Source organism: Tachysurus vachellii, chromosome 2, assembly GCF_030014155.1.
Source record: "Tachysurus vachellii isolate PV-2020 chromosome 2, HZAU_Pvac_v1, whole genome shotgun sequence".
Classification (NCBI taxonomy): domain Eukaryota; kingdom Metazoa; phylum Chordata; class Actinopteri; order Siluriformes; family Bagridae; genus Tachysurus; species Tachysurus vachellii.
In genome coordinates, this window is record NC_083461.1 from 24,104,870 (window position 1) to 24,246,379 (window position 141,510).

General features: G+C 39.8%; 11 protein-coding genes across 20 annotated transcripts in view; 9 read left to right on the plus strand and 2 right to left on the minus strand.

The window, feature by feature from the left end:
* The window catches only part of plekhm1 (pleckstrin homology domain containing, family M (with RUN domain) member 1), a 13,834-nt gene extending 13,580 nt beyond the window's left edge, over window positions 1–254 (plus strand). Inside the window, exon 13 of the mRNA XM_060863935.1 lies at window positions 1–254. This exon is cut by the window's left edge and continues 1,658 nt beyond it. The gene's annotated coding sequence lies outside the window, so the exon portion shown is untranslated.
* A 969-nt stretch (window positions 255–1,223) lies between these two features.
* On the plus strand, window positions 1,224–23,188 carry arhgap27 (Rho GTPase activating protein 27). Its single transcript, XM_060863936.1, has 18 exons — window positions 1,224–1,364; window positions 2,706–3,572; window positions 11,824–12,291; window positions 12,504–12,728; window positions 12,827–12,907; window positions 14,038–14,145; window positions 14,880–14,951; window positions 17,011–17,078; window positions 17,182–17,269; window positions 17,368–17,469; window positions 17,567–17,665; window positions 17,781–17,886; window positions 20,992–21,117; window positions 21,207–21,305; window positions 21,399–21,476; window positions 21,567–21,695; window positions 21,789–21,894; window positions 22,085–23,188. The coding sequence occupies exons 2-18, from the start codon at window positions 2,763–2,765 to the stop codon at window positions 22,257–22,259; spliced, it is 2,940 nt and encodes a 979-aa protein (XP_060719919.1). The 5' UTR covers window positions 1,224–1,364; window positions 2,706–2,762; the 3' UTR covers window positions 22,260–23,188.
* A 14,074-nt stretch (window positions 23,189–37,262) lies between these two features.
* kif22 (kinesin family member 22) lies at window positions 37,263–45,308 on the plus strand. Of its 2 annotated transcripts, none has more exons than XM_060863938.1 (13): window positions 37,263–37,413; window positions 37,953–38,145; window positions 39,364–39,491; window positions 40,258–40,412; window positions 40,720–40,929; window positions 41,192–41,585; window positions 41,675–41,792; window positions 42,640–42,760; window positions 42,858–43,059; window positions 43,301–43,383; window positions 44,603–44,824; window positions 44,924–44,983; window positions 45,071–45,308. In XM_060863938.1, exons 2-13 carry the CDS (start codon window positions 37,955–37,957, stop codon window positions 45,098–45,100), a joined length of 1,914 nt encoding a protein of 637 aa, XP_060719921.1. In that variant the 5' UTR covers window positions 37,263–37,413; window positions 37,953–37,954; the 3' UTR covers window positions 45,101–45,308. The 2 variants fall into 2 exon arrangements, with proteins under 2 accessions (XP_060719921.1, XP_060719920.1); XM_060863937.1 differs by having other exon boundaries at window positions 41,672–41,792; window positions 45,071–45,302.
* Window positions 45,309–46,590: 1,282 nt separating this feature from the next.
* Window positions 46,591–51,057, plus strand: prrt2 (proline-rich transmembrane protein 2). Of its 2 annotated transcripts, none has more exons than XM_060891443.1 (5): window positions 46,591–46,745; window positions 47,202–47,485; window positions 48,226–48,539; window positions 49,683–49,812; window positions 49,910–51,057. In XM_060891443.1, the coding sequence occupies exons 2-5, from the start codon at window positions 47,254–47,256 to the stop codon at window positions 49,924–49,926; spliced, it is 693 nt and encodes a 230-aa protein (XP_060747426.1). In that variant the 5' UTR covers window positions 46,591–46,745; window positions 47,202–47,253; the 3' UTR covers window positions 49,927–51,057. The 2 variants fall into 2 exon arrangements, with proteins under 2 accessions (XP_060747426.1, XP_060747436.1); XM_060891453.1 differs by having other exon boundaries at window positions 48,229–48,539.
* Window positions 51,058–52,161: 1,104 nt separating this feature from the next.
* cep55l (centrosomal protein 55 like) lies at window positions 52,162–57,890 on the plus strand. Of its 3 annotated transcripts, none has more exons than XM_060863939.1 (9): window positions 52,162–52,409; window positions 53,947–54,155; window positions 54,231–54,503; window positions 55,163–55,207; window positions 55,345–55,495; window positions 56,333–56,631; window positions 56,742–56,810; window positions 56,895–57,023; window positions 57,198–57,890. In XM_060863939.1, the coding sequence occupies exons 2-9, from the start codon at window positions 53,961–53,963 to the stop codon at window positions 57,411–57,413; spliced, it is 1,377 nt and encodes a 458-aa protein (XP_060719922.1). In that variant the 5' UTR covers window positions 52,162–52,409; window positions 53,947–53,960; the 3' UTR covers window positions 57,414–57,890. The 3 variants fall into 3 exon arrangements, with proteins under 3 accessions (XP_060719922.1, XP_060719923.1, XP_060719925.1); XM_060863940.1 differs by having other exon boundaries at window positions 56,898–57,023; XM_060863942.1 differs by having other exon boundaries at window positions 52,165–52,409; window positions 57,201–57,890.
* Window positions 57,886–59,360, minus strand: rbp4 (retinol binding protein 4, plasma). The gene is made up of 6 exons (XM_060863943.1): window positions 59,246–59,360; window positions 58,975–59,093; window positions 58,748–58,884; window positions 58,549–58,655; window positions 58,187–58,399; window positions 57,886–58,109 (listed from the first exon to the last, which is right to left on the minus strand). Exons 2-6 carry the CDS (start codon window positions 59,074–59,076, stop codon window positions 58,093–58,095), a joined length of 576 nt encoding a protein of 191 aa, XP_060719926.1. The 5' UTR covers window positions 59,077–59,093; window positions 59,246–59,360; the 3' UTR covers window positions 57,886–58,092.
* A 2,849-nt stretch (window positions 59,361–62,209) lies between these two features.
* Window positions 62,210–70,907, plus strand: pde6c (phosphodiesterase 6C, cGMP-specific, cone, alpha prime). Of its 2 annotated transcripts, none has more exons than XM_060891463.1 (22): window positions 62,210–62,836; window positions 63,075–63,227; window positions 63,851–63,940; window positions 64,031–64,171; window positions 64,262–64,336; window positions 64,429–64,493; window positions 64,608–64,674; window positions 64,814–64,861; window positions 66,148–66,297; window positions 66,426–66,569; window positions 66,654–66,719; window positions 66,852–66,998; window positions 67,453–67,560; window positions 68,437–68,546; window positions 68,630–68,717; window positions 69,094–69,194; window positions 69,290–69,397; window positions 69,487–69,550; window positions 69,639–69,713; window positions 69,847–69,930; window positions 70,037–70,181; window positions 70,573–70,907. In XM_060891463.1, the coding sequence occupies exons 1-22, from the start codon at window positions 62,369–62,371 to the stop codon at window positions 70,623–70,625; spliced, it is 2,550 nt and encodes an 849-aa protein (XP_060747446.1). In that variant the 5' UTR covers window positions 62,210–62,368; the 3' UTR covers window positions 70,626–70,907. The 2 variants fall into 2 exon arrangements, with proteins under 2 accessions (XP_060747446.1, XP_060747449.1); XM_060891466.1 differs by having other exon boundaries at window positions 70,576–70,907.
* Window positions 70,908–72,342: 1,435 nt separating this feature from the next.
* fra10ac1 (FRA10A associated CGG repeat 1) lies at window positions 72,343–81,027 on the minus strand. The gene is made up of 14 exons (XM_060863945.1): window positions 80,922–81,027; window positions 79,779–79,858; window positions 79,503–79,595; window positions 79,383–79,428; window positions 79,149–79,225; window positions 78,715–78,798; window positions 78,545–78,629; window positions 78,399–78,444; window positions 74,240–74,353; window positions 73,956–73,998; window positions 73,654–73,784; window positions 73,221–73,265; window positions 73,052–73,136; window positions 72,343–72,612 (listed from the first exon to the last, which is right to left on the minus strand). Exons 1-14 carry the CDS (start codon window positions 80,949–80,951, stop codon window positions 72,570–72,572), a joined length of 1,002 nt encoding a protein of 333 aa, XP_060719928.1. The 5' UTR covers window positions 80,952–81,027; the 3' UTR covers window positions 72,343–72,569.
* A 3,789-nt stretch (window positions 81,028–84,816) lies between these two features.
* lgi1b (leucine-rich, glioma inactivated 1b) lies at window positions 84,817–90,164 on the plus strand. Its single transcript, XM_060863944.1, has 8 exons — window positions 84,817–85,538; window positions 85,627–85,698; window positions 87,734–87,805; window positions 87,884–87,955; window positions 88,039–88,110; window positions 88,204–88,373; window positions 88,458–88,622; window positions 88,784–90,164. The coding sequence occupies exons 1-8, from the start codon at window positions 85,345–85,347 to the stop codon at window positions 89,599–89,601; spliced, it is 1,635 nt and encodes a 544-aa protein (XP_060719927.1). The 5' UTR covers window positions 84,817–85,344; the 3' UTR covers window positions 89,602–90,164.
* A 501-nt stretch (window positions 90,165–90,665) lies between these two features.
* Window positions 90,666–96,700, plus strand: slc35g1 (solute carrier family 35 member G1). Its single transcript, XM_060863946.1, has 3 exons — window positions 90,666–90,907; window positions 94,225–94,396; window positions 95,048–96,700. The coding sequence occupies exons 1-3, from the start codon at window positions 90,739–90,741 to the stop codon at window positions 95,793–95,795; spliced, it is 1,089 nt and encodes a 362-aa protein (XP_060719929.1). The 5' UTR covers window positions 90,666–90,738; the 3' UTR covers window positions 95,796–96,700.
* A 5,368-nt stretch (window positions 96,701–102,068) lies between these two features.
* Window positions 102,069–141,510, plus strand: part of plce1 (phospholipase C, epsilon 1) — a 63,659-nt gene continuing 24,217 nt past the window's right edge. The window contains exons 1-4 of one of the 5 annotated variants that reach the window (XM_060863947.1): window positions 102,069–102,310; window positions 105,298–106,584; window positions 129,339–129,549; window positions 139,893–140,209. In XM_060863947.1, coding sequence (XP_060719930.1) covers window positions 105,502–106,584; window positions 129,339–129,549; window positions 139,893–140,209 — 1,611 coding nt within the window. In that variant the 5' untranslated portion in view covers window positions 102,069–102,310; window positions 105,298–105,501. Of the gene's footprint in view, window positions 102,311–104,191; window positions 104,580–105,297; window positions 106,585–118,600; window positions 118,688–118,758; window positions 118,787–129,338; window positions 129,550–139,892; window positions 140,210–141,510 lie in introns of those variants that run through there. The other 4 variants (XM_060863949.1, XM_060863948.1, XM_060863951.1 and 1 more) reach the window with 4 other exon arrangements.

Here is a 141,510-nt window from a genome sequence, read left to right on the forward strand (position 1 = left end):
TAATCCAAATAACTTTAATTTCGCATTAAAGAGTAGCTGCTGTTGAATTCAACACACTGCATCGTGACCAAATGCTCAAAGTTTTAATAAAAATGGATCTCTGAAGCCTGTTGAAAGCATCAGTGTACACCGAGCAGTTTAGCATACGCTATGTAACATTATTACTCCTGATGTCAATACCCATGTGTTTACTGTTACATTGAAAATTAAGATGTGCAATTTCTGTAAATAAAAGTTTTTTTTGCTATTTTTAATTTGTCTGAAATTGTCAGATTGAAATCATTTGAAGCTTTATGACGAATAAGACATGATTGTGTGGCTTCAGAAAATGGATAAGTAAGGACAATAACTGAAATGTGGGCTAAATCTCTAAATGCTCTCTCTTTCTTTCTCTGTCTCTCTCTTTGTCCCTCTGTCTGTCACTCTCTCTCTCTCTTTCTCTCTCTGTCTCTCTCTCTCTGTCTTTCTCTGCCACTCTCTCTTTCTGTTTCTCTCTCTCTCTCTCTCTCTCACTCTCTCTCTCTCTCTCTCTGGACATAATAAATATAATAACCATCTATAAAAGGCATGTCTACACTATGTAAGTCACTATGTTCCCTGACACTGGGATTAGTTCCTGTTAACTCTTAACCAGTCTCTTCTTTTGTTCTCACTAAAAATGCGGCTTTTCATTTTACAGAGAAATCAGAAAGTGACGTCTCATCTCCTCTGTCACGTAAACTTGATTCCCACGGATGTTTCATAATGTTAAATGTCACTCCGAATAGTTAAAATGTGTGATGTAATCATTATTTTGTAAATATATAAGTAGTGTGTTCTATATTAAGTGTGTGACGTCATGTGTGTGACGTGTGTGTGAGAACACACTAGAGACTCAAAATAAATAAAATAAAATAATAAATCAGATATCAGAATATATATATACATATATATATATATATATATATATATATATATATATATATATATATATATATATATATATATACTTTAAAATATACGGTTTTATTTAAATATTTTAATATTTAATGGTGTTTATTTTGTATGTTTCAGAGTCGACTGGTTATTTAATTATATTTGTTAATTAGTTATTTCTCTACGGATCAATGTTTATGTTCACTCTTTCACTCCTACAGCATTTCTGATGTCGTGGCTGTCGCTAAAATCATGAAGTCTTAAAGATTACAAGCATTTTTACAGCCACATTCTTCCATACGCCCAAACACACACACACACATGCACGCGCGCTCCCTGCTCGTACACAGTCCTCTTCGTGCACTGACTTTAACTCTATTTTATTCCTCCAAAGAAATTCTTTCGTGAAATGAAGGATGTCACCGTGTTCTGCTGTCTGCTCACTACAGGTAAGCATTTTAGCATCTAATGTTTAATTTCCACCCTATGAACGTGTGTGTGTGTGTGTGTGTGTGTGTGTGTGTGTGTGTGTGTGTGTGTGTGTGTGTGTGTGTGTGTGTGTGTGTGTGTGTGTGTGTGTGATGAATACACATACAGTGTTCTCTTTGGAGAGCTGTTAATGTTTACCTTACTATAAAACCAATACTACTCTCAAAGCTGTAAACTAGCATATCCTCAATAATACAGGGATCACAGATCACATTCAATCTAATGCACAATTATGAAATTGTGGAATGAAATTAAATCTGAAATGATCATAAAATGATAAATCTTTTACTTCGCTGTAAAAAGTCTTACCCTGTTTTTACATGTTTGGCATATGTGACATGTCACTTTTGGAAACACCTTTCAGTGACATCACCATCTAGACAGACACTGTTGGGTAAATTACTACAAATTAGTTGACTGTAATTGCTCATTACTTCACTACTTAACTCCTTTATTTTATTTCGTCTATTACTGAGTGACGTACTGTTTTACTGGCTGAATTGATTTTATAATCGAAGAATCTTTTTTTTAAAGATTCAGCTTTAAAGCAGATGTTTTTTGAAGATATCTACATTACCGTGCTATTGTCATCCAGGTAACTAAATTCACAATGCAGGCATTTTTGTTTTGTTAACACAACAATATATATATATATATTTGTATATATAGAACAGTGCTTGTATGGTAACCTGAGGTTGCTGTACATGTTACATGCATATGGGTGAACGCTTTCCTGTTTTGTGGGTTGTGACATCATTTCCCTTCTGTAAAGAGTCTGCTTGCTTCCTGCGAGCGATACTGTGTCACACAGTGTTTCATTAGTGTTTTATACTAATATATAAAGTGTAAGTGGCAAGACCTTTCAACCAACAGCCTATATATATAAGTAGTAGCTACACGAGTCATAAGCTAAATGAAAATATAAAAAACATAAGGAGAACAAGGGAAAGATTGACAATTTATATTTCCCTACTTAGACTCTAGAGTTTGTGTTTTGCAGGTGATTCAGTTCTATTGTTAAGCCTTTGTGCATCACATAGCAAGCCTCGCCCTTTTGCTCACTGCACTCGAAATAGAACCAGCAGAAGTAGGGTTTTTGTTCCTCTTGTCTGTCCACATTCCTCTTTTCTAAAAGGACGTGCGGGTTTGGAAAGGAAAGAATTTTTGATGAGCAAAGGAGTTTAAACTCTTGTCTTTCTGTCAAACATACTCATGGCGGATTTAGCAGAAGTTGGACAAATTCAGTTCAATCATCAGAGTGCTGATGCTTAAACATGTTCCTTTGTCTTCTTGACTTCCAGCTGCAATGATGATCCAGTGTGAACCCTGACCCTGTGAACACTGAGAGCTTGGAAACGATGTCACTCCATCAGTTGGTGCTGGTGAAATTTCACTACGAATACACGACACGCGAAGGCAGGCAAGTGTCCATCAAACCCAACGAACGCTACGTACTGGTGGCCAAAACCAATGACCACTGGTGGTATGTACGCAAGGATGAGGTGACCAAGCCTTTCTTTATCCCAGCCCAATATGTCACAGAGTTGCCTTCTGAAAGTGAGACTACTCAACTTTCAGGTCAGCAGGATGGACAGGATATTCTAAATTCTCCAGCAAAGGATATTACATATTCTGACACAGTGCCGCCTGTGTCTCTGGAGGTGATTGCTAAAGACCAAAAAGCCATCAAGACTCCTAATGAAAAGGACCAATACGGGATCTCTATGTTTGTCATTCCAAGTGATGAGTTCAAAGACAAATCCTTGGAGAATGAGCCTTGGGAGGTTAAAACTGAACCGATGGATCTTAGCCGAGACGGTTTGACAAATTCTTTACCTCTAGTTGATGGGGAAAGTACATATGCCGTCTCCCAAAAACACATCCCGGATACTACCTTGCAAAAAACAGTAACAGAGCCAAGTGAGATTAAAACCGACCTCAACGAAGATATTCAAATGCTCATACGGGCTGGCTGGGACCCAAAAATATGGGATCTCAAGGAAGACCATATATATGACTCTGTAGATCCTGTAAAGGATTCGGTGGCTCAGGATACTAAAGATCTACCACTGATCTCTCCAGTTTCTCCTTCGTGTATGTCCCTACCATTTTCTCCACAGCAGAGTCCCGGTTCTCCTATTGACATACCAAGTCCATTCGCTGATAAGGTATTTATTTTTTCATCACTATGAGGATTGACTCGTTTAAATATTTAACTCTAATTAAAATGTGTTATGCTTCAGATATTAATTTGACCTCATATTGTGATGTAGAGGAGCTATTTGCATTGCCACACGTTCACAGTACACTCACAGCGTTCGTCTTGTGCATGGCCACTGTGAGGTGCTGTATGCAACCAAATACTGAGTGCAGAGCTTCACATCCTCAGGTAAAAACCTGCTGAAAGAGAAAACTGGGCTCTGGATTTAAACTCTATATGCAATTGTGAGATGATTTTCATCTGACGACAGCAGTTTAGCAATTAATAAAGTGGCCCACAAGTGTGTCATCAAAAGAAATGGATAATGTATGGTGTACATTATTATATATTGTTTTTATTATTGTTGTTTTATTATTTAAAATGAGAAAAACAGCTCCAAATGAGATCATTCACATTGAATAGAAGTTTTGATAAATCAGCATTCACATCATTCACAGGGCTGAAACCAGCCATCTCAGCCATTCCACTAGGGGGCAAAATAGATTAATAAACTTCCTAAATCTCCTATTTTAATCAACTTTTTTTTTCTCCTTTGACTATTTATCGTCATTGTTAATTTGTGTTAAATTTATAACCGTTAATGAATCTCTTCTCACAATCTTTATGATGCAGTCAAATGAGCCTTTAAGGTTAAATCTTTTTATTTTCTTCCTGGATGGAGTGAAACAGGACACACAGTTCAGCTGCGTTTTTTGCTCCAAGGCGCTGAAAGGGTTAAGTTTAAACCCTCTCCAGTGCGCAAACACTCCCTAAGTACCAGCTTCCAGTTTTTTTTCCCCACATCATCTTTACTCGTCGTTTCGAGAGGATGTAATAAGGATGAACATCGTATTAACACCTTCTTCGCAGGGGGGTAAACACCTGTTGCACGGTAGGCTGGGGCACTTTCTCTGCACTTTATGGTGCTCTAGATGATGGAACAAAAATCCAGGTGAAGCAGGAAACGCCTTTCGTTTTTATACGGTTCCCTTTTTTGCAGCTCTTGAAATCCTGGAGGTTTTTATGTCAGCAAAATAAGTTCTCCTTTGCGTTTCAATGACTTGAGTTGAGTCGGAGGTTTTACGCACTAAAAAAGTGCGTAAAAAAGTAGTCGGTAGCCATGGCAACCGTCAGCGGTGTGGCTATACGTAGATAGATAGATAGATAGATAGATAGATAGATAGATAGATAGATAGATAGATAGATAGATTGATTTTTTAGTACAGAAGTATGCAGTGTGTGGAGATGGATATTTTGTGATAAATCTACATTTAATAATTTTTTATTTAATCAATTTTAGATTTATTTATTTATTTATTTATTTATTTATTTATTTAGTAATTACATTTCATTCAGCACAATTGTATTCTTAAAATTCCATGTAGATGTAAAGAGAAGTGAAGAAAAAAAGTGAAATCTCACTCCACAGTGAACTGGAGCTCTTTGGAAGAACCGAAGGCCCCTTAAATTTGGACGCCTGCCACTGAAGTTCTGGTCTCCATGGTGATTGGAGGTCCAAGTATGGCACAGCCGAGGTGCACCAGGCTTTATTCCAACTTATTCTAATTTGGTCTCTAGCTGATTATTGAACCTCCGGAACCTGTGTTTGACTTATGCTTGTGGTTGCCTTTTGTGTGTTGTGTGTTGTGTGTTGAAGGGCATCTGACATGGTCCGGACTCATCTGAATGTTACTGACGTATGACATAATGTACACAGATTTGTGCATGAATGTGTGATTCACCAGGAAGGATTACACAAACAGTCCAGGAAAAAACATTTATTCTGTTGATTCCTCTAAGAATATGTAGTAAATCTGATGGTCGTACTTCAGCGTCCACTGTACGTTGTTGTTTCTAAAGCAGCTTGTTTGTACAGTCATACAAGACAGGCGTATTGTATGACCAATGTGACTCCGGAAGCCTTTTACATTTTCCAGTTTAGATAACTAAGTTAATTATGACTTGGACCTGGGTTCAGATTGGAGAAATGTCATCATTTAAACATCTAAACGTATGCAAAGATGATACAGATTTTGGAAAATGGAAGATGAAGGCATAATTAAATACAGCTTGAGCTGATAAACATGTCGATTCAGACTCCGGGCATCCGTGTTGTGGATTCAGGTTTCATTATAGTGCATCTACTTTAAGAATATTAAAGGATTTATGAAACATGATTCACTAGTATTCGTGTTTGAAAGCTTGGATTTGCTTCACAAAGCTTTCTCAGTGCAAGCACATCTGTAGCTTCTGTATTGTGGCGCGTTAGAAATGCAGCATAACTGCTCAGACCAGTAGCGTGCGTGTTTGTGTGTGTGTGTGTGGTGTGTGTGTGTGCGCATGTGCAAAAAATGGAGGTTTAGCTTCTGCTTACACATTAGGTAATTTATGTAAATAATAGCTATTTAAAATTCTGTGCAAAGGACTTTCAATGTCAATTCCATTGTAGTGACAGTAGTTCAAGTAGAGTTTGTAGTTTTTCTAGACACTACATTAACATCTTAATAATTATCCCATTTTAAAGTTTCCCTAGAATATCTTACAGCAACATATCTGTATTGTGGCCTTGTATATTGCACCACCCTGCATTTAAACTCCTCAGCCTTCTGCCAAAGCAAGCATCAAAGCAACACGCGACAATTTGGTTTGCATGTAAATGTCACACAGAGACTTGAATACAGAGAACAAACCCAGAAGAACAAACCCAAAGAATATGTTGGCTTCATTTCACATGTGTGTTATTATGGTAACACGAGTAACAATGATTTTAGATAAATGTTGTCAAAGCTGTAAGAGTTTTAAGGGTTATGATTTTACTGTGTGACCATTATTTAAATTAGTGGTGGTTTAGGCTGAAGTGTCTGATAGTTGTCCGTGTTGAAATGAGCCCTTGCTGTTTGCTTGTTGTCTGACTTTAGTTTAGATCAGACAGACTGATTCAGCTCAAAGCCCATTGTTTTATTTATTTCCCATGAAGACAATGTTCCGTATTATGGCACATGAAATACATTCATTCATTCATCTTCTACCGCTTATCCGAACTACCTCGGGTCACGGGGAGCCTGTGCCTATCTCAGGCGTCATCGGGCATCAAGGCAGGATACACCCTGGACAGAGTGCCAACCCATCGCAGGGCAATGAAATACAGCGAGTGTTTATAATAATTTGTCACATCTACATTAAAGCACAGTGAAATACTTTCTTCACATATCCCAAATTTTAAAGGTTGGGGTCAGAGCACAGGGTCAGACATGATACAGCACCACTGGAGCAGAGATGCTTAAGGGCCTTGCTCAAGGGCCCAACAGTGGCAGCTTAGCAGTGCTGGGGCCTGAACCCCAATCAACACCCCAGAGCCTTAACCACTTAACCACCTAACATTTCTCCAGCATTAACGATGTAACGAACTGTCAGATAGCGGTCATGATAAACAATGATCATATACACTTACAGTGCTGCATGTTATTACTGTACATCTTAGTCATCTTCTTTCATAGTAGCTTTGAACACAACAATTCTATATTTATCTGCAGTGTCGCTGTCAGCTGACTGATTGCATCACCTAAGTTGACTGTCAGCATTTTTTTTCGAATCTTCCTTTCTATATTAAGGGGTTTCTCTAAGCCAGCAACAGTGAAGAGGTGGCGGTGATTAAACGTGCGATTCGGTGTACTTAAAATATGTTCAGTCAGGTATAAGTTTCGATTAAAACCAAAATTAGGTTGTGTAGCAGAAGTCTGCCAGATGTGCTTTTAAGTAACATCCGTTTTTCGGCTCCTGTTTGCTCACTTCCTTGTTTCAGATGGTACGTATGAAGGTTTGCTACGAACCACCCTGCGTCGTTATGCCATTCAAAACAGTCCATGATGTTGGCCGGGGTACAAATATTTCACATATTCTTTTTCACGTGGACTCTACTGCAAGGCTTTCAGGAAATATTAGTCTAGGATGGATATATGGAGATGGAGATATTTTGCCTTATCTTTCGGATGGACGTGAGGTATTTCCATCTCCTGCCTGAGGAGAGTGGTTGATAATCTGTCTCACTTGACACATAATGTTCCCAGCCATCACTGTATAACTGACTCTACCATCCTGCATAGCTGCGCACTAGAACGGACCTTCAGTGAGTTAATCCAGATTCCAGGCCATGCCTGATGATATAACGTTGGGGGGGGAGAGGGAAGTTTGGCCTCAATAGTGCTTCTGTGTGAGAAAGACAGACCGTGCATGTGTGTGTGGTGTGATTGTGTCCTTGTCTGCCTTGTCAGGCTCCGTTCCATTGAAAGAAGTAATTTGATTAAGTAAGGAAGTTGTGCGCTTTCTCAATTTCTGCTCCACAATATCTCATCTTCACTTACAACGGCGATCTCGTATATCGTCTTTCTGTTAGACCGACGGACTGACAAGAAAATCCTCATTCACGCTCTGTATTTCTATTCCTGTCCAATTTTTTTGGACATCCAGACATTTGCTTTCTACGTGAATAATCAGACTTTCACACTGACTAGACAATTTATTAGGAATACCAGCAGAATACATCAAAGTTCAGCGTATTTTAGAAACTGCTGATTTGCTAGAACTTTGACATGTAGTATGTCTCCCAAAATAGAAAAAAACATCCTACGGGCTCCAGTTTTGTAGATAGAACCAATTTACAGGTGTGTGTGTTTTATCTGTTGTATACGTTTTCTCGGTTAATAGCGTCCATGTTCTCCAAGTTCTGCTCTTCGTTTATAGTACTTCGTGCCATTTTAAGATGAGATTCCTCTTGAGGCCTCTGACTTCATTAAGCACATCTCCTGAGGTTAGAAAGACTGTTTTAAAAATGTACTCAAAGCCATCGGTAATCTACGTACCGAACATTGTTTTTTTTTTAAAAAATGGCGAATAGTCCAAATCCTTGTGCTGCTTTAGGAAGCGTATTTGCTTAAATGAATATGCAAGGGAAAGTGTTCAGTTGACTGGGATCAGAAGCACTGCACTCTATGGAAGTGAGGTCATGTAGGTTTTAGGCTGTCAAGTAGAAGATTTGAATAACAAACTACATGTACAGCAGGAAGCCTGATTTTCTTTCTTTCTTTTTAAACCACTGACTGGTTATCAACCACAGAGTCAGGAACATACATGATTTAATAAAAAAACGAGGCTCCATCAAAAGTACCTGAGTCGAGAATTAAATGATTTCAGGACAACGCTATGGCTCACTACTACAATTTAGATTTGTCTTTCTGGTTGTTGGAAATCTTTCAGAGGAAATGTGTGTGTGTGTGTCTATGTGTGTGTCTGCGTGTGTGTAGTTTGTGTGTGTGTTTGGGTGTGTCTTTGTGTGTCTGTGTGTGTGTCTGTATGTAGTGTGTGTGTCTGTGTGTGTGTGTGTGTGTGTGTACCTCTTAACTTTATTTTTAAATTACTCCCACCCCCAAACCGACCAAACAACACACACACACACACACACACACTCTGTCCCTCGAAAAAAAAAAATCTATAGCACCACCCTCACACACATTTTCACCCTGACAAGGAAGGAAACTGTTTAGCAACCTCCGCTCTTTATCCTGTGTTTTGTATTGTTCTATCTCACATACAAATAATCCTACATACACCTAAACCTTTTCTATAAAACTTTTCATTACACACACACACACACACACACACACACACACACACACACACACAATCAGCTACGTCTTCAGCTACGTTTCTCTACAATAGATGATATAACTATATTTAACTCATTATAACTATTTTTTGTGTTAATCCTTATTTTATATACTGTACATGAATATTTTTAAGATTTTTTTTGCAATCTAAAAAAAAGACGAATAAAAAATAAAATACTTTTTATTTGTCAGTTACTGTTAAAAAAACGAACCCAGTGACTTATTCGCAGTCTTGTTTCTGTGAGTACGTGAGAGAATGCAACAGTAAACTGAATTTGCATCTCAGTAGGCAAGCTCTCGTCTCTTCTTCTCTTCTTCTTCTCTTCTCTTCTCTAGCTCTGAGAGGAAGAGAGTGTAGCAGTGACATTAATCGTTGTGATTGTTTCAACTCAATTCGCCAAAGTACACCCAGCTCTCTATTATTGTCTCAATTCATTCTCTCTCTCTCTCTCTCTCTCTCTCTCTCTCTCTCTCTCTCTCTCTCTCTCTGTCTTTCACTCTCTCTCATTTTTTGTCTCACCCTCTCAGTATTTCCCCCTCCCCCACTATCACAGAGCAAGAGCTAGAACTTCTCTTTCCTCTGTCCACATAACACTGAACACGCGGCTTCCTGAAGATGCTGCTGTTTTAACTCGAGTGTCGATTGTACGGTTGCTCCGGTTCTCCACGCCGTAGTGGTACGTTAACTGGCATCATGAGCTTTCACTCTTGACACCCTGGAGCTTTCTGACTGATCACAACCATGGTGGATTATTACTCCAAGGTTCGGCTGAACTGCCGTCCTACGACGGCCGTCTCTCTGCATCCCCAGGTAGGCTTCGGTCCTGGATGACAACCTGTTAGGAAAACATATGAGTATGAACTTTCTAATCTCGAGATCTCTCGGATCTCCTGATGCTGTGATAAGGCTCTTCTGCTGGGGTGTTTGAAAGCAGGAAGTTAAGAGAAAAACTGCCTGTTTACACCCACATCAAGTCGGGTGACTTCAATTATAGTGATTTTTGCATCAAACATTATAATATGGAACTAGGAAGTGTTTCACAGTAATGTTTTATTTCAGACATGTTAATGGTGTTGACGCTGTTTAGAGGCTCTTCCTGTTAGAAACCTCTTGCAGAAAACATCTAGGTGTAACACGTGAAATGTTTTCGCTCTGTGGTATGAAGAAATAAGACGTTCGAGTCAATATCTGACGCTATCAATACACATTCCAGCCAATAGAGCATGAACAGCAGACTTCCATTCCATTCCATTCATCTCTCTATTTCTCTTTCTCAAATCTCTCTCACTTACTCATTCTCTAACTCGGGTTCTCTTAGCCTACTTATAAAGTGACATATGCAGGGTATATCCATGTCTCTGTTGGCTCAACACATTCAGCACATCTAATTTTATCCTCAAAAAAGGTGGCATGCATTCTGGGAATTGCACATCTCCCTTAAGAACTTGTTTTCTCTCTATCTCTTTCTTCTTCTTCTTCTTCTTCTTCTTCTTCTTCTTGCTCTGTCTCACACCTACAGTATGTCTTACACATATTTTGCTGTCAGATACCAGGTTTAATGTTTGGTTCTAACACCATGAGGAACAGGTTTAACTCAAGTTGCGAGATAACGTTTGGGATTTGTTTAGACCTAACAACGTGTTTAGCATTAAATAGCCGTTGTGAATGAGATGCACTATAAACACTGAAGATTTGGTATTTTACAGAAATAAGCGAGGGGGACAAAGCTTAACAGCAGTCAAGGCTAAGCGTCATGGCTAAGTGCGGTTTATCTCTCTGTGATGGACTGAGAGTTAAACTTCATTGTAAATATGAGTTAAACTTAATGCCGTTAATCAATTTTTTTACACAAATATCTGATATCATGTGCAGTTCTTAGCAGAGGTGGGAGTAAGTCACACATGTGCAAGTCACAAGTAAGTCTCAAGTCATGAATATCAAGTCGAGTCTTTTTTAATATTTGTCAAGCAAGTCTCAAGTCTCAAATTTGCGACTTAAGTCTGACAAAGATGTTCATATTCCAGCCAATCAGACTGCTTCAGATTGACAATTTTAGAGCTTTGACTCTGAGACTGATACTGATTTGATACTGCGCTACAAGAAATTTGACAGAAATAGTTGTGAGACTTTCTGTCATGACAAATAACGAGTAAATTTTGAGCATCAAAATGTCTTGCTATCTTATCGCTATACAAACTTTTTGATAACTATCAGAACCTGCAGGAGTCTAGTATTTATCTATTTATTTGCTCTGTCTGTGGGTTATGCGGGTGTCTTTGAATAGGACGAGCGAGTAGGTTGTTGTGGTTGTAAGTGTTTTATTTCCTCTGTGTACAGGAAGAGATTTATTTTTTTAGCGCGCAGCTTCTGACTAAACAAACATCGTTGCCTCAAACCTTGAAGGCGGGAGGAAAATAGTATGGGCGTGATGTAGTAGTTTATTATTATGGTCTTTGTATTTAAATTGAGACGATATTATTTGTCCTAAACTGAGACGTATACAGTATGCAAAAGGAATTGCATAGTTATTAACTGTTGATTAATCTCTCAACCAGGTTGAGAATGAGGATCTCTCGGCAGTGTACGTAAACCTGCCCAGGATACGTCAGAGCATCGGCAGCTTGTCCTCCGCTTCTGCTTGGGGTGTTTCAGAGCCTTCTGAACTCAACGACACTCTTCTTCTAGGCTCCAGGGGATGGGAGATCCACACTGACGAGGAGAGCGGAAAAGAGTACTACTATCATCCCAGCACAGGCCGTAGCACTTGGGATTATCCTCTTAGCTCCGTAATGGAGACTGAGGTGGGGACTAAGGAGATTCCTGTCTCCCCAACACCATCCCTGTCCCCAGCCTGTTCACCCACAGGTGGAACAAAATGGACATCAGATTGGGAAAAGGTGCTGGACGAGAAGAGTGGCAGACACTTCTTTTTTAACCCCGTCTCTGGAGAGAGTTCCTGGGACCCACCGGATGGTCTGCTGACTCCTCCTCTATCAGGCAACAGCCTACAGGATGGGCTACCGGTATAAAAAGCACACACACTGCACTTGCATCCTGTACTTTTCAATTAATACATAAGATCCTTGAAGGTAAAATACGGGTTTGAAGATACACAGAAGGAGGTCTTCATATAACCAAAAATATACAACTTATATGATAATTTTTATAAAACTCAGTCTCTTATTTTGAAGCCCAGACTTATCTCACCTGTCAACTTTCATTCCTTGAACTCTAGCCTCCCCTCCCTGAGGAAGACTACCCTCATGAAGAAGATGGTCCGGCAACTCTGGGCACAGAGGAAGTTTTATCCTTTGCCGGTTCATCGGAATACTCATTGGCCCATGTGAAAAAAGCTCTCATTCCAAGAGCGTGTCTAGACCGCAGTATTCCTGCAGGCTGGACGCTGAACATTGACCCTGATGGAGTCTGGATCTTCACCAACGATCATACCCAAGAGCAGGTAAATGGATGAGATAAACATTAAGCGATAGTTTTTTTTTCTATGTTTTTATATTTGGAACGTTAACATTTAAACAATATAAATGTTTGTGTGGACAGTGGGTGAAGTCACTGGATGATCGGGGACAGACATATTACTACCTGAAAGATGGATCCAAGTCTGAGTGGAACTTACCTGAAGTCAGTGAAACCTTTTATTTTAAATGAATTTTCCGCTAGATAAACCAAAAAAAGGTAAAAAAGCTTGGCATGTGTAGAAGTTCGTTCACCTGTATGACACAGTGGTTTCTGAGATCACACCTGGGCACATAAACAGAAGATGTTAACATTGTGAAATGTCGTGGTGGTGGTGTGTTATTCGTCCGCTCACTGTTCAGGGTCGCCACAACGAACACAACGCCACACACAGCAGTGAACACACACACCGTGAATACACACCCAGAGCAGTTGGCAGCCATTTATGCTGCGGCGCCCGGGGAGCAGTTGGGGGGGGTTCGGTGCTGTTCTCAAGGGCACCTCAGTCGTGGTATTGCCGAGACTCGAACCCACAACCTTAGGGTTAGGAGTCAAACTCTTCCTGACACAACACGGATCATAGGATCCAAAATCGATGATGTAGAATAATGCAGTAATAATTCAGGATTGTAGAATCCTGTGTGTGAGGGTGGAGGAAGGACAACAACAGGAAATCATCGGTTGCACAAATCGTCCGATCTGTGTATTCGTGACATGATGTGACGTGACATACAGCTAAGTATGGTGACCCATACTCAGAATTCGTTCTCTGCATTTAACCCATCCAAAGTGCACACACACAGCAGTGAACACACACCGTGAATACACACCCAGAGCAGTTGGCAGCCATTTATGCTGCGGCACCCGGGGAGCAGTTGGGGGGTTCGGTGCTGTGCTCAAGGGCACCTCAGTCGTGGTATTGCAGAGACTCGAACCCACAACCTTAGGGTTAGGAGTCAAACTCTTCCTGACACAACACGGATCATAGGATCCTCACGTTATGGAATAATACATTGAAACTATTTTGTATTTTAAATTTGACCAGAATTCCTAATGACTCTTTGATTCTTCTTAAGCAGCTTCATGAAGAATCTTCACCTAGGAGTGTTTTACTAAAGCTCCCAATAAAAGTTTGAGCTCCTCACTGCTTGCACAAACTTTTGTGATTTATGAGGACTCATAATATCCAGTACTAAAATATTATTATGTTTCTTTTCTGGTGTTTGTCTTTAAATGATAGAGAAGTTAATGAAAGACTGTCTTGTCTCTTCTCTTCTCTTTTCTTCCCTCTTCAGCTTTCCGCTGGTTTGCGACAGTGCAAAGTGGGAAATGGTGGAACCGTGGGGCAGGATGGACTTGGCTCAATGAGAACCTGGAGGAACAGCACCGGATCTCAAGATGAGGTGATTTTTAAGCCATAGGTCAAATTACAACAGAACCCCTGCAGAACTCCTGCAAGGTGTCCCCATCAGGGGGCGATGTTGGAGCCGAGCTCAATCGGTGAATGAGACCGGTTCCGTAGTTCGTTCATTCATCTTCAGTAGTCTCTTTATCCTGGTCAGGATCATGTGGAACACATGCGCAAGCAACCCAGTCCACCTCTCAGCATGGTTTTAAGGGTCTGAGGTGTAGCTGGACGTCTGGAAAGAATGCAGAAGTCTAAACAGATCAGAACTAGAAATAAAACCTGTCAGATTGTATTATTTTTTGTTCCAAAATCGATGATGTAGAATAATGCAGTAATAATTCAGGATTGTAGAATCCTGTGTGTGAGGGTGGAGGAAGGACAACAACAGGAAATCATCGATTGCACAAATCAGTATACTCGCAGTAATCAGACGTAGGCATCAATCATCATCATCAACGTCTTTTGTTTCTGTTTTTGTTTTGTTCAATTGTTTCTGTTGAAGTTGTTCACTTCTGGATCATAATCTTGGACCCTAAAAGTTTAAAGTACTATGCAAGATGTCCAACTTTTTTTTACGTGAGTAGCTAGAAAAAAAAACAAAATCATATTTAACAGCTAAGATTTTATCATCCAAGATATAATGAAATGATATTAAATATTTTCAGAATTTGAGTAATTGTTGTTACCCAATTTGTTGGAGATTTAAATAAATATTTTTCCCCCTGACAGAAATTTCCCATAAGTCATCGCAGGAACGCTTCAGACAGTGATATGTTCGGCTCTCCAGAAACGCTGCATAACGTAAGTCTGTGACCTGATCCTCCACTCGACATTCATGCATCACGTGGTATGTCCAAGAGATGAAGTAAAGGGAACACAGAGCACTTCACAGCGCCACCTACAGGCCTGTACAGACCTGGATCTTTAAATGTGAAAGCCAACTTCGGTCTATATACAAGAATGTTAGAAGTTTAAACTGTTGATGGATTAAAGACACTTAAATAATCATAAAATACATGAAACTACAAAAAAATTAGTGCATTAGTTTTTAATGAATGTACAATATGTTTAATGCATGTACAATTAGTTTTTAATGCATGTGCAATACAGTGTACTTGCTGCTGAGTGACTGCTTGGCCCTGCTTGTTTCGACTCGGTATTCTTCTCGGTATTAAACACTAAAACCACGGAGAGGTGAAGTGAATAACCAGTGATGATCTTGTCTACGGTGGCCGGGAAGTGCAAAACAAATTAACAAATCCGAAAACACATTAACAAATCCGAAAACACATTAACAAATCCGAAAACACATTAACAAATCCGAAAACACATTAACAAATCCGAAAACAAATTAACAAATCCCAAAACACATTAACAAGTCAGACAACCCGGAAGTGGTTGGTATAGTTTGTGAATGGAAACTTACCATCATCGGATGAGACACCTTTCATTCACCTGTATATCTTTAATGACAGTTGTCTTGTCCAATGATCCGTAATTTTCCATTCACAAACTATACCTACCGCTTCCGGGTTGTCTGAATCGGTGCACGAAACACATTAACAAATCAGAAAACTTTTCGGCCACTGTACTTGTCACTTCTTGATGTTGATGTGTTGTAAGCGTTTGAGGGACCTTGTGATGAATTGTGATGGATCTCCAAAACAACTGGAGGCATCTTGTGGGTTTTTCCTGAATTCAGTGGTTAGGATCCACCATGTGAGGATAATGGCTAGGCCAACGGAGAGCTTCACATATCCCAACTTTGGAGGTTGAGGTCAGTTTGCAGGGTCAGCCATGATATAGTGCCCCTGGAGTAGTGATGGTTAAGGGCCCAACAGTGTGGCAGTCCTGGGGCTTCAACCCCAATCCTCTAATCAACAGCCCAAAGCCTTAACAGCTTGAACCACAACTGCCTGAATTCACAACAGTGTTCAGGGTGTTAACTTGGGCTCCCAAAATGAGCATCTCTGGGACATTCTGGACAAACGAGTCCGATCTACTGTGGCCTCACCTCAACCTCACAACTTACAGGACCTGCTGCTGACACCTTGGTGCCAGATACCACAGCACACCTTCAGAGGTCTTGTGGAGTCCATACCTTAAAGGTGGGGTGCACGATGTTTGAAAGCCAATGTTAACATTTGAAATCACCAAAACAAACACGCCCCTAACCCAAATGGGTGTTACCCCTGTTTTGATAGCTCCGCCCACACATACATACGTAACCCAGGCAACTATTATGGCGAAACCTGTTGGGGCAGCTGGCCGAGGGGATATTTTTATCAGTAAATGAACACAGTGAGTAATACTATGGTAATACAAATGTGTTTTTGTAGTACTGTGTGTTGTACCGTGAAAGGTTTAGCTCCAGTTCTCTCCAGCGCTGGAAAGCTGATCCTATATTAACATGGGTCCTGCTTCTTGCCTTGTCGTAAGCCTTTTTTCGCTTTTCGTTTTTATCCGCCATATCAATGTTTCAATCGCTTTCTGATAATGTCACACATGCGCACTGAACACTCTGTCCGCCGCATATTGACAAGACACGCCCCTTTCTGCTCATTGGCCACACTCTGTTCATTGGCTACTGACTCATTTTTCTGAAGCATTTGTCAAACATCGTGCACCCCACCTTTAACCGATCAGAGTATTAATGTTATGGCTGATTGCTGTATATTGGGCAATAATGATTACTGGGTAAGCCACACTGTCTACTAACAAACTGGACAGTAAAGGTTTGCTGTTTATGCAAAGATAAGAATAGGATAGCTACAATACAAAGGCAAGTGACCAAACACAAGCAGTTTGCGGGTTCCTGTTCTGCTTCTGAAACCATCCTATTATTTATTCCCATTTTTAGGTTTCAAATTTAGAGAAAGCTGGAATCCTTAACAAGACCAAGATTTCCGAGAACGGGAAAAAAGTACGGTAAGGACAAATGATTGTTTGGCATCAATGAAGGGTTATGAATGAAGCTACAACGTGGTAGATTTTGTTAAACAAACCTTCTTTGTCAATATTGTTTTGACAGAAAGAACTGGGCTCAGTCATGGACTGTTCTTCATGGAGGGGTTCTGATATTCCACAAGGATCCAAAGTCCAACCCAACAGGAACATCAGTACGTGCTGCAGCACTCTTCTTAAACAGCTGTCATGACTCAATGGCACTAATTACAATTTTTACAAAGAGCCTAGCAATGAATGTCTTTATCCACAGAGCAAGATCAATCAGATCGTTCCAGAATTCACTGTGGAGTTGAAAGGAGCGACGATCGGATGGGCCGCAAAGGAGAAGTCCAGCAAAAAGAATGTTTTGGAGGTATAAAAATGAGGCCACCAGATACACTCCTGCTATATATTGTCATGAATGATTGCTTCAAATGTGGAAAGAAATGTTTCATTTCGTTTTAATTTAGCTAAAAAGTCGGACTGGGGCAGAATACTTGATTCAGTATGATACTGACAGCATCATCACCGACTGGCATAAAGTAATAACAGACACCATACGGCAAATTGTAAGTCGGACTAACGTCCAAACATCCTGGTTCTGTTTATGGAGAATTATCGTGTCTTTAATATTTTACTATTAAGCATGTAAGAAATGATCTAAAGTGTGTTTATTTCTCTCAGGACATGGAGCAGCACCATTCAGATGATGACGAGGAAGCCAGTGAAAAGTCTTCTAGCACGGAAAAGGAGGACAAATCAAGCGGAGACAAGCGACGATTGAGTAATGGTAAGAATATAAGGGTAGAAATATTGCGCCGTAACTGACTAGCCCAACTGCCCCAAGTTTGTGAGTCGGTACCCATGATAGACTCTTGACTTGAGAACCCAGTGAGTCCTGCTGATGTAGCTCATCCATCTCAATGTTTTTGAAGTTCTGAACATTCCTGGGGGGGCACGGTGGCTTAGTGGTTAGCACGTTCGCCTCACACCTCCAGGGTCGGGGTTCGAGTCCCGCCTCCACCTTGTGTGTGTGTGGAGTTTGCATGTTCTCCCCGTGCCTCGGGGGTTTCCTCCGGGTACTCCGGTTTCCTCCCCCGGTCCAAAGACATGCATGGTAGGTTGATTGGCATCTCTGGAAAATTGTCCCTAGTGTGTGATTGCTTGAGTGAATGAGTGTGTGTGTGTGTGCCCTGCAATGGGTTGGCACTCCGTCCAGGGTGTATCCTGCCTTGATGCCCGATGACGCCTGAGATAGGCACAGGCTCCCCGTGACCCGAGGTAGTTCGGATAAGCGGTAGAAGATGAATGAATGAATGAATGAATGAACATTCCTGAACCTGAATGTTATTAACAATGAGTTTTCTACTCACGGTTCTCCATTCAAAGCTTTTTGCTCCTGTGTAAAATATAGATGGCCCATTTGCCACGTTTAACGTCACAGATATTCTACTTTTTCTATGTTCTGATGTGTGACGTGAACACGAGATCTTGACTTGTATCTGCATTGTTGTACACATTGTGCTGCTGCTACATGATTCACAGAAATGAAAAATGTTAAAGTTCTGATATCTAAAGGGAACAAATAACACACACCAAGAAAAAAAAACCTAGCATGCTACATAATGTTATGATTACATTTTAGCTCAACTGGGATGAACCACATTGTTGACTACTAGGAAAACCACTGGAAGTAACACTTGATTCCTTCCTGATGAAGCCATCAAATGTTCAAATTGACCGCAGTTCAAAGCCAAACCTAAAATTAATTTACCATTTATCTCTAACATCTATCGCTAATGATCAATCCTGAGGTACGGAAGCGTATTGCATTCACTTGAGGAAAAAAATCTACTCTGTTTTTCTGAATTAACGAGTTAATTATCTCAGAATTATGAGATAATTTTTCATGAATAAAAAAAATCTACTCTGTTTTTCTGAATTAACGAGTTAATTATCTCAGAATTATGAGAATTTTTCATGAATAAAAAGTTTTTTGCTCTGTTTTTCTGAATTAACGACTTAATTATCTCAAAATTATGAGAAATTTTTTTTGAAAAACATTTTTTTCACTCTGTTTTTATGAATTAATTAGTTAATTATCTCAGAATTATGAGATCATTTTTCATAAAAAAAAAAAATTAATTGTTCTGTTTTTCTGAATTAATGAGATCCCTCAAAATCCTGCCAGGAGCTCTATTTTAGGTGGATTGCATGGAAGTAAACATGTCCCGCCTTTCAAGTTTAATCCGGTTTTATTTTACTGTGGGTTTGAGACATTGGGAGATACTGCTGTCTTTAAGTAATATAAATGGTATTGTTATTAGTGCATCAACTTTGCGCAGACACCTCATGACTTTGCACCTGTTCAGACGAAAAGAACATTCTGATCTGCTTGACGTTGCTGTGTTTCTATATCAGTTGAACCGATATGGTCTGCTTCACGGTAGCCATATCACCATTCGTGAAAACCCGTCGATTGCACCATTGATGCAGATCCCATATGGTTTGAGTTTGTCATATGAATCAAAATGCCATAAAAAGTTCGGGCCTGGATTATGATACAAACGTCGCCGAAGACGATTCCGGCGCCTCAGTTGCACTCCATGGGGATCCAGTATTTTCAGCAATTGCCTGATTGTCTCTTGTGTCACCACATAGCCAGCCTGAATGCATTTCAGATGCATCATCTTATATCCGTGAAGCATACCATATCGGTTCAACTTATCCTGGAGCAACGTCAAGCAGATCAGAATGTTCTTTTTGTCTGAACAGGCGCAAAGTCATGAGGTGTCTGCGCAAAGTTGATGCACTAATAACAATACCATTTATATTACTTAAAGACAGCAGTATCTCCCAATGTCTCAAACCCACAGTAAAATAAAACCGGATTAAACTTGAAAGGCGGGACATGTTTACTTCCATGCAATCCACCTAAAATAGAGCTCCTGGCAGGATTTTGAGGGATCTCATTAATTCAGAAAAACAGAACAATTAATTTTTTTTTTTTTATGAAAAATGATCTCATAATTCTGAGATAATTAACTCATTAATTCATAAAAACAGAGTGAAAAAAATGTTTTTAAAAAAAAATTTCTCATAATTTTGAGATAATTAAGTCGTTAATTCAGAAAAACAGTAGATTTTTTTTTATTCCTGAAAAATTATCTCATAATTCTGAGATAATTAACTCGTTAATTCAGAAAAACAGAGTAGATTTTTTTCCTCAAGTGAATGCAATACGCTTCCGTACTGAGGTGACGGTGTTGAGGAAAAACTCCCTGAGATGATATGAGGAAGAAACTTTGAGAGGAACCAGACTCAGAAGTGAACCTCATCCTCATTTGGGTGACACTGGACAGTAAATAATAATAAGTAAATCTAAATAATGTCATTTCTACAACAGTTTATAGTCCAGTGGAATTGTGCAACCAGGAGATCCCGAGAAACTAACAGGTCAGAGTCATTTCTGAGATCATTACAGACTTAACATTAATTCTTTCCTGGAGAAGTCTTCAGATGTTCACTGATGAAGACCCGAGCATAAAGATGATCAAAGACAGTGTGATGGTCTCCAATGATAAAGATCTATCTATCCAAGCAGAGTAATCACCATTCGACAAGAATGACCTTGTAGGTCAAGAAGAAGCAATCAGACTCGGAACTCAGGAGCGGCACGTATAGCTCGACAGACAGAGAGTATATATCTCATATCACAGATATATAATGTGTCAGAACGTTTAAAATTAATTAAAATTGATTCTGATTTCTTAAATACTCTTAAACTAAGAAATAATTCATAAAATAAATAAACATGTAAGAGTGTGATTGTGATATCAAACAGGACATAAAACATTGCCAAAATATACTTTATCTACTTTGTTGGGTCCGTTAGCAGGTCGGCAGCTTTCCACTACTTCCACGTCTGAGTCAGACCAGAAGAAGGTCCGCAACAAGCTCCGCAAGTTTCTCCTCAAGAGGCCTACTTTGCAGTCAGTCAAGGAAAAAGGCTATATTAGAGGTGAGCTTTCTGCTTTTGCTTAAGATGTCTGTGGTTTCCATCGACGACAGGTTTATAACTGAGGCGTTTTATTTTATTGTCTGACACAGAAAACGTCTTTGGCTGTCATCTGCAAAATCTCTGCGCTCAGGAAAGGACCACGGTGCCCAGTTTTGTGATGAAGTGCATCAGGACAGTAGAGAAAAGAGGTACAGTGTGTTCATCCGTGTGCAATCAACATCCCACGCAGTTGTTTTACAGTTAAATAGCGAACGTGATCCAGTCTGTTTTTGTCCTCCCAGGTTTGGGGGTCGATGGAATCTACAGAGTTAGCGGGAACTTAGCCATTATTCAGAAGCTACGTTTCAAGGCTGATCACGGTAATATCGCTTTATTTATTTATTCATTCATATTTTTGTGGTTTATACACAAAACTCATATTCATATCTTATCTTTATGAACACCAACAGAGGATCTAGATCTGGAGGAGGGTCCCTGGGACATCCACGTCATTACAGGAGCCTTAAAGCTCTTCTTCAGGGAATTACAAGAGCCCCTGTTCCCTTACAGTCACTTCAACAGCTTTGTCCAGGGCATCAGTAGGTCCCTTTACACAACTAAGGCAGAATTTACACCGTGTCTAGATGTTTGTAGCTTAATATGTTTCTCGTTCTTTTTTTTATTTATTGTAGAAATTCCAGACTACAACAGCAAAATTTCCTATATACGTGATTTGGTGAAATCTTTACCGCAATACAATCATGACACAATGGAGGCGCTGTTTAGCCATTTAAGGAAGTATGTTTATTTCTTTATTATTAATATTATTATTCATATGTAGTTCATTTACAGTTCAAACATTTAGGGTTTTTGTTTTGTTATGGAAAGAATAAAAATAGTAGATGATCATTCATACTTTGTGGCCAGTTTCCAGAAGGAAACCTTCCTCAGTCACTTCCTATGTCTCTCATATATTTTTTTTTTCCAGAGTTATCGAGCATGGAGATGTGAACAGGATGTCTCTGCAGAACGTGGCCATCGTCTTCGGCCCGACGTTGCTCAGACCCGAAATGGAGTCAGCGAACATTACTGCGTACATGGTCTTCCAGAACCAGATCATTGAGTTCATCCTCAGTGAATTTGAAGCAATCTTTCACATGTGAGAGCCTGAAAAGTCTGCACCGGCAATTCATGTTAAATTATTTAACAGAATACGAAATATTCGAACGAAGAAAAAAAAAGTCAATAAGGGTCAGCTGTCATTCTACGATATTTTGCTATGAGCCATGTTAGTATTTTGGGCTTAGTATTTCTTTAACCTGTTTAATACTCTTGATCATATTAGATGGAAATGCCCATATAGACATAATAACTTGAATGAGATGTTGGTGGTGTATGGAAATATCGCTCTCAGAACATAATGTGAAATACTAGAAAATATAAATGACTAGAATTCAAATTCATTTTTTTACACTCGATGGGTTTTTTCTCAGACATAATCAATCAATCAAGCGAGTGCTGCATAGATAGAATCCTGGTAATGACCACATACCTCAGCATATGGAAATATTTAATTCAAAATATTCATAACACTGCTTTTAGCCTTAATATGGAAAAATACATCGAACTGGTTAACTCTCAACCATGTGGTTTAAAGATATTATATAGCTATTAGAAGCAGTTTCTAGAGACATGAGCCTTTTTTTAGAACGTTAGCAGAGGTTTGTTTCTGTTATACCATGTTGTCTTTTTGTCATAATACTGCCATCTATACTCATCTTACCGTATATTACTATAAATGGGGGACAGTAGATTGTACAGACTTTTAGTTATTATAATAGTTCTGTATTTATTAGCACGAAAGTAAACCTTCACTCTGTAAAATTGATTTGCACATAGACGAACTTGGATCCTGATTGAAATAAAGAGCCTAGTTGTAAAGATTTATAAAGCATTAATATTTTATATAAAACAAAAAGATAAATAAGGCATATTGTGTTTGTGTTTCCATTGTGTACATACGAAAGGCATATTTATGCTATGCGTTGCTTATGAAGAATTTTTAATAAAGTAACTTTTACATTTAAAGTCATGTCACGTTGTTGATATTTATGGATATTTACCGATACCAAGGAGTGTGAGGTGTTGATTAGTAATAGATTCTTTAAGATAAGATTTATGACTGAGATTGATCATGTTTGTCTGAGAAACACAAGAGTATTGATTATTTGGTCAGTAGGTAGCACTGTTTTTAGTATCCAGTCAAGGTGATGGCAATAAACTAAAGTCAGTTACTGTAAATTATGAATAGGTATAAATAAGTATGTACATATTTATATAGATAGAATTATATAGGTATAAATAAGTTATTGAGCTATAGTTAAACAAGGATTTGTATATAATGAGAGGGTGTAAAGAAGTGTAATGCAATGTAAACATGTCAATAATATATGACAAAGTGCGACAGAATGTCAGTATCAAATTATCAAAGTTAATCAAATTATTATGATTATTATTATTGTGGAATTATTATTGAAAATAATAAAAATTAAAGCTGCAAGCAGCATTTCCCGGGTTCAAGCGTTTAAGGCCTTTAGGGAGTTTAAGGCCTTAAAGGATTTTCACATACACAAAGTGACCCGCAAGTTACAGAGGGTGGCACCCGCTCCTAACCTAGTGTCTCTAATACAGAAAAGCTTACCAACGTGTTGCACAAGATATGTCATGTGAAGTACTCACCTGTCCAGTTTTCCCTAAAATAAACAAAGTCATATCGGTACATACTTGGCAATAAAGACCCTTCTGATTCTGATTCTGATTCTGAGACTTTGCCTAACGAGTCAGCACAAAATTGGGTTTTTGGACTGCTGGTGGCCTTTTTTTTAAAAAGGGCTGTTTTTAGTGATTTTTCCGTTATAGCGCCACCAAGTGGTTTTTGAACTGTGACCTCAGTTTGACCTCTTTCACATACAGTATGTCCCAAGTTTGGTGTTGATAGCTCATTTAGTTCTTGAGTTATTGACATTTTAGTAAAACTGGCTCCTCACAGTCCAAACGTTTTGGGGCCCCTTAAGGACCCTGAATCAAAATTTCGACTTTTTTTTCGATAATTATTGACATTGAGACTCCAGAGAATATTACGGCACTGGATTGGTCTCGATCAGGCGAAAAACCTAGGACTAGGTCGCAAAAAAGTAGGTTTCAGACAAAATGCACTATAGCAAAGAAATTTAATGGCGGAAATGAAATCGGAGATATACATTTTTTAAGTAATGAGCCAAGGATTCCAATGATATAAAGCACTTGAGATTTGGACATACGGTTTAGGAGTTATGGGCACAAACGCGTTGAGGGGCGCTGAAGCGCCCCAAATTGGCCGATTCTGCTGAGTCCTTGGCCCTGAGTAACTGTGACCAGTACTACCATCTGACCAAGTTTGAGCTCTCTAGGCCTTACAGTTTGGGCTGCACGACCGTTTCTAGGGCGGAATAATAATAATAATAATAATAATAATAATAATAATAATAATAATAATAATAATAATAATAAAAATCCTAACAAAAACAATAGGTTTCCAGCGCTTCGCGCTTGAACCCTAACAATAATAATAATAATTAAAGCTGCAAGCAGCATTTCCCGGGTGCAAGCGTTTAAGGCCTTTAGTGAGTTTAAGGCCTTAAAGGATTTTCACATACACAAAGTGACCCGCAAGTTACAGAGGGTGCCACAATATATGTCATGTCATGCTACATATGTCATGCTACAGAGGGTGCCACAATATATGTCATGTGAAGTACTCACCCGTCCAGTTTTCCCTAAAATAAACAAAGTCATATCCATAAAGCGAAGAAACACAAGCACCCAGATGCAGAACGAGTGACCCGCAAGTCATTTCCTGAAGAAAATGTGAATGTGCTTGCACGTGCCAAATTCCCCTCATCGTGCTGAGTGTTTTGATGATTATGTCACATGTCCATGTTGTACTAACTTTTAGATTTCGCTAATTTTGGGGGCTGGGCTACACGTGACGTCATCAGAATACCCTCGAGAATCAGAATCTTTCTCAGAATCAGAATCTTTGCACAAAATTGGGTTTTTGGACTGTTGGTGGCGCTAGAGGGCTTTTTTTTAAAAATGGCTGTTTTTAGTGATTTTTCCGTTATAGCACCACCAAGTGGCCAATCGCTGCGGTTTTTGAAGCGCCCCAAATTGTCCGATTCCGCTGAGATTTTGGCCCTGAGTAACTGTGACCAGTACTACCATCTGACCAAGTTTGAGCTCTCTAGGCCTTACGGTTTGGGCTGCACGACCGTTTCTAGGGCGGAATAATAATAATAATAATAAAAATCCTAACAAAAACAATAGGTTTCCAGCGCTTCACGCTTGAACCCTAATAATTATTAATTTCTGTTATACCATGTTGTCTTTTTGTCATAATACTGCCATCTATACTCATCTTACCGTATATTACTATAAATGGGGGACAGTAGATTGTACAGACTTTTAGTTATTATAATAGTTCTGTATTTATTAGCACGAAAGTAAACCTTCACTCTGTAAAATTGATTTGCACATAGACGAACTTGGATCCTGATTGAAATAAAGAGCCTAGTTGTAAAGATTTATAAAGCATTAATATTTTATATAAAACAAAAAGATAAATAAGGCATATTGTGTTTGTGTTTCCATTGTGTACATACGAAAGGCATATTTATGCTATGCGTTGCTTATGAAGAATTTTTAATAAAGTAACTTTTACATTTAAAGTCATGTCACGTTGTTGATATTTATGGATATTTACCGATACCAAGGAGTGTGAGGTGTTGATTAGTAATAGATTCTTTAAGATAAGATTTATGACTGAGATTGATCATGTTTGTCTGAGAAACACAAGAGTATTGATTATTTGGTCAGTAGGTAGCACTGTTTTTAGTATCCAGTCAAGGTGATGGCAATAAACTAAAGTCAGTTACTGTAAATTATGAATAGGTATAAATAAGTATGTACATATTTATATAGATAGAATTATATAGGTATAAATAAGTTATTGAGCTATAGTTAAACAAGGATTTGTATATAATGAGAGGGTGTAAAGAAGTGTAATGCAATGTAAACATGTCAATAATATATGACAAAGTGCGACAGAATGTCAGTATCAAATTATCAAAGTTAATCAAATTATTATGATTATTATTATTGTGGAATTATTATTGAAAATAATAAAAATTAAAGCTGCAAGCAGCATTTCCCGGGTTCAAGCGTTTAAGGCCTTTAGGGAGTTTAAGGCCTTAAAGGATTTTCACATACACAAAGTGACCCGCAAGTTACAGAGGGTGGCACCCGCTCCTAACCTAGTGTCTCTAATACAGAAAAGCTTACCAACGTGTTGCACAAGATATGTCATGTGAAGTACTCACCTGTCCAGTTTTCCCTAAAATAAACAAAGTCATATCGGTACATACTTGGCAATAAAGACCCTTCTGATTCTGATTCTGATTCTGAGACTTTGCCTAACGAGTCAGCACAAAATTGGGTTTTTGGACTGCTGGTGGCCTTTTTTTTAAAAAGGGCTGTTTTTAGTGATTTTTCCGTTATAGCGCCACCAAGTGGTTTTTGAACTGTGACCTCAGTTTGACCTCTTTCACATACAGTATGTCCCAAGTTTGGTGTTGATAGCTCATTTAGTTCTTGAGTTATTGACATTTTAGTAAAACTGGCTCCTCACAGTCCAAACGTTTTGGGGCCCCTTAAGGACCCTGAATCAAAATTTCGACTTTTTTTTCGATAATTATTGACATTGAGACTCCAGAGAATATTACGGCACTGGATTGGTCTCGATCAGGCGAAAAACCTAGGACTAGGTCGCAAAAAAGTAGGTTTCAGACAAAATGCACTATAGCAAAGAAATTTAATGGCGGAAATGAAATCGGAGATATACATTTTTTAAGTAATGAGCCAAGGATTCCAATGATATAAAGCACTTGAGATTTGGACATACGGTTTAGGAGTTATGGGCACAAACGCGTTGAGGGGCGCTGAAGCGCCCCAAATTGGCCGATTCTGCTGAGTCCTTGGCCCTGAGTAACTGTGACCAGTACTACCATCTGACCAAGTTTGAGCTCTCTAGGCCTTACAGTTTGGGCTGCACGACCGTTTCTAGGGCGGAATAATAATAATAATAATAATAATAATAATAATAATAATAATAATAATAATAATAATAATAAAAATCCTAACAAAAACAATAGGTTTCCAGCGCTTCGCGCTTGAACCCTAACAATAATAATAATAATTAAAGCTGCAAGCAGCATTTCCCGGGTGCAAGCGTTTAAGGCCTTTAGTGAGTTTAAGGCCTTAAAGGATTTTCACATACACAAAGTGACCCGCAAGTTACAGAGGGTGCCACAATATATGTCATGTCATGCTACATATGTCATGCTACAGAGGGTGCCACAATATATGTCATGTGAAGTACTCACCCGTCCAGTTTTCCCTAAAATAAACAAAGTCATATCCATAAAGCGAAGAAACACAAGCACCCAGATGCAGAACGAGTGACCCGCAAGTCATTTCCTGAAGAAAATGTGAATGTGCTTGCACGTGCCAAATTCCCCTCATCGTGCTGAGTGTTTTGATGATTATGTCACATGTCCATGTTGTACTAACTTTTAGATTTCGCTAATTTTGGGGGCTGGGCTACACGTGACGTCATCAGAATACCCTCGAGAATCAGAATCTTTCTCAGAATCAGAATCTTTGCACAAAATTGGGTTTTTGGACTGTTGGTGGCGCTAGAGGGCTTTTTTTTAAAAATGGCTGTTTTTAGTGATTTTTCCGTTATAGCACCACCAAGTGGCCAATCGCTGCGGTTTTTGAAGCACCCCAAATTGTCCGATTCCGCTGAGATTTTGGCCCTGAGTAACTGTGACCAGTACTACCATCTGACCAAGTTTGAGCTCTCTAGGCCTTACGGTTTGGGCTGCACGACCGTTTCTAGGGCGGAATAATAATAATAATAATAAAAATCCTAACAAAAACAATAGGTTTCCAGCGCTTCACGCTTGAACCCTAATAATTATTAATTTCTGTTATACCATGTTGTCTTTTTGTCATAATACTGCCATCTATACTCATCTTACCGTATATTACTATAAATGGGGGACAGTAGATTGTACAGACTTTTAGTTATTATAATAGTTCTGTATTTATTAGCACGAAAGTAAACCTTCACTCTGTAAAATTGATTTGCACATAGACGAACTTGGATCCTGATTGAAATAAAGAGCCTAGTTGTAAAGATTTATAAAGCATTAATATTTTATATAAAACAAAAAGATAAATAAGGCATATTGTGTTTGTGTTTCCATTGTGTACATACGAAAGGCATATTTATGCTATGCGTTGCTTATGAAGAATTTTTAATAAAGTAACTTTTACATTTAAAGTCATGTCACGTTGTTGATATTTATGGATATTTACCGATACCAAGGAGTGTGAGGTGTTGATTAGTAATAGATTCTTTAAGATAAGATTTATGACTGAGATTGATCATGTTTGTCTGAGAAACACAAGAGTATTGATTATTTGGTCAGTAGGTAGCACTGTTTTTAGTATCCAGTCAAGGTGATGGCAATAAACTAAAGTCAGTTACTGTAAATTATGAATAGGTATAAATAAGTATGTACATATTTATATAGATAGAATTATATAGGTATAAATAAGTTATTGAGCTATAGTTAAACAAGGATTTGTATATAATGAGAGGGTGTAAAGAAGTGTAATGCAATGTAAACATGTCAATAATATATGACAAAGTGCGACAGAATGTCAGTATCAAATTATCAAAGTTAATCAAATTATTATGATTATTATTATTGTGGAATTATTATTGAAAATAATAAAAATTAAAGCTGCAAGCAGCATTTCCCGGGTTCAAGCGTTTAAGGCCTTTAGGGAGTTTAAGGCCTTAAAGGATTTTCACATACACAAAGTGACCCGCAAGTTACAGAGGGTGGCACCCGCTCCTAACCTAGTGTCTCTAATACAGAAAAGCTTACCAACGTGTTGCACAAGATATGTCATGTGAAGTACTCACCTGTCCAGTTTTCCCTAAAATAAACAAAGTCATATCGGTACATACTTGGCAATAAAGACCCTTCTGATTCTGATTCTGATTCTGAGACTTTGCCTAACGAGTCAGCACAAAATTGGGTTTTTGGACTGCTGGTGGCCTTTTTTTTAAAAAGGGCTGTTTTTAGTGATTTTTCCGTTATAGCGCCACCAAGTGGTTTTTGAACTGTGACCTCAGTTTGACCTCTTTCACATACAGTATGTCCCAAGTTTGGTGTTGATAGCTCATTTAGTTCTTGAGTTATTGACATTTTAGTAAAACTGGCTCCTCACAGTCCAAACGTTTTGGGGCCCCTTAAGGACCCTGAATCAAAATTTCGACTTTTTTTTCGATAATTATTGACATTGAGACTCCAGAGAATATTACGGCACTGGATTGGTCTCGATCAGGCGAAAAACCTAGGACTAGGTCGCAAAAAAGTAGGTTTCAGACAAAATGCACTATAGCAAAGAAATTTAATGGCGGAAATGAAATCGGAGATATACATTTTTTAAGTAATGAGCCAAGGATTCCAATGATATAAAGCACTTGAGATTTGGACATACGGTTTAGGAGTTATGGGCACAAACGCGTTGAGGGGCGCTGAAGCGCCCCAAATTGGCCGATTCTGCTGAGTCCTTGGCCCTGAGTAACTGTGACCAGTACTACCATCTGACCAAGTTTGAGCTCTCTAGGCCTTACAGTTTGGGCTGCACGACCGTTTCTAGGGCGGAATAATAATAATAATAATAATAATAATAATAATAATAATAATAATAATAATAATAATAATAAAAATCCTAACAAAAACAATAGGTTTCCAGCGCTTCGCGCTTGAACCCTAACAATAATAATAATAATTAAAGCTGCAAGCAGCATTTCCCGGGTGCAAGCGTTTAAGGCCTTTAGTGAGTTTAAGGCCTTAAAGGATTTTCACATACACAAAGTGACCCGCAAGTTACAGAGGGTGCCACAATATATGTCATGTCATGCTACATATGTCATGCTACAGAGGGTGCCACAATATATGTCATGTGAAGTACTCACCCGTCCAGTTTTCCCTAAAATAAACAAAGTCATATCCATAAAGCGAAGAAACACAAGCACCCAGATGCAGAACGAGTGACCCGCAAGTCATTTCCTGAAGAAAATGTGAATGTGCTTGCACGTGCCAAATTCCCCTCATCGTGCTGAGTGTTTTGATGATTATGTCACATGTCCATGTTGTACTAACTTTTAGATTTCGCTAATTTTGGGGGCGGGGCTACACGTGACGTCAGTTCCCCTCATCGTGCTGAGTGTTTTGATATATGACATGTCCATGTTGTGCTAACTTTTTGATTTCGCTAATTTTGGGGGCTGGGCTACACGTGACGTCATCAGAATACCCTCGAGAATCAGAATCTTTCTCAGAATCAGAATCTTTGCACAAAATTGGGTTTTTGGACTGTTGGTGGCGCTAGAGGGCTTTTTTTTAAAAATGGCTGTTTTTAGTGATTTTTCCGTTATAGCACCACCAAGTGGCCAATCGCTGCGGTTTTTGAAGCACCCCAAATTGTCCGATTCCGCTGAGATTTTGGCCCTGAGTAACTGTGACCAGTACTACCATCTGACCAAGTTTGAGCTCTCTAGGCCTTACGGTTTGGGCTGCACGACCGTTTCTAGGGCGGAATAATAATAATAATAATAAAAATCCTAACAAAAACAATAGGTTTCCAGCGCTTCACGCTTGAACCCTAATAATTATTAATTTCTGTTATACCATGTTGTCTTTTTGTCATAATACTGCCATCTATACTCATCTTACCGTATATTACTATAAATGGGGGACAGTAGATTGTACAGACTTTTAGTTATTATAATAGTTCTGTATTTATTAGCACGAAAGTAAACCTTCACTCTGTAAAATTGATTTGCACATAGACGAACTTGGATCCTGATTGAAATAAAGAGCCTAGTTGTAAAGATTTATAAAGCATTAATATTTTATATAAAACAAAAAGATAAATAAGGCATATTGTGTTTGTGTTTCCATTGTGTACATACGAAAGGCATATTTATGCTATGCGTTGCTTATGAAGAATTTTTAATAAAGTAACTTTTACATTTAAAGTCATGTCACGTTGTTGATATTTATGGATATTTACCGATACCAAGGAGTGTGAGGTGTTGATTAGTAATAGATTCTTTAAGATAAGATTTATGACTGAGATTGATCATGTTTGTCTGAGAAACACAAGAGTATTGATTATTTGGTCAGTAGGTAGCACTGTTTTTAGTATCCAGTCAAGGTGATGGCAATAAACTAAAGTCAGTTACTGTAAATTATGAATAGGTATAAATAAGTATGTACATATTTATATAGATAGAATTATATAGGTATAAATAAGTTATTGAGCTATAGTTAAACAAGGATTTGTATATAATGAGAGGGTGTAAAGAAGTGTAATGCAATGTAAACATGTCAATAATATATGACAAAGTGCGACAGAATGTCAGTATCAAATTATCAAAGTTAATCAAATTATTATGATTATTATTATTGTGGAATTATTATTGAAAATAATAAAAATTAAAGCTGCAAGCAGCATTTCCCGGGTTCAAGCGTTTAAGGCCTTTAGGGAGTTTAAGGCCTTAAAGGATTTTCACATACACAAAGTGACCCGCAAGTTACAGAGGGTGGCACCCGCTCCTAACCTAGTGTCTCTAATACAGAAAAGCTTACCAACGTGTTGCACAAGATATGTCATGTGAAGTACTCACCTGTCCAGTTTTCCCTAAAATAAACAAAGTCATATCGGTACATACTTGGCAATAAAGACCCTTCTGATTCTGATTCTGATTCTGAGACTTTGCCTAACGAGTCAGCACAAAATTGGGTTTTTGGACTGCTGGTGGCCTTTTTTTTAAAAAGGGCTGTTTTTAGTGATTTTTCCGTTATAGCGCCACCAAGTGGTTTTTGAACTGTGACCTCAGTTTGACCTCTTTCACATACAGTATGTCCCAAGTTTGGTGTTGATAGCTCATTTAGTTCTTGAGTTATTGACATTTTAGTAAAACTGGCTCCTCACAGTCCAAACGTTTTGGGGCCCCTTAAGGACCCTGAATCAAAATTTCGACTTTTTTTTCGATAATTATTGACATTGAGACTCCAGAGAATATTACGGCACTGGATTGGTCTCGATCAGGCGAAAAACCTAGGACTAGGTCGCAAAAAAGTAGGTTTCAGACAAAATGCACTATAGCAAAGAAATTTAATGGCGGAAATGAAATCGGAGATATACATTTTTTAAGTAATGAGCCAAGGATTCCAATGATATAAAGCACTTGAGATTTGGACATACGGTTTAGGAGTTATGGGCACAAACGCGTTGAGGGGCGCTGAAGCGCCCCAAATTGGCCGATTCTGCTGAGTCCTTGGCCCTGAGTAACTGTGACCAGTACTACCATCTGACCAAGTTTGAGCTCTCTAGGCCTTACAGTTTGGGCTGCACGACCGTTTCTAGGGCGGAATAATAATAATAATAATAATAATAATAATAATAATAATAATAATAATAAAAATCCTAACAAAAACAATAGGTTTCCAGCGCTTCGCGCTTGAACCCTAACAATAATAATAATAATTAAAGCTGCAAGCAGCATTTCCCGGGTGCAAGCGTTTAAGGCCTTTAGTGAGTTTAAGGCCTTAAAGGATTTTCACATACACAAAGTGACCCGCAAGTTACAGAGGGTGCCACAATATATGTCATGTCATGCTACATATGTCATGCTACAGAGGGTGCCACAATATATGTCATGTGAAGTACTCACCCGTCCAGTTTTCCCTAAAATAAACAAAGTCATATCCATAAAGCGAAGAAACACAAGCACCCAGATGCAGAACGAGTGACCCGCAAGTCATTTCCTGAAGAAAATGTGAATGTGCTTGCACGTGCCAAATTCCCCTCATCGTGCTGAGTGTTTTGATGATTATGTCACATGTCCATGTTGTACTAACTTTTAGATTTCGCTAATTTTGGGGGCGGGGCTACACGTGACGTCAGTTCCCCTCATCGTGCTGAGTGTTTTGATATATGACATGTCCATGTTGTGCTAACTTTTTGATTTCGCTAATTTTGGGGGCTGGGCTACACGTGACGTCATCAGAATACCCTCGAGAATCAGAATCTTTCTCAGAATCAGAATCTTTGCACAAAATTGGGTTTTTGGACTGTTGGTGGCGCTAGAGGGCTTTTTTTTAAAAATGGCTGTTTTTAGTGATTTTTCCGTTATAGCACCACCAAGTGGCCAATCGCTGCGGTTTTTGAAGCACCCCAAATTGTCCGATTCCGCTGAGATTTTGGCCCTGAGTAACTGTGACCAGTACTACCATCTGACCAAGTTTGAGCTCTCTAGGCCTTACGGTTTGGGCTGCACGACCGTTTCTAGGGCGGAATAATAATAATAATAATAAAAATCCTAACAAAAACAATAGGTTTCCAGCGCTTCACGCTTGAACCCTAATAATTAAAGCTGCAAGCAGCATTTCCCGGGTTCAAGCGTTTAAAGCCTTTAGGGAGTTTAAGGCCTAAAAGGATAATGAAGATTGACAGGAGATGTCCAATGGTAGGGATCTGAAAAGATAGATAGTGGAGCAAAGAGAGAGAGAGAGAGAACAAGAACAAACAATCGCCACGGTTTTTGAACTGTGACCTCAGTTTGACCTCTTTCACATGTGTACCAGGTTTGGTGTTGATAGCTCATTTAATTCTTGAGTTATTGACATTTTAGTAAAACTGGCTCCTCACAGTCCAAACTTTTTGGGGCCCCTTAAGGACCCTGAATCAAAATTTCGACTTTTTTTTGAAAATTATTGTCTTTGAGACTCCAGAGAATATTACTGCACTGGATTGGTCTTGATCAGGCGAAAAACCTAGGACTAGTTAGCAAAAGTAAGTTTCGGATAAAATGCGCGATAGCGAAAAAATTTAAGGCCTTTAAAGTTTAAGGCCTTTGGATAGATACAATAAAGAAGTGTAATGCAATGTAAACATGTCAATAATATATGACATAAAGTGTGACAGAATGTCAGTATCAAATTATCAAAGTTAATCAAATTATTATGATTATTATTATTGTGGAATTATTATTGAAAATAATAAAAATTAAAGCTGCAAGCAGCATTTCCCGGGTTCAAGCGTTTAAGGCCTTTAGGGAGTTTAAGGCCTTAAAGGATTTTCACATACACAAAGTGACCCGCAAGTTACAGAGGGTGGCACCCGCTCCTAACCTAGTGTCTCTAATACAGAAAAGCTTACCAACGTGTTGCACAATATATGTCATGTGAAGTACTCACCTGTCCAGTTTTCCCTAAAATAAACAAAGTCATATCGGTACATACTTGGCAATAAAGACCCTTCTGATTCTGATTCTGATTCTGAGACTTTGCCTTACGAGTCAGCACAAAATTGGGTTTTTGGACTGCTGGTGGCCTTTTTTTTAAAAAGGGCTGTTTTTAGTGATTTTTCCGTTATAGCGCCACCAAGTGGTTTTTGAACTGTGACCTCAGTTTGACCTCTTTCACATACAGTATGTCCCAAGTTTGGTGTTGATAGCTCATTTAGTTCTTGAGTTATTGACATTTTAGTAAAACTGGCTCCTCACAGTCCGAACGTTTTGGGGCCCCTTAAGGACCCTGAATCAAAATTTCGACTTTTTTTTCGATAATTATTGACATTGAGACTCCAGAGAATATTACTGCACTGGATTGGTCTCGATCAGGCGAAAAACCTAGGACTAGGTCGCAAAAGTAGGTTTCAGACAAAATGCACTATAGCAAAGAAATTTAATGGCGGAAATGAAATCGGAGATATACATTTTTTAAGTAATGAGCCAAGGATTCCAATGATATAAAGCACTTGAGATTTGGACATACGGTTTAGGAGTTATGGGCACAAACGCGTTGAGGGGCGCTGAAGCGCCCCAAATTGGCCGATTCTGCTGAGTCCTTGGCCCTGAGTAACTGTGACCAGTACTACCATCTGACCAAGTTTGAGCTCTCTAGGCCTTACAGTTTGGGCTGCACGACCGTTTCTAGGGCGGAATAATAATAATAATAATAATAATAATAATAATAATAATAATAATAAAAATCCTAACAAAAACAATAGGTTTCCAGCGCTTCGCGCTTGAACCCTAATAATTAAAGCTGCAAGCAGCATTTCCCGGGTTCAAGCGTTTAAGGCCTTTAGGGAGTTTAAGGCCTAAAAGGATAATGAAGATTGACAGGAGATGTCCAATGGTAGGGATCTGAAAAGATAGATAGTGGAGCAAAGAGAGAGAGAGAGAGAACAAGAACAAACAATCGCCACGGTTTTTGAACTGTGACCTCAGTTTGACCTCTTTCACATGTGTACCAGGTTTGGTGTTGATAGCTCATTTAGTTCTTGAGTTATTGACATTTTAGTAAAACTGGCTCCTCACAGTCCAAACGTTTTGGGGCCCCTTAAGGACCCTGAATCAAAATTTCGAAGTTTTTTGAAAATTTTTTGAAATTTTTTTTCGAAGATTGTTGACATTGAGACTCCAGAGAATATTACTGCACTGGATTGGTCTCGATCAGGCGAAAAACCTAGGACTAGTTAGCAAAAGTAGGTTTCGGATAAAATGCGCGATAGCGAAAAAATTTAATGGCGGAAATGAAGAACTTAATGGCGGAAGTGAGAACTGTGACCTCAGTTTGACCTCTTTCACATGTGTCCCAAGTTTGGTGTTGATAGCTCATTTAATTCTTGAGTCATTGACATTTTAGTAAAACTGGCTCCTCACAGTCCAAACTTTTTGGGGCCTCTTAAGGACCCTGAATCAAAATTTCGACTTTTTTTTCAAAAATTATTGTCTTTGAGACTCCAGAGAATATTACTGCACTGGATTGGTCTTGATCAGGTGAAAAACCTAGGACTAGTTAGCAAAAGTAGGTTTCGGATAAAATGCGCGATAGCGAAAAAATTTAATGGCAGAACTGAAATTGGAGATATACGTTTTTTAAGTCATGAGCCAAGGATTCCAATGATATAAAGCACTTGAGATTTGGACATAGGGGTTTTAGGGGTTAGTGCCCCAAATTGTCCGATTCTGCTGAGATTTTGGCCCTGAGTAACTGTGACCAGTACTACCATCTGACCAAGTTTGAGCTCTCTAGGCCTTACGGTTTGGGCTGCACGACCGTTTCTAGGGCGGAATAATAATAATAATAATAATAATAATAATAATAATAATAATCCTAACAAAAACAATAGGTTTCCAGCGCTTCGCGCTTGAACCCTAATAATAATAATAAAAATCCTAACAAAAACAATAGGTTTCCAGCGCTTCGCGCTTGAACCCTAATAATAATAATAATAATAATAATAATAATAATAATAATAATAATAATTAAAGCTGCAAGCAGCATTTCCCGGGTTCAAGCGTTTAAGGCCTTTAGGGAGTTTAAGGCCTTAAAGGATTTTCACATACACAAAGTGACAAATAAACAAAGTCATATCGGTGAGTCTACAATCCTCGTGCGAAGCAAAACGAAGTATGAAAACATACTTGCCAATAAAGACCATTCTGATTCTGATTCTGAGACTTTGCCTTACGAGTCAGCACAAAATTGGGTTTTTGGACCTATGGGCACAAACAGATTGTCCGATTCCGCTGGGATTTTGGCCCTGAGTAACTGTGACCAGTACTACCATCTGACCAAGTTTGAGCTCTCTAGGCCTTACGGTTTGGGCTGCACGATCATTTGTAGGGCGGAATAATAATAATAATAATAATAATAATAATAATCCTAACAAAAACAATAGGTTTCCAGCGCTTCACGCTTGAACCCTAATAATAAAAATCCTAACAAAAACAATAGGTTTCCAGCGCTTCGCGCTTGAACCCTAATGAGGGACAAAATGCTTTGTAAATGCCCATTAACCCCATAGTACCGTCGAAGGTAATGCGCGTGCGTGTAAGTCGGCAGCGGATTGGTCCGTTACCCAGTAAGTGGGCGGGCACATTACATTTGAAAATAGCTGTTGTCTCTGGTGGTACGCGCGTACAATAGAAATCCCTTCTCCCTAAAAAAAAAACAAAAAACCTCTCATGTTATAAACCAATAACATTAATTATTTTAACCGGTTTCGCGCAGGAGCGTTTACAAGCGTCGGGAAACGTAGTGTTCGAGACAATTGGTAAGTTTGTGTGTACGTACAAACGTCCAGCAGGAAGCTTAGCCAGTTAGCTTAGCATAAACGATTAGCATTAAAGCTAACACGATGAACCGAGGTCTAAAACTCCTGTGGTATCGGACATGGAGTCATTAGATTAGAAACGTGCTATCTTACATTACTCTGTTAATAATGAGTTAATCTGCTAAAACTGAAGATTGCAACTGTTGTTAACTGTAACTAGTTGTTAACTAGCTGTTTTAGGTCGCTAACTAACTGGTGTAATAATGCGCTACTTCACTTTATTGCCTTATTCAGAACTGCACTACCTCACTTTTTATTGCCTCTGTTACGAACTGTACCTCATCTTTATTTTGTTTTGTTGCTTTTATTTTTTTTGCTCTTATTTTTTATTCTATTTTATTTTTTACTTTACTGTATGACATTTAGTGTGGACGACAAAGTAAGAATTTCATTGTGCAGGGAAACATGCTTTCTGTCTGTGCATATGACAATAAACACTTTGAACTTAAATCGCTGCCATGTTTGTGTATCTCCGTTAGAAATGGCACAGCGTGTTGCCCTGAATGACGCCGTTGGGTCCAAACGGACCGCCCGGGTTCGAGTAGCGGTTCGGCTGCGGCCCTACATGGACAAACAAGATGAGAAAGGTGAAGGACCCTGTGTCCGAGGGCTTGGACCTCAAACTCTGGATCTTGTCAACTGGAGAAACGCCACTGAGACTCTGCAGTATCAGTTAGTTTGGACGTTTTACTTACTATCCAACGTTGTCATTACCTGATAAACCTAGTCTCACTGCAGATCGTCACATAGTCACGAAATGTAATCTATTGATTCGTGTTCGTGGACACGAATTTCCCTTTTTTTTACGTGTCACTCAGCACGACTTTCGATCTAATGTATTTCAATAGGAAGCATCTTTTGTGTCTGCACCAGGTTTTTCTTTCTGCCACTCAAGCATTGTTTTTGATCATTTGTTATTCATTTTAAAACTTTAAGCACTACATTACTCAGCATTTAACCAGAAGATTTTATCCTTGTTTTTAATGCTTTATATTCTGTAGGGTACTAACCATTGTGCTATGGTTTCTTTTCTGAGAAAAGCCATTGGTTAGTCGTGGCCTAATGGTTAGAGAGTTTGACTCCTAACCCTAAGGTTGTGGGTTCGAGTCTTGGGCCGGCAATACCACGACTGAGGTGCCGTTGAGCAAGGTACCGAATCCCCTTTCAGCTGCTCCCTGGGCGCCGCAGCGTAAATGGCTGCCCACTGTCCGAGTGTGTTCACTGCTGTGTGTGTGCACTTTGGATGGGTTAAATGCAGAGAACGAATTCTGAGTATGGGTCACCGTACTTAGCTGTATGTCATGTCACTTCACTTCACTTTCCCATCTATTTGGTGTGTCAAATCAGACAGTAAACTAAATACTACTACTAGTTTATCTACCTTTTCTGTGTTGAATACGTAAACTACATGACGACCCATCGCCGTTTCTCTTTTAATGATCTCCTCATCTTTTTTTCAACACATAAACACGAAAGTGTGCTTGATCATTCAACAATACGATGTCATGACCATCCGATTTATTTGATTCTCAAATCTGACCATTACATTCAAGTAACATTACCTGGGAAGTGGTTTGAGCGCAATGAAGGAGAATTCGCGATTAAATTTTCAATAGATTAAATTTTCGTGACTAACGAACTGCCATGAGACTGGGTTGTACCTAAAGCATCTTAACAGGTCTGGGTCTGTGTGTGTAGGCCCTGATTTGGTAGCTGGTGCTGAGATCAGGTTTCTCTCTCTCTTAACTCATCCACTGGCTCTTAATGTACCTGCTGGAGACGGTCGAGGAGAAAACATTTGTAATCCGTCTTTCCTGTTTGTCTGGTGTTTTAATGTTGACGATCTGGATTTATTTGGTGTTCGCTTTAAGATCTTGTACTTTTGTGTAGGTTTGATGTGTTCCATGGAGAGCAGACAACTCAACAGGAAGTCTTCTTGTCTTCAGTGAAGTCCATTATTCCTCACATTCTTAATGGTCAGAATGCTAGCGTCTTTGCTTACGGACCCACCGGAGCTGGTAAGATTATATGGATTTGTTACTGAAAAGTTGCTTTTTTTTATAACTGTTTTTCTTCCCCTTATTTTCCTTCCCTTTTCCCGTTACTCAAAACCTAGGAAAATTTTCATTTCAAAACATAGTACACCCAATATTTGAAATCTGCTTTAAACAGAAAAGATAGATAGATAGATAGATAGATAGATAGAACGGGGCATAGAAGCCTTTATTATTGCCCCATATACATTACAGCACAGTGGAATTCTTTTCTTCACATACCCCAACTGAGGAGGTTGGGGTCAGAGTGCAGGGGCAGCTATGATACAGCACCCCTGGAGCAAGGAGGGTTGAGCAGTGGCATAGTCTACTTTTCCTTTCGAATATAAGCCATGGATGTGTGACTTGGATTTCCAAAAAAAAAAAACAAATGAATAAACATCATGAAAATGAAGACATCGTGGGCTAAAAACAAGGAGGCATTTTTGGATAGATGCGCTCCTTAGCATAGATTTACATGTATACGGAAGTGTGACTGGATGTTTGCATGGGTAGAAAGTGTAACCAGAGTTATCACAAGCTCATGCTTACCTGCTCCATACTTCCAATTATAATCCTACTGTAATTTCGGTAGCCGAAGTCGTTATACAAGCACCGTCTAAAGAAATTCTTTCTTTCTTTCTTTCTTTTATGCAGTTTTTTGTTCATATTATTTTGAGTCTCTGTAAATTTTCTAGCTCTTTACTGTACCAGATAATTAAGGGCAATATATTGCTCATTTTTCCTGTAGGAAAGACCCACACGATGCTGGGCAGTCAGGAGCAGCCAGGTGTGATCCCCAGAGCTGTTCGTGAGGTTTTCCAACTGGTGCGCACTCAAGTGAAGGACCAGGATGAATGGGAGTTCTCTGTGGGCATGTCGTATCTAGAAATCTACAATGAAAAGGTAATACTCTGATATTATGGCTTTCTTCATCTTTCTCACCACACATGTCACAAAATCTTACTCATGCCCACATAGTTTGGTACCCATGTAGTTTGTTTTCTGGTGATCTGTAGTCAGTCTAGTTTCCCACAATCTAAAAAGAAAACTGAAAACTCAAATGAAGTAGTGTTTCTTTGCACTGATGGCATTTTGTTTTCACTTTAATTTGCAAACTTGAAAGTGTGAGCCGGTTTAAATTGTATATAACGTTGTTCGCTATCAGTTTAATTATTTGTGATTTGATCTGCCGTTTGTTCTGTGCTCGCAGGTTTTGGACCTTTTGTCCCCCAGCTCTCAGGATCTTCCGATCCGTGAAGACAAGGATAAAAACATCATCATTCCAGGCTTGACACACACGTCCCTCTCGTCTTTTTCTGATTTTCACACCCACTTTGTGCCAGCCAGTCTGAATCGCACCACAGCCTCTACCAAACTCAACCAGCGCTCCAGCCGCAGTCACGCCATCCTCCTCATCAAGGTACCGTCATTGGTGCTGCCCCCCCCCGTAGCTGCATGCTCCTTTTTACTCAAAGCATCTTAACAGGTTGTGGTCTCTGTGTGGTAGACCATGATTTGGTAGCTGGTGCTAAAAGCAATGTTCTCCCTAAAAAAAAAAAACTCCCCTGGCTTTTTTGTGCCTGCTGTGGAAACCTTAGGGTGAAAACATGATGTCTAATCTGGTAACCAGGTCCTTCTCTATATGATAATGCCCATCTTGCTCTTCTTCACTTGTGTCTCAGGTGGTAAAATGTCAGCGTGTTCCTCCTCACCGCCAGCAGACAGGGAAGCTATATCTCGTGGATCTCGCTGGCTCTGAGGACAACCGGCGCACAGGAAACCAGGGCATCCGCTTGAAAGAGAGCGGTGCCATAAACTTGTCTCTCTTCACGCTCAGCAAGGTTGTGGACTGTCTAAACACAGGGACTGGGGGGCGTGTGCCCTACAGGGATAGCAAGCTCACTCGTCTTTTACAGGACTCACTGGGTGGTTCAGCTCATTCAGTCATGATCACAAACATTGCCCCGGAATACAAGTACTATTTCGATACCTTCACCGCCCTCAACTTTGCCGCCAAATCCAAGCAAATCGTCAACAAGCCGTTTGTCAGAGAGACGGTCATGGCCCCGACGAATGGTGAGCGTTATTCAAAGCTCTAGGTTCGGTTTGTTTATCTGGTCAAATGCATTTATTCAGTAGGGATGTGGATTAATTTGTTTCAGCAGCAGGAAAGAGGTCCAGAGAGGAGCAAGAAGCTGGGGGATCAGGAGAACCCCAGAATAAGAAGCTGAAGGATGGCAAGAAAGAGGAACAGACGTCGCCGCCACTCACACACCCTCACAGGTATGTTGTCTAGATCAGTTTGGGTTTAAGGGCCATCACCAGTACTGAGCATGCAGTGAAATGTGCAGATATTGTAACAACTAATAGGGGCAGTGGTGACTCGGTAGTTAAGGCTCCGGGTTGTTGATTGGAGGATCAGGGTTCAAGCTGTTGGGTCCTTGAGAAAGGCCCTTAACTCTCTCTGCTGCAATGGTGCTGTATCATGGCTGACTCTGTGCTCTGACCCCAACCTGCAAAGTTGGGATATTCAAAGAGAGAATTTCACTGTTATGTAATGTATATGTGATGAAAAATAAAGGCTTCTAGTGTGTTCTAACTACCATTAAAACAGAGTGACTAAGAAATGTTTTAGGATCCCAGGAATCAGTTTTATTAGAGAGTCAACAGAACATTTTAATGGGAGGATAAAAACCTTCTTTCTTGTTCCCAGACATGTAAAACCTTTTTAACGACCTGAAAGAGAGCGTTCCATAATTCATGTTCCAAAATTGTTTAGTTTTGGACGCTTATCTGAAGCACATCAGATAAACCATCATTGTCTTCAATGTGTAAAAACACTTCTGTACTGTTAGAGAAATGTGGCTGTACACAGAAAGCACTTTTAACAGGTCCTGGCCTTGTGCAGTAGGCCATGATTTGGTAGCTGGTGCTTAAAACAATGTATCCTCTTAGTGAAAAATCAGAGTTTCTTTGTACCTCTTGGTTCATTGTTGGGGAAGACATGTTTCTGTGTCCATCAATTTGTAATGATTTTTGCATTAAAAGGTTTGGATGAAACTGTTAGAAATAAGTCATAGCAGCTTAGCATAGTGATGATGGCATTTCTTCTGACTTTCTCGTCTTTCAGCCCAGGGGATTCCTCAGTATTGGACAGACTTATGGCTCTGGAGAAAATGATGTTGGGCACCCCAGAGAGAGAGAGACTCAAGCTGCTCAAAACTGTTGCCCAGTCCCGCAAAGAGATACAGGTTCCTGAATACTAAATATTCCTTTATGAATTATAGTCAGTCTGATGTAGCTCTGGTTCTGTATTACACAAAAGTGCTTTCCTCTGTTTCCATAAAGAGATTGAAGGAGAAACAAAAGGAGCTGGAGGAGAAGGCCGAGATGTTGGACAAACTAACGGGAGGCCAGAACGGTCTGAAAGACGAAAGGGACACGGCAAGTAGCTTATCTCTCTTCAAAACAGATCTGCTGCCCCTCCAGCGCAAACAGTCCGTTTCAGCGAGACCCAAGAAACAACAGGCAATTGTCACCCCATTACAGGGTAAGATCTACAGGTAGGGGTGAGAGGGAATGTATATATTCAGAATACATAATATTCTGTAATGTAGAACAGTATTTTTAGTACTGGGGTGGGTTGTGGGATACGCAGAAGGTGCTGACAATGTTGCACATGCATGATGGCACGATAGGCGATCAACACGCAATCTATATAAATCAGTTCTTTGGCAGTAGGTTGCTATTTGTGCGTATCCTTTATATGCCTTTTTTTGTTGTATGCCCAGTGTCCGTTCAGCCCTTGCAGGATTGTGCTGTGGTCTGCAAGACTTCTCGAACTGTCAGCAAGAAGAATAAACACAAGACTGAGGCAAGTTAAGTTCCATCAATTAAAGTGATTCTGATTAAAAGCACTTAAAAGGCAGCCGTTAAATCAAGCCATAGCATTCTGCTGAGAACCTCGGGTTATAAAGTGCTGCCAAAGAAACAGACATAACGTTGAAATGTACCAATTAGGAGAGCGGTATAATAGAATATCGAAGGCACTGAATGAACTATGGAACACTTTCAAAACCACCAAGTGGAGGACAACCTTCCAATGTTGATGAGAGTATAAGGAGAAAATTTATCGGGGAGGCTCCAAAGAGGCCAACAGAAACACTGAACGACTTACAGGATTTTTTGAAATGCAGCCATTCTGAACTGTGTGGTAAGGGGGCAAGACCAATGCCGTTAGGGTTAGTAAAATAACTAAATATGCAAGCCTGTCTGAATTATGAGAAGAGATGCCATTCAGTCGTCCCAAACCATGTGGGAAATGTGTTCGATCTGACGAGACAAAGGTTGAAATTTTTGGCTTTAATTCTTAAAGGTACATTCTGCGCAAAAGCAAAACAGAGCATCATTCAAGGAACACCATACAGACAGTGAAGCATGGTGGTGGTAGCATTATGCTTTGGGGTCTCTTCCCTTCACCTCAGATTGTTCAGCGGCACTTGTCAAGATGGATGGGAAAACGAATAGCTCCAAATACCAAGACATTTTGGCACAAAACCTTCTGTCCTCTAGAATTTCACAAGTAAGTGTAGATGTGTTCAACAATAGAACAGAACTTAGCAAGAGAACACTTAATTTGTAGGCAAGAAAAACGCTCACAACCGTTGCTGTGTCACGTACACGAACGTGTCACGAACATAGAATACAGAAATGCTGAATTGGCAAGACACTGAAAAGGATTATCAAATAAAACAAGAGGAGGCAGACTTTTTCTCACCTAAAAATTGTCAGATCTTATACAGAAGGTTAACACCTCTAGAAGTAAATGCCTGAGAATAAAGCCTGAAATCCTAAAGTTTTCAGTGTAGTGTTTACTTTACTTTGCTTTACTGCTGAATCACTTAAAAACCCACCATCAACCCGGATGGACTTGCTACAATAGACCATAACCATTTAAGAGCCTGACTTTGAATAACGATATTGCGACATTTCTAAAGACACATGCTCTCCTAGGCTTGTGTGATTATTAACCGTTAGAATTAATAATCAGTGATTTTGCATAATCACGATTTCTTCAACATTTCTTTCTCCAGATCTCGGAGGGTAAGGAGAACAGCGGTCTGGAACCAGCCTGTGACGAAGAGGCAAACTGGGAGTCAAGGTTGGACTCGTCATTATTAAACCAGTCCAAGAAAAAGATTCTCCAGACGCTCAACTCAGGCTCGCTCAAAGAGCTGAAGAGTCTGCAACTCATTGGGGACAAGAAGGCCAAACTCATCCTGGGCTGGAGGGAAATCAATGGAGACTTCACACAGGTTAGAGATTAAAAAAAAGCTATGGGTTAACATCAGTAGTTTGAAACATGAGCTTTTTCAGTGTTGATATTCACTCGGTTTTAAATGTCCTCTTATCAGGTGGAAGATTTAAAGAAAATCGAAGGCATTACAGAGAAACGTTTTTCGTCTTTTATTAAGGTAAGACTACACAAAACAGTAAATAAATCAGTGCACTGGTGTATTTCATGTTTGTTAAATTTTAATATTTTATTTATTTCTCCACAGGCCAACATTCTAAGTGCGATGGGGAAGTGAACGAGGGCGGGCGAGCGAACGGGGTGAATGCCGACAAAGTGCTGCGGATTGAGACACCACTTGTGAAGATTTTTTTGTTGTTTTTTTATCATGAATATCTGTACATATATTTTTTTAACTTTTTTTTTTTTTTTTTTACATTTTTTGTGATGTTTCATTTAAGGCTTGTATTTAAGTGTCACTATATATTTACGGCGTGATTTAATGGAGTACTAAACATGCTTCTTAATAAAAGCTGCTGCAGAGCCTCGCTGCACTTGTCAGTTTTATTTGTTCTTCGTGGTCTCACTTATTACGATTCTGTTTGTCTGGACTTGTTTAATCTATGAAAGGCAAAACATTGCCATTTCCTGCCTGTCTGAATCTCTCGGCCTGATGGTAACATACTGTAATGATCTGTCTAATATAATTAGCCACAGTGTTGCTAAGTAAATATGCATAAAGAAAATATTTTGTACTGTTATAATGACTTTTCCCTGGGTATTGCCTGTTTTCTGCCTACTTATCCCAACAGAGAGATGAGTCACTGCGAGTGTTTTTTTTTTTTTCCATGAAGAACCCACCCTGACCTAGGGCAGATGGGCATGCTGAGTGGTTGGATAAGGAAGAAACGAATGTAAACCATGTCTTCTGGCTTTCACCAGAACCACATCTCAACCCTGTGGGAGATTTTAGATCAACGTTTTAAGACTTCCATCATTTTTCTTGTATATTGATGTACAAATGGACAAATGTAAGCACTTCTGTCTGCACAATGCATTACTAACACACTTTGATCCTTTTTAATCCTTCAAATTTGTCGTCTCCATAAAGGCTGCCGTGTTATTTTGCACGTTTACTGTAATATTTCACTTGTGTCCATAGGGGGCGCTAAAGCACAAGTCTTGCTTTCATTTGCATTGTTTTTAGCTCTGAGATTGTATTTAAAAAGATGCTGAGGATACAGTAGGATTTGTGTCCAGGTTTTTTTTTTTTTGTTTGTTTTTTTTGTTAAATATTTATATATATTTATAAATATAATAACATGTATTACATGACAAGACAATTCCACTATCATTTCCTCCAGCCCTTGTCCCAATCAGCACCCTAAACCCTTACTCATTAATATGTCTGGACAAGTACACAATGTCCAAATTATAACACAAGCTAAATGATCCCTCCTGTAGTTTCATTATAAATCCATCTTTAACAGGTAAATCTTCAGGTACCACGTGACCTGGAGATCAATCTCTCTGCTATATCTATACACCTCTAGTCTAAACAGTAAATAAACACTGGGTCTGGTTTGGTCCTTAACCAAACACTCATGTAGTTACTAGTGCTCATGCTGTGTGTGTTAGGGCACTGCTTTAACAGGCTGTTCAGTGAGCTGCTGTGTGAATTGGGACACAGCCTCTTTAGTGTCCTCCCATATCCATCCCCTCCCCTTCCCCTCCCACCTCATGTTTCCCCCATTCTGTTAGGTACCTCTCTGGGATGGATGCTGCCTTTGTGCATCTCTTCATTTTAGATTTAATAAAAAGCATGCATGTCAGAGAAATAGGACTACAGGGTGATTTTTTATTTACTGATGCAAATTTAGGGAAGAATAATTAGGGATAAACGTAAAAACACAAGAAATCTGCAAGTGGAGAATGTGAATGAGGTAGGTTTTTGGACTGAATAGATGATACATTTTAAAGAGAGAGAGAGTGTGTGTGTGTGTGTGTGTTTGGAATGGGGGAGGGGGCTCTTTGTCTTGTTTTGCACCCTGCTAAGGTGCCGCCTACCTGTGGTTGTTAACTCGATCATATTTTATATCATTTTATCTCAACCTTGCAGTAATTTTGCTTCTGCCTATTCTTCCCTTGGCTTTATTCTTTTGCCCTAATGATCTCAGATTTTCACAGATTTTCATTTTCATCTCTCTTGATGCTTAAAAAAACATCTCATTTCTTTATGGTAAATGTTTTATTACATATGTTTTGATGTGTATGATCTTCATGGGTTTTATTTATTTTCAGGTTTTATTGTTTGTTGAAGAGAGTGATGATGTATTAATGACAGGTCTCTGAAAAGATCTGCTCTGATGATGATGGTCGATGATATCTCGTATGTTTAGATCTCGTAGACGATCATCAGTTTGGACGTTCTGACTTCTTTCTCCTTAAAAAATGGACAACCACCAGACACTGACGGACTCGTTGCTCGGACCCCAGGATCGGGAGCAATCGTGCAGCCAGACCCCAGGACCTGTCACAATTCAGCCAACTGAGGCATCCTTCACTACACGCAAATCTGACTCCTTCCCCTGCCTGCAACCGCTTTCTTTGCAGCAGCAAACCCAGGGAGATGCCCACGACTCTGGAGAGGTCGTAGTAGTCATCAAACAGAAGGCTACAAATGGTAGTAATGTGATCTTACTTGTTGACGTCTGTTTTGAATTACAAACCTGCAATTATTCTTAAATCCCTGCCATCGCAACCACAACAAGCTTTACATCTCATAATAGTCTTGAGATAAAGATAATTGAGATAAAGGTAGACTTCTTTTCATTGCAGATGCTTGTAGATAATGGGTAATAATGGGCGATAAATTATTACACTGGACTGACCACGCAAGCAGTTTGTATACCTGAAAGCAACGGTGATTTATTTAGAGAGCACTTTATTCCAAGGCTGATGGAAACTGTGGTTAACTGTTAAGTCAATGTAGCATCCTATAAATAGTTGGCTATTCATTACAGTTGACAATCTATTGTAAGTAACCAATGTATATATATTTGCATGCTTTGCGGCGAGCTGACAGGCTGCCGAGTCGGACCTTTTTGTTATTTAAAAGGTCGGTGAGACGTTGTTTATAAAGTCATTTTAAGTAAAAAGCAAGATGTGCACACTTAATGTAATAAAGTCTGTGCGGTCTAATTAAAAACCGTCCTGTCAGGAGCAGTGATGGGTCAGGACAAGACCCTGATGTTATAAAGAGTGGCACTTTCGTTATTTTATTTTGGTGGTTAGAGTTTCTATCACTCTCAGATTGTAGGGCAGATCAGAACGTTTCCAGTTACCACAAGACGTTTATGGCATGTGGACACGATACTGTATCTTTTATTCTGTATTGATTATCAAATCCCTTATTTCTGTCAGCAGGTCAAGGAGGCTTTTCCTCTCCTCCAGAAGTGAAATCATCAGTTCCCAGACTCTCTTCTGCACCTCGGCGTCATCATTCCTTGCCCCATACACACCAGCCTCACTTTGGACGAACGCGAAAGGGAAGCAGGTCAAGCTCCGTTGCGTACACAGCGTTCTCCCCACGACCCTCAATCTCCCGCCACTCCAGCTTGGCAACCAACCAACCATTGGATCGCTCCAAACCCAAAGATTACCTCATCCTGGCAATTATTGCCTGCTTCTGCCCTGTTTGGCCAATTAACATCGTGGGATTTGTCTACTCAGTCATGGTGAGCAAATATTTAGTATTATGTTTGTTTTGTTTTGGTGTTTTGGGAAGTTTACGGTATACATAATCAGATCAGTATGGATCGATCATACCTGACCATCACACCCTTATGTTTGGAAGCATACTATAATTGTACAAAACTTCTTTGCATTCACTGGAGCTAAGAGTTCCATAGCTGTTGCAGCTTGATATTGCTTGTGTGGAGTGAGCTGAGGTTCATGAAATCATAGTTCACAATTAAGGTTGGAAGAACCTTTGGGATGAATTGGACAGACGACTGAACACCAGATCTTCTCACCAACCAAACATCATGACCTTACTAATGCTCTTGTGGCTGAATGGTCAAATCTCTATAGTCATGCTTTAATATCTAGTGAAAAAGCCTTTGTAGAAAGTGGAGTACCACCATTATATTACTTCAGGAGTTTTGAGGTCATCTTCTGATTGGCTGGATTCTACTGGATTTCCAGAAGACGTTTACGTGTCACTTTTTTCCACCTGGAAACAAGCCGTCGTGATGCTTTACTTCCCTCATGGAAGAGGGAACGTGTTTACGTTGTCAACTAAACGATGGATTTTCCGGACGGTGTAAAGTTCATGCCGTACGACTGTTTTATTAAATGATCAGATGCAGACGTTTCATTTTCACTTTCCTAAACATGATGCTGAACAAAATGAGCTGTAATTGGTTGCTTCACATCATGGGTGGTCCTTAACTGACAGAAGCTGCTATGGAGTCCAGACCTAAAAATCTGGCTACGTGAGATTGGTTGATTATCGAGTGAAATAAAATAGTAGTTTACTGCTTAAACTTAAGCTCCATAGATCTGGCAAACTGTTGTAGAAAGGACAAGCGGATGAGGTTCACTTCTTGGTCTGGTTCCTCTCAAGGTTTCTTCCTTATATCATCTCAGACAAGGGAGTTCTTCCTTGTCACCGTAACCTCAGTCTTGCTCATTAGGGATAAATATTAGCGATATACAGTATATTAACTTAAAGTGCTGTAGAAATGAATTGAATAGAATTGCCAGAGAGCTCCAGCCAGCTCAAGTGTGTGTCGCTTTACTTGTATTTAAATTGTGTAGAATTGTCTGCCCCGAACATGTCATTGACATAATCGTCACTGTTGTTAATTTGCATCTAGTCTCGCAACAGCTTGGAACAGGGGAACATCGATGGAGCCATACGGCTGGGCCGGGTAGCTAAGCTCCTTTCCGTCGTGTCGGTTGTGGGCGGAGTTATCATCATAGTGGCATGTGCTGTCAATTTATCAAGTAAGTCACTGCATGATGTTGTGTTTTTTTCCTTCAAAACAATTATACAATTCTGTTCATTAACCCATTAACTACTCTTGAATGTTACGTTTTGCAGTTAACGTGAAATCTTGATGCGAGCTCGAACTTCAGCTTCACATCTGTCAGTCTACTGACCAGAAGACCAAACATCTGTTCCTGTGATCACAGTTTTATCTAAATGGCTCTAACACTTTATTCCTCTTTAACACTCTAATTAATAACAGTACTTACATTTACAGCATTTAGCAGACACTCCTGTCCAGAGTTTATACACCTGAGCAATTGAGGGTTAAGGGCCTTGCTCAGGGGCCCTGCAGTGGCAACTTGGTGGACCTGGGATTTGAACCAATGACCTTCCGATTCAGTAGCCGAACATCTTAACCACTGATCCCCTAATACTAATTCAAACCTTATGTTTATCCTGAATCTCAACCACATGAGGAGACATGGAGGAGAAATTAACAAATGTTTTGAATTGATGTTTGGAAACGCACTTTTAGAGTGCAAAATGATACGGCCACGTTGGCAAAGCTTAACATTTTTGATGTGAAAAATAAACGAGGATCCGCTGGAGCAGAGACAAAAAAGATGGCAGCTTATTTATTCATATGAAATTGAAAAATATTTTTAATATTTTTGTTTTAAACATGTTAAAATTAAAATGTTGTTTTTTTTTTCTTTAACAGCATGTCTCTGTATGATGTTTTACATTTTGCATTATTATTATTATTATTATTATTATTATTATTATTATTTATTATTATTATTATTTTTTTTTTTTGCTTGGACCCAATTATCATGAATTTTCCTCTTTGCAATCATTTAAAACGACAGTGTCATAAATTTGGACCTTAAAAAAATGCAATAATGCAGTCACACAGTTTTTCGCTTCTCTTCATTTCTTATTAAAATATATATGTAGCCTGTTTTTACAGAAAGTATGCAAGAAAAAATTGGGATGGTTTCATAGGACAAGATGTCACTCCCTATTGTATATATAGACTTTCTATGCTGTGATTTTTTTGTACTAAAAAAAAAAAAAGAAGTATTGTAGGATTTACATATGAGCACTGTGTAAACTTTAAAAATCAAACTTTCATCACTCGTGGATTAACAACAAAACCTCATTTTTCATATTCTATTGATATATGACATTAGCTAGTACTTATTAACCCTTTTTTCCCACTATTCCATGTGTTTAACATACAGTAATTGTTCACACTACAGTAAGTGACCTAAGAAGACAATGTGGTAGATTTTTTTTTGTTTGTTTATTTATATATTTATTAATTTTTCATTGTATAAAACAAGCATATTACAAGCATGGCACTTATACTCATATTTGCATGGTCTTTTTTTGTAAGTCCTATAACCTTTACAGTGTGTATCTGAAAGGAAAAGAGAAATAAACTGCTGTAAATATCTGTTATTAAGTCTGAGAAGCCATTTCTTTCCTTCTTTCTCTTTTTTCTTCTTCTGTATGTTCTAAAGGTCAACACTGACATATTGAACTTGACAAGAGGATAAAAATACATTCAGTTCATAATCAGCCAGATTTAATGTGGAGATGCTGTATGTTCTTATCCTGGGCTTAAAATAAGCTAAATAAATAAATAAAAGTGGGAAAATATTTTAGCTTTGTATTCTAATAAATTGTGTATATAATAAATTGTAAGTAAATTAAGATCGGATGGCATGACTGAAAAAGAAAAGAAACCACTAATTAATATTAATTATTTAACTGATTAATTGTTTTAATCAGTTAATCAATCACATAACATATGTCTTCTCATCTAATGAGATCCTGATAGATTTAAATCCAGTAGTATGTATTATTTAATATATATAATTATAACATATTTGCAATTCAGAAATGATACAGCATCATAACATCCTGTACGCAGGATACATATTGATGTGTCGACCGCGAACGAGTCGGTTCTAATTCGGTTCTGTCGGGAGGAGCTGAATCTTCAGCCGCTCCTGCTCAGCACTGCTGTAAATACATGCAGGATGGGCGGGACTTTATTTTGATGGGCAGACCATGAGGCCAATCACATGGGAGGACAGACTAGCTTCATACTATTATGGATAATCAATTGTAACTTTGCATTTTTGTACTAAAAAAAGGCATAAAAATAAGTTTCTTACGAAAACACAATAAAAATGGCTCAACAACACAGACTATTAATAATTGGGATAAAACAGAAGGCTCCGAGTGATACTAAATGAAGAGTCGAGAGCCGTAAGAGTCGGCACCTCTAAGGGAGCCGAGCCAAAAGAGCCGATTCTTTTGAAAAGATCCATCACTAACGCACCACAAGTAAACAAGCTAAAATACACGTCTACATCAAAACCGGTCGAGTCGGAAGTTTGTCGGAATATGACGGAAAAAACACAACTGCACTTGAACACACCCGGAATTTAAATATACAGGAAGTGACGCAAGATGCGGCGCCGCATTTAAACTTGTTTTCAAGCAGGAAGTGTGAAAACAACAGACCGTTTGTGTTATTGGGCGATGTTGTGCTTTAATTTACTACAATTCTGAATCAAACACCACACTCGGAAGCCAGGTTTGTTTGTTTTTATTGGTTGTTAATTAAAATATGGTTAGAGTGAATGATCAGCTTTAGACAGCTTTGTTATGTAGCTGTATGCTAAACCCACTTGAGCTGTGACTACAGTGATCTGTAGAGAATTTTTTGGCACACCGTCCAGGGTGTATCCTGCCTTGATGCCCAATGACGCCTGAGATGAGGGGGCACAGGCTCCCCGTGACCCGAGGTAGTTCGGATAAGCGGTAGAAGATGAATGAATGAATGAATGAATGTTTACACCAGGCTGCACAGTTGCACTTTATGTATCTAGGACTAACTTACTAAGTCCTTATAGCTCTGTCTTTGTTTTATGTAGCACCACAATCCTGGAGAAACGTTGTCTCATTTCACTGTGTACTGTAACATCTATATATGGTTGTAATGATAATAAAAGCTTCTTGACTTGTCTGTCTGTCTGTATATCTGTCTGTCTGTATATCTGACTGTCTGTCTGTATATCTGACTGTCTGTCTGTATATCTGACTGTCTGTATGTCTGTCTGTATATCTGTCTGTCTGTCTGTCTGTATATATATCTGACTGTCTGTCTGTCTGAATATCTGTCTGTCTGTCTGTATATATGTCTGTCTGTTTGTATATCTGACTGTCTGTCTGTCTGTATATTTGACTGTCTGTCTGTCTGTATATATGTCTGTCTGTATATATATCTGACTGTCTGTCTGTATATCTATCTGTCTGTCTGTATATCTGTCTGTCTGTCTGTCTGTCTGTATATCTGACTGTCTGTCTGTCTGTATATCTGACTGTCTGTCTGTCTTTATGTATGTCTGTCTGTCTGTATATCTGTCTCTCTCTATATCTGTATGTCTGTCTGTCTGTATACCTGTCTGTCTGTATACCTGTCTGTCTGTATATCTATCTGTCTGTCTGTATATCTATCTGTCTGTCTGTATATCTATCTGTCTGTCTGTATATCTGTCTGTCTGTCTGTATATATATCTGTCTGTCTGACTGTCTGTATATCTGTCTGTATATCTGTCTGTCTGTATATCTGTCTGTCTGTCTGTATAGCTGTCTGTCTGTATGTCTGTCTGTCTGTATATCTGTCTGTATATATGTCTGTCTGTATGTCTATATCTGTCTCTCTGTATATCTGTCTGTCTGTCTATACCTGTATGTATGTCTGTCTGTATATCTGCCTGTCTGTATATCTGCCTGTCTGTATATCTGTCTGACTGTATATCTATCTGTCTGTATATCTGTCTGTCTGTCGGTATATCTTTCGGTATATCTGACTATCTGTCGGTATATCTGACTGTCTGTCTGTTTGTCTTGTCTGTCTGTCCCGTCTCTGTCCTGTCTGTCTGTCTGTCTGTCTGTCTGTCTGTCTGTATATATATCTGTCTGTCTGACTGTCTGTCTGTCTGTCTGTCTGTATATATATCTGTCTGTCTGACTGTCTGTATATCTGTCTGACTGTCTGTATATCTGTCTGTCCTGTCTCTCTGTCTGTCTAACATTCAACATTTGTTATATACTTATTTGTTTTGTAGGGAACAAGAAAACAATGGCAAATAAAACAGCCAAGGAATCTTTTGCAAATAAACTAGGATTTAAAAGCAGTGGTTCAAAGGCTGTAGAAGCTGAGCTTGAGAAACTGAGGAAGGAAAACGGACAGTTGAAGAAGTCTTTGGATGAAATGAAACGAAATGGCAGGAATCCTCCTACACGTCATGATTCGGATAAATCAAAGTTGTTGGAGGTGAGTTTCTTTTTGTCTGTAGACATAAAACTATATACTATAATTTGTGCCCCTTTAACGCAACTGAATTCACAGAGAATTTTGTCCCTGGAGACGCTGAGGGAGAGGAACACACAGCAGCTGCTGGCTAAGGAGAAGGAGATCTCTGTGCTGAGGCAGCAGCTCCAGGCTGAATGTGGAGAGGTGGTGGCTTCGCTGCAGAACCAACTGGATCAGAAAAGGCAGGAGGTAGAACAGAGAGAGAAACTCTATCAAAACCTTTCATTGGAGACCGAGGACCTGAAAAACAAGTTGCTGGTCGTCACCGAGAGGTTTCAATCGCTCGAAAAACGCAGTACTGACACGCAGGTCAGTAACTTCCTGTTTAACCCTGGATGCTTCTGGTTAAAAATGATGGGATGGGATTTTTTTGGAGATTCATGTATGATACAATTAGGAAACACGGTAAGGTTTCCTATGTAGCTGTACAAAACGAGTCACCAGATTTGGTGTGGTGGAAAGTGTATGATGGGGTTAAAAACATTCAAAATACCCTTATATTGGCAAAGTGCTGTTTCATGGTGGAGAATTTTACACCATTAAAGTCACTGCATCATTTACAGTACAGTGTCAGTGCATGGATTACAGTTTCTGTAGGATCATTTCCCCTGAAAAAGCTTTTGGTATGACGTGTAGCTCTCGCCACTCCACCAGATGGCAGTGTTTTCTTAAAAACCCTCCCACTCATCTCTACAACCTCAAGCAGATGTTTTGAACAGCAGTAATAATCGTTTGAATACAATCAGCACTTCAGCTTCTGTGCTGTGACTAAACGACGACCAATTTGTATCTTATAGTGAAGAAACCAAATCTTTCTGCTCACACGGTTTAACTCTCACTGGACTGACTGGTCATTATGTCCAGATAGACCAGACCAGAGTGACCAGCGTGCTGTGCTATGAAATGTTTTATTATGCGACTTTTATCCTGCTTCTGTTGAAGAATCATCTAATCTCTGTATTCCACAGGTTCCTTCAGGTGAGCTCGCCGTGGTCCAGGAGCAACTGCGAGATGTGAGTCGAAAAAAACCCCACAACAAGCGACGAGCATCAGATTTTCTTCTCTGTCGCTTTTCAGCAACTCTTAAAGGCGACGATGACCCGATGACATGTTAATTTTGTTTTGTTCGTTTGCTTTCTCCTTGTGCAAGGCTCTGGAAAAAAATCAGCACTGGCTTGTTTATGACCAGCAAAGAGAGGCCTATGTTCAGGGGATTTTGGCCCGAACCGCAGAGCTCGAGCAGCAGTTAAACCAAGCCAAGCAAACACCCCAACACCAGCACACAGAGGCCTGTTCAGAAGGTAGGGCCTGACCGTCTAGACTATTTCAACAGGAAGTGATTGAAACAGGAGCTGGAGTGAATCCAAATCCATCTGTTTTTTAAGGTTTACTGCTCTGTTTCTTCGGCGACTAACCACATCCTCGAGCCGACGTCTCTGTGTACCTCGTGTACCTCGTGTACGTTAGCTTGCTTCTGCTGTTGTCCCACCTACACGGTCCACAAAGAATCTCCAACTTCAGATCAATTCAGATTAATAGTGCACAGTACAACAAAAAACAAGCAGGAAATGTATCTAGAAAAGTAGGTTGCACAAGCAGCAGAAATCATGAAGAATTGAATCGAATTTCTTTCCGGAAGAGAAAATGTCTTGCGATACAAATTATTTCATTGGAAGTAATGCAAATGCAGATTATTCATTCATGCCACTTATAAATGTTACCAGCAATACCAATTTTCATCACTATAATCATATTTTTTTGCATATAATTACAGTCAATCTCATCACTTTCCTTAAAGTTTGTGCTTCCTTGGGACCCATGGTGCTAAGTTTTGTACAAAATGCAAAAAACACAAACACTAATGAAGTCGGGCTGCTAAACTTTGGCAAAAAACAGAACAGACTACATGTCACCAATCTGGCAACGGAAAAAAAAAAGTCATGTAGGTTTAGGATGCATGCTGAAGGCAACATTGGGTTGATTCTTTCAAAGCAGATTATGCTGACTGGGAAAAAAATTACGTAAACTCACTTTGCTTGGCTTTGCACTGACGCAAACAAGGTTCGAACCATATGTTTAAATACAGTACTCATGATACACTGCATCAGACGTCTCTGTTTCTGACTACTGGCTTCCAGGTCAGTCATCTGCCTCCAATCAGCTGCAGGAGATCCAGAAACAGATGGAGGAGGAACGTAACAGGACGAGCCTCCTACGGTCTGAGCTAGAGGAACTGAAGATAAGGTACGAAGAGAAGAGCCGCGAGGCGTCGCGAGGCCAGGACGAGCTGCAAGAGGAGCGCCGGAGCTGCCGACAGACTCTAGCAGAGGAAAGGAAGCTGAATGTGGAGCGTGTAGCCAGACTGCAAGGCGAGTTAGAGGCGGCTGACGCGAGGCTCGCCGAGGAAAGGAAGAGAGCGGCCGAGCTGTTACTGCAGGTAGGCTGGACAGATGGGTGTACAGAAGGGTTAGATTTGTAAACTTCTATTAAAATGACATTACACTGTCCCTGTCTCACTGACACACGTGATGTTTTCTCCTTTAAAAGGTGAACATTCTTCAGAAATCAATACTGACTCAGCATGAAGATCAGAAAAAGGCACTTTTAGAGCAGCAGGTAGAACCTTTTGTCTCAGCGAACCTTGTAATTATAGCTCCGAGATCCCGGAACGATTCTTAAAGCATTCCTAACTTCATTCAGCAGATCCAGATGTCTTCCAGAGACTTCGAGAAGGAGAAACTGGACCGTCAAAGTCTACAGCACCAGCTTCACAAAGTGTTAAAGGAGCTACGCAAAGCCAGAGACCAAATCACACACTTGGAGACGAAGGTAAATCTGATAGGTGTTACCATGGAGATCCGGCGTTTATAAACAGAGCTGATACTATTCACTGGTTATATTATGTTCAGATTTATACAGTGATCAGTTGCCCATTTGAGGAAAAGTTGATTTATAAGTGATTCACTTTATTTCATATTTATTTATTTTTTATTTTTTTCGAAGCAGCAGCGAGAGACTCGGTTCTCTGAGCCGAGCTCGTACGCCAGGCTGGATGTGGACAAGATGACCATTCGGGACTGCATCCTCAACCCTACATCTCCATTAAAAAGCTCCAACCCATTGGACGAGAGCTTTCTGGAGTGTCCCAACTGCAGGGCTTCATATCCTACAAGCCAGCACAGAGAGCTACTTGCACATATCGACTACTGCTTTCGTTAAAAAAAACAAAACCCAATAATAAAAAAATGATAGGAATGTCCTGATTTAAGTAATATCATGCTTTTATTTTTTAAGTGAATTTTCCCTATATTATAAACTTTTATTAGAATTTTTTATTTTTGTATCCCTATGAAATGTTTTTTTGGGATAGTTGACGTTGTGCGTGTGTCACGGGTATTCGCTTTCCCTTGTTTTGGCTCATATTTAAGGTAAATCTTAATTTAAGTAACTACTTATGGGGTTATTCAATAATGTACCTTTTTATAAATACGTTAAACCGACATTGTCTTTTTAAGTTTTAAGTAAATTATTTGTAAAGCTTTTCTTGTGACGACATAATTTCATGTCATTTCTCATTGTACGCTGTACTTCCTAGTAACCCCTGAACATTGTGTTCAGACTTCCACTCCAGGCCCAAGTGCTCAGGTCCTAACGCTGTATGTTTATTACATTAGCAATAAAACTCAATGAATCAAATCCAATACCAACATTTTATTTGGAAAAAAAAAATTTCAGGTTACAGAATACATCAACCATCATAGTCGAGTCATAACGTACGTGTTTTAATGCTACGTGCATTCTGCTGTGGAGAATGAATTCTATTCATATTAATATTTGATTTTTATGTACACTTATTTTATGTATTGACATGAAAAAAAAATCCTTTAGCTGGATGAAATCAGGCATCACAGAAACCTGCAAAGAAAACAGATTAGCATCATATGAGTTCATTTTATTTATGAAGCCGTGTTCACGACATTCACGACACTTACCGGTGTGAGCAACACGCCTGTATTTGCCCAGCAGACAGATCTCTTTCTTCTTCTGCGTCACAATTGGTTGGTCCTCGGACCTCAATCCGTCTGGGTGACGGGAGAAGATGAAGGAGTAACCGTCCAGACAGGTGCCGTCTGTGTCCAGCTCTCTGCACGAGTAGTGCACGGCGTAGTTGTCGTAATCCGTATCAACGACCCAGTGGTCATCGTCTGCTCGGACAGATAAATAAAATAAGACCAGAGTTCAACTTTGACACAAGACTTACGGGTTAAAGTACAAAGTTTCTTGTTGCAGCAGTGTTAGTTTTCACTCTATTTAGACTCATCCTGGTCTATTTAATTTAATGGGTCTCACTTACATCCACTCTGGAGATATGCAGCTGCACCCCAGTATTTCAGCTTGAACTTTGCAGGATCCGGGGTTTCATCGAAAGATGCAAACATATTAGCGCAAGTCTCCCAGTTACTAAAATACGACATAAGAAAGACAGAATTTCATTTCCAAGCGTGTGTGATGCATGAAATTTGAAAACTTTAGGAAAAATCTTGCGAACTAACTTCAGGATGATGACTCTGCCGAAAGCACTGGCTGTCATCCTGCCCTCTTCATTCACTTTGTAATTAGCGACAACGTTATCCAGAAGGAAAAGTCCTGTTGGGTCTTTCTTGGCTACAGCGTACCACGTTCCCTGGAACTGCAACGCGAATGAGTCAATTGTGACCTCAGAACAGCAAATGAATAGATTTGATTTAGAACAGATTAAAAAACAAAACACTTTTCTTACCCTGTACTTGTCAAAGTTCTCTTTTACTGGTATGTTGCTAACTTGACAATCTTGTGCCCAGCCTACGGCCAGGAAGCAAAGAGCGATTGTGAGCTTCAGCATGTTGCTGCCTGTTGGATCTGAAAAACAGCACGAACGTTGCGAACAAAATGGATTTCTAGAATTAATTTAATAGTCTATTACAAGGTCCACAGATTATTAAATATAAATATATCTAAAAAATATTTTCCAGATGTTTTCCTAAGAATCATTAGACCAGACCAAAGCTTACCAGATATCCTGGACGAGTATAAGCTCAGCACTGTTACAGACAGAGTTTATATAGGGCAGACTTACTGCAGACCATTTCACAATCCCACCCAGAGACTGAGAACCTTCTCTCCAAGCATTTTGTTCATTGGACGGGGTTTTTCTTTTTTTTTTTTTTTTTGCATAAGTCTCAAATATCCAACATAACTTCATCTGGCCATTTGTTCCCTCCCCAGGGAACTTGCATAACCTTGTTACAAAACATTAAAGGTACTAAAACATCTGGAAAACAACTTTGTTCCTGTACGTACGCTCAAGATTCGTCTCTGATATGATTTACAAAGTGAAGACAAACTGAAAAAACATTTATTTTGTTAACCATACGTCCACTAAATGACTCTTGCAAACACCCATCAACACTCTTAAACCTTTCAAACATACACATATATATATATATATATATATATATATATATATATACACACACACACACACACACACACACACACACACACACGTATACTGTATATATAAAGGAGAAAACCCTGTCTGCATGTTCAGACTTGTACTTTCTGTTCAAATGTTCCTTTTTACCACATTTTTTAAACATGTCTTTCTCTCCTATGCTGTGATTAAGGACTAGATCTTAATAAATGATGTACATGATACATTATATAGTCTTTTAGCAGAGATCCTTGCATGTCTTCTAAACTGTGAAGAGAACTCAGACGTTTTATTATAGTGTGATCAGATTTCAGCGTCTGATCGCTATGATCGGGCACTTATCCTGGGAACGCCGGGCACAAGTCAGGAATGCACAGGGGTCCTTCATGCCAGTTCATTGCACAGCATTACAAAAATAGGGGCACTTTTGGTGACTTTGGGACGCCTGCGTGAACCAGAAAACCCAGAAGAAACCCAACTGGAAATTGTGAGAGCATGTGACACTATGTGACACCAGCTGAGGCAACAATGCAACCGCCATGATAATCTGTACTTACTAAAATATTTGTTGTTGCTCTCTGTTTGGGTCGCTACAACAGATAATCCAATCCACATATTTTAAATTGGCATGTGTTTTCCTGAAAGAACACTCTAATTTTGTCCTGGCTTGGAATCGGCACCAAGTGTTAACCCCTCAAAAGCTGGGTCGGTTCCCAAACATTCAATTGTCCCATTCTCAGCCTCGTTAAGCCTGAGTAGTTCTACTCTCCCTATGTTCATGTACCCTTGCATGACTTCATCAATGATGATGTAAAGATGTAGAAGTACCTGGAGCTGGAGCGTTGTACATGTTTTTTCAGCTGTTCTGTAGAAATCAAAACTCAAAGTAATGGTGGATGGATGGAAGAGGAGATATTCCAGAGGAGATATTCAGATACAGTGCATCAGGGGCGCCCCCAAGGTGTGGCCAGTGGTGGCCACGGCCACCCCTGAATAAACTCTGGCCACCCCTGTGGCCACCCCTAGTATGAATTTGAAATTGAATGCATAATGAAGATTCGCAATAGTTCATGAAGTGATAGATAGAAATGGCCATAGATAGATAGATAGATAGATAGATAGATAGATAGATAGATAGATAGATAGATAGATAGATAGATACTGTAGTTAGATAGATAGATAGATAGATAGATAGATAGATAGATAGATAGATAGATAGATAGATAGATAGATAGATAGAAATGGTCATAGATAGAAAGATAGTCATGGGAAAGAAAGAAAGAAAGAAAGAAAGAAAGAAAGAAAGAAAGAAAGAAAGAAAGAAAGAAAGAAAGAATTGATTTTGGATAAATTTTAACCAAAAAAGTTATGGACTACAGCTTTAATGTCATATTGTTACATTAACCAGAAACAAAACTAAACAAGTATAACACACACTACACTGATTTTTTTTTATGGTGCCACCCCAAGATTTGCTGTGGCCTCCTCTGGCCACCCCTATTAAAAGTTTCTGGGGGCACCACTGCAGTGCATGTGACTGAAGTTTGGTCATTTTACCAACTGGTCTTTTTTTTTTTTTTATCTTGGCTAAAACATTTGGTGCTAAATTAGCTATGGCCTACATTCAGCTGACTAAACCCTTAACATCATGGTACTGAGATTCTAACTGTTAGGCAACTTGCATTTTTTAAAAAAGACATCAATCAAAGTTTTTTTAACGCTGGATTATTTGCTAGATCATATTTGGAGGTTCCAACCTGTAAAATTCAGTGTGTTACCAATCAGCTGTGCAAAGTGAGGACATCCTAGTAATCACCTCCTACTTAATCCCGGATTTTCTGTGCCAGTTACCAAAGTTACAAAGCCTTCTGCTGTCTGACTCTGGTACTGTATATCCTCTGCCTTCCCCTCAGGATAGAAGAAAAGTTTGTACCCTCTTTTACATTCAGCAGCATAATGAATCAGTCTTAATCCCATTGTTGGAAATAGATCCTTGAGCAAAATGGCTAAATATAACCCAGGGTTTTGGATGTCACTTCTCATTGCTGTACCTGAAAACAGTGATGCAAATTAGACTTCATTGGTGATGCTGATAAAACTATGTACGTTTCTTCTATAGTTCCATAGATTCATAGTAGGTACATATTTACTAGGTACTAATGTGAAGTAGCTAATTTAAGATTGCTAGACGTAGCTGGGATTATCTGGATGGCTAAAGAAAGCATTCAGTGTTTTTGATGGCTCAGTTCAGATATGTCATCAATATACCTGATAGCTCCAATGACCAGAACAAAAAAACTGGTCTAAGCAGGTTCATTACCCTGGTCTTTTTCAGAGAAATGTATGTTACATCCTGACAATTTACAACACAAAACAAGACTTGCCACTGATTGGATTGCAGAAGGTAAAATGATCTGTGCAGGGATTTGCAGGTTAAGAAAGCTTAGGAGGTTTAATGTCATGACGTCACTTTAATCAGCAGTCGCTTTGATCCCTTCAGCCTGTAAGCCACCGTAGTCTTCCAGCTTGACCGAGGAGACCAGGAGCCTTTTGTGCTTTATGCAGCTCTTTAGCGTAGGATGCAATCGGGTGACGGAGACGTCCAATAAATCAAGCAATCCAGTTCTTTTTCTCCTTCTAGCTTTCTGCAGGTGATGCATTTCCTTTAAGGACACTCTTACAATCATACACCTGATACAAGATGGCAGACAAGGACAGTGTGGAAAAATACTTGGAGAATAACCCACAGTTTGCAAAAGAGTATTTTGATAAGAAGTTCCGGACTGAAGCCCTCACAGCTGCTTTCACGGAGGAGCTCGAGATCAAAGATCCATCTTCCTACAAAGATGTCTCCCTGATACAGGAGGCTGCCATCATATTTGATCTGGTTAAGGAATTACATGGTGAAAACGTCATGGAGAAGAGCATGCACAAGGTCCTCCAGAGAATATGTCTGCTAGTGAATGCAGATCGATGCAGCTACTTTATATTTCGAGCTAGGAATGGAATCCCAGAGCTCGCCACGTGTCTTTTTGACGTTACCACTACTTCCACATACGAGAGCAATTTGGTCAACCCGTTTTCTGAAATCGTGTTCCCTACTGACATTGGCATAGTTGGGCAAATATCCACAAACAAAAAGGGAGTTAACATACCTGATGTGAAGCAGGTGAGCACGTGATTAAAACGGTCTATTGGCCTGGTGTTTCGAAATCCAAAATTGTTATTAGCAGTACGTAATGATAAAAGTCAAAGATTCGTTTTCTCTTGTTATTTGTTCCTGCATTCATTTAGCTTACGTTATGATCAAGAAACCTTCAGTTCATTTCAGTAAATGTTCTTCTGAATCTTTCTTTCTTTCTTTCTTTCTTTCTTTCTTTCTTTCTTTCTTTCTTTCTTCTAACAAGAACCCCCGCTTCAGTGACTTTGTAGACAACCAGACAGGCTACACCACCAAAAACATGATTGCTGCTCCCATTATGAGTGGAAAGGATCTGCTGGGAGTCATCATGGCATTAAACAAAGTCGGAGGAACAGAATTCTCCAAAGCAGATGAATTAGTAAGTGGAAATTTTTCCGTTTCGACGCCAAATAGTGAAATTAGAACCGAATTGTACGGTTAGATTACGCTCGTGTGTAGTGTATTCATTTTTGGTAATTTCTACCAAATGACCAAGTGCAAAGAGAAAATCAGAGGAACAACTGATAGACATACGACTGAACACTGCTACAGTCAGACTACTGTCACAAATCTGCAAAGTAAAGTGCTAGAGTCAAATACAGCTTCCTTGTTCTAGAGTCATATATGAGACGGGGAAGCGATGGGAAGTAAGTGACCTCATCACTAAACACTAGGTTTAACTTTTATAAAAATGCCATGAACTGGAAAAAGCAAACATTCCCAAATCCCAGGCAAGCTGCCATCGAAAAGTATTTGCATTTACCAGAGATGGGGGACTCGAGTCATATGACTTGACTCGAGTCAGACTTAAGTCGCAAATTTGAGACTTGAGACTTGCTTGACAAATATTAAAAAAAGACTCGACTTGACTTTCACTTGACATTCATGACTTGAGACTTACTTGTGACTTGCACATGTGTGACTTACTCCCACCTCTGGCATTTACTCCCTACCACAATGGGCAACTTACTAACCCTCTAATATATTTCATTCTCTTCAAAGCTCTTCAACAAGTACTTAGACTTTGCCTCAGTCATAGCTGTTCAGCATTACACCAATTACATGTGGAACGTGGAATCCAGAAGAAGTCAGGTAACCTGTCGACGGACCAGAACTTTCTGTACTTTCTTCAAAGCCAATGGCAAGGTCCACATGGGTGTTGCTCTTTCCCTGATACTGCAGGTTCTTCTCTGGTCTGCCAGCAAAGTGTTTGAGGAGTTGACGGACATCGAGAGACAGTTTCACAAAGTTCTGTACACTGTGAGGACCTACCTGCAGTGTGAGAGGTATTCTGTAGGGCTACTGGATATGACCAAAGAGAAGGTACATCATTCATAGCAGACACGCATCACTCGTTCGTCGCCAAGGACCTTTTCAGCACCTTCTTATCATTATGTTGTTGTGTCTGATTAGGAATTCTATGACGAATGGCCGATTAAACTGGGAGACGTGGAACCGTACAAAGGGCCCAAGACACCCGATGGCAGGGTTTGCGTCTTTTCCCGATTATATTATTCTATTTAAAACAGACTCTCGGTACATGACTGATATCCCTGTGTTTGTTGTTTCTTGTTTCCCAGGAAATCAACTTCTACAAAATCATTGATTATCTTTTAGAAGCTAAGGAAGAAATCAAAGTCATACCGTAAGTACTGTACTGCCTGGATTTGACCAGAACCTCTGTGTTCACTGTACTGTACACCACTGCAAATTTAATGCTAATGCTAAGTATTGTGCTTTCATTTTAATTTCCTGATAGGGGACCACCTGCAGATCACTGGGCCCTTGTTAGTGGACTCCCCACCTATGTAGCTGAAAATGGATTCGTAAGCTCTTTTCCTAATAAAATAATATCCTCCTGCTTACTAAGCATCTTAAAAAAGGCTAAGTAACCATATGGTCTAGAAATGAAAGTCTCTTAATTTCAGATTTACTGTTAAAGTGAAGCTGTGTTGCTGTTTGCAGATTTGTAACATGATGAACGTTGCTGCGGATGAATACTTCACGTTTCAGGTACGGTGCACAGAACAGTTCAGAATTTCCTTCCACTCCTTTATTTTAATTACATTGTTAACTGCAACTATAACAGTTAATCATCTGTTATAAGTTTCAGGCATTTATTTAGTTATTGTTGCTGGTTTGGTTTAGCTTCATTTGTCCCCCAAGAGACAAGGCTCAATTTACCTTCAATTTAAAGTTATTCTCATGGATCTCCTTTATCCTACAATGAGATATTTCTATCCTGGACTCCGCCCACCTTTGTACACTCCGCCCACTTTTTGACACAAGGTCATTGAATGATTTGATGAAACTGATTCGTAATTCACTCATTCTTCTTCATTAAGCACTTTCTATTGGTGGATTTGAAGACACAATGGTGGTGAGGTGGAAAGCAATTTGGTGTAGCCAATCCACCGTCCACGTTCTTTCTAAACACATATGGGAGAAAACTTACACTGACGCTCATATTTATAAGTTGCTTAAAGCTCCTGGTTACACAACTCCACTTGACTGGATGCAGTTGTTGAAAGGAAATTATTTATAATCACTCTCTCTGGTGTCATCCAGATGAGGATGAGCTTCTCTTCTGAGCCTGGTTCCTCTCAAGGTTCCTCCTCATGTCGTCTCAGGGAGTTTTTCGCTGCCACCGACGCCTCATGCTTGCTCATTAGGGCTAAATTTATCTCCTGAATTTATATATATTAGTAAAGCTGCTTTGAGACAATGTCCATTGTTAAAAGCACTATACATAAATCAAAGTGAATTGAATTGAAAATACACACAGTAACCTGAAAAAAAAAAATGTCCCTCCATTTTAAGAAATACTCGTTGACTGTCCATGTCAAATCAAAGAATTTAAATAGAATTTTAAATATAGAATAAAAACAGACCTAAGAAAAACAGAAATAGAATCTGTAGAAGCAAAGAGGAAAAAAATATGCAATTATAGTGCAGCATAATTACTATATATGCTAAGATAACCGTATTCATATCATTCAATTTGAAAAGCAAATTTAACAATGGAAAATTGTGTCAAATTTAAACAGAAATTAAAAAATTCTGAATAAAAATGACAAAATTAAAATTTACATTTACATTTAAAACTACTGACGGAATATTTTTTGAAAGAATGGTGTCCATCTTTCCAGTATATTAACAGGCACTCGCAGGCACTCGTTGTGGCCCAAAACATTACAAACACCCTTTTTTTTAAATTTAATTTAGACAAACGCATTTTATTGCTCACATGAGATTCATCTTTATATTTCATAATATTTCTTTATATGTTCTGACCTCAGAAAACGGCAGTGGACGAGACCGGCTTTGTCATCAAGAACGTCTTGTCTCTTCCTATAGTCAACAAAAAAGAGGAAATTGTAGGTGTCGCTACTTTCTTCAACCGAAAAGATGGCAAGCCTTTTGAAGAGCAAGACGAGCAGATCACTGAGGTGAGACATCGACTACATTACCGTTCGATTCGTTTAACTCTTCAGATGTTTGATGGAGAAATGGCACTTGTTTCTTGTGAGTTCGTGACAATTTACTTTTTAATTTTTACAATTTACTTTCCACACAGGCCCTCACACAATTTCTGGGTTGGTCTGTGCTCAACTGTGACACTTATGATAAGCTCAACAGAATGGAGTGGAGAAAAGATATTGCACAGGAAATGGTTCTTTATCAAACAAAAGCAACCAACATTGAGGTCCAGGAGATCTTGGTGAGCCTTGATGAGTTTATTTTTCCAGTACTCGTCAGACTCAATATTTTATCCATCTTATATTCTTTTGTTCGTGTCTTGCAGAACACACGGGAGAAGTACAGCAAAGAACCAGAGGAATGTGATCAAAAAGAATTGTACAAACTCTTGGTAAGACTTTTTTTTTCACTCAGAGTTCCAGCATCCATTTGCTGGACATTTAGTTCACATAACAAGTCAAAGTGGAAATAAAGAAGTTGGTATTATGCCTGAAGATGTGCTCTCGTGCATACTCATAAACAGAGGGCAAACATACCCGAAGCCAAAGATGTTGAGCTGCTGGAGTTCCACTTCAGTGACTTTCCTCTGTCTGAAGTCGACCTTATCAAGTGTGGTATCCGCTGCTTCTTTGAACTTGGTGTGGTGGAGAAGTTCAAAGTTCCTCCAGAGGTCAGACACATTTTCATGACATATGGATTATACACTCACCTTCCACCGTCTGAAGTCTCATCAATATGTTTCAACCTGCTCAGGATTTTCTTTTTTACCACCATTCTGATTAAAATCTAGAGACTCTAGAAAATCCATTTAGCACTTTCTGAAATCCTCAAGCCATCTGCTACCAACAGTCATGCCCCAGTTAAAGTCACTTTTTCCAAGTAAAGTCAAATTTTCCCCATTCTGATGTTTGACGTAAACATGATAAGCATAAAATTGCAAGTGTTCCTATTCAAGTGGACGGATAAGCATATATTCTATAATGATCAGTTAATAAATTCAAAGCTCCTAAGAGGATTATATTTGTTGGTAATTCCATGAGATTATTATTATTTGTACAACATTTAATCCTTAAAATGAAGTGCTAGTTTGAATCTTGTAGTGACTTTCACAAAACATACCTTAGGTACTAACCAGATGGATGTACACAGTCAGGAAGGGTTACAGAGACATTACGTACCACAACTGGAGGCATGGCTTCAACGTGGGTCAGACCATGTTCTGTTTACTCCAGGTGAGTCATTTTTATTCAGTTTCTATTCCGGGACTCTAATTTAACTGTACTGCAATCCTATAAATGTTTGGTACAGCCTGAAATCTCCACATTAGCTACTCAGTTCTTTATGGCATGGATTCCTCAAGGTGTTGGAACCATTCCTCTTAGATATTGGTCCATGTTGATATGATTTTTCAGAGTCTTTTGTTCATCCACATCCAAATGGTACTTGGTACTTGGATTCAGATCTGGGGAGATCTTGAGGTAGGCCACAGAAGTGCACTGAATTTATTGTCAGGGTCACTGAACCAGTTTTAGAAGACTTTGTGATATGGTGCATCATCTTGCTGGAAGTCTTGTCACTTCATAAATTTTGGTTCAATGCTCTGGCCATCAACAGTCCACTTTCCCACTGTAGCCTCAGATTCCTGTTCTTGGCTGACGGGAGTGGAACCTGATGTGGTCATCTACTGTTGTAGCCCATCTGCATAAAGATAGGCTACAACCGTAGTTGTAAAGAGTTTATTTGAGGTACTGTATCTCGAACCAGTCATTCTAATAGTACCTCGCTCTTTAACCAGCCATTTTCTCACTATTCTGTGAGACTGTTGTTTTGTGTGATGCTTGATGTGAACGTTAACTACAGGTTTTTTGTATGTTGCTGCTGCCACATGATTGACTGCTCATTACAAGAATGACCCTTGGTGGACCTCGATCTCTTTAAACATGTAACATCCGGTGATGTTCACAAGAGCATTCATAATCACCCGAGTGAGACGAGCAAAAGTGTACACAAACATCACCAGACGTTGTCACTCTCATGTATCTAACAAATAACCAAGCTTTATTTATTTGTTCCCTTTCCCTTTTCCACCACTGACTCTGTCCAAGCAGACTGGAAAGCTAAGAAAATACTACTCTGACCTCGATGCCTTTGCGATGGTGGCAGCTGCTTTTTGCCATGATATTGACCACAGGGGTACCAACAATCTTTATCAGACAAAGTATGAACTGACTGTTCTTTTAAATCCAAATTTCACCTGTTTTTGTTGCAGATTTACTTATAATCATCCCATTTCCTTTGCAGGAGTGCTTCACCTTTGGCCAAACTTCATGGTTCCTCTATTCTGGAGAGGCATCATCTTGAATATAGCAAAACTCTTATGGCAGAAGAGGTATGTAAAGCGTATGTCTACTATATGGCCAAATGTCTGTGAACACCTGACCGCCACATCCATGTAATGTGCTTGTTGGGCATTCAAGTCCAAGATTTAGTTGCCTCTTTGGTGTTACAATAACCTCTTTTGGATGGTGGTCCACTAGCGAGGTCAGTGCAGGACACTTATGTTCTTCAACTCCATCCTTCCATCTTTATATACCATACTTTCTAAACAGTACCATTTTCATGCTGGACCATGTCTGAGCCCCATAGACACCTATGAACCAATCTATTGATGGGTGAGGTGGTTGGGTGTCCACATTTATTTTTGACCATACAGTACATGAAGACATGATACTACATCTCACTGTTGTGTTCTCTTTCGTGTGCAGAACATAAACATTTTTCAGAGTCTACAGAAACGACAGTTTGAAACAGTACAGCATTTACACGACGTCTGCATTATCGCCACCGATCTGGCTTTGTACTTCAAGTAGGACTCACTTCTCATCCTCTTTTTCACTTTCGTCGATCCGTCTTAACAAATGACAAACGACCAGTCGGTCTAACTTCTCAAATGTTTCACAGAAAAAGAACAATGTTCCAGAAGATTGTTGATGCCACAGAACCGATGACTGATGAGAAGGAAGCCATTAGTTATATAGCCAACAATCCCATAAGGAAAGAAATCATCATGTAAATAATATTATTTATGCTAAAATTGTAAAATATCGGGGATTATTTTGGACACGCTGTGATCATTTTTCTTTCCGGCTGAATGTAAGGGCCATGATGATGACCGGCTGTGACCTGTCTGCCATCACAAAACCATGGGAGGTCCAGAGCAAGGTATTTACTGAGAATTTACACACTGCTCGCTCGCTGATCTATTTAACCTCTCGAGCAACTTTCTAAACAGTGTTTACTTTTTTTGAAGGTGGCTCTGATGGTGGCTGCTGAATTCTGGGAGCAGGGAGACCTAGAGAGGAACGTACTTGAGCAAGAACCTATTGTGAGCGATTGAAATGCTCTCTCCTCTAATTGTTAGCGTGTTTATAAAGTATATTAAATCTGGAGAGCTCAGATAAGATTTAGTTTATTTAGGTTGTGTCTATTTTGATAACTGTTGTGAAATCTTTCCTCAGCCCATGATGGACAGGAGGAAGGCAGATGAGCTTCCCAAGATGCAATGCGGTTTCATCGATTTCGTGTGCTCCTTCGTCTACAAGGTGAGTTCAACACGTTTTTTGTTTGTGACATGTTCAACAGAATCTTTTAGTACTTACTCAAGCTTTTAAAGCGAGATTACTAACTGAACTCTTTTGCTCGACGTAGGAATTTTCAAGGTTCCATAAGGAGATCACTCCGATGTTTGATGGTCTGAACAACAACAGAGCCCACTGGAAAGAGCTGGCTGATGCTTATCAAGCTAAACTAGATGCCATTGAGAATGAAAAGAAGAAACTGGAGAACAAGAAAGGTGTCTGTAAAGCCACTGATAAACATGTTTCACTTAGACGCAATGAACTGATGTGGGGGATGTGGTAGCCTGGTGGTTAAGGTGTTGGGCTACCAATCGGAAGGTTGTGAGTTCGATTCCTATATCCACCAAGCTACCACTGCTGGGCCCCTGAGCAAGGCCCTTAACCCTCAATTGCTCAGTTGTATAAAAATGAGATAAAATGTAAGTTGCTCTAGATAAGGACATCTGCTAAATGCTGTAAATGTAATGTAACTAAACATTAACCCACCATTTTAACATCATACCTATGGATTTATATGTTCATCAGAGAACATCCATGTGATGGTATGAACATGGAATTCGTTAGCTCTATCCCTTAACCTTTTTCCTTATTTCTTCCTTTCTCCAGAAGGACCAGAAGTTACTGAAGGAGGGAAGTCTAAAACATGCACCATATTTTAAAAAGGACCATAGGACAAAGATCCTGACCAAGCAGCTACACGTGACAGCAGACGGAAGGTCTTTTTGGACCTCAGGATTGACCGTTTTGGTTGTTTTTTCCCCACTAAATCTATTCTAGATGAAAGGGCTGATATGGAAAACAACTTCTGTTGTGGACGTGTTGTCTACGCTGCGAAAACACTGGCAGAAACGGAATATAATGTACAGTCTGGTGATCGCTTTGTGGTTGCTTACATGTATCACTAGTTTTTAACTAAGATGGACTTCCAGTAACTATAGCAAAGGCTGCAGTGTTAAGGCTAAATTCTACCACATGGAATTAATTCAGAGTTTGAATAAAAAAAATAAAAAAATGCTGTCAATAATACTTGATTAGTAAGTCATTCATATTTATATATTAAATATATATTTATAAAAAAATACATGTATTTATTTAAACTGGGAGTAACAATGTTGGAGAAAGAAACAACCAAGCACCAACTTGTATTATTATTATTATTATTATTATTATTATTATTATTATTATTATTATTATTATTATTTTTGCCTAATATGTAATAAAATTAATTAAAAAAAAAAAAGCAGAATCACTTGATTTAAGGGTTACATTTACAGCATTTGGCAGATGCTGAGCAATTGAGGGTTAAGGGCCTTGCTCAGGGGCCCAACAGTGGCAGCTTGGTGGACCTGGGATTGAACTCACAACCTTCCGATTGGTAGCCCAACACCTTAACCACTAGGTCACCACAGGCCTGAACACTTACAGGGTTCAATTCCTGACAGAACCGAAATGCTGTAAGAAGACTTGAGCTTGAGAGGAAGCTTGAGTTCGTTCAAGTTTAAGCTTGACGTTTCTGCTTATGCTTCTTATATAAAACAGATCACAGTAGCAGGACCTGTGTTATATAAGTGTGAGCCAGATTTAATATATGAGCCAGATCCATGGTTTGTTCGATCTGAAAACAGACATTTAATCTCGTTGTTGCTCATGATATCAGGATATTACATGTAATACACACAACACCAAATAGCTTGTAAATTGACCAGTATAGACCTTTACTCCGTTAACTGACCAACTCTGCTTCTTTTCATTATAAAGGCTTTGATTGGAAATGTTTCCTAAAATGCTTCGCTGACTGAACAAATGACCAACTGATGTAATACTATAAAACACGGCATCGATAAACATGTCAAATCTCCGGTGTCCTAAAGAGCCACTCTCTACTGCCCTTTTTATCTATACACTTAACTATTTCTGTCAGGTTCTTTAGAGGACTGGGAGGACTTGGAAGTCACTGAGATGTCTCTATCATCTCAGGGATTATCTAGTAAAGCTGGATGATCTCACAGTAAAGAGGCTCAGGTGGCTGGTGTCCGAGAGTAGTAGCAGGTTGCTTCAGTCAAACCCTGGAACGTTCTTATTCTAAAGGTCAGACTTGATGTATCACGAATCACAAATCATTACAGAGAAAAGAGCTTTAAATGTAGTTTGTTTGGTGTCTACAGCCCAGCCAAGGTGTACTCTGGGATAAGCTCCAAGTTTCAAGCGACCCAGTAGGATAATCACCGTTGTGGATGGATGGATGGACGGACGGATGGATGTTTTTGTGACTGGATTCTGATTATAAAGTAAGCAGAATAATCACCTCCATGTCTGTATGAGCACGTACGAGTTTTAGATACGGACACGGTATGTTCTTTTCCGATAACTGACATACACCTTTGCAATCCTGTTTAATAGACAGCCTCAAATTCAGTCAGAGTTTCAAACAGTCTGCAGTTAATACAAAAAAATAAAAAAAGTTTAGAACTATCATCCAGAACATGTAAACTGTTTAATCTGAGTGAGAGATGCGGCCGTCGACCGAAGCAGCGAGCGTTTTATTCGCTCTGTACAGAAGAATCGTTGGAAAGATCGTCCGGAAGGTCGTCCTGCGGTCCTGCTCAAAGAAACATGCCCTCGAAGTATTCATCAAACTCCTCTTCCCTGGAAAAGAGAAACAAATCAGTTATGTGATGATCTACACTATAGATAGCATCAAAATAAAGTGTTCATTCAAGCGAACACAATATTATGTCCATCGAAACACGTTTTTAAGGAACATCTTCTGTTTAATAACAACGGAGACACTGGTACAGGATCTCTGTTCAGAACATTTTTCACTCTTACAGAATTTGGTGCCATCTCTTGTGTAACTTTCTTTTTCTTTCAGTTAATCTTCTTGTTGCTCTTTCGGCTGCTCTACCATTCGGGGTTGCCACCTGATCACCTGATTGTTGGTCAACCCCACCTTTTACTTTAGCTCAGAAATTCCAGTCGGAGGTTTTCTTCTTAATTTGTGTGAATAGGTTTTTAGAAGAAACCCCTGGAGCTTTTATTGTTATGAAAGTGGATTTTTGTGAACACCGTTTCTGGAAAAGCTCACCGTGATTTCTCCTCCAGAAGAGGAGCTGGACCTTTCCAGTAGTCTGAATCTGATGGGCCTTGAGTCTCCTCTTCACTTTCCAAGTCTGACAATAAAAGAAGAGTTTAGAAGTTAGATGTTGAGTCCAGGATGCGTTTACTATACAGAAGAGAAGAAACCAAACACAAACCTTTTTCAGACTCATGGGAATCCTCAGAACTTGAGGAAGAGTGCTCTGTAGATGGAGAAAGATGGAGGAGTCTGTTACACCATGTACTACTGATCATTAAATATCACTCGAAGATTTTACACCGTGCTGCTAAAATGTATGTTTAAATGTTCAGCAAGACGCATCAACGAGTTTATTTTTCTAAGCTGAGATGTCAAACTTCAAGCACGGACAGGTATAGGAATGTTTTCCTGCTACTGTTTTTCACAGAAGTCCTGTAGGAATCTACCTATCTGGTTTCTTTCCCCAAAGGCATTACATAACGTAACAAGGCCCCGTTTAACTCCAAAGAGTGACATAGAACATGAACATTTCGATGACTCAAAGGTCGACGGCACGTGTAAACCTCTGATAACATAAAAAACCCACCAGTGTAAGTAAAAACAACTGTTACCTTTTTGTCTCTTTTTGTGTTTGTGTTTCTCTTTGCGTTTATGCTTGGACTTGCATTTGGACTTTTTATCCTGTAGCTCATCCCCGTTCTCTTTTGATCTGCGTTTCTTTTTCACCTTCACCTCTTTCCTCCTGAAAGAAAGAGAAAATAGATTCGAAACCAGACACACGGCTCCGATCGTGATGACTGACCGAATCGTTCTGTGTTATCTTTGTAGGCATTTTGGATTGCGCCTTAAAAAAAATCTCATGTGGCTATTTTATCAGAACTAGTGAATAAAAAATGAATTGAAATCTCCTTACTTGTGATGGTAGTTCAGTTTGAAGGAACACTCTGGACAGAGACCTACAGAAGACGTATGAGAGAAACAGAAATCTCCGTCAATAATATGATAGATAAATAAACAGAGCTTTATAGAAGGTATAGAAGAAGAACAAGTGTCCAGTCTTATTCATAATGAGCTCCATCTCACTGGTTGGAGTGAAAACCTTTATTTTAAGTCTAATGTAATGAGCTTAGATCCATTCAGGGCCTTTCTGTGGAGACACAGAGGAAGATTCAGAGCAGTGGGTTGTTGCTGCCTTACGTAGTTTCACCAGAGCGTTCCTCTTCTCGCCCTGTTCCACATAAGCAAAATTAACCTCCCAGCTCTTCAGACCTTCCTTCTTCTCACAGCGTTTATTCCCACACAGGAACTGGCCTGCAAAAGCATCAGTATACGTACTGCTGTGATGAACAATACAACAACAACAGCAACAACAATAATAATAATAATAATAATAATAATAATTTTACTCATATGGAGTTTTACAATATGGAAAGCAAGATAGCTTTCTAATTTTTAAATTTTTATAACGATTTAAATAATAATAAACATATTAAAACAAAAACTGTTATAATTCATATAAATAGAAGATAATTAAATTAAATGAATTAAATGTCAAATAAATAATAAACCTGATTTTTTAAAAAAGATCTATATGGTGTGATCTAAAACTTCTTTTGGCTCCATATTTACTGAAATAAGTGACAAAAATTTAAAATGCATCATACATGAAGTTGGCAGCTAAATAAAACAAATAAAAAAATCTCACTTATTATTATTATTATTATTAATATTACATACTATTAGATATTTTTAGCTGAGTAGGAGCAAGTAAAAAAAGCCTTTAACTCGATAGTATAATTTTGTCTGTCACTAAACACACACATGCTTTTGATAAAGAACATAAGGCTTTAGTAATTGTGTTTAGTTTGGCCTACGCAAGCACCTTCACACATCTTCACCACAAGATAAATAAAACCTAATGTGTCACAAAAATAATAATGAGGATAAAATAATTGCAGAATCAGAAAGAAGTAGTCTGCAGATTGGTCAAACTGTACATATGGGAGCAAAAGATTGGGTGGAATTCAAAACAGTCCCATTTACACCTCGGATTCAGAGTCTACACGAGTGTAAGGGGATAAAGTGGAGCGTCAGGGTGAATCACAACATACTGACTGTGTACTGTCTCATTTAGAGTCATTTATAACTGATTACTAGTGTTTAGAGAAAGAGGGAGAGAGAGAGAGAGAGAGAGAGAGAGAGAGAGAGAGAGAGAGAGACACAGGGAGAGACACAGGGAGAGACACAGAGAGACAGAGAGAAAGACATAGAGAAAGACACAGAGAGTTACAGAGAGAGACAGAGAGAGAGAGAGAGAGAGAGAGAGAGAGAGAGAGAGAGAGAGAGAGAGAGACACACACAGAGAGAGACACAGAGAGAGAGCACTGTCTGTCACATGGCCTTTTACAGAATTCTGGCCTTAAGATTAAAGGGGATCCTCCAGATTGCTGCAGGATCGTAAAGTGCGTCATAAGGAGAACACCAGCGCTGGGCTTTCCCAAGCATCTTGGACAGCTTTAAATGTCACCTCACCTTCATGTTCCTAACCGATTGTACTGACTCTTGTTCACCTCAGAAGTACAGATCTGAACAAATCCTGTTGGTTGGAGAAACCTGAAGCACGTTGAAACAAGTTAAAATGAAAGAACGGAGCCCGGGGGCCTGGAATAGAGCCGAAGTATGTCAGCTGTGAGAGCGGGGACATGATTACAGAAAGATCTTCCAAAGGGAAGTATTTATCTTGCAGCCTGCATTCTGTTGACATTTTGCTAACCTTCGGTCCCACTCCAACTGACCGTGTGGAAAACATTTATACAGACAAGGTCTCGGTATTGACGTCCACCAGCTGACCTTTAGTCGCTGGTGAACGATTTTCAGGTAGCGAGAGTGACATAGCTGAGCACAAATCCTCGTGTTGCACGGATTATCTCATCTGCACTGCACAGTGACGTGCTTGTCACTCATCGCTTAAGCTCACGTGAGCTGCGGTCAAGCTGTTACGCCTTGTAAATCTGGCAAAAATAAAGGCATCGTGAGGAACAAAAAAAAAACACTAACAGAGTGTGTCCCTAACAGAGTGTGTCCCTGCTTCAGTGATGGCAACAATCCTGTATTACATACAGCTGTAGGATTATTGTATAGTTGCTGCTTTGCTGGTAAGTGTGTGTGTGTGTGTGTGTGTGTGTGTGTGTGTGTTTTGATTGAGGGAGGGGTTAATGCTACATCACTCCTCCAGCTTGTACTGGTTTAACAACAGATGGTTTATGAACATAGGCCCTGGGTATATGCCACACACACACACACAAATTTTTTGTTATTCCTTCAGGAAAAGTGTGTCTAAAGACGGCATTTTTTTCAACCGGAGCATTTATTTGAACAGTAAATGAAGTAATAGCTGAAGTGAAGGGTTTGGGTTCGAAAGACAAAGCGGCTCTCTGTTAGTGCCAGAATCAAGTCAAGTCATGTTTTCCGGACGAGTCTAAGTGTTTAGTCGTGTACTTAATAAATAGTAGTTAGCTGTAGGTGTTTGAGGTATTATTTCTAAGGAAAATAAAATAATTAACTAATTAACTAACCAGCTGACCATTCCATGTGCCGATCTTCTTCATCTTCTCTCTGTGGTTATAATAACCTCCACTCTCTAGATGTTGCATGGATTTGTGTTCATTCATTCATCTACAAGAGCATTAGTCAGATCAGGCTATGTATGATGTTGAGCCAAGGAGGTCTGGGGTTCAGCCGAGGTTCTAAATGAGCTTAAAGGAAAATCATAGATCTTGGTTTGGATCTCTCGGTTCCACCGAAGGGAAACTTTTTTTTATTACATGGCCATATAGTACATCTCAATCATCTGATCTGCACCCACACTCTAGAAGCCTGGAACAACTCTCTCATATTACTGTGTCTTAGCTCATCTCTCACTCACTCATTTTCTACCGCTTATCCGAACTACCTCGGGTCACGGGGATCCTGTGCCTATCTCAGGCGACGGAGTGCCAACCCATCACAGGGCACACACACACCCTCATTCACTCACGCAATCACACACTACGGACAATTTTCCAGAGATGCCAATCAACCTACCGTGCATGTCTTTGGACTGGGGGAGGAAACCGGAGTACCCGGAGGAAACCCCCAAGGCACGGGGAGAACATGCAAACTCCACACACACAAGGCGGAGGCAGGAATCGAACCCCCAACCCTGGAGGTGTGAGGCGAACGTGCTAACCACTAAGCCACCGTGCCCCCCTGCGTCTTAGCTCAAGTCTGGAAATCCAAACTATTAGTCAATTCATTGACCTCTCTGTTACCTAGCAACCGATTTTATGACTACATAAGCAAAGTGCACTATAACTTCTTTGGACTCAGGATGTTAATATATCGAAGCCTTGAGATTGTAGCCTACGGGAATGAACGGAAAACAACTCAATTCGTTTATCTGTGTCTAATTGTTTTAAAAAGTTTCCACAAAGTTATGTAAGACCATGAAATAGATCCAATATTTCTGAGACCATGAAATAGATCCGAAGAAGAACTCGAGACCGTCACATGCTAATTAATGACACTTAAATATTACATTTAAATATGTAAAATAAAATAATAATAAAATAAAAATTTAAATAAAATATATAAATATATTTTTTTAAATTTTAGTTCATATGCAAAAGAAGCTGTGATTAATTATAATTTTTTTATGATTTATATTTCCTGCACAGAAACATCAAGTCTGAAGCTCTAGCGCCGTCTAGTGGCACCATTTATTAGATGCTAAGAGCCTTAATATAATTTACAATGTGCTTATGACACTAACAAGGATCAGTCTGTGGATCAAGTGACACACCACATAACCTCATGTAAATAAACATCTACACGTTTAATTGTAGTTTATTAATAATCTGGGCACAGACTCGGTGAAATGGGAATAAAGTGAATAAAATAATTCTTAGTGTAAAGTTTTGCTTCTCGTGACATAATTCTTTGAAATGTTGGTAAAAAGACGATTAAAGAGAAGATCCTAGAGAAGATAAAAGTTATTCATGAAGCATCTTAACCCTTTAAAGCAGCGGTCCCCAAACACAGGGCCGGTGCCGGTCCGTTTGTCATTTGGTACAGAGAGAGATTCACGGAAAGAATAAATCATTTCTTTTATTTCTGTTTTATTCACAATAGGACGACTTTAAACAGAGAGGACAACTTTAAACAGTTTCTTTCTATATAGCTGAGGAGAAAACTGCTGAAAGCCGAAGAAGAGACGACGCATGACACTAAACACTAAAATGAAGACTTATAATAAACCCTGATTAAGGGTTTATTATTCAAAGAAGCCTTAAGGAATAATAATATACAACATACTGACCTTTTCCTGATATTACTTCATTTTCAGTACGCCATCTGAATCCAAACTACAAAAAGGAAACATAAAAGGATCATCATCATCATCATCATCATCCCCTGAAACGATGAGTTCGGACACGAGGGCATAAGTGACTGAACGAGATCTACCTTGTTTTCTTTGTATCTGCTGAGGTCAGCAATACAGTACTCCTTGAAGAGCTTGTCATAGTACTTCTTTGCCAGCTCTTTTTCCCTGAAAAGGCAGATCTGTTAAGGGGTATGACCGAAAATAGATGATTTAACTAGAAGTGGGTTTTAGAAAGGAAATGAAAATGTACCATGTCATATCTTCCTCATCCTCATCCTTCCAGAGGAAGCGGTGATTTTCTCGAACCACGTCCAGATCCGTCTTGTCTTTTGTCCTGCACACGGATGCGTAATTACTTAATATGGGATAAATGTTGTAAAAAAACAACATTTAAACAGAAGCGAGCAGACGAGCTTAAAAAAAATAACAATAATACGTTTCACAATTATTTACTGAGACTGATGATCAAGGAGGACACAACCCCCCACCCCGTCCTCATCATGAAGATGAGCATACAAAGAGATCACAATTTTTTTTTTGTATATGCTGGCATTACACCAATGCCAGGATTTATTAATTATACCAAGTTCTGAATCAAAATTCTACGATAAATATAGATTCAAATCCGTCCGTCCGTCCGTTACCGTGGCACTTCAGATGGACGGAGAAGCGTCTGCTACTCACATGGATCTTCTGAAGTCCTCCAGCTTTCCTCCATAGTACAGTATGTAATCGCTGACAAACTTCTTATGCCTCTCAAACTTAAAGCCAGCATCAAGGATCAACAGGTTTTGAAGAACGTGATAGTCGTTTATCATATCATCATATGATATATCATATGATATATCGTCATAAATCATATTCGGTTAAAGCTGCAAAATTTCTAGGAAAAGCATCAATGTTTAGCTGAAAGGATACGGCATTCATCGATATTAGATGATGGCGCCGATTTTTGGCCTCCTCCCTGTAACATAAATCAGGATTAGTACACAGGATGAACAGACCAACACTTTACACCTTATATTCGATCTTATCTACCTGTCCCATTCCTCTGCAGCCACATTACTGTGAGCAACCTTGGAGCGTTTCTCTCTGGGGAAAGGCTTCTGCAGCAGCTCATCTTCACGTGCCCTGTTAAAAAAGTGTAATTACAGTTCAATACAAACATAATGAGAGAAAGAGATTATTAAAAGCTGTAGATGTAAGGAAATGTCGAGGATATTTTAGATATTTTGGCTGTTTATTATAAAATAAATGTAAATGTGTGAAAAAATATATATCAATGTTTTATAAAAACAAGCAAAAACACCTCACCTCTTCCCTCCACTTTGTGATGTGCCTCCTCCACCCTCATCATCACTGAAATCCGAGTCATAACCACCGCCTCCGTGCACCTACACAGCAAAAACATCTCCAACTGGTGAATAAGTGATAAACAAGACATCTGTCTGCTGTACAAGAGCCACGAATCCTCCGGGGATTTGCAAGCATTTGGGTTTTTAAAGAACTTTAAGGTCATCTTTCATTACGAGACATGAATCATCAGCAAAAAGGGTTACAGACGATGCCAGAGAGCTGAAATGCTTCGTAATCTTTACAGGAAGTGAACGTCAGCTCCTAGAATCTCCACTTCAGCAATGTGCCGTACATCTGATCCTGATCATCCGATTTCAGTTGTAAAATGAAGGGCAATCAGTTCCCACTTCCTCTGTGTCATTAACAATATTATGATGAATAAAATTATTTTAATGACTGCACATAGACCATATGACTAATAAACAAATAAAAATTATGTACATTTTTGCTTCCGTTAAAATACAGGCCTGTCTTGTAGAAGGACTGAAGAGATGGAGAGATGGAGCAAGAGATGCTCCAGAAGAGATGGAGCCATTTGATGGGAAACTCACATGACGACATGACAGTTTGTCAGTAGCTGAAGCTCAGGATCAGATCACGGACAGATCCTGTAGCTGTAAAGTGAGAGAGTTCTCTTACAGCTACAGGATCTGTCCGTGATCTGATCCTGAGCTTCAGCTACTGACAAACTGTCATGTCGTCATGTGGGTTTCCCATCAAATCCAACAAACTTTACTATTCTAGATTGCTCTAAAATTGTGCAAATGGTGTGTTTGTATTGGTGTCTTGCACAATGTGGTCCCAGGATCCACCACCAGCCTGACCAAGATAGCCTTGAACCCTCTGCTGATCAGCTGTACCGTATAGCAGACGCCCTTACTTGTTATCTCATGAGACATGTACATGAGATAACAAGTAAGGGTGTCTGCTATATGCAGTAAATCTACTGAAGCAGAACACATCTGTAGTATCTATAGGGTCAACAGGGAATATGGGACTCATCGAGAGAACCAAGAAGAATCTAAGCGACACAAATCTATTCACAGCAAACTCTTATAATCTGATATAATATTAAATGATCACTCGGTTATTTATAACCACCTTGACGAGGTTGAGTCCGCTCGGATCCATGCCTCACCTCTGTGTTTACGCGACAGCGCTGGCGATTAGTTTGAGGCGCGCAGTGATGACGTGGTGATGGGGGGGCATCCAAATACAAAGAGCGCACATACTTTAATCCATGACATAAAACTCAGAGAATTTTGAACAAAACCAAAACTCAACCCCATAATTATTTACTTATATTATTAGTGAATAAGCGGCTCTTAACTGGGCTGTTTTTCCTTAAACGACACCAACATAAAAATCCGATTTATCTACACATAAGAATAGCTTTTTAATATAAACAAACGCAAAAGGATCAATTGTCTTTGTGAAGATTGGAAGAAAATGTCTCATGGCCACATAGACACATAGACTGGCCTTGTTTTCATCTCTAAATGAAAATATTCAGAGAGGAAAAGGAGGAGGAGGAATGATGCTTTTTATGTCAGACCATAACAACCAGTCTCTTATTCTCTGAAATGTTCTAGATGAATGAACTGAGAGAGAGATGGAGGGAGGGAGAGAGAGTGGGAGGGAGAGAAAGAGAGAGATGGAGGGAGAGAGACAGCGAGATGGAGGGAGAGAGAGACAGAGAGAGTGAGATACAGAGAGAGAGAGATGAAGGGAGAGAGAGAAAAAGAGAGAGGGAGGGAGAGAGAGACAAAGAGAGGGAGAGATGGAGGGAAGGAGAGAGATGGAGAGAGAGAGAGGGGAAGAGATGGCAGGAGGGAGAGAAAGAGAGGGGGAGAGAGAGAGGGTGAAGCATGGAAACAAAAACTCGACTGTTTTTAAATCTTTTTGAGAAAAGATGAAAAATGTCCCAGTGAACGGAACAAAGAATGGCTCGGCCATACAGAGTTCACCATAACTGTCAAATTATTACTGCATGATAAATGGAGTGAATGAACAGAAATATTTAGGTTTCTTGTGTCTGTGCTGAAAAACTCAGCTCACACCGACCAGCTTCTAGCTGCCAGAACACACTGGGGTGATCAAACTGGTAGAACATGTTTGTTTTAGGTGGTAAAATGGACAACATTTCCGAACGAATTTTAGAAAAGAACACTAATGCCATTAGAAAATGTCATGAATAAGAAAGTTGGAAAAGGTAAACTTAACTGGTAAAGATGGTAGCTGCTCAGTCCATATTGGATTTTCCCCAGGTGTAACATTATAATAATGACATATTTAGACATAAAGTAATATTTAATATTTGATCTATAGCCCCTCACCTGTAACGGCTTCTTAATGAGTTCCTTTTATAGATTGGTAGCTTTGTAATGATGTTTTTTTGCAGTAGTATAACATTTATTCTTTACTAACCTCTGTTGGCTGTATAAGATTGTTTTGTATGTACTTTGTGACAAGGATGATGAAATATTTGAATTACTTTTAACAGATTCTTGTAACATATATTATTAGTGCATTAAAGTATCATTATTGTTTATGCTGGTATATAGTCATTATTAAAGCAATCATTAAAATTGTCTGCATAACGATTCAGCTATAGTTAATTCTAACAGGTCTGAATGCTGCTACTGCTGCAACAACAATAACAACCTACTACAGTTACAATAATAACCTACAACAGCTACTGACCCAACAATAACAACCTATTACAGCTACAACAACAATAACAATGTGCTAATACTAAAACCACAACAATAACAACATACTACAGTTACAATAATAACCTACTACAGCTACAATAACAATAACAATGTGCTTATACTAAAACAACAACAATAACAACCTACTACAATTACAATAACAACCTACTGCAGTTACAATAACAACCTACAACAGTTACAATAATAACCTACTACAGTTACAATAACAACCTACTACAGTTACAGTAACAACCTACTACAGTTACAATAACAACCTACTACAGCTACAATAACAACCTACTACAGCTACAATAACAACCTACTACAGTTACAATAACAACCTATTACAGCTACAATAACAACCTACTGCAGCTACAATAATAACCTACTACAGTTACAATAACAACCTACTACAGTTACAATAACAACCTGCTACAGCTACAATAACAACCTACTACAGCTACAATAATAACCTACTACAACTACAATAACAACCTACTACAGCTACAATAATAACCTACTACAGCTACAATAACAACCTACTACAATTACAATAACAACCTACTACAGTTACAATAACAACCTATTAAAGCTACAATAACAACCTACTACAGCTACAATAACAACCTACTACAGTTACAATAACAACCTACTACAGTTACAATAACAACCTACTACAGCGACAATAACAACCTACTACAGCTACAATAACAACCTACTACAGTTACAATAACAACCTACTACAGTTACAATAACAACCTACTACAATTACAATAACAACCTACTGCAGTTACAATAACAACCTACTACAGTTACAATAACAACCTACTACAGCTACAATAACCACCTACTACAGTTACAATAACAACCTACTACAGCTACAATAACAACCTACTACAGCTACAATAACAACCTACTACCGTTACAATAACAACCTACTACAGTTACAATAACAACCTACTACAGCTACAATAACCACCTACTACAGTTACAATAACAACCTACTACAGCTACAATAACAACCTACTACAGCTACAATAACAACCTACTACCATTACAATAACAACCTACTACAGCTACAATAACAACCTACTACAGCTACAATAATAACCAACTACAGTTACAATAACAACCTACTACAGCTACAATAATAACCTACTACAGCTACAATAACAACCTACTACAGCTACAATAATAACCTACTACAGTTACAATAACAACCTACTACAGTTACAATAACAACCTACTACAGCTACAATAATAACCTACTACAGCTACAATAACAACCTACTACAGCTACAATAATAACCTACTACAGTTACAATAACAACCTACTACAATTACAATAAACCTACTACAGTAACAATAACAACCTACTACAGTTACAATAACAACCTACTACAGCTACAATAACAACCTACTACAGTTACAATAACAACCTACTACAGCTACAATAACAACCTACTACAGCTACAATAACAACCTACTACAGTTACAATAACAACCTACTACAGTTACAATAACAACCTACTACAGCTACAATAACAACCTACTACAGCTACAATAATAACCTACTACAGTTACAATAACAACCTACTGCAGTTACAATAACAACCTACAACGGTTACAATAATAACCTACTACAGTTACAATAACAACCTATTACAGTTACAATAACAACCTACTACAGCTACAATAACAACCTACTACAGCTACAATAACCACCTACTACAGTTACAATAACAACCTACTACAGCTACAATAACAACCTACTACAGCTACAATAACAACCTACTACAGCTACAATAACAACCTACTACAGCTACAATAATAACCTACTACAGTTACAATAACAACCTACTACAGTTACAATAACAACCTACTACAGCTACAATAATAACCTACTACAGTTACAATAACAACCTACTACAGTTACAATAACAACCTACTACAGCTACAATAATAACCTACTACAGCTACAATAACCACCTACTACAGTTACAATAACAACCTACTACAGTTACAATAACAACGAACTACAGTTACAATAACAACCGACTACAGCTGCTGACCCAACAAAAACAACCTATTACTACTAAAACAACAATAATAACAAAAACCTTCTACTGCTGCAACAACAAAAAATAACCTATTTCTACAACAACCAACAATAAAATCAACAACAACCACCTACTACAGCCACAACAATAACAGCACCAAGATGAGCACAAATATAGTAGTTAACCCATTATTTATTTATTTATTTATTTATTTATTTATTTATTTATGCTTTTGTGTAATGTTGGACATAAAACACGGTATAATGAAGCTACAAAGCCCAACAGCATCCTTTTCTCGCAGCTTGGGACTCAGGTGCGTGTTTTATGTCTCATGAATATTCCGATGAGTTTAATTCCCAGAAAGCGCTCATGCGCAATCGCAGGAAAAGAGATAAACCACAAGACCATTGGCTGAAACCCTGCACACATCTTTATTTATTGTATCAGTGTCTCCTTGGTGGGCTGGCATGGTCTCTACACAAGGCTGACGGGCTTTAGAGGGATTTCTGTCCAATTCTGGTTGATGTTATTGTGATTTGCTGTATTTATCTTTTGAGCCGGGAGGTTTTACGTGCGCATTGGAGCGTCTTTATCTTCGGGTCCAGACGCTTGGATGCTTTTCTGAGATCTTTTGCGTTATCCATCAAACGACGCGCATCCTCATAGCATCATAGGCGTGATTTCCTCAGGAACAGAAGGCTGTTTGGTCTGACTGTATCCCAGGCAGGATCTGAAGTGAACCGGGACAGGATGGGACACGGTTGCGGGACCCTGTGGTTCACGGTAACGCTGCTTTGCGCCGCCGCGGTCTTTCTCTCGGCGGAGAGCCGCAGGGGCAATAAGCAGCCCCGGTGCCCTGTGGGATGCACATGCACCAAAGATAACGCTTTGTGCGACAACATCAGGAATGTTCCTCACGCCTTCCCTCCGGACGTCGTCTCATTGTAAGTTGACTTGAGATTTCCATCGTAGCTGCGCGTAAACATTAAAAAAACATCCATGTTGATGTATTATGACGTGTCTCTCCAACAGATCATTCGTGAAGTCTGGATTAACTGAAATTTCCCCAGGAAGCTTCCTGCACACGCCGTCTCTCCAGCTTCTGTGAGCTCTGTTATCCCATTATATTAATAATTCCAACTGCGTTATAGCATCTTAATGGTGTTTTCACTCTGATGGCTTGGACGTCGCCATGGCAACCCAGTGGCTGCGTTTTATTTTGGAACGTTCATTCATTCATTTATTTTTTTAGTGCGTCCCCTTTTGTGTTATTGTGTTGTTGTGGGTCTGTTCTTAATTACTGAAGGCTGGATGTGCAAATGTCTGTAAACAAGCACTGTCTGTTCCTTCACTAGGACCAATATTAAGGAGTCCATTAAGCTCCGTATCTAATCACTTAAAACGCTTAAATAGGGTTGCCAGATTGAACGGTACAATTAAAAGCTAGAGTAAAGATGATCCGAAATGACTCGATGCTGAGACGTTTATGGACACCTGACTATCACACCCCATTCCATATTAAGTCCCTCCTCCACTCATCTGAGAAGGCTTTAAGTAAATGTTGAAGCGCTGAAACTGTGGAGATTTCTGATCATTTAGCCATAAGAGCTGTGAGATCAGTGAGAAAATGGACTGGTGTTGAGGAGATCTGGGGTGAAGTCGGGGTTCCAATTCATCCCAAAGGTGTTCAGTTGGGTTGAGGTCCTGGCTCTTGCATTCTTTTTAAACCATGTCTTCGTGGAGCTCGCCACTTAATGCCTGGAAAAGGTTTTTGTCCTTCTAAAAGGTTCCTTCAACATCATTTGCCTAGAAGTTTCCGCTAGAAAGTTTACGGCAGGAAATTCCAGATTTTCAGACCACTCATTCTGCCAACATAAATTATTTCTAACTCTATAATCTATAAACATATACACTATAACAAACATCCTTTTACAATGACTTTAAATAGTCGTTGCCACCGGTCTAAATTATGTTAAATTATATAGCTCTGCTGTCGAAAGACGTTGTTTTTTCTATCCCAAATGTGACTAAAAGATTTGAAGTACAAAACACTGCCCAATCTGGCAACACTACAATGTGTTGTGGTGTGTAAATTATACAGTGCAGCTGCTCTGTTGGTCTGGTTTTGTACATTTTAAGGTTTTAAGTCAGTCAGTTAAAAGGTTTTGACTACATGTCTTGAATTAATGAACGAATGATTATTGATTAGATTTTTGAAATAAAACCTCAGAAATTGTGACACCACTCACAATTTGTCCCAAAAATGCTTCCAAATTTCAGTTTTGTTCCAAATAATTTTGCTATTTGTTTACAATACGTTAGAGTAGACTACACACAGCAGATAACAATTACTTTGTCTTTTACATTTGGTCGGTTCGTGTGCATCTTCGAGTGTCAGGATTCTATCCAGAGCCACAGATAATCCAAATAAAAATACATGTGTAATTGCGTCCAAGACACATTTGCAACAGATTTAAATCTGTTAGTTTAAACCACTTCGGGAGATGGTCTGGACACATTTTAGCCACACGCCAGGTGTATATGTGCCTCCGAGGCTCATTTGAGTGTAAGGAGTTGAGATTTCTATTAAATGCATATTATCAGTATACAGTGGCACAACCTGAAACACCTTCCTTTTAAAGGAATAGTTTAGTGGGAAAAAACTTTTCTTTTCTTTATAAGGATGTGAATAACAAGTCCCCTTTTTTAAATTAAAAGAGTTTAATACCACATAGACTAGAGAGTACTTGCAGTAATAATTTACAGGGCAGCAGATAAACATTTCATATACGTTCCCATACAATATCAGACAAATTTAAAACTACAGCTGTTGAAGAGAGAGAACAAGAGCGAGAATCTTTTGTAGTTTTCCCTGGAGCAATACAGGAAGAAGTCGTTATGGTACTTACACTTCCTCACATGTGGTTTTGTGAAATCAGACTTATGTATGTGTTTACTTTGACTCTTATGCTGGATCATAACCATATGTTCCTGCGTAAACCCCCCAAAAAATTTCCCACCAAAAGTCCCACCAATTTTTAAAAGGATAAATGGAAGAAAGCTACATTTATTTTCAGACACTACAGACTTAGATATGTGTATGTGTGTGTGTATGTGTGTATGCTGATTTGGTTGACAGCTTGTTTACAGCCAACTCTTTCGACTCTATCGATGAAGATGCGTTTCAGGGCCTGCCGCACCTGGAGTACCTGTGAGTACCTTGTGTCACCCTTTATTACTTAATGCAGTGATTGAATTTTAACAATTTAAACGAGACAATTTATTGCAGGTTTATTGAAAACAATAAAATCGAGACCATGTCACCTTTGGCCTTTAGGGGGTTGAAATCTCTCCTTCATCTGTGAGTATATTTATTACTGGAGAGCAAATTATTAACTCTGTTTATCGGGTTTATATTTAAATATTTATCTGTGCACCGATCAGGAGCCTTGCCTATAATAACCTCGAGACGTTACCCAAAGATGTTTTCAAGGGAATGGATGCCTTAACGAAAGTGTATGTTCTGACACATTTGACAAATAATCCTTGATAGAAAGTCCTTTTAATGTTAATGGCATCAGCTTTAACTCTAAAGACGTGTACTATCAGGGATCTTCGAGGAAACATGTTCGTCTGTGACTGTAAGCTGAAATGGTTAGTCGAGTGGATGCACAACACCAACGCAACAGTGGACCAGATACACTGCAGTGGGCCACCGCTTTATCAAGGGAAGAAGATCAATGAGCTGATTCCCCAAGCGTTTGACTGCATAACTGCAGGTGAGACGACGGTCAACGGGAATGTGGATCCGTTTTCTGATCCTGTTAAACGAGACACATTTCCGCATGTATTTTCTGTTACAGAGTTTGTTTCCAAGAAGACCCTGAAGTTTGAGTCTATCTCGGTAGAGGGCTTCAGCATCGGGAGCGATCAGTACGCCGTGTTTGCACAGCCTTTTGCAGGAACATGCAGCTTCATGGAATGGGACCACGTCAACATGGAGTTCAGACCTTTCGAAAGTATAGAAAGTAAGAGCTGGCAAACATACACACTTTTTTATTATGATCTCTAATAAATATGTGTGCAACCAAAAATTCTTAAACTTGTACCATTTCACTATTTCGTTTTCCTCAGACCACATCACACCATGACGCTGTGTTTAATTTGTTTTGTGTCTGTTTCTTCTTAGGCACCTCTACCGTCGTCTGTAAGCCGATGGTGATCGACGACCAGCTTTTCATTATTGTCGCACAACTTTTCGGGGGCTCGCACATATACAAATGGGACACGTCGGCCCACAAGTTCATCAAGATCCAAGACATCGATATCCTGAAGATCCGCAAGCCAAATGATGTTGAGACCTTCCGCTTGGAAGGCGAGTGGTTCTTCGCGATAGCTGACAGCTCCAAAGCAGGATCCACTACAGTGTACAAGTGGAATGGCAACGGCTTCTACTCGCACCAATCTCTACACCCGTGGCACCGGGACACAGACGTGGAGTACTTGGAGATCGGCAGCAAACCCCATCTGATCCTGTCTAGCAGCTCGCAGCGGCCCGTTGTCTATCAGTGGAACCGGAGCCAGAAGAGGTTCGAGCGCCGCACGGACATCCCCGAGACAGAGGACGTGTACGCCGTCAAGCACTTCCGAGCCAGGGGTGAGCTTTATATCTGCCTGACACGCTTCATTGGTGACTCGAAGGTGATGCGATGGGATGGTGCCATGTTCACCGAGGTGCAGAGTGTGCCATCACGTGGCTCCATGGTCTTCCAGCCTGTGACTGTTGGAAGCTGGCAGTACGCCATCCTTGGCAGCGACTACTCGCTCACGCAGGTCTACCAGTGGGACTACAAGAAGGGTCGCTTCGTGCACTTCCAGGAGCTGAACGTTCAAGCACCGAGAGCTTTCTCCATGGTATCCATTGACAACCATGAGCTCCTGCTCGCCTCCAGTTTCAAAGGGAGGACACAGATCTATGAACACCTCATCATCGATCTAAGCAATTGAAGCTTCGCTTGAAGGTTTTTGATGAAAGAAAGTGCAGCAGGACACACCGAAGGAGACGAGCTTGCTTTCAGAGCTCACACGCATTATCTAGATGACTAACGACGCTTCCAGATGACTGCCTTTCTACAAACCCTTTGTGTCCTTCACTATTGTTATCAACATCTAGTCTGCACTATTCAGTTTTCCTCTTTTTAACCCCTTTTCCTCTTAACAAAAGCTGTTGTTCGTGTATTATTTTCCTGCCAACGAAAGCTAGTCAGACATTTGAGAGGCACAATGAAGGAACAGAAACTGCAGATTTCAGTGATTAACACGTCGTAATAGTTTTGCTAGTAAATTGTCAACAGATTATTTTTATTGTAGTTTTAAGCAGTTTGTAACTTTTATACAAAAATAACTACAAATAGTTCATCTTGCCAACAATGTTTTTTTAAGGTAGGTTCAATGGACAATTTTGCATTTTGCAGTTGACTTTAGACTAATTCAAGCATAATGCAGTGAATTTAGATTTAGTTTTTTTGTTGTTGTTGTGTCATTTTATAAAGATGTGAAATTGTCTCTTTGTCATTGCTGTGTAGAAATAATAAACCACTTTTAATATAAAGGTGATATCTGTTATTGTATTAAGCATGGGAATTCTACAAGCTCGTGTCTTTTGCTTATTAAAAACGAGCTTTATTCATAATTATAAGCATGTTTTCTGATAAATGAGTAGAAACCATAATCACGGTGGGTGAAAACTCCGGGAAACTACTCGGTTGGCCACCTTTATTACGGCCCGCACTCCATGTTACGGTCGTGTTTAAATGAGCTTCCAGTCTCAATGTCAAGTGTTCTTCTAAATCTGTAATATCGACTCATATGAAACCCCTGACGTGCTCGCTAGTGTTCACGTTTGTTTTACGTACAAACTGCCGTATAAAGCACCAACACGAGTAGATTACTGCCCGGACTCGCAGTACAGTAAGGTATAGTGTGGATTGGGACGCGACCGAAAACTCTCGCTCGCCCTCTAGCGGCAGAACGTGGCGTTGGCAGTCAGCGTGCGCAAGGTTAATGATAAAGCTAAGTTGTGCTGCTTAGGGAACAGTGTGACGGGGGACGTTACCGAGATATGAGTAACAGGTGCATCTCGATATGGACGATTTGGGACACAGGAATAACACAGAAGGAAACGAGGATGATGGAGAAGACACGGTTTTATCTGTTTTCCCCTATAGAGAGGAGGACGAGGGGTTTATAAAAGTGCCCGGTGATGTGGAGGAGAATGAGGAGGAGGACATGGAGGCAGGAGCAGGTCAGACAGGTAAGATGATCTGATCAGGAAGACCACTAGGACTAAGTGCACAGGGATCTGTTCACAGGATCTGTTTAAAGGGATCCGTTTACTTTTTACAGGGATCTGTTTAAAGGGATCTGTTCAGAAGGGATCTGTTTACTGTTTAGAGGGATCTGTTTACTGTTTCATTCTAAAGTGATGTTTTAACTTTAACCTCCGAACCTTTACATGTATTTTGTCATCTAAACGACGTTAGAGACAGTAAAGTTCATTGTATTAAAACTTTAGTTTATTTTATGAAACTTTTATAACACTGTCATTGATATAACAAAAAAAAAAATCAAGCTGTAGCTCGTTTGGATTTAACCCCCCCGTAAATCACACTGACCAATCATAACGACGCAGGCTTTGCGATGCGGGATTTTGATTGGCTGGAGTTGAATGGAGGCGGGATCTGTCGTTCTTGTAATCTAATTGGCCAGAATGTGTTGATTCATTTTGCAGGCTTTAAGTCATATGACAGGTTTATATTAATACACTGCTATTATTATAGTAACTGCTATAGTAACTAATCATCCACAGGATTACTGATTATAATAATATATATATATTATATATAATATATGTAATATAATTATATATAATATTACAGACTATAATAATATAATATATTATAGATAATATACGTAATATATTGTTTATTTATCTTTTTCTCTCTCTCTCTCTCTCTCTCTCTCGCTCTCTCTCTCTCTCTCTCGCTCTCTCGCTCTCGCTCTCTCTCTCTCTCTAAGTTAATTAAAGTCTTTTATCATTGAGTAGAATCCAGACTACAGCAAAAGAACTGTTTAAATATCTTAACTATCTGGTATCTAGTTCATTACTGTACATGATTCATACTTGTCACTGTTGCATTGTGCAATTTCTGGTTTCCTGAAAAACGACATAAAACGCATCTTAAAATGATTCAAAACTATTCTTGCAAACAGGCTTCTGAGTAATGACAGCGTGAGCTTGGGACTGAATGTCACAAAGCCGCATCTGGGCACAAGGAGAAGTTTTTTCTGACTAATTTGAGCACAGACAGGTTTGCAATACAGCCTTTTAACTATCAAGGCCAGTGTAGTGAATGTGTGTGTGTGAGAATATAATACAAAGTGTGAATAAGAAACGTCATGTGAGGGAAGTCGTGGTCCAATTGTTAGAGAGTCTGACTCCTAACCCTAAGGTTGTGGGTTCGAGTCTCGGGCCGGCCACGACTGAGGTGCCCTCGAGCAAGGCACCGAACCCCCCAACTGCTCCCCGGGCACCGCAGCATAAATGGCTGCCCACTGCTCCGGGTGTGTGTTCACATACTTAGCTGTATGTCACGTCAATTTCACTTTCATCTGTTTTATTGAAGGGGGATTTTATTGAGTTGTGTCCTAGAAAATGTCTCAATAAATGTGTTTTAAAAGACAAAACCGAGAGATTCGCACGCTAGTCGTGCGTACATGAGTTTGTGTGTGTGTGCGTGTGATTGATTGTGGCTTTATAAGAACGATTAAAAGTGATTAAACAATTTGAATAAAACCTAACACAACACTCCAGTGTTAAACAGGGAAATATTCCCATGCTGACACACAGAGTGAGAGTTTTAGAGGTCAGCTCGTGGTGGGAGGTTTACCTGTAAAATATAATTATAAGATCCTTATAATACAACAGTTGTAGAGAACTACAAGAAGGCCTTGTGAGAGCCTTACTGTGATTATGTGGTGTTTAAACATGAGGAAGCATAACAACAGGCCACAGGGAGGTCTTTTTACTTTTACTAACCATAACTCTGTTAATGCTAATAATAATAATATAGATAAAGACAAAACAAAAGCAGTGCTGTTACTCCAGCAGCAGAGCTCGCCATCCTCTTACAGCTTTCGCATCTCTGATGCATCATCTATAACATTGTGCAGTTAGAGGAAAAGAAATAAAGTTTCACTCTCTCCATCTCTCTGCCTGCCTCTCTCTGTCTCTCTCTGTCTGTCTGCCTGACTCTCTCTCTCTCTGTCTCTCTCTCTCTCTCTCTCTCTCTCTCTCTCTCGCTCTATCGCTCTCTCTCTCTCTCCAGAGTAATCCTATTACTGAGAGGTATAAATCCAGCAGCTCATCACATGTAGTATAACTCTGCAGTTTCCACAAGGAAGTGTTTTATAGCGTTCGACATGCTGAGCAATAACTTTTAAATTATTTATATGGTAACTATAAAGGATGCCGTTATATCATCAGACTGGTTTACTCTCCCAGGCCTTCAATAAATCCTTAATCACGTTCCTTCCAATGTGTGTTAGCAATCAAGATATCATCTTATATCACAAATTATTCATATCAGACCTTCCCTGCCCTTTTCCTATAAGGAAACTCGATTTAATCAGTCAGATATTAACTGGCTCTTGGAAAGTCCCTGGTTATTTTCTGTTCCCCGGTTTTTTCCATTCAGCATTTGAAGTCAGTCCAATTGATACAATTTGGCGTGTGTCCAATCTAGACTTTCCCATGACTTGATCCTTAGAATCGGTTTGTTCACCCACCAGGTAGTCAAGCGAACCACGCTGTCTTTATTTCTTTATTTTCTTTATTTCTCATGAGACCAGCAAGACACCTGACACTTCTGTTTCTTCACACCTCACAAAGCCAAATCCCACAGCGAAGCACTCGCGTCACATATCCGACGATCGTTTTACAGAAACCTGGCCAGGTAGAATCCGATTCAGAGAAAAAAACATTTTCAGCATTACAGTGTGGACAAATTCATCAGCTAAGTTGAAGCTCAGATGACATTCAGAACACAGGGACGCCTTTAATGAGGGTAGAGCAGCGGAACAGTTTGTTTTACATTGAAAACCTTTAATATTTTGGAATTTCTTGAGATTATTGAATCGAATAGTTTGACTATTAATAATTAATCTATACGATTACTGATAGTCTCGTTACTGATAGTTCTGGAAATTATTGTCAGGTTTTATATACACACACAAAACACATACACACATCACAGCTCTTTTAGTAATTAACACTGATTAAAATAAATCAGGTCATTAAACTGGGCATGTAAACAGGTTTAGCTTCTGTGTCTAGGTGCTTTCTTACTCGCAGGTTATTCTAAACCAGAACGTGTGAATAATGTGGTAATGTGAAAGCTGGTAGATGGACCAGGAAGTACACATGGTCTGCAGTTGTTCAGGAAGTAAAGTAACCTACTCAACGATGACGTCATTAGTTTCCACAACAAAGTACAATTCATGCTTTTGTTCTGAAACACAAATGAAAATAATTATTTTATAATTCTATAATTCTTTGTTGTTTTCCATCAGAGAAGAAAGCATGCTCTGGCCTGGGCCTTGTCTACACTCTCCTAGCCTCCCTCTTCTTTTCGGTCGCTTCTCTTCTCGTGAAGAAAATCGACGGAATTCATGCCGTGGAAATCAGTGCCATTCGCTGCTTTTTCCAGATGCTGTTCGTCATGCCAGCCATGATCTACTACAAGTAAGTACCACTCCAGGTCAGTGTGGATCAACCAAACCTGTCTAGATGTATTCGCTAAAAACGTTCACTCAATAAGCTGCACCTGTATTTCGTGGTTGTTGCTTGTGCCGTTGTCTTCGCATGTTAGCGTCCACTGTTTTTATAATTTTAACAAGAAACACTAGCAGCCAAACAAACGTATATAGTGTCCAGTATACAGCATACACTGTTTAATTTTCACGACAGTTTTGTCTAAAATAACGTATATGCTGCTGTTATGTGCTTTTCTACCATTTTTGATACAGTGGTGAACTTTAAGAAACCTCGAACCACACTCAACCCACAGGATGAGTCAAAAAAATCATCCAAGCAAATCGTCTGGATCGGCCCATTTACTGGGGTTCCTTCATGTTCATCTTCATCTGACAAGCTTTCATATTTTAAGACTATAGTTATATTCCACACTATCTTGTGCCTTGTACACTGATTATGTCCGTTTCAAACCAGGAAGTGGAAATTTATATGGCGGAAACAAACGAGCGGAGCGACACGCACAGTGAAACGTCCCAGTGCGGTTATGGGAAATATCGGCGCTCTTGGAATGCCACGTGACCAATCAAATTAGTGGACCAGAACTAACTGTGTTATAAACGTCTGATCATTTTGTTTCAGAATTGATTTCCTGGGTCCCCAAGGCATGCGAGTGTACCTGTTTCTCCGAGGTTTCCTCGGATCGAACGCTATGATCCTGCTGTACTACGCTGTGCTCCAGATGCCCCTGGCTGATGCCACCGTCATCACATTCAGCAACCCTGTCTTCACGTCCTTGCTGGCTTGGATCTTCCTGAAGGAGCGCTGCACTCTATGGGACGTCGTTTTCACCATGTTCACCCTCACCGGAGTTGTCCTGATAGCGCGGCCACCCTTCCTCTTCGGGCGCGAGTTCTCTGGCTTCGAGAGCAACTACGGCAACCACATAAAGGGTACCATAGCTGCGTTCTCCAGCGCCATTGCAGCAGCATGCACCATGGTCATCTTGAGGAAGATGGGCAAGAACGTGCACTACTACCTCGCCGTCTGGTATTACGCTCTCCTGGGTTTCATAGAGTGTATCGTGGTGTTGTTCGTCATAGACGAGTGGGCCGTACCATCGTGCGGCTGGGACAGGTGGAACCTGATGGCCATCGGGGTCCTGGGCATTGGCGGCCAGACCTTCCTAACCAAAGCACTGCAGGTGGAGAAAGCCGGTCCTGTGGCTCTCATGAGGACCACGGATGTGGTGCTGGCCTTCATTTTGCAATTCCTCTTCCTTAATCGCACACCCACTTGGTGGAGCGTCGGAGGAGCGATGTGCGTCATCAGCAGCACCACCGGAGTGGCGATCAGGAAGTGGTTCAACAGTACAAAGCAGAGAACCTGAGTACAAAATAATTTCACATTTTATTCCAGGTCAGCAAATATGTATTTTTGACACACTCTGTTCTGAACTCCTACTCTGATTGAGTAAGATATATATATATTTTATTATTATTGTTATTATTATTATTATTATTATTTAAATGTGATATTATACAAAATTTTGTTTGGTAGATGTTTATACCAAAGATCCTAGACCTTTTATGCATTAGAATCTGTTACCTATAATCTTGAACTTTTATACATAATTACAACCACTTAGCTTTCTATTTAGGGATACATGCATATATTTATTTTTTAAATTAATCAAGAATATCTTATATTTATTAGAAATGTATTACTATAGACTGCTGGCCAGAACATTATTCTGAAGGTTGTAAGCTGCCTCACCAAGGCATCATTATTATTATTATTATTCATTTTTTAATATTCATTTATAATTCATTATTCAAGTGCCATGAAACATCATGGACGCGCCGGCTGTATTTTATGATTAAGATTTACTCCAGCACTTCCCTGGAAATTATGAACTTGACTTAAACTTTGTCCCAGTTTTACTGCACAAGCATTAACAAGATAAATATTGATTTTATGCATTTATTTATTTAAGTTATTGCACAAGACTAAAATGATGCATTTTTATTAGGTGCTAATATGACCCCTTCTTGCCCCTGTTTGATGGTTTAACCCTAATTAAGAACACTGTATCCTTCGTTTATGGATTTATTTCATTTTAGAAAGCTTATCGTGTTTATCTAACAATGAAGCATTCAGCAGTGACCGAGTCAAAGTTCAGTAAAGGCACTCACTTGTTCCATGCCTTAAAACATCACCAGGATATCTGTTCAAATCCATCCACTTGTCAGTTTTTTAAACTTTGACTTTAAATAAATTCTTCTGTAGATTTTATTTATATATATATATATATATATATATATATATATATATATATATATATATATATATATATATATATACACACACACACATATGTGGGTTTTTTTTTTTTGGAATTAGTAATAAATGTAAACTAATCAGCTTTACACATACAGCAGTAGTCCTACATACACAAAAACACCACTATGAGATTTATCACAGCCCTGTGAATATAATCTGGTTTACAAGAACATGCAGGTGTATTAGGAGGTTTTGAGGATATTTATATCTTGTTTCATGAACCTTCCACAACATTTGTCATTTTAAACCGAGAAGTACGACGTGTCGTTCTGTAACAAAAACAAACTAGAGTCGGGAAACTGCTGTGGTATAATAGGAAATAAACACTTTGGGATGCGTTCCCTTCCTTTCCATCTGGTCTTTCTTCCTTCTTTACTTCCTTTCCTATTCTTCTTTTCTGTCTTTCCTGCCTAACTATCCTATCATTTTGTTCTCTTCCTTTCCCTGCTATCTTCCCTTTCCCATTCTTCCTTTCGATCTTTCTTTCCTATTGTATCTTTCCTTCCTTCCTGTCTATCCATACTGTCCTTCCTTTTCCTATCTATCCCATCATATCCCTATCCTTCCTTCCTATCCTAGCCATCCCTCCCTCCCAGTAGCAGCAGGTGGAGCAGAGAAACTCACCTTCCTCCACCCCCTCCTGGAGGATCCTGGAGATCTAATCCCCTCAGCAGGTCCAGAGATGACCCTGGGGCCTCCACCCAGAGGCCTCCTTACCACCTCAACTGGCTACTTTCAGTGCAGAGGATCTTCAGCTCTTCTTTAAGCCTCTCCCTGATTCCAGAACTTCTCTCGGATGTGGTGTTTTAGGTCTGTGACGACACGATGGCATTTTATGTTACTCCTTTCAATTGAACTTTTACCCAAAGGAAATTTTACCAGACGTCAGTGATGATGAGGTGTAGAACTGGATGGAGCAAGAGGAAAAACAGGGGAAACAAGTGTGCAAAAGTCACGGAATATCATCAGAAATTCATTTATGTACAAGAAACTATAGAAGTGTGACAAAAACACATGTTAGAACAGGGTAGAGGAGACAAACACACAGTAAAGACACAGTAAACACAAACCAGGTGAGCATAATCCAGACATTAGAGCACCAACCAATGACAGGACAAGGGTGGAGACAGAGTTCAGAAATGTGCTTTGTCGCCCCCTAGTAGTCTTACTGGGAAAGTGTTGCAAATATTCGTGAATGAATGATGAGTGTTAAAAGAAATAATCCCATTTATATGAAATAATAAAGATGTGATATAAAGTGCTACTAGAACTTGAGCAAACCTCAAGGAAAAAACCTAAATAAGCCAACAATTGTACTCCAGTAGGGGGCAGTAAATGCATGTGTAAGGTAAGAAATTTGGTTGCCAGATTGGGATTAACTCCATTTCTGACTACGAGCAAATAGCAAATATTAGTCATTCCAGACATCTCTCTCTCACTCATTTTCTACCGCTTATCCGAACTACCTCGGGTCACAGGGAGCCTGTGCCTATCTCAGGTGTCATCGGGCATCAAGGCAGGATACACCCTGGACAGAGTGCCAACCCATCGCAGGGCACACACACACACTCATTCACTCACGCACTCACACACTACGGACAATTTTTCCAGAGATGCCAATCAACCTACCATGCATGTCTTTGGACTGGGGGAGGAAACCGGAGTACCCGGAGGAAACCCCCGAGGCACGGGGAGAACATGCAAACTCCACACACACAAGGCGGAGGCGGGAATTGAACCTCCAACCCTGGAGGTGTGAGGCGAACGTGCTAACCACTACGCCACCGTGCCTCCCATTCCAGACATCTGAGTTCCCAAATAGAAGTTACTGATTAGATTAGAAAGATTAGAGCTCTTGTGTCACTGACCTTCACACCATCAGTCTTTCCTGCTCGAATAATAAGTTTGAACAATAATTACGATTGCTGTCATCAAAGGAAACATTAGAATACTGCAAACATTAGGACTCACATCTTAACAAGTGAAAATATCTTACATATAATCAAATGTAATCTAGTATTTAATATTACAGGATTACAACAAAATGAATCTAAGATTATTAAAACCTATTTCTAGGCATTTCTACTAATTCCAAGCTTGAAATCATCTTGATTTATTTGGCAGGAAATGTGGATTATTTTAAGCATTTATTTCTAGAAAGAAACTTGTGATTATATATTATAGCAGCTATAAACAGCTGTAAAAAGCTTTAACACTGGTGACTCCTCAAGTCAAGTGCTTCCGGCCGATCAGATTCCAGACGTTTTGTGAATTCAGTGATCAGGAAAAACTGCATTGTGTCATGATACTAGCGTGACACACAAAACTCACTGAAAGAAGTGTATTTTTATAATATAATGGAGCTGCTGCATTTTGCAGACACGCCATAACCATGTGACGTTTCCACCAGCTCCAGAACATTGATTTAGCCAAAGCACACCAAAGACCACACCACACCACGTGGCTTGAGTCAGCCTGCAATGGCAATATTCATTTATACAGCAATCTGCCATTTTATTTCATGCAAATTTAGAAATGTTGCGTTATGCTTTGGAAATATTGAGGAAATTTTCATTGACTAAAACAATCTCAGTTGTCTAAAAATAGAAATAACTGAATGAAATAGCCACATATGACTAGATCGATCGAGATCTAGATTTTTGTCAAACTCCAAACACTAGCTGTTAAAAAGAACCCTACTTAGCAAAGTAGTGTTTACTTCCTATAAATATCATCATAATCCAACTTCAGAAAAAAAAGGGCCATAGATGCTTTCTATACTTAAACCCCATGACATTAACACTGGGGTAAAATTCGCAGTGACGTCCTCAGCTTTTTATTTTCAAGAGATGGAAAAGATTTGGGGTCAAATACATTATGCAAAACCTTGGAGCTCATAAAGTGTATATTTTTATAAGAGAGGGAGAAGCTGTAACCTTACATTTTGTTGGTTTACATGCACTGTAATGGTCTGGAACCAAACAGACTCACACATTCCTTCTGAATGGCATAAAGATTCCTTTAAATGAGAACTGGGATTTGGAAAAATCGTTGCAACTCCGCCCAAAACACATAACTGGCACAGAGTATGCATTCAACATGTGGGTCAATTCTCCCACACAATATTCAACATTCTACTAAAGATGGGTGAATGCCCATGATAACCAAGTGTAAAAAAAACAGAGAAGGGCTTTCTATTTTCCTGGCTAATCCTTGTGATGTTTCTACAACTTTGCCTAATAAATAAGACCAGACCTACTGATTGACATTGGCTACAAATTGAACAGATATTCAGTAAGTACTTATTCCTGGTCTTGGTTGTGGTGTATCCAGAGCCTATCCTGGGAATACTGGGTGGGACAACAGTCCATTTCAAACAGCCAGTTCATCTTCTGGCAAGTTTTCAGAGGTGGGAGGAACATGCAAAGCTTCAAACAGACAGTCATTTAAGTCTGTGATCAAACTGCACCATCCTTCATCGTTCTTGACAATGCTTCAAAATCCAAACATATTCAAAATGTTACAGTCTCCTCCAGCCAAAACACACCCATTCATACATACATACATACATACATACATACATACATACATACATACATACATACATACATACACACAACTATCACACAACTCTTGTTCAGCATGTTACAGCATGTTACACAAAGTTCAGCATGTTACACAATCCATGACAAATTTACAGCTTAGCATCACAAAGTTAAAGACTTACTAGACAATTATATACCTTGCATGACAAAGTTAAACAATATGTGAGTGGTGAAATGTTCTCCTAACCCTACTGACTGAATCAAAAGACTGGTATGGAATGTTCAACATTTCCTTGTAATTTTCTTCGACCTTGCTTAAGACTAGCATGGGGCATTCCAAAAAGCTCTGAATGTGCTAACAGAGATGATAATTAAACAACAGAAAAAAAGTGGCATGTCTGGTTTACAGGTGTCACTGGGTGAGTCATGTGAGTTTTTGTTTTGAAAGAATTTGATATGAAGTACTTGCATTGCAATGCCATTACCAATGGTTTTGTTGAAATTGAGGCTCTGAAGGACACGCTGACAAACCAGTGTTCATAAATATAAGTTTTAATCTACAGGCACTTTCCCATGGTCTCTGTGAGGTCTCAAATAAAAGATATTTCAACTCTTTGCTTGAACTATTTGTTCATAAACTTAATACAACCCTAACAAGACAGTGAGATCTTTCTGTGCCAGTTGCATAGATAGGTCTAAACTTATGTACTTATGGTGCAAATGATGTATTTTAAATCTTTTGTGTTACACTCTATTCACATTTCCAGATGAAACCTACATATTAAAGGTACAAACGATGCAGGTCTTAGCATCAGATTCCTCCCACCAACCAAAAACATATTTGTAGCTGGTGTGGTTACAGTCTAGGTGTGTGTGGTGCCTTGTGACAGACTGGTCTCATGTTCAGTGTGTATCTCTAAATCTAACCCCTGGAACGCTTACTGAAGATGAAATGGTATCTATCCTTTACATCAGCGGTATCCAATCTTATCCCACCGGAAAGGGCCGGTGTGGGTGCAGGTTTTCATTCCAACCAAGCAGAAGCCACACCAGAGTCAACTAAAAGCCAAGAATAACTGATTAAACAGGTGGAATCAGATGGGGCTTCTGCTTGGTTGGAGTGAAAACCTGCACCCACACCGGCCCTTTGTGGATAATATTGGACTGCTGCTTTACGTTACATTTACTGATAAGAACAGGTGCATTTTATTAGCTACCGCTTTTCTTTGAGAGTGTGCTACCTAAAATATATTAAAATAGTACGTTATAATAAAGCCACTAATTAGGACAGCAGTATAGTTTTGGATATTTGTTTTGATGCCACGTTTACACCTACTACAACATGTGGGCGTGTCCAGTGACGTAACAAAGTTTTTTATGCAAATATGAAGGCTTGAGAGTAGAGCGCCCTATGATATGATGTATATATTAATACACAAACTGCTTTATTTCAGAAAAGGGAAACGGGTTTGTTGTCCATAGAGGAGCGTCAGTTGCGCCACCACCACCACCACCACCGATTCACGTTGTTACCATGGCAACCAGTAGTAGGACACGCCCCCTCATAGTAGAGCAACCGAATCACTGCATGTGTGAACGCAGGAAACGAAGTGGTGACGTCAGAAGTGCTTTTAAATATCTGCACGAGGTTAATTGGGTTAATAGAGGCGTTAAGGAAAAAACGCTATAAGATGTTTCTAAGGGGTTTAGCAGGATTTTATGGGAAAGAAATAGCAATAAAAATGGCGCAGATAAGCAGAAGGTGGGTTTGGCGTTACGCGCGCGCTGGTGAACGCAGAGCTGTGCGCCTGTTTCCCTACATTCCTATGATGTGACACCTCAAAGGCTTTCAGTCTGCACACTTTCTGTTCACAGAGCAGACTGTGTGCGCTCCAAACCCTGCTTTGGTGTCATTGCATCCCTTTGCACACATTCATAACAACTTTTCTGTTCAGTCTCGCGCACTGTCCATCGCGTTAACGCCAATGACGCGCTTTAAGATGTCTGCGCTTTTAAGGTGAGTGTTTTTATATAGATATATATGTATATATATATGTGTGTGTGTGTGTGTGTGTGTGTGTGTGTGTGTGTGTGTGTGTGTGTGTGAGTATGAGTGTAAAGCTGCTGCAAATAAAAGGAGCCGATCTGCACGTGCTGAACACCGGGCTGTGTTATAATGCATGTTTATAGTGTTTGTGAATCACTTTCTAGAAACACACTTTGGCTTTGCGTTTGTTTGCACGCGCTTCTTTACGCTTCCCAGAAATGAGACTTAGAAGTGATTGAAACTTCTGTTCAGTTTGTGTGTCATGTTTTGTGGGTCTCGAGTATTCAGTTCAATTAGATAACACAAAAAAAATATGTGCAGAGGTTTTGCTCCAGACTGTAGGTTTAATGCTCAGGGATTTCCAAACCCCTTATTTACATTTGACTAAGTGAAAATTAACTAATAAATGCCAAAACATGTCTCTTTTCAATTTGGATATATATATATATATATATATATATATATATATATATATATATATATATATATATATATATATATATATAAATATAAAATGTATGTATAAATAATTATAAGGATACTGGATAAATACTGTAAGGATAATGATACTATAAATCAGATACTGACATTGTGGCATTGACGTTGTCTATCTGCCATCACCAACGAATCCCTCAGGGTTCATGAACCATAGGTTTATTGAACCCTGGCTCAGTTTATTACATTTCCAGACAGTGATAACTGCTCTCATGTTTTCGTTCTGCTGTCAAATCTTAAGTCTTCTTATTTTTCTATTATAGATGACTGGACAGTAGATTGAACATGTGAAGCAAATCTGTAGCATGAAGACTTTTTGGAATTCATTTGAAGCAGTTTTTCCTATTTTAAAGTCAGTGAAATCGGTGTATAAAGTTATGGATTCCCCACATTTGACCGTGTAACGTAATAACACTGAGGTTTTGTTTCACTGGTGCTTTGAGTTTGGGCTGCTGATCTCCATTATTGGTTTTTGTGGCATCATGGAAAATTTGAACAAATGGAAATGGACTGGCTTGTTTTACAGGCCCTATTGTTTATGAGGCCTTTAATGAACTTTTTGGATGTACGATCAAGCTGTTGCTGCTAGTTTTTTTTCTTCAAGAATATTTTTGGATATACGATCAAGAATGTTGCTGCTAGGCAGTGAAAAGGTTTTAAATTCAGGTATCAAGTCCTTAGGAAATTAAACCCGAAACTCAGTCGAGTCGATTTCCTCAAATCACACCGATGCAGAAATGCTGCAAAATATTTTGTCCTTGTTACACTGACAGTATGAAGTTCAGCCACTTAAAAGAGGTTAAATCCCAAAACCCGCCTGTTGATGTGCCAAGTGGTGTTCAGTTGAAACCAATGTGTTATTTGTGCTAAGCGGAATTTGTTGTTCCTATTACCTTATTTGAATTTGTGCTTGTATGTGTTAAACCTGTGTGAACACACCTAGGTTTACATGGTAAAACTGGTAGCTCTGTGTTATCAGGCCAACACGTGACCTGACACACCCACAGTCGTAAAATCAAGTTGAAGATTGAAAGTAGATTACGAATAAGGAACATTTGCAATAAAATATGCAATACATATGTACAAAAATATGAAATTCTTTCATTTCTTCAAATCATGCTAGCCTGCTTCAACTTGTGCTTTAACCATATAGGTATATTCCCAGTTCTTATTGTTGTTTTATCTTGTCTTGAGTTTTGTCTTGCTACAGCATGCTTGCTTTTGAGCTAATCTCATTAATTCATGGATGTACTGTATCTCTGCTCTACTTCTTCAGCCTGTGTGGCCTCTAGACTCCTTGCCTGAGTTCAGTTGTGTGTGTTTTGTGGTTGTGTGAGCTAGTGGGTGTGCGTGATTGAGGGGGATTGGAAGGAGGGGGGAAATTCCCGTAATTCCCCAAACTTCCATGCCTGATCACGCAGCTTCGCACCCTCCCTCACTGCCAGTCTGGAAACAGTTGAAACAGGTTGCTGATGATGAAAATAGGCATTTGGAAGAAGAATTCAGGATTAACTTCACATTCATTATAGACATTGGCCCCAAGTCTTTGTTCATACTGGATTTCTTTGGTTTGTTCCAGTGTTTATTTATTCTCCTTCTCAGTTTTGACTCTGTGCCAGATTTAGCGAGTGTGTCATGTGAAAGTCTGTTACCTGTGAGCGTTTACTGAAAATCCCTAGGGCGTGTTCTTGTTTATTTCCCACACTCATCTCGTTCACACAGCTTTTGAGGTGCTTAGCGAAAGGTAAGGATGAATTGAATGGAAGATGTAGCTCCTGAAGTTAGAATGAAGTGTGTTTTTGGCTTTGGAGATTGCAGTACAGAAGCTTGTAAACATTGAGAAGATTTAGATAGACAGAGTTTAATCTGTGTGGATTAGCTGGATGGTAATTGTGGTATTTTCCATCTTGGAGTCTTTTTCTGGACCCCTTTGGTTTACTTGTCTTTTCTTTACAATCTCAATCAGATGACTCGTACACCGAACCCTGAAAGAAGGCTACGTGCTGTGTTAGCTCAGAGATTTATAGCCATGTGGGTGTGGGCGTGGGAGCTGTAATGATGAACCTTGTCTGGCTGAGCAGGCCCAAAATCAATAGAACTAATCCCCCACTTTTCTAGTTAGTTCGGGCTGCCCCCAGCAAGGCCCCACATTCCAGAGGCCCACACATTTTAAAGTCTGATTTTATTTTTTCCTGATGCTAAGCTCTAAGGTTTTTTTTAATGGTCATCTGTGATTTCCTCAGAGAAAACTATTTCTCAAATACACATGAGAATCTCACCCAATATAAAATAACTGGCAGAATGTTCCTGAACGTCTGTGAGATTCCTGCTCTGTTTGCATTTTTGGTGGCTTTTGGAGGCCTTTCTTAGCAGTCAAGTAAAATTTACATTAATGTTTATATTTTAACAGCATACATGTTTCTTAATGTTTCTGTTTCTTTGTCTCTCTCTCTCCCTCCTAGCATTTGTGGGCCATCAGGTCTCTAGAGAAGAGTTTGGAGAAGACAGAGCTGAGCATTACGCAACCTAGGAGTGCCGCTCATTATTTTGAAACAAATTTTTCCTTTTGCTTCAAGGCAATTTTTTTTTTTGGTATCTGAAGCAGAGTTTTGAATCCCACTATTCAGCTTTGACAGCCAAAGATCTGTGATCGAGTGCTTTGTGATATGAGGGTTTGTGTGGAGGAACAGGTGGGAATTGGACTACCTAGCATCTCTTTATCTTTGGAGAAAGCTGCTGTGATTCTGGGAGTCAGAATGGAGGCAAGAGAGGTTTCAGCCTCATTGACGCGATACAGAAATCCGAAGGTATCATTTGGTTCTGAGTCACACGAGAGAAGAAACTCTGAGCCACTGATCACATGTTCATGTTCACAACGTCTACATCCAACAGAAGATTGTTGTGACTCTAGATTATCTGAACAGATACTTATGGACTATGGTGCAAGAAGCCCTTTGGACAGCAGATCCAAGAGCCTGGACAGCCTGGACTATGTACACAAAGACTGCTGTTGCAGCACAGTTTTGTGCCGCCGTGTAGAGGGATTGTGTTGCAGCCAGCAGTGCAGCACATGTGGGCCAGTGGAAACAGACGGGTTCTGCCAAGAGGCCTCCTTTCAAAGTAGAGGCTGGGAAACAGGGTTTCCGAGGAAAACAGAGGGGTTTTCTTCTGCCGCGACGCGGCTCGCTGGAGAGCCGCCAAGCCTGGATGAGGAGAGGCTCAGCACCAGGAGAATCAGCTTTCCGACGCCGTTCGTGTCGAGCTTCCACTGCATGTGTGCCTATGCCGCAAGGCTGGAAACAGTAACGCAGGATCGGGTGAATTTAAATTCTGCCAACAGTATCTTCTCAAGCCTGAAGAAGCTCAACAAGAGATCCAAAATCAGGTGCTCGAGGATGCCCTGCCAGGCTTCCACAATCTCAAAGACTACTGTGGCTCACCAACACAGCGATGGCGAGGCCGCAGTTTCCGATAGCGAGTTTGCTCACAAGAAGGAGCGCTCCACTGCCCTGGTCCGGAGATACCTGAAGAACAACCAGAAGGTTTCGAAGAAGGTCTGCACTGGCACCAGAGCGATTATGAGGACCGGGCACATATCAGATAGCGCATTGCGGGCTGCTTATGGAAGAAGATGTCGTCTCAGCAAGGGCTGTAACGTTATAGAGACAGAATACAGCAGAGTGCTCCAGGCCATCCAGCTACAGGTCTCCAGGGCTCTTCTCTCCTGTGCAGGGGTCAGACTGGAGCAGGTATGATTGTTTACTCTGCATACTCTAGCTTCATGTAGGATGAATGGTTCCTTTGTGCTCTGGGTGTTATGAGTATAATGAATAGAACTCTATTATAGATTCCATGGTACAATTCAGAAAAAGCGATTTTGGGGCAAATACACATGTAATAATCAAGATGTGTGGGAAAGATACTCTACACTAAGTGAAAAGTTACAAACTAGGTTTCAAACTAGTATGAAGTTGAACGTACTTGCAGGTCTTTCATCTAGAAACCGGACTTTTTTTTAAGGGTCTGAACAGAGAATAAACTGATTTATGTGGAATTGGGTTTTGAAAAGATAATGTGGTGTTTTGTGTTTCTACTATGAATGAACTTGCCCTTGTATATTATAATGATATGAAAATCAGTAAACAAGCCATTTTGGGATATCTGACATGACGTTTTACAGCCGTGGGCGGAGCTATCTTCATTTACAAGGTTTCAGATGCTGTGGTCTCAAAAATCAAATTTTTTTTGAGGCTTTGGTCTGTACAATTGCAATACAAGGTCTATTAACTTGGCTGATTCATCAGTTTTAGTTTGAGTCATTTAATGTATAATTTGCAATGGAACAAAGTCTACTCAACACTGAGAACATTCGTACCCATGATATATGTCAAGGCTTTTGTTGCATCCTGGATGCCTGTGTTCACTTGATGTTATTCCCTCAATAACTACATTATGAAGTGTTTTAAAGCATTGATGGGTTTTTTCCAACATACTGTCTCCAAGGTTGGCAGAACCATCTGAATCTCACTAATATGAGGAACAGGCGGCGATTCTGTGGATCCGACGTCCAATGGGAAAACAGCAACTTCAGCTCTCTTTAATATGACAAATCATGGAATCCTTTAAAAAAAAAAGTTCCAAGCCCATGGAGAACAGACGATGCATGACTTCATTTATTAAGGTGCCCAGAAGTTGATGCAGCAATACCAGATTATGATTTAGTAGTAAGTCAGAGTCATAAGCAGGAGCAGATCTTTGACCGAAGGCCTTGTAAAAAAATCTGCTGCTTGTTGTGCTTAGGATCGTTAAAGTCTGTTCTTGCTGGTTAGGACAGTGGAGGCTCTTGTTTAAGATCCTGCTGTGGCACTGCACTAGTTAAACACATTAGCTTTTTTATTGCTCCTCTGTGGCACCAGACTGTAGCATGCTTTACCACTAAGCACTTTTCTTTTTTTTTTTTTTTTACTTGTAACAAGAACAATGGATAGGTTATCTAAATTTTATTATAAAATTGCATGATTGTTTCCATATGTAAAAGTGAAATCGGTTCAAATCAAAAACACGGCTTGATGTATTTTACTCACTCCAAAGACGTTACTCTTTCAGTGAACTGATGAGGTTCCGCTTTAAATCTGATCTGATCTGGTGATAGTTTTGCAGATTCAATCAAGTTGTTGTGGTGGTGCAATAAGTGGTGGTAACTGTGTATAACACTCAACACGGGGAGAGATGGAAAGGGGGAGCAGCAAAGGCAGAGGGGGAAAAAGAGCTGCTCTGTTCCACCAGGCCAATCTGAAGCCTCCAGAGACTTTGAGGTTCAATAGTGAAGGTGCACACAAGCCAGCATTCTTTCCATTTGAGCTTAGGGTTGTTGTACTGAGCTTAAGCCTTGCTGTTTTCATGCCAGAATAATTCACATAATTTAATGGGCTCCTGAATTACGCTGGTCGCCTTTTCCATAATGCGGTTCTTTGTGTGTTCTTGTTGACACAATTTGGCCTCTTGGTTCTTGCAGGTCAACTTTAACTGGGGAATAAATCTAAACCACAGAGTTCTTTATGCTGCATTATTTTATGTGTTATTTAATTATGGGTTTGTTTGCTGTTCCTGCCTGGTAGAAGGATAAATATGGTTTCTACAGCTACTTGGGTTGTGGCCTTATCTTACCTTTTATTAGGTGATTTAATTAGCGAGGATACGGGCTGTCAGTCTCTCGCTCTCTCTCACTCTCACTCACTGTCTCTCTCGCTCTCTCTCACTCACTGTCGCTCTCTCTCACTCACTGTCGCTCTCTCTCTCTCTCTCTCTCTCTCTCTCTCTCTCTCTCACTGTCTCCTCACTCTCTCTCTCTCTCTCTCTCTCTCTCTCTCTGTCTCTCTGTCTCTCTCTCTCTCTCTCACTGTCTCTCTCTCTCTCTCTGTCACACTGTCTCCTCACTGTCTCTCTCTCACACACACTGTCTCTCTCTCTCGCTCTCTGTCCCTCTCTCAGCTCACCTTTTCAGCTAGCACACACCTGGCCTTTTTAATAAAACCCCACAGTTCTCATTCCAATTAGGCTGAGAACCTTCCTTTCATTTGACCATGAGCTGTTTGCCAAGTCCACTCCATGGTTTGCTCTCAGTAATTGACTTGGCTGTCAGCAGATGTTTGCCAACCCCAAACCTCCCTCCTCTGCAGTAACGGGAAGTCCCTTTGACAACCCAACTGCAAAGCGTCTGCTAATTGTTTATCTCATAAAAGAGGGAGAGGAAGTTCAATCCTGGACCTCTCCTGCCCTTGGCTCTTCGTCCTACATTCCCAGTGATGCACGGAGCAAGAAGCTGGGGGATTTTTTGTTCTTTCATCTTTTTGTCATCTCAGCAGGGCTTATGGGATGACCAGGACAGGAACAAGTCAAGGCAGCACATTGGCAGTCAGTGAAAACAATTCTGATATTAATTAAATGGATTGTAGCTAGGGGTTTGCTTCAGTGTAAGTAAGAGTGTGAAAGCGAACTGAAAAACTACTGAATGGAGAGCACTGTAATTTTCCCTGTCATCAGAGGAAATGAGTGCAGAACAGTACAGGAAGATAAATACAGCCTGGTGCAGCAGTGGTATGTGATTCCTCGATTAGTGACTGTTATACATTGGCAGCGTTGACACAGTTCTCCAAACAGGTAATGACTAATGATTGGCGTGATACGGGTTTAAGTCACCGACGATGGTGATGTTAGTGAAAGGATTCAACAATAGGCTTGTTCTCAGGGCAGCGATGAACAATGTTTAACAGCAGCACAGCTACCTGAAACTATTCTACAGTCCCTGGCTTCTTACTAATGGGGTTTCCATCAGCCTGTGTGTAGTTCTGTAATCGAAACAACAGAAACTTATGAATTGGTTCCCTTTTGAATCTGTTTCTTCTCAAGGATTTGTCCTTATGGAGTCTCGGGGAGTTTTTCCTTGCCATCCGCACCTATGTCTTATTCATTAGGCATAAATATAACATCTGATTTGAATATGAAAATACACGTGTGTGTGTGTGTGTGTGTGTGTGTGTGTGTGTGTGTGTGGTTGTCTTCAGTTGCATAATAGGTATGTTACAATGCTATAATATTTGCTTGTGTTTTCATATTCAAGTCATATTTGTTTGCTCTCTCTTATTTATGAATGACCTGAGGATATGCTGACTAATGTTTGACATACACCAACCAGTGGTTGTCCAAAATAATATTTAATAATTTCTGTTTATTTTACCCCAAAACATTTCTTAAGTTCATAAGGTTTATTGTTCATAAATTAAGTATAATAAAAAGCATAAGAGTTTGTAAAAGAAGTTTTATTCACATGAAATTATGCCATATTTTTGAGTGGGGGGTGTGTGTGTCTGTCTGTGTGTGTGTAGATGACTTCTGCTGGGCAAAAGAGATATTACAAGTGTAAAACAGAATGGTGAACATTGTAGAGTTTATGATTTATAAGCATTCAAGTCAATTTGTCCTTGGAGAACAACAGGTGGTATTATTTTCTGGCATTAAAAAATTTAAATGGTTTCAAAACAATATCCTGGCTTTGAAATATACAAGTCTGTGATATTTCATCAACTTTTGTGCCTCTGATCATAACTATAGTGAAAATAATTCAGAATTTCTGCTTTTTTTTTTTTAACTAAAAAATGAGGTATTATTTTATAAATGAGGTTTATTATACCAAATATTACAAAAATTAGTGCATGTATAGTGCAAATATATGTTAATGTGTTGGACTCAAAAGACTAAAAAAAATTGCTATCATATATATGTAAAATTTAAAAAGTTAATTGAAAAATGTTCATAATTTGCTCATGTAATATACCAGGACATTTCATACACCAGTTTGAAATCCACAGACCTGCCAGTTTGAGTCACAGCACATCCTGTGTTGCTCCTTGTACCGAACCGCAGGATGTGACGCATTCTGATAAGACTGCTCTAACTCTCACTAGCGCACACGACTATCGTTGTGACCTCCGTGCCAAACATAATAACGGACAGGACAGGGGGCATCATGGGAACCCCGATGTCGGCAACAGAGTATGCTTTGTCTCTTATGATCTTCTCAACTCTATATGCTCGTGCTTACAAGCAGATCCTACTCCTAAACTCAATCTCAAACTGACGTATACGAGCCAATGTCACTGCCACGTTACTAGAGTTCTGGCTGCATGTCTTTTGACACACCCACCTGAAGGGTATTATTTAGCTGTTGACTCGAATCAGCGGTGTTGCGAGCACGAACCTGTTTTGAAAATTTGTCATGTACTAAAGATTTTTTCTCCTTGCTTCCATCCTTAGGAGTTTTCCTTTGTCGTGATGTTTTGTCAGTGATGGTTAAGGTTGTGTTGGTTAATTGTCATTTTAAACCTCTTGAGCATCTAACATTAGCCACATACGCTAAAGTATGTTTTATTTCAATTGTATAGAATATTATATTGGTGTATATAAGTTTTCCTGTCACATGTGACTCACCTGAAAACATTGCATGCTTTGTGTAGTAGTGAAACCGTGCAACGAGGCCAATCTCTCTTTGACAAATGTGAACATACAGCACAACTTTGCTTTCCTTGAAAGACCGTGACTCATTTCTAGTAAACAGCGTAAAATGCTATCAAAAGTCATGTGAGAGACGTGAACGTGGCAGGATGATGGACGACTGACTATATACACCTCCAGATGGAGAAGGGTAGAAAATGGATCCTTAAAAAAAAGCAGGTGCTAGCGGTTAGTGATTCAAATCTTTCAAAAAAGATTCGTTCAGATTTGTTTACAGATTCGTTCAGTGAACCGTTTCCTAAGTTACATCATTACACCGGTGGTTGGTGCCAGGAAGTGTGTTTTTTTAAAGATTATGAGTAAGTTATTGCCTAATTTTCTCAATATTTGACAAAGAGAAGAGGTCTGGTGAATTTATTTTCAGGAAAGCCTTTTGAGTCCATGCAGGTTCGTTTTGAGAAAGTGTTCACAAATGAGGATTCGTATGTAATTTCATGAGAATTAAAGTTTTTGAATTAACGTGTTTCATTAGTTTTCAATGCTCACATTAGTATTTTCTTAATGCTACACAATGCGACATCAGTGGTATCCTCGATCGTTCACCCAGTTTGTTCATTTAGTTCAGTCTTGAGAGACGTGTTTTCACAGATGAACGTAAAATATGACTCCGAACTAGTATGACTCATTTACTTCAAAGATTCACTCGGTACCACTGATTCCTTCACAAAGGAGTCACCGCTAGCAGGTGCTTCCCAGTGCTCATAGAAGATATTCTTCAGGTTTTTCTTTCTGGCATGAGCAATGATTGATTTGTTTGTTTTTTAGAACACTGATGAAAAGTGGACTCTGATGTCTCCTCAGAAAGCTGCTTTCAATCCTCTGTAAGTAGGGAAGGCGTCGTTTATATGGACTTTCAGATGCCTCGTGATCTGAGGGCATGCTTTGTCTATATGAGGATAATGAACTAATAAAAACAAGCCAGTTTAACCTGTAAATCTGAGGTGTATACGGTGAGAATGTCTGCAATCTGGGAGAGCCTCAGAGTAGAATCATTGCTCCGTTCGAGTTGGTCCAGGTACCTTATATGAATGCCAGCTGGATGGAGAACCCAGGGCAGACTAAAAAAGATCTGCTTCAGAGATTATATCTCACCGTTGGCTTGTGAATGTCTGGAGATTTTTCAGGAGGAAACGGTCACGGTGTGGACTCGACCCCAAGCAAGAAAATCAGAGTATAAAAATGAATGAGCAATATAACGATGCACATGTGAGAACCTTCTTGTTAAATAATCACTTAATGAGATTAAAATGAAATGACAAGAAGACTGGAATAACACGATTTTATAATGAAAGGAGAGCATTTAGGGTTCAAATCAAAAACAGGATTGCTGAGGTTCATCCAGCCCCGTTCATGGGCGTGTACCATCCAGCAGGTTTGTGGTTTCAAACCTAGTCTGGAACACACCTGGATTTGATATTCCGACACTCCTCCAGATGGTGATTGGCTCGATCAGGTATGTTGAAATCTGTTTTCTATTTTATTACCATCAGGAACAGGCTTAAAATTCTCCTCTGGTGACATGTTCAAAACATTCTGACCTCGCTGAAGCTTCTTTTCTGTAGCCTAAAGCGTATTGAAATGGCATTTATCTTAGTTCTCCTTGCTTTCTGAAGCCCTCAGAGATCGGCTTAACGTTTAGCTGATGAAGCAAATCAAGTTTGTTGGTTCAGGGGTAGGGAAATATGCCAAGCGTGGGCTCATGGGAATAGCTGGTTAAAATGAACAGCTCCTCAGACACAGTGTTGTCTAATGAGCATTGTTGTGCAGGGCGGTGAAAGTGGAGGAATGTGCCTAGCCGGCTGCTTTTCACAAAACCTTCTGGAAAGACAATAACCTCCTAAACAGCCAAATCAAAAGCAGGGAGTCTTTCAAATGCTACAGAGCCATTTGCATAAACATGTTGGTCTAATGAACGTCCTAATTTGTCCTTATAGTCAGCCAAACGTGCTTCAGAACCTCTTTAATAGCTCCTGGCCACAGACGACTAATAGAATAAGGTAAAAATGCATCGCAGTGAAGGAAACTATGTTTTTCGGGCTTTGATATTTACACGTCTTAACCGTGGCGTGTGAGTATGTGTCATTATGTCTTGGATCATGGGAAAGTGGAAAAGGGTTCAGGTCAACATCCCTGCTGATCTTCCCTGAGGGATGGAGCATTCCCAGAAGTCATCTGTCTGGGATGTGTGTTCATGTGTCAGGGAAAGCAAACAGTTTTGAGGTTGCAGCGGGTCACGCCATACAGTTCCATTAAGCCAGTGACGAAGAGAACATCAACCGGGTTAACTTAAGATTTTTAGCTATCTACACAGTTATATAACTATTACTTTTAGTGATCGATCAAGGCATTTTTATCAAATAAAAAAAGGTTTTTGGAATATTTAATAGAGCATTGCTGCTTGATGTAGGTAAAGTGGTTAGTCATTAGGGGTCAGTAGAGTTCCGTCATAAGCAAGGTCCAGAAAGAGAGTTTTCATTACCATTATTTTCCTGTCGAATAAAAATATAATTCACATGACATACCGTAATAAATATAACGTCTTAAGGTACTGCCGCTTTGTTCTGCTCGTGTACTGCTCACGTTAAAGGTATGCCATCATACATTATACATGGTGCATTCTGAATAGTGTGATATTTATAGCTCCATATCACTGCTCTAGATGACCAAATGTATATGGACGTCTGAGCAATGCACCCTTATGTGGTTCTTCCCCAAATTTTGCAGCATGGCAAATTCCCTTCACTGAACCTAAAGCTCCTCCAGCATGACTATGTCTCTGTGCACTGTGATAACAGGGTTTGTCGAGGTTGATGTGGAGGAACTTGATCTCAACCTCAACCCCACTGGGATGAGTTGGAGTGCTGACTGTGCAGCAGGCTTTCTCGCTTGACATCAGTGCCTGACCTAACTAATGCTCTTATGGCTGAATGAACACAAATCCCCACAGTTATGCTCTAATATCTAGCAGAAAGCCTTACCATGAGAATCGAGCTTCTTATAAGAGCAAAGTGGCACCCAACAAACCTGTATATCTGCCTGTCTGCCTCTGTCTGTCTGCCTGTTTGTTTGTTTGTCTGTTTAGCTATACATCTGTCAGCCTGCCTATATGTTTTTGTTTGTTTGTCTGATTGTCTATCTAAATGTCTGTTTGTCTGCCTGCCTGTTTGTTTTGGTCGTTCTGACTGTCTGTCTATTTGTCTGCCTGCCTGTCTGTCTCTCTGTCTGCCTGTTTGTTTGTTTGTCTGTCTGTCTATCTATATGTCTGTCTGCCTGACCGTTTGTTTTTGTTTTTCTGTCTGTCCGCTTGTCTCTCTGTCTGCCTGTTTGTTTGTTTGTTTCTGTCTGTCTATCTAAAATGTCTGTCTGCCTATTTGATTTTGTTTGTCTTCCTATTTGTTTTTGTTTGTCTGTCTGTCTATCTGTCTGCCTGCCTGTTCGTTTTGGTTTTTCTGTCTGCCTGCCTGCCTGTTTGTTTTTGTCTGTCTGTCTGTGTGCTTCTCCGTCTGCCTGCCTGATTGTTTTTGTTTTTTCTGTCTGTCTGTCTGTCTGTCTGTCTGTCTGTGTGCTTGTCCATCTGCCTGCCTGTTTGTTTTTGTTTGTCTGTCTGCCTGCCTGTTCATTTTTGTTTTTCTGTCTGTCTGTTTGTCTGTCTGCCTGTTTGTTTTTTGTTTGTCTGTCTGTCTATCTATCCATCCTTATCCTGTTTAATGTTCTAAGTTATGTTATCTGTTTATGAGATGTGTGTTATGGCATGATGTATAATAACGAGGACCATAAGACAGAAAGTAGACCCAGATACAGATTTCTTTATTGTTCTAATGTAATTATCCGCTTGTTGCTGTGGATTATAAATGGGATCAGCTGTCGTTCTACATCTACTTGTTACTGCTCCGTGTCCTCGATGTAGGAGGAAGATAAATAAACGTAATCTGATTAACCAGTCACTTGCTCAGGCAGTTAAATAATATGATGTCGGATTTAATCACACAGACCAGCTTACAACGATATTTGTGTTTGTCTTTGATTAACATCAGTAACCGAGTGAGATGTTGTTCTTCAGTAATTTTGAAATAACTGATATAATCGACATTAATATTATGAAGCGGACTAATATGCTTAGTAAATAACTGAATCACTTTGTAAACACTGCTCAGTTCTGCCCCCTTGTGATCACACCTTACACACACGCTCGTCTCTCCCATTCTACAAAGCTTCTCAGGAATGTTTGGTATTCCAAATGTTTCCTCTGTCTACACTGTTGGACCTTTTCCAGATTCCTTTTTTTGCTTGGAAGGATGTCGGGTATATCTGGTATCATGTCTAGTGTATCAAAACACTTTTGGCACCCAAAATATGGTGCATGATGATCTAAATATCAAGGGGGTGTGTGTGTTGTTTAACCATGTTTAAATCTCCTACTAGATTCATGATCTTCATATCTGGATTTCCAGTTAGATCTCAGAAAAAGATTTGCTTTGTGTGTGTTTGTACAGTTGTGTTTTTACCTGATGCTTTCCTGTAGATGGAAAAGCTCCAGCACTTCTAAGCTACCATTGTTACTCTTATCCAAAGCTCTGATATATGAAGAACAAGAATGTGTGGCCAGAACAAAAAAGCTTCTTCTTTTGGTTCTTCTTGTTCTCCTCCTCCTCCTTCTCCACCTCTTCATATTTCTTCTTCATCTTCTTTTTTCTTCTTCTTTTCTTCCTCCTTCTTCTTCTCCTCTTCTTCTCTGCCTCCTCCTCTTTCTCCTGCTTGTTCTACCTTCTTCTTCTTCTTCTCCTCGTTCACTTTATTCTTCTCATACTTCTCTTTCTTCTCTTCTTCGTCTAACTCCTCCTCCTCCTCGATACCTCACCTGATGATAAACTCTATACCGAGCTGCTCCTAAGACCTGATTTGGTACAAATCAGCACCGAAAGATAAATGTTACAGTGAGTCAAACCCTATATAATCCACCACAGTGAAAGGATGGAGGGTCTGATTCACCATGTTGTCAACGTTCTCATATCTTGACCTTAATGCTCTCTAAGTGCTTAGAGTTGAAATGATCAGACGTTGAGGAAAGACTCAGTTTATACAGATCAGAGGACAAGGTTCTAATTTCTAGATTTAGATGAAATTGAAGTTTTCCTGTTCATGGTGTAATACTCAGCCCAGTATGTGTCTGATCCTACTGATAATATCTGCTTTCTAGCAGCATACCTTTTTTTTTTTTAAGAACATGACACTCTGGTACCTTTTAGACTACAGTTCTTTATTGTGCCACTAGGAGGCAGTGTTATACAATATCACCATGCTTCTGAGCACCATTACAAAACAAGGAAATAATGTGCACTTTGGGCCATAACGTTAAAAGCACCTTCTTAATATCTTAATATTGTGTAGTTTCCCCATGTGCCACCAAAACTGCTCTGACTCGCCAAGGCAAGGACTCACCATAAGACCTCTGATGGTATGCTGTGGTATCTGGAACCAAGACATTAGCAGCAGAACCTTTGGGTCCCAGAGCACGTCCCACAGGTTGGTGGTGGACAGGAGTCAGCTGTCCACCACCAAAACAGCAGGACTTTTGGAGATGCTCCGACCCAGACGTCTAGCCATCGCAAGTCACTCAGATCCTTACGCTTGCTCATTTTTCCTGCTCCCAACACTTCAAGAACTGACTGTTCATGTACTGTCTAATATAATCTTACCCCTTATCAGGTGCCAACATAATGAGATCAACGATTACGTTATAGATTCACCTGTCAGTGGTTTTACTTTTATGGTTGATTGGTGTAGATTCTCTAGAGTCTTGTTCTTTCTACACTCATTTAATATTTGCTGAGATGATGGAGGATGAAAGTTTGCAGGTTCCAAACTGAATTAGATTGAGAGCGTCTTTGTGACCTCTTCAGGACCTTTTTGCTATTGTTCTTCTCCGACAATTCTCTTTTATTTAACGATTTAAAGAACACAGGAATCTTTTAAAATGTTGATATGTTGGTGCTATTCAGAAGAATAACAGGATAATGTTGATTAATATTCAGTCACCTTATGTATTTCTACCTATCAGGTGGACAGTGGATCCAATTCCTTTCCTTGGAATACTGGATAAAATTTACACACACCTTCATACTTGGAGTAAATTTAGCTTAGCTATGCCACTTTCTGGCATGTTATTGGGAAGTGGGAGGAAACCAGAGAACCTAGGACAATCATCATTGAGCACTGAGCAAGACTGATCGTATTAAACATCTTTATAGATAGATGTAAAGATCTAGCACTTCATTAATAGTAAATCCAGATGATTTTTTTTTGTCCGCTAGGTGGTGGAGGTATTGTTTTTATGTTGTCTGAGAGATTTTAGTTAGCTGGCTATCTCGAGTATGACAGGTTTTAATGTTTGTAGGATTTCTCAAGAGCTTTCTAAAGGATTGAAACCAGCATTAGATTTTGGAGTCAATCCAAGAGGGGGTCAAGGTCACTTTGAGGTCAGATGTCTGAAATAGTTTTTCTTCAATAGCTTCCTTCCTGAAGTAGAGAAGGCGAGAATGACTTGCACATTCTTTTTCTTTGTAACAGCATCATGTGATTTCACAGTTATACTATGGGGGGAAAATCTCATATCGTTGTCTTATTAGACAAACAAATGCACAAAATGACAACAGCAAGCACAGACATCTTATAACACTAGGAGTATTAGTGAGGTTTTGCTTTACTTACCGCTGTCATGACAACGGCAAGGCTCGACCTGGCTAATGGCGAGGATCTAACAATGTGTCTAATCCCTTAATTAAGCCGTAATAAAGCATACAACATACAGTGACTCGCAAGTCCAAGCAATTCGTACACATAGGAAGAAGGGTTTACTTAAATACAGTCATGAGCAGTGCTCCGTCTTCTGAAACCTCACGCTCGGACGCTTCTTTTTCTCTGTGTTTATAGAAAGTTCTCCGTTTGTTTTGGTGTTACGAGTTGGTTTAGTCGCCGATAACATGAACGCAAAAAGGCCATAGCGAGGCCAGGGTTGAAACTGAGACTGTCTAGAGATTGCTCCTGAGCAAGATTGTATCTCTCTTGTATGATTGCCTCATAGCCAAATAAGGGGAGCCCGCCCAAAAGCTAGACTCCGAGCTCCCCCAAGTCCCTCCTCTCCCCCGTGTCCCTTCACTCCCCCGGTTTCTGCAATTGACATATTCTCCTTCTTAGAGGACAAACACTACAAGACCCTACTGAGCTCAGTGGTGTGATTTCTGCTGGTGTGTTTGTTTCCTGAATATCCGATGGCTGAACATAGTAAGTACTGAAATAACACAATTTCAACAACTGCTTTGCTCTTCCCAAAGATTTGAGGTGTTCACGTCCTCTGGTCATTGATGATGAATGAAACAAAAGGTAGGAAGTGTCTCATATTATCTTCTACACTTTGTATGCAGTCAACGTTACTGGTTTAAAAACATTCCAGCATTCTTTACTGAATCCTCTAATCTGTCTTTTTAGCTGGTTCTCCGTGAGCGTCGTCCATCCGATTCAGAACGTCAGGCGGTTTTCTGTAGTTGACAGGACCCTGACCTGTGACATCGGGGTCAGTTAAATGTCATAATGCTTATAGGTCAAAGGTCAAGCTTAGGTGTCTCTGTATCTTGGATTATACTTGGACAGAATGTTCTTGGGTTGCCTTTTTAAAATTCTGTACGTCTTGTATTAAATGTGCCTCCTTGCATCTGGTGCAGAACTTATTCTTTTACGGAAGCGTTTCCCAACTTTATTCGGTTCGCATCGATCTGATTCGGACGGCTGTTTAACACTGGACATTGTCTCGAAGCAGATTTAGTGAAATCTAAAGGTTTTAGAATCAAAACGAATCCCTCATAGGATATGATGAAGAAACCTTGAGAGGAACCTCATGCTCATCTGAATGACACCAAAGAGTGGGATTATAAATAATCTCCTTTCTTCAGCTGTATGTAGTCAGGTGAGGTTGTGTAACCAGGATCTTCATGAAAATCAGCGTAAATATTATTATTATTATTATTATTATTATTATTATTCTTATAATGAATAGAATCTCTCGGATGTTTTGCGTTGTGATGAGCGACGAGTACAGCGTGACATCATGAGAAAGCAGTTATCTCCCTCTCGGGTTCCTGTGCTTGCCCTCACACTTTCGCCTCTAATGGGTTCCAGGTTTGCTTCGTCACTCTCGGCTCCACGTTCCACCCTCTGGCTCTTCTGAACGAAGCGCACTGTGTGTGTTTTTGTTTTCCCATGGCCTTCTTGACTTTTCCAAGCACGAGCATCACAAACACGATGTTCGTGCTCACAGGGTCTTCCTTTAGTTTTACTTTGTATGCTCTAGAGAGACGTCCCCGTGTGAAATTCAACAGGAGATAAGGAACCTGTTTGTGCCCGTGTGTGTGTGTGCGCGTTTTCCCAAAGCAGCTCTGCAGCTCTCTCTAAGCATCAGCGCTCTAAACCTTTCTTTCTCTGCCACAGCGACTAATCGCACATGTGACTGTTTGCTGAAAAGGTTGCGAATCGGATTTTACCGACAAAGGACCAAATCTGGTTGTGTTTCGTGAGTAAAACTTGCTTTGTTTTTTGTTTTATTTTAACTCCATTTTTCTTTGCAAATTTCTAAATTTAAAACTGACCCTCAGGAAAACAATTAGCTTTGTTGTTATAAGTAATATTTCTAAAAGTTTCGCTGAATGTAAATCCTTCTCGGTTCTACAGCATGTTTTATGACCTGAGCGAGTGAGTGGGAGCCTTTATCATGTTTTTTTTTTTGTTTGATGGAGAAAGAAATGGGCCACATTCTCTGCAATCATTGTTACATGTGCTGTTCACTGACCAGTTTAAAGTCCCCCAGTGACTCACTTGAATTGTGGGAACAAGCCCTCATATTGTTGCTCGTATCAGCCGTAGTTGTCGTGCGACTCCATATTGTTAAGAAGCACTTGCCCTTGCTGTGACGAGTCTCTTTTATAGTGTGTTTTGGGCTGTCAAGTATTTTCCAGTCCCAAACATTCATCCAGCAGGAGTTAGTGATCAGTGGTGCACGGCTCCTCAAATCAGGTGCACTGGACAAGAAAGTTGGACAGAAAGCTTCATTCAGGAGATTTAGATTTTACTAATTTGGAGAAATTTTGCTTCCAGACTGTTTTAAGGAAATTTAGAGATCTACATTTCTAAAGTTAAAAAAAAAGCCCTGTGTGTTTTTGTGTGGGTTTCTTTAGGATGTGTGTATTTTCAGAGATAATTCACACATTTTTTATTGTTTCTAAAATGTTTCTCTCTCACCTCCAGGCCAAATCTAGTGGTGTTCAGTATTTCTGTCCTCTTTTTATCCTGCATTTTGAATTTTTTTTTTAAATAATTTTCTTTTTATTATTATTAACTTCTGCCTATTCACGGTACTATTAAGTCACCGGTACACGATCGACTCCTGGTTGCCATAGTAACAACAATTCTGAGTGGGCGCAGCCTTTAGCGTTCGGTCCGACAACAAATCGGTTGTCTTGCCGCTAAAATGAACCATTCTTGAGAGAGGTTTGTTCTCTGTATTGTCTTCATTCCCGTCAGTAGTACTGTGCTGTACCAATCACTGATCACCGTCGTTCCTGTGCTGCACTGATTCACTCCATATTTGCATAAACGCTTCTTAACTTTGTCATGTCACTGATACGCCCACTTCTATTTGTCTTAACATAGCACTATCTGTTCCATGTAAAATCGTACCACACAGTTATTCTTTCACACAGAGCATTTTGTTACAGAATCGACCAGGAAGCCTTAGTGGTGCTTACAAAGTGGTTGCATTCTAAAAACATCTACAAAATCATTAAATAACTCGCGTTCATTTTCCATAAAACAATCCTTTCAGTCAAAATATGACACACTGCTGAATACGCCCCTCCTCTTCCTCCTCCTCCTCTTCCTCCTTATGATCTCCAGTGTAAGAAATTTTCATGTGCTCCGCCTCCAACATGTTCACCAAAAATCCGGGCGTCTGTTTTGATCAGAACGAAATGAAGCCGCACTGGCATAAACGCAAAGCGTTCAGTCAGTTCTGAAAAAATCCAGACGTCCAAACAACCCGGTGAAGGATTCGGATCTGACCATGTAAAGGTTTCCTACTTGAAGGCGAGTTTCTGTTTTGAAAGACCTGGTGTGTGATTTGGAGATCTATTTCTTCCATCTAATTTTAGTGGATGGTTATACGGTTAACCGTAAAAAACGAAAAACTTACCTTAAATGTTTATATGTTTTTTAAATTTTTAACAATTTTTAAAAAAAAAAAAAATTTTTTCTGACGAATGCACAGCGAAATCTTTGCCTTGATATTTCAGACAGTATCACTGATCACTGTTGTACCTGAAGACCAATCACTGATCACTGTTGTACCTGACGACCAAAAGTTGATCCCAGTGTTCGTGATTTATCAAACACTGACTTGATTGGAAGCATGTTTATATATTTATTTAAATGAGCAGTTGATACAGTTGATAACTTCTAGGCTGTTGATTACCTGTTAAATGCTTAAGCATGGTAAATAATGTAAAATTAAAGATCTGTCCGTTTGACTTCACACTACTGTAGTTACTGACACATGGCAGCAGAAACTGTTGGACAACGCAGGCTGACGTGGGCATGTGGTAGCCTAGTGGTTAAGGTGTAGGGTTAACAATCAGAAGGTTGTGAGTTCGATCCCAGGTCTACCAAGCTGCCACTGTTGGGCCCCTGAGCAAGGCCCTTAACCCTCAATTGCTCATTTCTTTAAAAATGAGATAATGTAAGTTGCTCTGGATATAAGGGTGTCTGCTAAATGCTGGAAATGCAGGACATTCACGCAGGATTCCGCACGGACGTGGCTATGGTTCAGGATGTTCCATTTTTGAGTAATATCTGGTCATCTCTCCATGATGGTTTGTCCTTAAGCAGGGGCAGTTTTGGCTGTGCTGAGATCTGACTTTCCGATCAGAAGTCCAACATCCAGCTACTGCTGCCTTACTTTATCCTCTTGTCCTGGCTACATTTACAGGTGATAAAAGTAAGCTATTCCACCTGTAACCATTTCCTTTATATCTGTTTCCCAACTTTAATAATAGTAATAATGATTTTGTCTGTTTTAGTTTTTTCTCCACTGATTTTGATATGTAAATGATGCCGATTCGGCGTATTTGTACGAACACGTTTCGCTTTTATGAACTCCGAAGGAAGCTATAAAGCAGCTTGTCCTGTAAATTGAGTTAGAAACATGAGGATTACATTCCCCAGGGTTAAGTTTTTCTTCTGAAAGATGCATGTGCACAGAATGAATGCAAGCTAAGTAACTGACCAAGCAATAATGGCTGAAAATAACCGCAGGCTTTGAACACGTTGAAGTGAACGGCGTCACCGAATCCTGCATGACCCCAGCTCAGATTGGTGCTGTTTGTCTTTGTGTTTTTTTTTTTCATTGCGTTTACTATAATGGGAGAAAATAATCTGTTTTTTTTCAGTTATATTTCATTAATCTCTGAAATCCTGGACGTACAAGCAGTACACTTTTATATGCTAGGCTCCGTTTAAGATGGTCTCCGGGAAACTTATTCTGGTTTTAAAAAAGACTTTATAAAAAATCTTGAATCAAATATTATAACATTTCAGCACTTGGTGAAATGCATACCCCCACCCCGTGTCGTCCTTCTTTACGTTCAGCTTTATGCTGTTTATAGATATGACACAATGATCCGTATTAGTCATACATCAATTTAATCTGCCTTTAAGTGCTCATAAACAGCTGGCTCATTTAAAACAGCTCATACATTTTAGCCCTGGGATGAACGACATGAAGAACGAACGAACGAATGAACTTTGAACACTACAGCCTTAGCTACGAGCTCATTAATCTGGGGATTAAGCAGAGCGCTCGCTGCGTAGCTACAGCCGTGTAGGTAGACGTCTAGCTCACAACCAGCGGCTCTGGATCGTCATGGAATTGGCTGGAATGCTAAACGTTTCTGTTTTCTCAGCCGCTTGTACGAAACACGTAGCGAATATTGTACTTGATGGCAAATACTTCAGATACAAATTGATCGTGATTGCTGGTAAATACTTTTGTGGCGCGCCAAAATGCTGTTGTCATTGTTAAAGTACACCGATTGAGACATTTTGATGAAGATATTAATAATAGAAGCCTTTATTTTTTTAGCACATCTACATTACAGCACAGTGAAATGCTTTCTACACACATTCCAACTGGCAGTGCTGGGGCTTGAACCCTGATCCTCTGATCAACAACCCAGATCTTTAACCGCTTGAACCAACACTCCCCATGTTCTCTACTTTGACACGTAACCTGGTTTAACTTGCTTTCATACCAGTTTTTATTGATGTTCTCTGAGTTCAGCGATGTAACGTTATAGCATTATGTTTATGCCTCCGCCGCTAGACGGTACATCTTTCCCTCCACTAATCTGTCCGAACGTCTCCTTACCAACAATTTCTAACAAAATTTTTAACCAGCAGGATTCAAACAGTGTCAAGGTCACAGAATTGTTTTACTCTTTGATGAAAGATTGGTGTAATGATTTAGTTGTTTTGCTTTGGATTATATCTGAATTCATTTTATACTATTAAAGTATAATCAAAGGTTTGTTCTTGGTAACGAATGCAGTAAATGACGATCATTTCCTCTCGTGTAAGTCTATGAACTCTGCTCCAAGTTTGTCTTGTCCGTACTGTAACTCTACGCCCAGGCACGCTGGCGGCACTTCCGCTTTCATCCCCAGCCTCTTCAGCCAAGCATGTTTTTGACAGCTGCTCGCTGTTTGTATCACATGACCCTGAGTGCTAGAAGCATCCACACAGTTGCACTCCATTAGCACTGGATTAACGTCTCAGGAGCGATGCCTTTTACTGTAAACAAGCAAATGAGATTAAAGCAAGCGACACGATCCAGGGTCTGTATTCTGACGAGCTGCTCTGCTGTTTCACACCCGCTTCCCCTTTCTGAGAAGTCTGAGCTCGAAGAAGGAGCTTTAATTAAAGTGCAAATTTCAGTAAATTGGAGCAAACATTACTTATCTGTGTGTGTGTGTGGTTGGGGGGGTCTACAGGGGACACGCTGTCATGGGTACTGTACTCAGCTGTCCGATGTCCATCTCTCTCTCACACACACACAGTCTTTCAAGAACACAGTCTTTTTTATCTCTCTCTCTCTCTCTCTCACACACTCACACACACACACACACACACACACACACACACACACACACACACACACTCATATTTTCTCTCTCACACTCACTCACTCACTCACTCACTCACTCACTCACACACACACACATTTTCTTTCTCTCTCTCTCTCTCTCTCTCTCTCACGTCTTTCAAGCACTCTGTCCCACTCTTTCTCACTCCCACACTCACACACACACTCTGAGCCACATTATGACTCTTTCCCCCATTTTGTTCCTTTTGAAATATTTAAGACATAATTGAACTCAGTTTTTCATACTGGTTCAAAAGAACAGTAGCACCTTTAAGTGTAGTTCATAATGAACCTTTTTTTTTTTTTTTTTTGCCTTACTGTCCACCTAGACTTGAAAGATCGTTTCTTGGAATTATTGTAGAGGAAACTGAAAGTCCTTTTATTTTGGTTGCATTGGCTGTGACACATGTTCTACAGTGTGTGTGTGTGTCTTCAGGTAGATGGAAGCTGATCTGTTTTTTTCCTTGTACATGTAGTATGTGGACTGTGACTTTGATGTACTTCAGACTCGACTCAGGAGGACCGGGTGTTCGCTGTATCTGCTGGAACATTACAAGCCAAAATCTTCAACGTTAAAGCAGTAAACACAGAGAGTAAATAGCTACAGAAATAGTGAATACATGTAAATTTGACATACAAGTGAAATGTATATATTTATGAGAGTGAAAATTTGTTTTGGGACTGAGCTGGGGTCTGCTCTGGCACGGGGGTAGCCCGGGGGTCTGCCCTGCTCTGGCACGGGGGTAGCCCGGGGGTCTGCCCTGCTCTGGCACGGGGGTAGCCCGGGGGTCTGCCCTGCTCTGGCACGGGGGTAGCCCGGGGGTCTGCCCTGCTCTGGCACGGGGGTAGCCCGGGGGTCTGCCCTGCTCTGGCACGGGGGTAGCCCGGGGGTCTGCCCTGCTCTGGCACGGGTGTAGCCCGGGGGTCTGCCCTGCTCTGGCACGGGGGTAGCCCGGGGGTCTGCCCTGCTCTGGCACGGGGGTAGCCCGGGGGTCTGCCCTGCTCTGGCACGGGGGTAGCCCGGGGGTCTGCCCTGCTCTGGCACGTGTAGAGCCCGGGGGTCTGCCCTGCCCTGGCACAGGTTGCCCGGGTGTCTGCCCTGCCCTGGTGGGTGGAACCTGCGAATCTGACCTGCCCTGGCATGGGTAGCCTGCGGGTCATGTGTTACAGTCAGCGAGTCTTAAGACACCTCTCCTTGTAATGTTTGTCCATGCTGTGATTCAGCCACTTCCAGGTCTTGTTTGTTTTGGCCTTGATAACTGTTTTGTTCAACATTTCTTCATGACCGAAAGCATTTTTCAGTAATCTACCCTGTGGTCTTCCATGGGCTGTCAGGTTGTTTGACACAGTTAAGCTCCCCGGTGTGATGGAGTTGTTTAATAATGTTAACATTAAACCAAACTGTTGATTTTGGCACAGCCTTTGCTTCTGATTGATACTATTCTGATTTCCCTCCTCACCATGACCTGTTTACTTGCAGCGACACTTATTTGGTCTCGTGTTTGAAAGAGAAGAAACAAAAGATTACAGATGGATTGGCCCCATAAGGAATCAACTCAATAAATCTCAAGTTCAAAAAAATGGTGCTTTGTTAATAGTTATAAGTTTCTAAATTTTTAAACAGTTTCTTTGGACAAGTTTTCATGTGCACTGCAACAGCACCCAGCTGGTAAAAGCTTAATCACTAACTTATTATTTATGGTTATCAGAACATAAAACAGCGAGATGCACATTCTGCATTTGAATCGTACAGTAATTGAGTCTGTAAATTTTACACAGTGCTTCTGAAAGATTAAAAGAATATATTAACATTATTCATAAAACTGATATTAAGTATTAAATATTCATTTTTTGGTCAGTTAGATGGTGTTGTCTGTCTCCTAAAAATAGATCCACGACCAGAAAGTCTTGCTTTACCCAGTAACCAAGGAGCTTTTTTAAACGCCTGTTAGCTGTATTGTACTGAACCACAGCGTTGACCCTGTTAACGCTGGGGGCATTTATTTCAGTGAAAGGCGAACACCGACATTCATGATTGATGATGGAGAGTGCACGGTGCTAAGAGGACCCTCTGCTGCTTCATTTATTTCATAAGAAGCTGGCATTATAGTTGAGTTGCTGTAGGCCGCGCCGGAGCATCGACCGTATATTTATTGGATGCACAAAATGTTCAATAGTAATAATGAGGTAAAAAAACAAACAAACAAAAAAAATCTGTTGCCATTAAAAAGATAAGAGATGTTTGCTGCTTGTTCTTAAATGCAGTCATATATAGTCTTATAGTAGACATAGACCTACAGTATGTTTGACTAATCAGAGGACCATACTGAAATGCATTGGTTACTTTACATTTATTAAAAATACTATAAAAAAAATACTTCTACTGCGTTTGGCCACAGCACTTTTCTAATTGCCACGGCTAACAGCACAGGCTTTATCTGATGGGCCCACGTTTGCTTAACTCTTTTCTCTAATCCGGAGCTGAGATGCCATCTTTGAATTGATGTAACCTTTTATAAGCATTGTGACTTAAACACACTGTACCTGTTCTGTGTTCCTGCCTGCATGATCCTCCCCAGAGCTTGGCCTCAGCATTTGTACACGGTGTTTAGTGATGTTAGTGTCTGTTTATTAGTCTGGCTCTACTCTGTCTCTACAGGATTTTGGCTGAAGCTCATTTGGCACAGAGGGCCAGCGATCAGCAACCGAGTGGAGTTGTAGTCATTTGAGGACCCAACCAGCAGACTTTCATCTTAGCAGAGGGCAGGGTCAGGACTAAAGTCGAGGCCAAACGTGCGCAAGGGGTGATTAGGGTCTCTGGGGACCATTTTAAAATCTGACAAGGAGACATCAAGCTTTTATCATGAACCGAACAGGAAACCCATCCCATTAAAACAAATCCTAATGAAAGGAAGGAACGGATGCAGTACAGAGCTGGACATTCTGAAGAGACACTTGTGGTTTATTAGATTTCAAGGGAACATTTAGACTGAAGACTCAAGATCGGTGAGATCAAGTGTCAAGAAAATGACGTAGTCCAAATATGAACTACAAACAACTCAAAACCCCTTTTCCACCACAAATATAGTGTTGTTATGGCAACAGATCCATGTCTCGAACAGTCGTACTAGTAATCGGGTCGAAATTCTGATCAAGGAAATCTTTTTTTTTGTTATACACTAAAGACTTTTAGGTTTGAGATCAAAAGGTGAACAAATTTCAGTTTCCATTTCCAAGATCAGTTCACCAGTTCTGTGTCCACAACAAGCAACGACTTTATACAGTAGAAGTCATCTCCATGCAATTTGACATTCATCAGTCTACAGTGAGAAGGTTTGTTCTTCCCAAGATTGGGCATCCCAGCCATTTAATGCTCAGAGACATAAAGAGAGAAAATCCCAAGAGCTACAGACAAGTTTATGTTCATGACCGAACGTATGTTGAAAAAGATGGAATGATTGGCTTACATTAGAGGGTGGATAGAGAAAACTCTAGGCCACAATATTGTGAGTCATCATGTTTGGTCATCATGCAAAGCACTATACCATGTTTGGTAAAAAAAAACAAAAAAAAAACAGATACAATGCATTTTCACAAACACTTCATACCAGCTCTTATGGTAGTACAGAGACCTGGGAAACAATTATCAGGACAAAAATGAACTCTTGAATATTGCAAAACAGTCAAAAAGCAAATCTATAAACTCCTACGGAAATCATTTACTCCAAGTTTTCGTTGTTAGAGGTGGTTCTACAGTGTTACTGAGTTCTAGAATAAGGTGTACTTATTCTATTCTATTTTTTTCATATATCACTTAATAATATATATATATACATTTTTCAAACATCTAATTTCTGACTTTACTTACGACTGACGTTAGTTACAGTATGTCTGATTCCCTCAGGTTCTTTCTTAGGCACCATTTTTGAAATGAGAAAATCGAGCACCATGCAATTGACTTGCTAAGTACTATTGAGGATCTTTCATCCTGGTTGCTGTGGCAATAAGCTCGCTAATTCCAGCCTCCCTTGCATGACATGCAGACAAAAACCATGCCTTGTTTGAAAGACCTGGCCAAGCTTTTAACTGTGCTTAGACCTCAAAACTCTTGATGGTTTAGATGCTTTGCATCACTGTGTTGCCATTATCTCTGAAGAGCTTTGTTTGTGCCCTTGATGTGCAGCTTTACGCTGATTAAAGGTGTTCATAGTGCAAGATTACTTCCTATTTTACTAGAAGAAATCTTTAAAAAAATGTATTATGCACAATTAACACATGCTGCATTCAGTCTTGATGTGTTTCTAAACGGTTTCACAAAAATGAATTATTAATAATGATAATTTCAAGTTTCTGCGTTGTAGTTTACAAAGGAACCAGGAACCAAGATGTGTTAAGCACGAGAAGGGGAATATATGTGTTTGTTTGCTGAGACAGTTATTTTTGCCTTTTCTTATGAACTTCTTTATGATGTCTTGCGGGGTGTGAAAATTCTGCCCAAAACCGACAAGCTAGGGTCCTATCTCCAGAGACATACTCAGGGTAGTGATTTTGTATCCACACCACCATGATTTGCTGAAATGTCCTGGTCATCATTATAATCTAGCTGGGCCTATAGCACCTTCAAATATGACTTACTGACATGCCCTCAATGTTTATGGTAGGTTTATTAATCTCCTGTGTTTCTTTATCCAGCTCCAGTATGACTTTACTGCTCTGAATGCTGAGGTTCACCTCCTGCACCCCTCCAGGAAGCTGCTGGCTCGGGCAGTAGCATGGCTGCCGGCCTGCGTGCAGCACACTGAATACCGCACCTGCTCCTGTAGGACTAGCTTAGCAGCCCATCTGAGCGGAGCCCTGCTGGAGGCCACGGCTGCCATCGCCACCAGCACACCAATGTTCAAAGGTATGACATTTCAGACTTGTCTTTGTGCTGGCTTGGTGGTTAAGTATATGGAGGTTGCTAGTTTGTATCCCATGCTCGGGAGTCCAAAAGAGCTAAATTGGCTATGGTCGTCGTGGTATCTCACTACTTTCTTTCTATCAATCACAACACTACAGTAGATGCACCAGACCAAGTGCAGTCAGTATTGCAGTATTACTGTTGAGTATTGAGGTTTCTAGAAGTGGCTACTGAAAACATCCTTTGGTTTCACGACATCCACAAGCCATAACTGCTAATACTGTATTGAGATTTGGGCTGCTCATGTTGCTATATAACATAAATCTTAATTTAGATAATGTGATGTTTCCTAATGTGTTGTGCTTAACAACACAACATTTAGTGCCTTCAGGATTTTTTGTGTTCACCAAAATTAACGCAAAATCTTATTTTGCCCTCAAATTTTCTACAGATTTGGGTCCGAGACACGTCATGTGACGTCAACACAACACACAATCCTGTGCTAGTTTTCAGTATTTTTTTGAGTAGTTTTAAAAAATAAAAAAGTTCAACTTTTAAAAAATTCTGGAAGCACCATCAAGCACTTTTGGTTTTGGCTATTGACAAAATTCTGGCCGAATCTGAGATTTATGGTTGAAATTAAAAGATTTTTATGAAAAACCTCTAGGAGAACATCATTAAAATAATATGAAACTCACAGGGATGCTACAAATACAGTAGCATTTTGCGATGGCAAACCATAAAAAGGACCATGCTAACAGACAGTAAAGGTGTCCTCATCATCACAAGCTCACTTTGGAAAATGTTTGTTCATTTGTCCTCATTTTCTACCTCAATGTATGACCTAGTAGTAATCTAATCTCATCTAATGTGACACATAAAACACGATATCGCACGGTTTAGGCAGGATATTAGCCCAACAAAAGCAAGAGTCCGCTTTATCCGACTCATAAATTTAAGTTGTGTCTTGAATAATCTTTTGATTCAATTAAAATGAGAACATAACTACATAATACAATGATTCTTACTGAAAATGAGGTAAAAGAGAAGTTGTTGTGTCTGAAAATGATGTATTGACTAGATCACACTTGGTTTTGGGAATTAGGTGGAGGAGCAGGCATGTCTAAGCTTTCCTCTTGTCGGTAACATATTCCACGTCTCAGCACTCGAAAGAAAAGGAATTACCTTCTATAACAAGATTCCTGTATGACCTAACCTTCAGGTGTCCCCGGGTGCCATGTGCCCCAGCAGGCTGATCTCTGTGCTCTGCACTCTGTAAATCGATCCTTCTGGCAGTTTAACAACCAGTCGTCTGGCATACCGCCAAGTGACGTGGCGTCTCCAGTTCTGAGCTCGACCGGCTGAGTCACTCATTCTGCTATCCCTGGCTTCCAAATATTAATTACAGAAGCATTCTTTCACTTTAGAGCTGCGGGAAACGTTTCCCCTCCAGAGCCAAATCACAGCCTCTGTAACGGACATTGGCTGCGTTTGTGACAGCGATTTTCATGTCTAAGGAAACATGTCTTGTTTTGGCTTTTTCTCCTCTTTGTTATCTGTTCGATTTATTAAGTGAGATTATTTGATTGCGTACTGCTCGAGCAAAGCCAACATGTCGTTAAAACTATACTCTTATGACACCAAAACAAAGCACCTAAAAGCTTCTTTAACTTTCTTTATCTTCTTCATCTTAGATTAATTTAAAGGCTTTACAATGATGAAGAAAACATTGTGTGAAAACTTATTAGCTTAAAGGTGGTCCCGAGTCGAGTCTCATTCGTCGTCGTCTTCTTCTCCCATCCTTTCCCTTCTTTTACCTTCCTTTCCCTTCCTTTCTTTTATCTGTAATGGGGAAGTCATGGCCTAATGGTTAGAGAGTTTGACTCCTAACCCTAAGGTTGTGGGTTCGAGTCTCGGGCCGGCAATACCACGACCGAGGTGCCCTTGAGCAAGGCACCGAACCCCCCCCGGGTGTGTGTTCATGGTGTGTGTGGGTGTTCACGGTGTGTGGGTGCACTTTGGATGGGTTAAATGCAGAGAACGAATTCTGAGTATGGGTCACCGTACTTAGCCGTATGTCACGTCATTGTAATGCATTTTGTGTTTGATAAAAGATGTATCCAATGCATTCATACCTCTATACATTAATATATCTCTAGTTTAACCCATGGATAGAGATCCCAGCACGTGTGTGAGTTGGTGTCTCACTGTAATATACTTTATAGCTGGTGTAAATTAATGAAACGTGCAGGTCTATCTTTCCCTGACTCCAAAGGTCTGCCCTCTTTCACATACCTGAGCTCATAGATGCGCAGGATTGGCCAGTGTTATTGTGACTGACAGGCAAGAGAGGTATTAATTTCCCAGCCGGACATCATGGGCAGTTCTGTTCCTTTGGCCATCTTATTGTCGATCTGATCTCTCTCAATCCCCTGACAATAGTCCTTATGGGATTATTATACATTGTTTGTACTTTACTCATGATATTTTCTCATGAATTTAGCTAGTGATATTTCCCACAATAAAAACAAAACTCTAGACAAATGTAAACCATGTTGACTCACCAAGAACTGGTCTTCGTTGACTAGATTAGTGCATCCAGTACGATCCCAGATCGCTGAACCTTTCTAATACAAACATAACTCATAATCTCTTTTATTGTCTCATTATCGTATCATTAGTCTCAGGACGTTTTTTTTCTCGTCATCATCGCCTCTGGCTTGCTCATTAGGAATAAAAGTTATAATATACCGTATATGCTGAGTTGATATGTTCTTGTAAAGAATCGAATCTGTTGTGTGTTATCTGTAATATTAATCTACTCTTTACAGGATATTTTATGCCTGCTCCATATGTCATGTTTTAGTCGATAGTCCACATTGTTTTTTTGTGATTCCTGACGTGTGCGCGACCGACCTGCCAGTACATCATGAAAAGCAGAGGTGGACAGGAATAGCAAAGGTCAGGTCAAGTCGCAGGAATTTGTCTTTCTATTACTATGTTCTGAATGTGGGGCCTCTACTTCATGCCAAAATGTGCGTCAGACATGAAAAACGTCTAGCTTGTCCATTAAGAGTATATTTTTTAATATATATATATATATATATATATATATATATATATATATATATATATATATATATATATATATATATATATATATATATATATATAATTTTTTTTATATATGTGTGTGTGTGTGTATGTATATATGTGTGTTTGTGTTTATATACTGTCTCATCTGGCTTGCTCATTAGGGTTAAATTTATAATATATATCCTGAACTTATATCTTCTTGTAAAGCTGCTTTGCAAGAGATTTATTTGACTCTCTTGTATATTAAGTGTAAAATTAATCTAGCGGTCGCTCGATGGATAGATAAATAGATAGATAGATGTATTGTGTCTATAATTTTATTTATTTATTTTTTAATTAATTATTGTCCTTTTTTTCTTTTGCTTACAGTGATTACAGACCTGGATTTTATTTTAATTTTTTATTTTTTTTTTTAAATCGTCTGTTTTAAACAGTCCTCTCAGTATATAAAACAATCCTTTTGAGTGCCGGTACTTGAATATAGTTTGCCGAGGACCTGGAACTGGTCTGTATAATGTCTATCGAAACTCAGAGCCTTATAAACACATGTATCAGGGTCCACCTGTTGTTTGGATGTCATTCCTGTCCATATACAGATCGCAGCATGTCCATCAGCCCTCACTCTGGTACTCTGGTGTACATTTGGATCCTGGATTCTTCCTCCCTTCTTTGCTCTCTCTCTCTCTCTCTCTCTCTCTCTCTCTCTCTCTCTCTCTCTCTCTCTCTCTCTCTCTCTCTCTCTGTTCCTTTAATCTGGAAGACAAGCAAAGCAAAACTGTGTGTGTGTGTGTGAAGAGCGGTAAAGCCTACCAGGGAGGGGGGATGGAGTGGTCAAGCTCACGCGTGTGTGTCTGTTGCGTGTAAGAGCCATGCAGCACGTCAGTTCGCTGGCAGTGAGGCGTCGAGCAGCTGTAGTTTAAATGTGGTTAAGTGACTCTCGCCGGTGCTGCGTCAAGAAAGGAGCAGGAGCCACGGCAGTCGTCACTATGAAGCACTCGCACACAATGGAGTACAGGCTGATGAGTAAGGACACTTTGACTTTAACCTACTAGAGAGAAAAAAAAAGTGTCACGTGGGTCGGTCGGCTTAGCTATTTCTCTTCCACCTGCTCTGTTCAGGTCACGCTTTCTAACAGGCTTAGGTTCACGTACTCTTTTTTTTTTTGTATTGATTTTGTATTGAACACTGGAGATGTATTTCTGTGTGGCGCACAGCTGTGAGGATTTATGCTTGTTGTGTGGTATCTGTTTGTGTGTGTGGTCATATTAATAAGATCGGACCTTAATGACTTGGCATGGTTGTTTACTGCTATAGATAAATGTCCTTGTTGTGCTGCTTTTTATTGCACACTGTGTGTTAACTTTTTCTTCCACTGACAAGTATGTCATCCTCCAGTCTGTCACTTTTAGACATCAACACAATTACAATGCTTGTTTACTTCAGTCAGGCCTATAATCGCTCAATAACGCATCAGGGAAAGAGAGTGATTCATTACATTAGTATAGCGGCAATATATCTTCACACCGTACAAACCGCATTTACATCTTCCAGATCATGAAGCAAAACGGACCTACTGAGGTGCTCTGGCCGATGTGGTCAGGTTCCGTTCACGTGGCGTGCTGTGAGCTTGTTTTGTTTTCGCTGTAGACAAATCATGAAAACCTGCAATGGTGTAAACATTGGCAACAAAAGTCTGTTATTGTAGATTTTTCAGGCATGAAATATCTTCCCTTCAGAACCCCATGTTATCAAGTGAGAGGTTAAAGGTGTTGTGCACGATGTTTGAAAAATGCTCGGGATGACAGACAAAACAAACGTGTAGCCAATGAGCAGAAAGGGGCGTGTCTTCTCAATATGCCGTTACCTCTGCCTCGGGTTCAAGGTGTTCAACGTCCACAAGATCCTCAAGATCCTCAAGATTGGAAATCCACAAGATCCTCAAGATTGCTAGCTGTTGCGGGAAATTATTTGAAGAACGCTCTCAAAGCCGTATCCGCCGACAGAATATGCCTTAAATATTTATGGAAAACAAATCAGCTGGATATACATCATACAGTCAGGAAAGTACAGGACTCTTGGTATTGATTATTTGTAGTCCTTGTGTTGTGGTAAATTAGTCTCTCTCCATCAATGGAAAGAGACCACCACAAAGACATTCTCAGTGACCCTGATATAGCAGAACCCTGGAAGAGCAGCAGTCTGTGTGTTTACAAGAAAAAAAAAGCACTTCCTGATTAAATAACAATCCATCAAGTGATGGATCCGTGGTGCCTAACTGTACAGTACTCCTGTAAATACACAGTGTGTATCGCCGCTCTTTCTGATACACACACTAGCATCCCTGTGGTGATGAGAACGCTCCATCAGCAAAATGATAACTGGTCTGAAATTTGGTCAGAATACTCAGCACCAATGGACAGCGGAAAGAGAATGTGACAAATGGCACTTGTTCTAGGGACAAGGTCGTTTAGATGGTTAGAGAGGCCAAGAAGGAAAAATGGTTCGATTTGAAGAAGATGCCTATGGCATGCTGAGAAAGCCTTTTCATTCATCCAATCACAAATCTGTGCTCCACTAAACATGACTGGAATGTGAGTCAATGGACAGGTGACAGACTTAATAGATTATTATTGACAATAAACACTCAAGGTGTGTTTGGTATAACGCGAAGGATGAAAAAACCTCATTAATACTGTCAAGTGTGTTTGAGGGTCTGTGAGGTTGACCAGCTGTTTTTTCCTCTAAATCTTCTTGTTAGATTACAAAGCATGATGAGCGCCATGTTGTACCAGGAGATTTTAATCCCATTTAAAGAATCTACAGCGAGGTGAGAGGAGGTGGAGTCTGTATCTTAGCTCTGAATCAGCATTATCTTATCAAGCGTTATAAGAGAAGACTCTTGGTGATGAGAAGTTGAAATTTATGTAATAAACGCAGGTGTCTATAATTATAGCATAACTTTTTTTTGGTCTTCTTTTTAAACTGTACATTAGTTACTTCAGCTGTAGGATACACATCTATGTTTAGCACCATATCTTATTGTACCGAGTGTGCCAATATTTCTGGAGCTGACTGTCCATATGATCAAATGATCAAATGAATCCGCTGTTGTTGCTTAAAGGCGATGTGTATTTATATATTAATATGTCAAGGATAATATAGCAAGCGAGTGTTTTATTTAATGAACAGACATCATAAAGATGTAAAGAGGACATTAGATCGCCTTTACGGTGGACGTGAACGTGTGTAACGTTGACTAATTTGAGGATAAGAACAGGAAGTACAGAGATCCTCTTACAGCGTGCTGCATGCACGGCTTGTAACGCACCACTTATTCATTCCGATTCCGGCGTCATTGTTTCCTAGGATACCTGAATGTCGAGACAAGACCCTCATGACACCTACTGACTAGTGTGTTATATCAAACGTATTTTTCCTTCCAAAGATTTAAAGCAATTAAAGATCTGAAATTTCTGCCTGGCTACATGCTAAATTAATGCTGGTACGTAGCATAGTCCAGCCTTTATCCGGAGGGTTTATTACATAACAACGCACTGAGCTCAGAGGAAAAGTGGCTCCTTTATACTTCAGGAAAATCACCTTCATCAGTGTTGCTTGTACTCCAGGCTTATTGTAACGCTCTCCTATTTATCCGCATCATGCTCTCATTTAATGGCGTCTGCTAACGATCCTGCATGGCTAGCAATTACACATATGTCTTTGATAAAACATAGGACGTTAAACATATTGCACCGGTTAGTGTGGTAGAAAAGCCCGATTCCAGACCGGAGTCCTCAGACTGGCTGCATTAAAATTTAAAATCTGAGTATTATTTATGTAAAGGAGATTAAACACAATCATGCTAATTCTGTTTTTTTCCCCATTACTACTTTTACTATGGGAAATGATGACGTTTTCAGGTCAAGGGGTCATTAACACAAGCAGGATTTTTTTTTGTGAGTTTTAAGTTTTTAATTTCATGTGGGTGAGTGAACAGGTTGAGGAAGCTAGAGCTTTATAATAGTGTATAAAAAGGTGTGTGTGTGGTATAAATCCACATACAGATATGAATAACATAAAAAGTCAGTCTAAACAGATACAGATTGTGTGAGTTTTTCATGTATGTGCACACACCAGGTCTGATGCATTGCAGGAAATCCTCACCGGCAGCTCTGATTATTCCAAAATCAGAATCATCCGGCCATGAGCCCTCTCTGATGCCCCTGAACAGCACATGAATAATGATGGTGTGCGCTGCTTTATGTAGCTTAATGAAGCACATTCAGCTCCAGACCATTTGGCTCACATCAAAAGGTGCCATGTGGAGATGGAGTGGAGCACAGGGCAGCTGCATGTGATGGCTAACAAGACCTCAGAGATGTTGTTTAAGCGATGCTTCACCAGTTACGCCACCACGTTTGACAGCGCTCACCTTTCCCGTTCTTGGACATATTTCGTAACACGTGTAATGTATTCTAGAGTGGTTCGGTTTAATGCCAGACTGATATGTTACGCCTGATTTCGTGTCACTTGCTGATTGTTGTTTATTGCTAGAGATGTTGTGGAATATTATGATAAATATCACACTATCACATCATCACTCTAACCCAGTATCACACTATCTCACTATCACGCTATCACAGTATCAGTCTATCACATTAACCCAGTATCATATGATCACAGTATCAGACTATCACAGTAAAACCCTAACCCAGGTTCACATTATAGTAGTATCACATGATCACAGTAACCCAGTGTCGCATGATCACAGTAACCCAGTGTCGCATGATCACAGTAACCCAGTGTCGCATGATCACAGTAACCCAGTGTCGCATGATCACAGTAACCCAGTGTCGCATGATCACACTAACCCAGTGTCGCATGATCACACTAACCCAGTGTCGCATGATCACACTAACCCAGTGTCGCATGATCACACTAACCCAGTGTCGCATGATCACACTAACCCAGTGTCGCATGATCACACTGTCACATGATCACAGTAACCCAGTGTCACATGATCAACGTAACCCAGTATCACATGATCAACGTAACCCTGTATCACATGATCAGCGTAACCCAGTATCACATGATCAGCGTAACCCAGTATCACATGATCAGCGTAACCCAGTATCACATGATCAGCGTAACCCAGTATCACATGATCAGCGTAACCCAGTATCACATGATCAACGTAACCCAGTATCACATGATCAGCGTAACCCAGTATCACATGATCAACGTAACCCAGTATCACATGATCAACGTAACCCAGTATCACATGATCAACGTAACCCAGTATCACATGATCAACGTAACCCAGTATCACATGATCAACGTAACCCAGTATCATATTAACACAGTAACCCAGTGTCACATGATCACAGTAACCTAGTATCACATGATCAGCGTAACCCAGTATCACATGATCAACGTAACCCAGTATCACATGATCAACGTAACCCAGTATCACATGATCAACGTAACCCAGTATCACATTAACACAGTAATCCAGTGTCACATTAACCCAGTATCACATGATCAACGTAACCCAGTATCACATTAACACAGTAATCCAGTGTCACATTAACCCAGTATCACATGATCAACGTAACCCAGTATCACATTAACACAGTAATTCAGTGTCACATTAAACCAGTATCACATGATCACAGTAACCCAGTATCACATGATCAACGTAACCCAGTATCACATGATCAGTGTAACCCAGTATCACATTAAACCAGTATCACATTAACTCAGTATCACATGATCACAGTAACCCAGTATCACATGATCAGTGTAACCCAGTATCACATTAAACCAGTATCACATTAACTCAGTATCACATGATCACAGTAACCCAGTATCATACAGATCCATACGATGACTTGAGATTAAGCTCCGCCTACATATTTCATTTTCTCACTTATTCTCCAGTTTGGCTTGTTTCCTCACAGCTGTACATCTGCTACAGGATGCACAAATCATGTAACCTCTGCACTATTTCCCTCGGTTCCTGCAGTCGCCGTGGATCTGCATACTACAGGAAAAACCTGCAGTATAGACCATGACAGCTGATCCTTACCAGGCGTCTCATGCTGGGTGTTTATTTTATTTTATTTTTTATTTTTTGCCTCTCGGTTTCGTCACCCCTGGCTGACCGTACCAACAAAACAATCTAATCTCAGTTTCGAACGCAGGAAGGAGCGAAGATATGTAAATATGTTCCTGCCTTAATGAGGGATGATTATGTGCAGAGACCTTATAAAAGCTTCATCAATGTCAGTGTTTTGTTGGAGCACATAATAAACGAGGGCCGTGCCCTGTCGCACTTTATTTTTATTCACATCGATCACTTCAAAGTCTGCCAAGACATCTAATGCCTTTTCCTTTCAATCATTTAAAAAAAAAAAAAAAGAGTCTGTTGAATATGTTGGTTCAGTCACTGTGTGTACGTCTGTGTTGGGTTCAGGTTATTATAAAATGTCCAGTAGTAGTAAATCAAAGTGACGGGTGTTTATAATCACAATTCACACAAGACCTTCATCAGTTATACTAAAGGTGGGAAATTTCTCAGGATCTAAAGCTCACATGTAGAGTGCTGAAGAAACCAATGTCACAGAGAAGGAGCCATTAAAACCCCTCACATTATTTTACTACTGATCCATTTACCTGGTCTTAATACTAATGGACGGTAAATATGTTCTCTCTCTCTCTCTCTCTCTCTCTCACTCATATTATCCTTCTCTGTACTTTGTGTATATTCTCTGTCTCTCTCTCATTATCTTTCTCTGTACTTTCTCTCTATACATTTGCTCTCTGCTCTCTCTTTTCCTTTCTCTCTGCTCTCTTTCTCTCTCATTGTCTTTATCTGTACTTTCTCTCTCTCTACTCTCTCCCTCTCTCTCATATAATCCTTCTTTGTTCTTTGACTATACTCTCTGTTTCTCTCTCATTATCTCTCTCTTTCTGACTTTTCTGTACTCTGTCTTTCTCTATCAGTGTACTTTCTCTCTCCTTTTGTCTCCATACTCACTCTCACTATCTTTCTCTCTATATACTGTTCTCTCTTTCTATAGTCTTTCTCTCATGCATTTCCTTTGTACTTTGTCTTTCTCTGTTCTTTCTCTTTCTATATTCTGTGCTTTTACTCTTTCTCTTTATGTCCCCCACCCTCTCTTTCTCTCTGTCCCTCTCACTCTTAGTCTTTAAGTGTTATTCTCTGATCTTCTCTCTTTTCATCCCAGAACGTCAGCTGTGTGGCTCCATGGCCAGCACCGGCTCACTCTCGTCAGGCGTGATGGGGATCAGTAAGGAGCTCGCTGAACTGCGGCAGCTCATCCAGTTCCCGGAGGAAATCGCCAGCATCCTGACGGAGCAGGAGCAGCAGCTGTACCGCCGTGTACTCCCGCTTGACTACCTGTGCTTCCTCACACGTGACCTAGCCAGCCCTGAGTGCCACAGGAGCCACCCACACCTCAAAGCCTCGCTCTCCGCGCCCGTCATGCCTACCCAGAGTTCCCAGCACAATGTAGTAGAGGACCTGGTTACACGCTTCAATGAGGTCAGACCTCTGCTGTTCCTAATGTCATGTTGTCAGGTCTATGATGTAGAATTAGATTTATCACACACAGTAATGTAATTCACGTGGTTGAGTTTGCCAATTTAGTGCCATTATAATTAACGGGTAAAGTTCTTCCAGCGTCAGAAACAATTGGTTAGATTATCACTATTTTCATTTAAAAGCACCAACAAGACAGGACAGTTAAAAAACAAATCTCATTATCTTAAGCTTACTGGAGGATTATTTCTGTGTAAGCAATCCTGTTTCTCTATGAGCCTCAGGTCAATCCTTGGAAGATGTTCCTCGTATAATCCAATAGATAAATGGTCCAATATTGGATTGAGATCATCATACAGTGTGAGACGTATCTTTAATACTAGCTTTACTTTATTCAGAAATGGCATTTCATGTCCTGCTCAAGTTCACCTCATTATTTCCACATTCTAGCTTACGGGCTTTTTAAATGTTTGTTTTTATATCAACTAAATGATTGAATGTTGAATCTTTGGGGGGTTTATTGGGAATTTATTTGGGGTGGTTGATGGTTGAATCCTGTCTCTGTGTCTCTGTGTGTGTGTGTGTGGAGTTTCTGTTCTTCCTGTAGTTTAAGGTTTTCCTCCAGGTATTCTGGTTTCCTCCCTAGTCCATCGGCATGCATTGTAGGCTGACTTGCATCTCTAAATTGTCTGTATTGTGTGTTATTGTGTCTGGTGATGCATTGGCACCATGTCTAAGGTGTCCTCTGGGTTGTTCCCAGACTTGGATAGGTTCCAGGTTCCTTGTGATCCTGTGTAGAAAAAATGTGCTGGAAAGGAGATGGATTGGGAATTATCCCCATTAAAAGGGGTTTTGATTGATTGGTTTGTTTGATTGTTTGACAGAATATACAGGGTATGTGTCAGAGACTAGAGGATTTCATCAGGACCAGGATCCTATGGGCAAAGCTGACAGTGCTGGCGTTTCTACTTCACTTTTTTCAAAGTGTTTCTGGAAGTACAGATTTGAGAATTGCTCATTTCCGCTGCCAGACCTTGGTAGAAAACTTAGATGTTTGAAATCCGCCATTAACCAACGTTTCCACCATAGTAGGCTTTGAATCCAGATTCTCTATCTAGTATAAACATTACCGCTCTGAGTAAGAGCTAATATCCAATATCAATCCTCGCAGTAACCAAGTGTGCCATGTGCAGATTCCTGTGACATTTCGACTTCCTCTTCCTAACACATTTTGCTTCCTGTGTAGTCTCCCAAATCAACAGAGTACTGAGTTATGACAGTAATCTTTTAATCTTATGTATAGA

What these genes read in the sequence shown, in the direction of transcription:
- lgi1b (XM_060863944.1), top strand. Translation starts at nt 85,345, where the DNA reads ATGGGACACGGTTGCGGGACCCTGTGGTTCACGGTAACGCTGCTTTGC. An exon ending in GTTTGACTGCATAACTGCAG is followed by an intron (nt 88,374 to 88,457) that starts GTGAGACGACGG and finishes TTTCTGTTACAG; the next exon opens with AGTTTGTTTCCAAGAAGACC. An exon ending in ACCTTTCGAAAGTATAGAAA is followed by an intron (nt 88,623 to 88,783) that starts GTAAGAGCTGGC and finishes GTTTCTTCTTAG; the next exon opens with GCACCTCTACCGTCGTCTGT.
- pde6c (XM_060891463.1), top strand. Translation starts at nt 62,369, where the DNA reads ATGGCAGACAAGGACAGTGTGGAAAAATACTTGGAGAATAACCCACAG. An exon ending in TGGAATCCAGAAGAAGTCAG is followed by an intron (nt 63,941 to 64,030) that starts GTAACCTGTCGA and finishes CTGATACTGCAG; the next exon opens with GTTCTTCTCTGGTCTGCCAG. An exon ending in ATGTAGCTGAAAATGGATTC is followed by an intron (nt 64,675 to 64,813) that starts GTAAGCTCTTTT and finishes TGCTGTTTGCAG; the next exon opens with ATTTGTAACATGATGAACGT.
- arhgap27 (XM_060863936.1), top strand. Translation starts at nt 2,763, where the DNA reads ATGTCACTCCATCAGTTGGTGCTGGTGAAATTTCACTACGAATACACG. An exon ending in GGAAAAAGGCTATATTAGAG is followed by an intron (nt 21,118 to 21,206) that starts GTGAGCTTTCTG and finishes TGTCTGACACAG; the next exon opens with AAAACGTCTTTGGCTGTCAT. An exon ending in CAGGACAGTAGAGAAAAGAG is followed by an intron (nt 21,306 to 21,398) that starts GTACAGTGTGTT and finishes TTGTCCTCCCAG; the next exon opens with GTTTGGGGGTCGATGGAATC.
- slc35g1 (XM_060863946.1), top strand. Translation starts at nt 90,739, where the DNA reads ATGGACGATTTGGGACACAGGAATAACACAGAAGGAAACGAGGATGAT. An exon ending in GGCAGGAGCAGGTCAGACAG is followed by an intron (nt 90,908 to 94,224) that starts GTAAGATGATCT and finishes GTTTTCCATCAG; the next exon opens with AGAAGAAAGCATGCTCTGGC. An exon ending in CCAGCCATGATCTACTACAA is followed by an intron (nt 94,397 to 95,047) that starts GTAAGTACCACT and finishes ATTTTGTTTCAG; the next exon opens with AATTGATTTCCTGGGTCCCC.
- fra10ac1 (XM_060863945.1), bottom strand. Translation starts at nt 80,951, where the DNA reads ATGGATCCGAGCGGACTCAACCTCGTCAAG. An exon ending in TCACAAAGTGGAGGGAAGAG is followed by an intron (nt 79,596 to 79,778) that starts GTGAGGTGTTTT and finishes CTTTTTTAACAG; the next exon opens with GGCACGTGAAGATGAGCTGC. An exon ending in ACACAAAAAGAGACAAAAAG is followed by an intron (nt 73,266 to 73,653) that starts GTAACAGTTGTT and finishes CTCCATCTACAG; the next exon opens with AGCACTCTTCCTCAAGTTCT.
- rbp4 (XM_060863943.1), bottom strand. Translation starts at nt 59,076, where the DNA reads ATGCTGAAGCTCACAATCGCTCTTTGCTTCCTGGCCGTAGGCTGGGCA. An exon ending in AGAACTTTGACAAGTACAGG is followed by an intron (nt 58,885 to 58,974) that starts GTAAGAAAAGTG and finishes TTCGCGTTGCAG; the next exon opens with TTCCAGGGAACGTGGTACGC. An exon ending in TGCATATCTCCAGAGTGGAT is followed by an intron (nt 58,400 to 58,548) that starts GTAAGTGAGACC and finishes CTGTCCGAGCAG; the next exon opens with ACGATGACCACTGGGTCGTT.
- kif22 (XM_060863937.1), top strand. Translation starts at nt 37,955, where the DNA reads ATGGCACAGCGTGTTGCCCTGAATGACGCCGTTGGGTCCAAACGGACC. An exon ending in TTACGGACCCACCGGAGCTG is followed by an intron (nt 39,492 to 40,257) that starts GTAAGATTATAT and finishes TTTTTCCTGTAG; the next exon opens with GAAAGACCCACACGATGCTG. An exon ending in AGTCCCGCAAAGAGATACAG is followed by an intron (nt 42,761 to 42,857) that starts GTTCCTGAATAC and finishes GTTTCCATAAAG; the next exon opens with AGATTGAAGGAGAAACAAAA.
- cep55l (XM_060863939.1), top strand. Translation starts at nt 53,961, where the DNA reads ATGGCAAATAAAACAGCCAAGGAATCTTTTGCAAATAAACTAGGATTT. An exon ending in ATAAATCAAAGTTGTTGGAG is followed by an intron (nt 54,156 to 54,230) that starts GTGAGTTTCTTT and finishes CTGAATTCACAG; the next exon opens with AGAATTTTGTCCCTGGAGAC. An exon ending in CACAGAGGCCTGTTCAGAAG is followed by an intron (nt 55,496 to 56,332) that starts GTAGGGCCTGAC and finishes ACTGGCTTCCAG; the next exon opens with GTCAGTCATCTGCCTCCAAT.
- prrt2 (XM_060891443.1), top strand. Translation starts at nt 47,254, where the DNA reads ATGGACAACCACCAGACACTGACGGACTCGTTGCTCGGACCCCAGGAT. An exon ending in CAAACAGAAGGCTACAAATG is followed by an intron (nt 47,486 to 48,225) that starts GTAGTAATGTGA and finishes TATTTCTGTCAG; the next exon opens with CAGGTCAAGGAGGCTTTTCC. An exon ending in GATTTGTCTACTCAGTCATG is followed by an intron (nt 48,540 to 49,682) that starts GTGAGCAAATAT and finishes ATTTGCATCTAG; the next exon opens with TCTCGCAACAGCTTGGAACA.